The sequence below is a fragment of the Podarcis gaigeae genome (assembly GCF_964106915.1).
Source record: "Podarcis gaigeae genome assembly, chromosome: 1".
In the NCBI taxonomy this organism is placed as follows: Eukaryota; Metazoa; Chordata; class Lepidosauria; order Squamata; family Lacertidae; genus Podarcis; species Podarcis gaigeae.
This window is the reverse complement of record NC_139678.1, coordinates 1,701,408-1,842,875: the sequence shown is the minus strand read 5'-3', so window position 1 is coordinate 1,842,875 and position 141,468 is coordinate 1,701,408. Positions and strand designations below refer to the sequence as shown.

Genomic DNA, 141,468 nt, shown 5'->3' with positions numbered 1-141,468 from the left:
CTAATACAGAGCTTTCCAAACTTTTCGTGTTGGTGACACACTTTTTAAGACATGCATCATTTTGCAATACAGTAATTCAGTTTTACCGTATTTTTTGCTCTATAACACTCACTTTTTCCCTCCTAAAAAGTAAGGGGAAATGTGTGTGCGTCTTATGGAGCGAATGCAGGCTGCACAGCTATCCCAGAAGCCAGAAAAATACAGTACTAGCAAACAGGAGGTTAAACTAACCCCTTTCCAGCCCCAGGAGGAGTGCAGGGAGCGTTTGTACGACACAACTACACATTGCAGCCAACACACGAACTGTCGTGACACACAGTTTGGAAAGCTCTGCTCTGATACAAAGTAGTTCTGGTTTCCTGTTGTTGTTGTCGTTGTTGTTGTCATCCTACCTTTTTCTCCAAGGAGCTCAAGGTAGCCTACTAGCTTCTCTACCCACAATGTCCTTCCTTCTATCAGATCAAAATGAGCAGATAACAGCAAAGGTTGCTAGGTTCATAGCAGGGGCAATCAGAATAAGGGCCACTGAATGACGGCTGATTGTGCTCTTATATCAAATTTCCTTTTCTGCGTATACTGTCAAGTTTTACTGTTGCTATGGCCATTGGCTAATGCGAATAAAGTTCTCTCTCTCTCTCTCTCTCTCTCTCTCCCCCCTACCAATCAATTCCCACAATAACCCTGTGAGGTAGGTTAGGCTTCATGGCCAAGTGGGAAGTTGCGCCCTCATCTCCAAGGTCCCAGTCCAACATTCTGACCAGGCAGGTGACAGGTAATGCAGGTGCTGGATTTGGGTGTGTGAGGCTGTGCATACGTGTTGGGGCACCAGCAGCCTCTGCCCCAGACCTCTGAACATCACTATGGTTATACCCTCAACTGCCTGCATATCAACTATCACTTCCCCAGAAGGTACTGATGGTCCTCAAGTTGGGTGGCTTTAAAGGGGAATTCGGCAAATTCATGGAGGAGTAGAGGGCTGTTGAAGGCTTCTAGCCAGGATAGGGATGCGGGTGGTACTATGGGTTAAACCACAGAGCCTAGGACTTGCCGATCAGAAAGTCGGTGGTTCAAATCCCCGTGACGGGGTAAGCTCTCATTGCTCGGTCCCTGCTCCTGCCAACCTAACAGTTCGAAAGCATGTCAAAGTGCAAGGAGATAAATAGGTACCGCTCTGGTGGGAAGGTAAACGGTGTTTCCGTGCGCTGCTCTGGTTCGCCAGAAGTGGCTTAGTCCTGCTGGCCACATGACCCGGAAGCTGTACGCTGGCTCCCTCCGCCACTAAAGCGAGATGAGCGCCGCAACCCCAGAGTCGGTCACGACTGGACCTAATGGTCAGGGGTCCCTTTACCTTTAGCCAGGATAGCTTTGTTCTGCTTCCACAGTTGGAGGCAGCAATGCTGAAGAAGAAGAGGAAGAGGAAGAAGAATAATGCTAGCATTTATGTGCCGCCCAACAAAAAATAGTAAAAACACAAAACAACATCAGAGGTCTCTTGTGTTCATTTTCTGCTTGCAGATTTCCCACAGGCAACTGGTTGGCCACTGCGAGATCAGGATGGAGGATGAAATGGGCCATCTGGCTCTTCTTATGTTTCCATGTGTGCAAATAAATCTCATATCACAGAAGTCTCCAGTGACCTCATTAAAAATCTCTCCTTCCTTGGAGGTTTTGAAGCAGAGGTTGGATGGCCATCTGTCAAGGATGACCATGGGGGTCCCTTCTAACTCTACAATTAATATTAATAATAATAATAATAATAATAATAATAATAATAATAATAATAATAATTCATTATTTATACCCCGCCCAACTGGCTGGGTTTCCCCAGCCACTCTGGGCAGCTTCCAACCGAATATTAAAAACAATATAGCATCAAACATTAAAAACGTCCCTAAACAGGGCCGCCTTCAGTTGTCTTTTAAAAGTAAAATAGTTGTTTAGTGCCTTAACATCTGGTGGGAGGGTGTTCCACAGGGCGGGCGCCACCACCGAGAAGGCCCTCTGCCTGGTTCCCTGTAACCTCATTTCTCACAGTGAGGGAACCGCCAGAAGGCCCTCAGCGCTGGACCTCAGTGTCTGGGCTGGACGATGGGGGTGGAGATTCTCTGAATCCACCCAGGGTGTGTGCTGGGACCCAGGAAGCCACTTGTGGCTCTGAGATATATAACACATAGTGTATAAAGATACATTTGCTGGTCATTATGGTGTTGTGTAACTTCTTGGCGTCCTTTCAGGAAGACTGTCATACTTCTGGAGCATGCCCCCATTTGAAACTGATTTTTTTTTAATGCAATACAGCAGGACACAAGTGTCGGGGGAGACATTAAGCAGTTCTCCTGATGGTCCCAAGTGAAGACAACTTCATCTCAGCTGGCAATCTGCAATGTCTTGGAACCCCGCCTACGGTGTTCAGAAGCATCCTGGACAACGACACGGTCACCTCTGAAACAGGGAGGCCAGGCATGCACACATACTGAGAGCTGGGATCCAAAATACTTTTGTTTCATCATAAAAGGTGAGAGTCCAACTGGCCATCGGCAGCAAGAACCAGAAAGATGAAAAGCGCTAAAGGCACCCTGCAACCTCCGCTCAGGGTGAAGCCTGGTGAGACAAAGGCAGGGAGAAAACACCTTGAAGTGAGATGAAAGTTCTCAAATTCCGTTAGCTATGCCTTTTAAAAAGAAAGGAAGAAAAGTGAAATGAAAGAGGAGCTGGTTTTACAAGCTTTGGCCAACTTAAAGCAGAATTGTCTTTTCGATCTTTTTTTTAGCACTGATTCTAATGTAGAGGGGTAAACTACAGTTCCCCGGGTTCTTTAGAGGTTCTCTAGTTATCTCCCACTTGGACTATTGCAATGCGTTCTACGTGGGACTACCTGCGAAGGTGACCCAGAAACTACAACTAATCCAGAATGCGGCAGCCATTTGGTGACTGGGAGCGGCTGCTGGGACCATATAACACCGGTCTTGAAAGACCTACACTGGCTCCCAGTACATTTCTGAGCACAATTCAAAGTGTTGGTGCTGACCTTTAAAGCCCTAAACAGCCTTGGTCCAGTACACCTGAAGGAGCGTCTCCACCCCCATCGTTCTGCCCGGACACTGAGGTCCAGCTCCGAGGGCCTTCTGGCGGTTCCCTCACTGCGAGAAGCAAAGCTACAGGGAACCAGGCAGAGGGCCTTCTCAGTAGTGGCACCCGCCCTGTGGAACGCCCTCCCACCAGATGTCAAAGATAAGAACAACTACCTGACATTTAGAAGACATCTGAAGGCAGCCCTGTTCAGGGAAGCTTTTAATGTTTAATAGGTTATTGTATTTTAGTGCTTTGTTGGAAGCCGCCCAGAGTGGCTGGGGAAGCCCAGCCAGATGGGCGGGGTATAAATAATAAATTATTATTATTATTATTATTATTATTATTATTATTATTATTAGCAATTGTGCTTCCAATGTTCTTTCAGTGTATGCTGTGTAGGCAGCCATAGTTAAACTAGATGCAGCGATAGCTACTTGGACGGCTCTAAAAGGGAGCCAGGCAGATCCACGGAAGGAAAGGCCATCAATGGCCATGAGCGCAGTTTGCCTGTGGACGCCAGTTGTTGGGGTTCACAAGATGGTTGTTTAGGAAAATTGTTGGCATCGGTCTGTCTCAGGAGACAATGGAGGAGTCTACCTTTGGAGGTTAGGTCAAACCATCAGAGAGTCACAGCGCCTGCAGTGGCTGTAGAGACTGATAGGGGAGAGACATGTGTTGTTGCAGCTGGGGCAGGTAAAGGCGTCCCGTTGTGCTGCTGAAGATGCACCAGGGTGTTGCTTGTCTCTGCGCTCCTCCCAGCGGTCATTCCTCCTCTGGTCACAGCTGTGGATGCATGACCCGTCTGTCTCCAGGAACTGCGGTCGTCTGCAAGGGATTCCCACACAGTGGGGTTGATCTTGCCAGTCTTCACGTCATGTTTGCAGGAAGCTTCATTACGCAGAGTTAGACCATTGTGATCCCTCTAGCTCATTGTTGTCTACAGTGACTGTCAATGTCTCTCCCGGATTTCGGACAGGGACTTGCTACCATGCGAAGACACTCTTCTGCTGAGCGACAGCCATTCCTGAACTCCCCTGCTGCCTGAATTCGCCAAGAGCAAGTGTAACGTGATGGCTGAAATGGGAAAGACCTCTGTTGAAATGGCTTCAGCTAGGCAGTGTAGCATAGTGGTTAGAGTGCAGGACTAGGACCCGGGAAAGACCAGGGTTCAAATCTCCACTTGACTATTAAGCTGTCGCTTGGGCCATTCACTGCCTCTCTCAACCTAACCTACCTCACAGTGCTGTTGCAGGGATTCAGTAATAATAATAATAATAATAATAATTTTTTATTTATACACCACCCATCTGGCTGGGCTTCCCCAGCCACTCTGGGCAGCTTCCAACACAATATTAAAATATAGTAATTCAATGTGGAGGCGGGGGAACCATGTACACCCCCTTGAGCTCCTGGGGGCAGAGGAGAGGGGCTGAAAGAGGAATAAACAAATCATAAATAATAATCTTCACCACAGAGCCATGAGAACCCATAGTGACCTTGGGCTCCTCACCATCTCTCAGCCAAACCTATCCTGCCAGGGTGTTGTGAGGATAAAACAGGGAGGGGGAAGAAGCCCTTGTCCTGAATTTTAAGAGAGAAAGCTAAATAAATACAGTGGTACCTCAGGTTAAGTACTTAATTCGTTCCAGAGGTCCATTCTTAACCTGAAACCATTCTTAACCTGAGGCACCACTTTAGCTAATGGGGCCTCCTGCTGCTGCCGCGCTGCCAGAGCACGATTTCTGTTCTCATCCTGAAGCAAAGTTCTTAACCCGAGGTACTATTTCTGGGTTAGTGGAGTCTGTAACCTGAAGCGCCTGTAACCTGAAGCGTCTGTAACTCGAGGTAGCACTGTACACGGTCTCGTTTTCGTTTATGCATCCAAGGTGCTGCTGCAGAGATTTCTCCAGCTTTGGGTTTTGTGAACAGCACACCTGTGTGTGGGGTTTTTGTTTTGACTCCTGAGCTCACAAGAGGCAACCAAGCACCCCCCCCCCAGATGGGCAGCCAGCCCCCAGGGAGCCAGATCTGCTCAAAGGAGGAACGCGTAACAATTGGTAAGTGTGTGTGTTTCTAAAACATCCAAGGAAAACAAATGGTTTTCTCCTGGTGATGTGTCTTCACAGGTGTTCCTCAATAAAGGTGGTCTCCAAAGGAGGGGCTGATCCTGGCAAGTGGCTACTCAGTGCCAGAAAGTGCTTAGTTTCCACTCGTCCAGCGGGTGGGTGAGGGGAGCCAGGGCAGGATCCTAAATGACAGGGAGGCATAAAAGCCTCTTCATCCGAGTGGCAATATTGCCACCTTCAGGACAAACCTTGAGCTGCCCGTTCCAAAAATCTGCAAAGAGGTTGTGATTGTGGGACTCTGAGGAGACAGGTGAAACCACCACCACCCCACTCTCTCCACCAGCCATTCCCTGTGCTGCCTGCACTCTAAACATCTCTATTTCTCTAAAGAATAATAGAATTGTGGAGTTGGAAGGGACCTCCAAGGATCATCTAGTCCAACCCTCTGCAATTCAGGAATCTCAGCTAAACAATCCAGGACAGATGGCCATCCAACATCCGCATAAAAACCTCCAGGGAAGGAGAGTCCACAATCTCCCGAGGGAGAATGTTCCACTGGGAAACAGCTCTTGCCATCAGAAAGTTCTTTGTAAAGTTTAGTTAGAATCTCTTTTCTTGCAATTTGAATTCAGTGGTTCGGGTCCGTCTTCCATGTGGCAGCCCTTGAGATATTTGAAGATGGCTCTCCTATCTCCTCTTTTCCAAGCTAAACACACCTAGCTCCTTCAACCATTCCTCATCAGGCTTGGTTTCCAGACCCTGGATCCTCTTGGCTGCCCTCCTCTGCACACCTTCCAGCTTGTCAACATCCTTCTGAAAGGCAGAGTGGCTAAAGTCTTGGGCAGCGGAGCTTTAAGCGAGATAAGTCATGGCAGCTTTATTAGTTCCCATCAAAGCAAAGGTAAAGGTAAAGGGACCCCTGACCATTAGGTCCAGTCGTGGCCGACTCTGGGGTTCTGGTGCTCATCTCCCTTTATTGGCCGAGGGAGCCGGCGTCCAGCTTCTGGGTCATGTGGCCAGCAGGACTAAGCCGCTTCTGGCCAACCAGAGCAGCGCACGGAAATGCCGTTTACCTTCCCGCCGGAGTGGTACCTATTTATCTACTTGCACTTTGATGTACTTTCAAACTGCTAGGTGGGCAGGAGCAGGGACCATGCAACGGGAGCCCACTGCATTGTGGGGATTCGAACCGCCGACCTTCTGATCGGCAAGCCCTAGGCTCTGTGGTTTAACCCACAGCGCCACCTGCGTCCCCTTCAAAGGAAAGGCCTGTGCCAAACACACAGAGCCACGCAGGAGAAATGTTCGTGGCAGAGATGCTCGACAGGAGCAGCTGATCCTCTCTGCTTTTTGTCATTAGTGAAGGCCAGAGGAATCTGCAACAAAGTGTTGCAGCCTGATGTTCTCCTCTTCAGGTTTCCAGCTGCTCCACTCCATTCCTCCTGAATCCCTGGGCTTTCTCTTTCTCCTTCTTCCCCTAAATCAGCCAGCATTTTGTGGCCACTGAGCACTTCCTTGGTCCTTATTAAGCTGATTTGGTATGGCTCTCTCGCCCTTCCTTCCTTCCTTCCTTCCTTCCTTCCTTCCTTCTCCAGTTTGTTTGGGCCCTGGGTGAGAGCCAGGAGGCTGAGAAGGGAATTGCATCAGAAGGAACTGATATTGGTTTATGTGCATTAGCATTTTTTAAAATTAATGTAAAGTTTCCATATTTAGCTGTGTATTTTTGTAAAAAAATGTTGTCTGTTGTTGCTTTAGTTTTCTCTATGCTGCTTAGAGGGGTTTTTTGGAGGGAGCAATGCTTCTGAATGCCAGTTGCTGGAGACCACAGAAGGGGAGGTGCCCCTGTGTGCGAATCCTGCTTGTGGGTTTCCCAGAAGAGGCATCTACTTGGTCACCTGTGAGAACAGGATGCTGGACTAGATGGGCCATTGGCCTGACCCAGAAGCCTCGTCTTATGTCCCTAAGGTCACCTCCAGATGACCTGCTTCTTGAGCATCAGTTCTGATTTGTTTGTGAAAGGAAACTGTCCCAGAGGAACTGCTATCCCAGTGCACCTTGCCCATTGCAAAAACTCAGATTTGGCGAGTCGGATTGGGGGAGAAGTGGCTTTGCTGTGCCAGAGCCCTGAACCCACACAAATTCCCCCTAAGCATCAACTCCTTTGTAATTCAATTTGCTGGGTGTGTGACTGAATCCCCTCTGCAGAACAGTCTGGTAACAAGCCAAAGCCTGTGACATTATTATCTTAACTTTTGGCTTTTGTTGGAAGGCACAAACAGCAGCTGGACATTTTTAAAGGGGAGCCACAGCACAGCTCGCGAGCCATCTGCTTTGTCTTCTTCAACTTCTGTGATCCCCTGGTTGGGAACGAAACACTGATATTGCCTCCTCCCCTTTGCCCTTGTCCTCCTCCCTCTCCTCCAAACGCCTCTCCTCCTCCTGATACGGCCAATATCGACAGAATCCTGGAGCCCGGCCAACAAAGTTGCTTTGCCCCCTTTTCTTCCAGATAGGGCAGCCCGTCAAGGTCGAGCCTGTCTTAGCAGAGACCTGAACTTCCCAGGCTTGATAGATGGTCCCTCCCTTCTGCCATTGGACTACCAAGGTCCACTTTGCTGGCTGGGTGGTTCCAAGGTTAGGGTGCAGTCAGCAGGAAACAACGTCAGGGAGTTTAAAAGCATGCAGTCGGTGTGACTGCAAGTAGCTGAAGCCGGCTGCTACTTGGGTTGGGAGTGATGGATGGCTCCTCCCAGAGGCACCTCGCTGGGAATTTGTTTCATAATACCGAGGTTCCGAAAGGCTACGGAGCAAACCTAGCCTTAAATGCTCGGAAGAAGGAGCGCCGAGTGTATTTATGGCGCCGACACGGATAGTGCAAAATGTTCTGTGTTTCCAGAAGAGTTCAGCTGTCACAAAGGATGAAACCAGGAATATTCTCCAGCGAGCCTGTCTGCAGAGTTCATCTGAAGATGAAAGGGGAATAAAATATTCTGGAGCGGATCCAAGGGTCTCCTCCCTCGTTGTTTGGAAGATAGACGCTGGAAACAAGAATGATTTCAGGAGTGGTGGTAGGATGGACCCCGCTGTCGCTTAAAGATGTTGTTGTTGTGTTGTTTAGTCATTTAGTCGTGTCTGACTCTTCGTGACCCCCTGGACCAGAGCACGCCAGGCCCTCCTGTCTTCCACTGCCTCCCGCAGTTTGGTCAGACTCATGCTGGTAGCTTCGAGAACACTGTCCCACCATCTCGTCCTCTGTTGTCCCCTTCTCCTTCTGCCCTCCATCTTTCCCAACATCAGGGTCTTTTCCAGGGAGTCTTCTCTTCTCATGAGGTGGCCAAAGTCTTGGAGCCTCAGCTTCAGGATCTGTCCTTCCAGTGAGCACTCAGGGCTGATTTCCTTCAGAATGGAGAGGTCTGATCTTCTTGCAGTCCATGGGACTCTCAAGAGTCTCCTCCAGCACCATAATTCAAAAGCATCAATTCTTCAGCGATCAGCCTTCTTGATGGTCCAGCTCTCACTTCCAAACATCACTACTGGGAAAACCATGGCTTTGACTATACAGACCTTTGCTTAACGAGGGGCAGAACTAGGCTTTATTTCACCCGTGTCAAAGGCCCAGTTTGGCACACACACCCCAAGCGCATTTGCATGCACACACACAGGCTGAGAGCCTCCATGGCACTGCTATGGAGGCTTCATCCCGGGGGGGGGGGGGAATACTCGGCTATCTCCCCTGTAGTTATAGCACTGGCTTAACATAAGAAGTTCCTGCTGGATCAGGCCAAAGGGGGCCCATCTGGCCCAGCACCCTCCACTCACAGTGGCCGACCAGATACCCTAAAGGGAAGCCCGCAAGCAGGATTCAAACACAAGAACCTTTCTCCCCTCCTCTGGCTTCCAGCAACTGGTGTTCAGAAGCATTGCTGCCTCCAACTGCGGAGCCAGAGTAGAGCCATCCTGGGTAGCAGCCTTGTTTCTTTGGCCCCACGGCCCCCTTGGGTCAAGCCAGCGGTGAAGAGTTTTGAAGCAGTGCAAACCTCTGCAGAATCTGCTTTTCCGTTATAGCTCCCTGGCCAGGAAAAATCTAGTCTCCAGGCAGGGAAGTCCCATCCACAGCTGTGCTGGTCACCTCTTTTAACAACCCCAAAAGAAGGAAGGTTGAAGTCTCCACTGCTGCTTTTTGGCAGATACCTCTCTGATCCATTCCACTGCCTTGGGAAGAGGAAGACAGGAAGCTCCCGTATACTGAGTCAGACCACTGGCCCACCCAGCATTTCCTTTCTGACATGGGAAAGTCAGGGTAGAAATCACCTGATAAACAAATGAATGAATAAACAAATAAATAAATAAATTACTCTTTTCTGCAGAAATGATCTTGATTCTTCCTAATTCATAACAAATCATCCTTGATTCATACAATTCATCCCCGCCCCCGCAGCCTGCAAGAGATCTCATTCTGCCAAGCAGCTTAATTTGAACTGAAAAGACAAGGATAATGAGTACATTAAGGTAACCGCTTTTGGCCGGTTAACCAGTCAGGGGTCCCCTTGCGGTGGAAGACGTAATCAGCTTTGCATTTTGGCCAGCGACTGCTAATTAGCTGCAGATCATTTAAGCATATTTCACCTCGATGCTCTGAAACAATGGAGCAGGTAGACAGAAGCTCCTGGAGAGGGAGTTGTTTTCATTTTCTTTGCTGGGCAGATTGTGGTGGTTTCCTGGGAACTGCTGGCGTACGAAAGGCTCCCACTTAGCCAAGGAGTTTGAGGAGCTGAGCAAACTGTCAGCAGTCTCTTGTCCAGACAAGGAAGTTCTGCCCAAGAACTTCGCTACCTTAAGTGGAAAGGTATCCCTCGGAAGATGGCGGCTCTCCTTCAGTGGAGGCTTTTCATCAGAGATTGGGTGGCCATCAGTCAGGGATCATAGAGTTGCAAGGGACCCCAAGAGTCATCTAGTCCAACCCTCTGCAATGCAGGGCTCTCAACTAATAATAATTTATAATAATTCCCCAGCCACTCTGGGCAGCTTCCAACAAAATATTAAAATACTGTAATGCATCAAGCATTAAAAGCTTCCCTGAGCAGGGCTGCCTTCAGATGTCTTCTAAAAGTCTGGTAGTTGTTATTCTCTTTGACAATTGGCGGGAGGGCATTCCACAGGGCATTCCACAGGGCGGGCACCACTACCGAGAAGGCCCTCTGCCTGTAACCTCACTTCTTGCAGTGAGGGAACCACCAGAAGGCACTCGGCGCTGGACCTCAATGTCCAGGCAGAACAATGGGGGTAGAGATGCTCCTTCAGATATACTGGGCCGAGGCCGTTTAGGGCTTTCAAGCTCAGCACCAACACTTTGAACTGTGCTTGGAAATGTACTGGGAGCCAATGTAGGTCTTTCAAGACCGGTGTTATGTGCTCTCAGCGGCCGCTCCCAGTCACCAGTCTAGCTGCCGCATTCTGGATTAGTTGTAGTTTCCAGGTCACCTTCAAAGGTAGCCCCACGTAGAACCCATTGCAGTAGTCCAAGCGGGAGATAGCCAGAGCATGCACCACTCTGGAGAGATAGTCTGCGGGCAGGGAGGGTCTCATCCTGTGTACCAGATGGAGCTGATAAACAGCTGCCCTGGCCACAGAATTGACCTGCGCCTCCATGGACAGCTGTGAGTCCAAAATGACTCCCAAGCTGCGCACCTGGTCCTTCAGGGGCACAGTTGCCCCATTCAGGACCAGGGAGTCCTCCACACCTGCCCGCCTCCACGGCAGAGGGCCATCCAACCCCTGCTTTACAACCTCCAAGGAAGGAGGTCCTTCAGCTGTGATTCCTGCTTTGCAGGAGATTGGGCCGGGTGACCTTTGGGTCCCTTCTAACTCTACAATTCTACAATTGTAGAGTTACTCGTTATCCAGGACTAACTTCTTAACATAGATCACAAAGTGTCCACGTCAAGTGCTGCTGGGCCACACGGAGGTCACACAGTTATAATAGCATTCCAGCTGCGATGATTAATGACTGGTAATAAACCGGCTCTGTTAATGCCTGGCGAGAAGGACTGACGACAAGCTGCTAAGGAGATGAGAAGGAGGCCCAAGATCCTGCCCAAAGCAGAGGCCTTTGCCTCCATTGACTTGCGCATCCAATTTCACAGATGCAAGTGCCTACAATAAGCACACACTCCGTGGTCCCAGAAAACGCACCACATTTGAGGGGAAGAACCCTTCAGACACGGTGGCTGTTGCTCCCACCTTTCAGTAGAAGATAAGCTATACCTGCACCCAGCTGAAGTGATGCAAAACGTGTGTGTGTGTTCGGAGCAGAGAGAAAGAGAGACAAAGTTGTGTGACGGGTTTTTATTTATTTACCTATTTTAATTCTTCTTGACGTGACATTGGTTGTCGGAGCTCAGGCTGCAATCCTGTCTCCATACGATACTTTTTTTTCTTTTTTCAATGAGCTGGAGCAGAACCACTTACCCTAAACCCTTCAAAGCAGGACTGCATACCTTCCAACATTTCTCTGATGAAAATAGGGATGTCTGAAGGAAAAGCGGGACATTCTGGGATCGAAACCATGACAGCCTCTGGGACTGTCCCTGGAAAATAGGGACCCCTGGAGGGTCTGGGAGTGCTGGAAAATGATTCCTGCCATGAAGAGAGCAGATAGAGAAAAGTTGTTCTCACGCAAGAACTCAGGGACATCCAATGAAACTGAAAGTTGGAAGGTTCAGGACAGAGAAAAGAAAGTCCTTTTTTAGGTAGGACTTGGGCTCATCTAAGGGACGCGGGTGGCGCTGTGGTCTAAACCACTGAGCCTCTTGGGCTTGCCAATCGGAAGGTCAGCGGTTCGAATCCCCGCGATGGGGTGAGCTCCCATTGTTTGGTCCCTGCTCCCACCAACTTAGCAGTTCGAAAGCACATCAAAGTGCAAGTAGATAAATAGGTACCACTCCAGCGGGAAGGTAAACGGCGTTTCCGTGCACTGCTCTGGTTTGCCAGAAGCGGCTTAGTCATGCTGGCCACATGTCGTGGAAGCTGTCTGTGGACAAACGCCGGCTCCCTCGGCCTATAGAGCGAGATGAGCACCACAACCCCAGAGTCGTCCGCGACTGGACCTAACAGTCAGGGGTCCCTTTACCTTTACCTTTACTTAGGCTCATCTAGACTTTGTTTTGTGCCATGTTTCTAGGCATAGGTCCACACTTTAAAGCGCCATGTCCAAGCACCTTTTCTTTTTGCCCCAGTGCTTTCCCTGCAAAAACCCACTCTCTACCTCTGGATCAGAGCAAATGGCAATTTGCCGAAAACCCAAATGGCCCTTTATTCCGATTCAACGCTAAAGAGCAGGGAAAGCGCCAGAGGAACAAAGAGTGTTTGGAGCTGGCGCTTTAAAGCACAGACCTGTGCCCAGAAAGCATGGGGCAAAAGGTAAGTGTGGATGAACCCTTAGTTCATAGAATAATAGAAATGCAGAGTTGGAAGGGACCCCAGGGGTCATCTAGTCCAACCCCCTGCAATGCAGGAATCTCAGCTAAAGCATCCAGGACAGGTGGTTAAACTATGGAACTGGATCCCCAAGGAGACACTGAGGGCCACCAACCTAGATGGCTTTCTTGGAAACTTCAAGAGGGGAAATAATTGCTCTTGTGATTGAATTCTGCTTGCTGGCTTCTCATAATCAGCATCTGGTTGGCCACTGTGAGAACAGAATGCAGTAGTGGATGGACCATTGGCCTCATCCTGCAGCTCATTTTTATCTTCTTAGAACCATAGAGTTGGAAGGAACATCAATGGTCATCTAGTTCAATCTCTAGTTCCCCCAGAAAGTCTGCTTTATCTACATTATTTACACAATGGGCCCCATGTGATTGGCTAATTCCAGGATTCTCCTGTAGGCCAATCAGGTTGCAGATTCACTTCCACCTGGAGCTGGATTGGGTGGCTCCTGTGGACCAAACAGACTGCTGCCTTCTGGATCCTATTGTTCTAGGACCAATCAGACTGCCTAATTTTGGATCCTATTCAACTCAGCACATAACACTCTGCTTAAAAACCTCCATGGAAGGAGACTTCACCACCATAGTTTAACTATGTGCAGGGTACTCAAGAAGAATCCAAGGTGTGTAGATGCTTTCACATGAACAATCAACTGCAATGTTGGACTTTTCATTCAAACCTCTGATCAACTGTGAGCTCACTGGGGGCCGATTCACAAGCAAATTTGCCCATGTTCAACATGGGCGGTCCTTGCCCAGGTAAAGTTTTGCCTGCATCTTGTCCCTTGGCAGTGAAAGGATCCCATCGCTCAGTGTGACTGAGGGAGAATCTGGCATGGTTTGTTGGATTCCACAGGCTGAAACCCCAGAAATGGAGATTGCTCTTGTGCCCATGTTCTGCTCCCTGGTTGCCACAGGCATCAGGTTGGCCACTGCGGAACCAGGATGCTGAACTCGATGAGCCATTGGCCTGATCCAGCAGGCTCTTCTTGTGTCCTTATATGTCCCCCCCTCCCAGTGCCTTATAACCTGCTGCCCACAGACAGACTAGCCTGCAGGTATGCAAAGAAAACTTGATGCATTGATCCAAGGCAGTTCCTCTTCTTCTCCCACAGTTGTGATAATTTCCCTCCAACTGGCAGTCAGGCCATCCCATCAGCTGCATTCATGCTGATAATAGCATTTTGCAAGGGGGGGAGCAGGGAGACCTTCACCTGCCCAACAGGAATATGTCTTTTGATGCAGAGATGAAACACGCTTTTCAGAGTATTTCCAATAACTCCATTAATGGCTGCAGTGACTCAAAGATTCTTAAACTCCAGCTGTTTGCGTGCCTTTGAACATCTGAGCAGTATTGCCTCAATAGCATTCGTTTCCCAGTTCACAGTAAAGTCCATGTTGGCATGCACAGACTCCTGCCATGCGCATAGTTAAGTGATGGAACTCTCTGCCACCGGATAGCCACCAAGCTTTAAAAGAGCATTAGACAAATTCATAGAGATGGATTTGAATGGCTACTGGCCACAATGGTTTCACAGTTAGGGACAGCAATGCTTCTGAACAGCAGTTGTTGGAAACCACAAGAGAGCAGAGTCCTCTTTTGTGCTAATCTTATCTTACAAAATGATTTCACCCCTTCATGTTCTGGAACTGACAAAGCTATAAGCAAAATCACGGGACATATAAGAAATCCATTGTACTCGGTTTGGGCATGTTGTCACCCATTATCTGCATGGTGTACCAAGTGTAGGCTTGCAGCTCCTCAAGTTAGAATCTTCTGTTGGGTTTTGCCGCTACAAAATCTGAAGGAAGAAACCCAAAGATCCACTGCTACCCACAAACCACCAGCGCTCAGTCCAAAGTTATTATCGACGTTCATGTTCCTACAGTCAGAGACCCTGGGTGACCTTCTGCTCACTGCCCTTGGCACCCAGAGGACACACAAGACATTCACTCGCCACCACGACACAGCTGGCGGTGAGGGAGAGTCATTATCAAGGTCAGAAGCATCTTCCAGAACTGTAGACTTGGGTTAATTAGCACTTGACCAAGCCAGTGACGGCAAAGGTCTTAGAAGACAGAGCGATTAATCATGAAAGTGTCTCTAACCTTGAAGATGAAGTGTGGGGGTGACATTCTGCACCGAGAAAGTGACTGGTTGTGAAAGGCCTTGCAGGAAGGAAATTTCTACGCTAGACTGCCGTGCTGGGATAAATCGAATCTCAGATTTCTACAGCACTGCTATTCTAAGAAGGTGTGGGGAATGAGAACTTTCCTCCCTTTTGTTTTAAGTCCATCAAAGCGCAAGGAAGGTCCTACTGGATCACACCAAGGGCCAGGCCAGTCCTACATCCTGTTTCCAGCAGTGGGATTTGCCTAAACATAAGATCCTGCTGGATCATGGTCAAGGACTGTATAAATATATAAATGTCCCCTCTGTTTCTTCGCATTTCCAGCATATCTTAGATCCCCTTTTATGCACTTTGACCAGTTTAGTCGGGGTGAAGTACCATCTGTAGATCATCTTTTGTAGATAGTGGAAGGCAACTTCCTAAGCCATTGATACAAGCAGTCATCACTATGTCTTGTGGCAATGAGTTCCAGAAGTTAATTGTTTTGTTTAACATTGGTACTTCCTTTTATCTATCCTAAATCTCCTGCAGAACTTGGGTCTCTTCCAACCTCACCATTTTTGGACCCCACGGTTTCATTGGATGAGCTTGAATTCTAGTGTTTATAAGAGACAGAAGAGGGGAAACATATCTTTTTCTGCTTTTCCACATTGTGAATAATTTCATAAACCCTTGTTCACTTTTTTCCTAAACAAAACAGCCCCAGATGTTTTGGCACATTAGCAATGTTCCAAAATCCATATCATGGGATTCGCCCTGTGGCTAAAATGCTCCAGCAGTTGAGCGCCACAGGAAGAAATGAGCTCAGGAGACTCTCCCGCATGCCGTGCAAGATCAGACTTGTTTTCCTACACGGAAAATCCTTGGGGTTTGTCCAGATGGCAGCTCCCTACACTACTGTTTGTGCAATTTATTAGTAAATTGGAAATGCAGGAGGAAGAAGCCAAGAGAGGAAAAGAGATGCAGAATGCAGAAGGGGTTGTGTGTGTGTTTTTGTCCATCCTGATTCCTCGTTTGGCCCCAGCCCTGCTGCTTAGAATGTCAGTTCTGGGATCTCTGAACGTGCTCTGAATCAGTTGGAGAAGGAGATTAAGGACAGGAATGTAGCAACCCCGGACAATTTTGTACCATCAGAGAACCTGGCCACCTCACTGCTCACCCCTACTTCTAGAATGCTTATATGAAGAAGTTTAAAAATACAGGTGCCACAATTTGGGTCAGATCTGTGTTGGAAATGCAGAGGAACGGAAGGAACATGTTTTCACATGTGGTGAACATGCAAAAAGGTTAAAGGCTATTGGGAAATGATCTACGATGAGTTTCAAAAAATGTTTAAGACAACATTCCCCCCAAAAAACCTGAGGCCTTTTCATTAGGAATACTTCAATCTGAAGTTCCCAGTTTTCAGAAAAGAATTATTTATGTACAAAACCACAGTGGCTTGAATTTTGCTAGCCCAAAGATGGAAAGTGAGTGAAATCTCTACTGAGGAAGATTGGCAACTTGAGATGATAGAATTGGTGGAAGCAGCAGGTTTAACTTATAGAATAAGAGAGCAAGAAGAATATTTATTCAAAGAGGAGTGGCATTTTTTTGCTCAATATTCAGAAAATAATTGTGTACAATTGAAAACACCGGCAGCATTTAGATACCAGTTCAACAGTATGGTAATATTTGAAGGATGTAAGATAGAGAAACGATTAGATTGGCTATAGTAAAATACAGTGGTACCTCGGGTTAAGTACTTAATTCCTTCCGGAGGTCTGTACTTAACCTGAAACTGTTCTTAACCTGAAGCACCACTTTGGCTAATGGGGCCTCCCGCTGCTGCTGCGCCGCCAGAGCACAATTTCTGTTCTCATCCTGAAGCAAAGTTCTTAACCCAAGGTACTATTTCTGGGTTAGCGGAGTCTGTAACCTGAAGTGTATGTAACCTGAAGCGCATGTAACCCGAGATGCCACTATATGCAGGAATGATAGATAAGTAAAATGAACCATGAAAGGGGAAGGAGGGAAGTCAATTGTTACATGGTATTACGTAAAATGTTTATTTTGAGATGTATAAAGTGAAAAATTAATTTTAAAAAATATTTTTTTAAAAATTACAGGTGCCACAATTGGTTCAAGCATCATGTCCCTTTCTGTGTGGAACCCTTTCTGTAGGGTTCGTGAGCACTGCCCTAAATCACATTTTCTGTCAGGCTCGACACTAGACTGAGAAACTGCTTTCTTTTTCTTTGATACTGATAGTGCCAACATACCGTATTTTTCTGTCTAGAAAAAGGGCACATTCTACTCATGTAAAAACACACTGATTCCCAGACTGTACACGGGTCAGATGGGGAGGTGACTGGGTCGCATCTGGCCCCCGGGCCTTAGGTTGCCTACCCCTGCCTTACACCATTTAATCTGTTATTACCAGGTTCAGCATTGCTTTCCTTTTGGGTGAAGGCAGAGGCAAAGTAGGTGTTGAGAAGTTCCGCCTTTTCTCTGCCACCCAATAGCATTTCTCTGTGCTCCCCCCACCATTTGCTTGCTTGTCATTCTTGTTCTTGTTCCTGGTGTTCCAATAAATCCTTTTTTTAGCTGAATCTTGGTCTCAGGTCATGCCTGAACCCACCTACACTTCACCGGCCGAGTTAAGGAGGGCTTGCTTTGTCAAGCATCCCTCCAGCCCCTACCTCTGCCGTACGGTTCTGTGTAATAACATGAATTAAGTCCTGGGAATTAGCTGCCTTTGTGTGCACTTTGAGGTGCCTCAATGGAGCCCGCATTAAAATGATAGGCATATCGTGACTTTGGCTTAATGGCTCTGGCCATTCAAATGACACAAGCGAGCTGCAGCCAGAAAGCTCTTTTCACCTCCCCGTCTTTCTTCTCCTCTGCCTAGTAGTTCCCCATTTTTTCCTAAACATGATAATTTGACAAGTCCTTCACATGGCTGGGAGCCCGAGCACAATAACCTTAGCTGCATCCAGGAGAATGTGATAAGCGAGAGCCGGTCTGTGGGGGCGGATAATGCCGTTAAAATAGCTCCCGTTTAATGTTAACAACTTTGACGCACTTGTCCAATAAGGCAGGAGTAGCTGCAGGCCTCTATTTTTTTGAAGAAAAGGAGGCTCTCTGCAAAAGCATTAAAATTAAATTACCCTCTTTTAACAAAGTGCCGGTTGAAGTTTATTACCCTGATTCACTTCACCTGCGTGCGAAACGCAACCCAGGCTGTAATGTATGCTGGCGGGGGGGGGGGGGCTTCGCTATTGCGCCCTTCTGACTCCCACAGCACAGGGGCTCGGCCGAAAGGGCAGCTTCCAAATGCGGGTTTGGGGAAGACCAACCCTAACTCTGAACAGGAGAGAAACAACAGTGACCTTCTGCTACAGACCTCCAAGCCAGACTGAGGACTTGGATAGTGCCTTCCCACAGCATATTACCAAACATTCAAAAAGGAGAGATATAGCAGTCATGGGTCCTTCATGGATCACTGCCTTGCTGTGGCGAAGGGGCTTGAATAACTCAGAGAAGCTATGAGCTATGCCGTGCAGGGCCACCCAAGATGGACAGGTCAGAGTGGAGAGTTTTGACCAAATGTGATCCACCTGGAGCAGGAACCGGCAAGCCACTCCAGTATCCCTGCCAAGAAAACTCCATGGACAAAGAAGATCAAACCTATCCATTCTAAGAAGATCAAACCTCTCCATTCTGGAGGAAATCAGCCCTGAGTGCTCGCTGGAAGGACAGATCCTGAAGCTGAGGCTCTAAGACTTTGGCCACCTCATGAGAAGAGAAGACTCCCTGGAAAAGACCCGAATGTTGGGAAAGATGGAGGGCACAAGGAGAAGGGGACGGCAGAGGACGAGATGGTGGGACAGTGTTCTCGAAGCTACCAGCATGAGTTTGACCAAAGTGCGGGAGGCAGTGGAAGACAGGAGGGCCTGGCATGCTCTGGTCCAGGGGGTCACAAAGAGTCGGACACAACTAAACGACTAAACAACAACAAGCAGTCATGGGAGACTTCAAGTACCCCAATATCTGATGGAAGTCAAACTCTGCCAAGAATGTAAGGTCTGACAAATTCCGTCACTGCCTCGCTGGCAGGGCGGTCTTAAACATATATGGCGCCGTGTTGCAAAGCTCCCTCCGGCGGTGTGGCAACACCCACCCACCCCGTTTCCCAGAGTTGTTGACCCTTTTTAGGGAGGACAGCGCTGCCGGTGGGGCTGGAGGAGGCGGGCAGTGGATTCAGGGCAGCTCCTCCTGCAGGGAAAAAGCGGAGACTGGACGCGGGACCTCCCGGCTCAGCCGGCCGCTTCGTGCCACGGCGGCCACAGCAGACAGAGGCTCCTGGAGCGTCGCTGCTTCGGTGCGGCATGGCTGAGGCGGGTGAGGGTGGCGAGCTGATGCCGGGAGGCGCCACATCCAGCCTCCGCCTCTTCCCTGGCGCCCTCCAAAACATGGCGCCCAGGCACCCAGCGCCACTAGCCTCTATGGGTAAGACACCCCTGCTTGCTGGCCCTGTCTCAGCAGGGATGGGCAGCCTGCCAGCTACCAGCAAATGTCACTGGAGGGTTTTAGAATCCTCTCTGTCTTTTGTTATGTACATGAAGCTCCCGAGCTCCAGGGCCTGAAGGCTTGGACTGCATTGCATGCCTACAGCCTGGCTTCAGCCTACAGGAAATTTTTTGCCTGGCAATTTAAGCTCCCAGTTCGTTATTACATTTTTATGGGTTTTTAGCTTGTGTTCCACAAAAGGCTTTGATTTTTTAAAAGTAGTTCTGCTTCCGTTTGACGAAATGATATTGATGTCAGAAGAGCCCTGATGGATCTGGCCAAAGGGGGGCCATCTAGTCCGGCATCCTGTTCTCACTGTGACCAACCAGATGCCGGGGGAAACCCACGAGCAGGATTAAAGCACTCTGGATTAGATCTTCTTTATAGAGCTTTCCACAGCAGTGATTGTTCCTACTCTGGGAAGATTTTGCTTCTCCTTTACCAGGAACTGTTCCTGGTGATTTTTGCACAGAGCAAGCTTTTTCTGTGTTGGATTTTAAGCAGTTACACAGTGTTACACAAAGACCTTGTCAGGTTATGATACCAGTGCTCAGAGATCTGCACTAGCTGGCAATTTGTTTCTGGGCCAGGTTCAAAGTGTTAATATACAAAGCCCTTAACAACTTGGGACCAGTCGACCTGTGAGATCGCCTCATCCCATACGCGCCCATTCGACTACTTCAATCTGCGGAACTAACATGGTTATTGATGTCACGCAATACCCGTTTTGAATTTGGAAGGAATCAATCTTCTACCTTCGGAACTCCCTCCCTTTTGAAAACAGGCAGGCGCCGTCACTGTACTCTTTTGGGGCGTCTGCTAAAAACATTTTTGTTTAGGCAAGCCTACCCAAATATTTAGAAGGCTGGTGTGTTTTTTTATTTATTGCTGGTTTTAATTTTTTAACTTGTTTTTATTATGGATCTTATTGTTTTATTTGTTTTGTCAATCACTTTGAGGTTTTCCACAATCAAGCAACATATAGAATTTATGAAATACAGTCATGCCTCGAGTTGAAGTAGCTTCAGGTTGAGCATTTTCGGGTTGTGCTCCACAGCAACCCGGAAGTAACAGAACGCATTACTTCCGGGTTTCGCCGCTCGCGCATGCACAGATGCTCAAAATGATGTCACTTGCATGCGCGGAAGCAGTGAATCGCAACCCGTGCACGCGCAGACGCAGGTTGCGTTCGCTTCAGGATGAGAACAGGGTTCCGGAACGGATCCCGTTCGCATCCAGAGGTAACACTGTATACAGATATATGTGATGCTCTCTCTAGAGAAGTACAAGTCCCACAGTTCCTTGCGACCTGCAGGCATTCCTGTGCACAGGCCGGAGGCAGTGCAAATGCAAGAGCAGTCAGGGCCATTGAGGTCCCAGGGAGAGTAGGAGAAAACTGGTGCTGCTGATAGGATTTATGGGCCCCAGAATACATGGGGACAACAGAGATTCAGGCCTCTCATTGGCCACTCAGAAAAAGAGGGGACAATTGTCTCACCTCCTTGCTAAATGAGACAGGAAGAAGGAACTCTGGTGCCACCCAGTGACTAAACTGTATAATGGCACTATCCACATAGGGCTCCTGTTCTCCAGAATGTAATAATATGAGATTCTGGCAACAGAAGACAGAGCCTGAAGGGCATTTGTCACTTGTGAATAATTGCTGTACATGCACACTGTGCTGTGCTATGCCATCCTGTCAGGTCTGGCTATAAATACAAATCAATCAACCAGAAACATAAGTTGCTTAAACGAAGGGAAGTAAAGGATAACAATCAATTCTCAATTCCCACGAAACGAACATAGGGACCAGGGGCTGTGAGGGAGGGCCGGTTCTACAAGTTTGTAATTCACCCAGATAAATGGAGGGCCGCTGGAAAGAGAAGGGCCATAGCTCAGGCATTGAGCATCTGCTTTGCACACAAAAGGTCACAGGTTTGATCCCTGATGGAATCTCCAGGTAGGGATGGTAATCTCACTTGCCTGAAACCCTCGAGATCGTCTGTGTAGGCAGTCCTAAACTAGGTGGACCAATGGCCTAACTCAGATTTAAGGCAGTTCCTGTGTTATCCTGTGTGTGCTGGAAATTGTCTGTCTCAGAGTGGTCCAATCCACAGCTTGTGGGCTGTGGGCCTTGGCAACATTCAAGAAAAAAAAAATCTTAAAGCTTTATTTTTTGTGTCATGTGTTTCTAATGAATGTGTATAGATCTGTTTGTGTATTAAATCTGCTTAATAATTGAATATATTAAATCGATTGTGTATTTAATTATAATTGGAGAACAGCCTTTACCAAAGGTGTCATGGGCTTTGAAGACACTCGAACTCAGGACACAAGAGGAAGGCATGCTTGGCAAATCCACACCGTGATCAACTTTCACCCAGAAACCAATGTCCCCACTGTGGGAGGATGTGTGGATCCAGAATTGGCCTCCACAGTCACTTACGGACTCACTGTTAAAACCGTGTTTATGGAAGGCAATTTTACTTGGCTACGAGGGATTGCCAAAGAAGACTCTACAAGGATGCTGTAGGGCAGAGCTGGAGAGCCCATCTTCTAAAGGGAGTTGGGTTCCAACTCCTATTAGCCCCAGCTGGCATGGCCAGTGGTCATGGAGCTGCAGTCCAGCAAGAAGAAGAAGAAGAAGAAGAAGAAGAAGAGTTTGGATTTGATATCCCGCCTTTCACTCCCCTTCAGGAGTCTCAAAGCAGCTAACATTCTCCTTTCCCTTCCTCCCCCACAACAAACACTGTGTGAGGTGAGTGGGGCTGAGAGACTTCAGAGAAGTGTGACTGGCCCAAGGTCACCCAGCAGCTGCATGTGGAGGAGCGGAGACACGAACCCGGTTCCCCAGATTACGAGACTACCGCTCTTAACCACTACACCACACTGGATCGGAAGGGCCGTAGGTTCCTGCTCCCTGCTGCGTTCTCATCCCTTGTGCATGTGCAAACAGCCATGCCACTCTGAATTGCCCAAATCGCCTGGGTTCCACACGGCTTGTGGCCACTTCTTTCCCTGCGACAAACCCCTTGACTTTGCCGGCTCTGCCTGGGAGAGTTTAAGGCGGGCCAAAGTCCCGGAGCAAGAGGCACCAAAAACACGGCTCTTCCAGAGGTCCTTGTTTTAATGGAACTTTGCTCTCGCCTGGACATTTTTCATCTGCAGATCTTTTCTTTTTCTAATTAAATCTAAAAAGAAAGCAATTGCCCACTTCAGTTGTTCGGGCTCTCTGAGGGACACTTGCAATATAATAACTATCATTATGGAGTATCAGGTCAGCCTCTGACACCCTCTGTGATTTATCCACCCATTAAGAATCAGAAACAAAGGAGAAGGAACTGTTGCCTTGCCAATGTGACGACGCCTGGCTTTTTATTGCTCCCTAGAGCGGTTGGGGTCCAGATTCCCTTCGCAGGCAATGCCCTCCTCCGTGGGGAGAGCTGAAGCAGCCTGTGGACCTTTTTAAAAGAAAGAGAACCAGGCAGAGGGCCTTCTCGGTGGTGGCGCCCTCCCTGTGGAACGCCCTCCCATCAGATGTCAAAGAAATAAACAACCATCTGACGTTTAGAAGACATCTGAAGGCAGCCCTGTTTAGAGAAGTTTTTAATGACTGATGTTTTAAAATAATTTTTATGTTTTGTTGGAAGCAGCCCAGAATGGCTGGGGAAACCCAGCCAGAAGGGTGGGGTATAAATATTATTATTATTATTATTATTATTATTATTATTATTATTATTGATTTCTGTTGATGTCAGGCCGCCATAACTGTGACCGCCTGAGGCCTTGTGCCGGGCAGAAACAGGCGCTTTTAATACGCAGGGGGCGGCGCCTGCATTGAGGTAAGATACGTTCTGATTGGGTCTGGGGAAAGAGCAGGCTTTGATTGGCCAAAGGGCTGCCTCCTGGGTGAAGAAAGGCAGCTAACGGTTAGGCGGGAAAGTCAGTTGCTGAGGGAAAGTCTGCCTGAGGCAAAAGCCAGAGAAAGCTGAGGGGGAAATAGCCAGCTCTTCATCCCTCAGCGCATTAAGGATTTTGGGGGGTGAAGGCCTTGAGGAGAAGGCCTTGCCAGAAGAAAGTGTCATAAGTGTGTGTGTGTGTTTCATAAAATTTAGTCACCGCTTGATTGCGGGTTTTAAAAAAAAAAAAACCCCAGAGAAGTAGTTTACGATAAAACAGTAAAATAAAAATTCATAACTATACTTTAAAATGTACAACAGTTAAAATACCAAAACGGGTTAAAATTACCTCAGCTTTCTAATGTTTACTCATTTATCTGCTAAACAGATTAAAATGACCTCAACTTTCTAATAATTATTCATTTATCCACTAAACTCTTCAAGCACAATCCTGAGGAGATTTGGGGGGTTGGAGGCAGATTGTACCCAGTAGTTGAGTGAAATTTAGCCGGGGTGAAGGATTAGGGGAGCTGGTCGACGGCTGGCGTCAGTGAGTCATTGCTATTAATTTATTTACTACATTTATATGCCACCTTTTGCGCCAAGGAACTCCAGGTGGCATCAAGGATTTCCAGGGGTACACATTATCACATTTATTGTGGCCCTCTGGGCCACCACCACATAAGGAAGTGCCTAGTGATGGACACTGGGGCAAGAGAAATCCTAATGTCTTGCCCATGTTAATGAGTTTACAGTCTGCAGGTGACAGACTCCTGCAGATTTATCAGGAGCTCTGTGCCCCACAGTGTAGTAATGGGGCGTCTAGTGTCATGACCCCTACCCTTTGGAACTCCTCCCCTTGAATATTGGGCAGGCGCCATCTTTATTTTCTTTGGCACCCATCCTCTTAACATAAGAATGGAAGAAGAGCCTTCTGGATCAGGCCCATGGCCCAACTGTTGGAATGTTAAAGACAGTAGGGAAGGATATACAGTGGTACCTCTGGTTGCGAACAGGTTCCGTTGCGGAGCCGTGTTTCTCAACATGAGCAGAATACAACTCACGCCTGCATGTCTGTGCATGCGTGGGTCACAATTCACCACTTCTGTGCATGCGCGTGACGTCATTTTGAGCATCTGCACATGTGCAAGCGGCGAAACCCAGAAGTAACCCTTTCCAGTACTTCCAGGTGGCCGCGGGACGCAACCTGAAAAGATTTAACCTGAAGCAAATGTAACAAGAGGTATGATTGTATTGCATAAGTATTATCCTTCCTTCACTCACACTAGTAAGTGATGTTGTGGTAGTGGCCGAAAGGGCCACAATAAATGTGATAATGTGTACCCCTGGAAATCCTTGATTGCACTTCTAATAGAGAAGTTATGGTAACCTGTTGCAGGCCCCCCCCCCCCCCGCATTGGGGCAGAAATACAGCTAATATGTGAACCACAAAGATTCAGCTCAAAGCTAGAACATAAGTTGCTACATGGTGCAAATGGCTATAAAGTGGAACCTCTACTTACGGACATAAACAGTTCCGAATGTCCATCCGTAAATCGATCCAGGTTGCTGGTAGAAGCGCCGTTGTGTGAAGGCACATTCGGCAGCAGTGCGCTTCTGCGCATGTGCAGAGGGCGGCAGCCACTTCTGTGCATACACAAACGGCAGAAGCCGCTTCTGCGCATGCATGAATTGCGGCAAACCCTGTATTTACTTCCGGGTTTGCAGCGGGAGCAACTTGGATTGGGCCCAAGTAGAGGCGGTCGTAAGTAGATGTTCTACTGTACGTAGCACAGATTCCCAATATGCATACTAACACAAAGTAACAGAATATGGTGGGAATCAGCAGAAATTGCTAGTGCTTATTGTGCATGTGTATTAATCATGAGATGAGGTAATGATATAGAACAACTCTAAGTGATTTAGTGATTTAAGACATATAAAACAATTCAAACAACAATGATAAACTACTATTCCCATTTTTACGAATGAGAAAACTGACCGTGATCTAAGGATCTAGGAGCTTAGGTCTTCAGGATTAAAATACAAGAGGTTTCTCGTTAAATTGCACTTGTTGTCACCTCAAGATGATGGCTCCATTGCCATTTACAAACTTTCCAAGTGTATGTTTCTATCTGAAGCCCTCTTCAGGTCCTGCCTGTTGTTAAATAAAAGGACAGATGGAGCAGAATAATAACTGATGTCATAGATATATGGAAACCAAGTTCTGAAGCTTCTAGAACAACATGGTAGTTATTAGCAACGGAAAGGAAGGAATACATTGGAGGAAGGCGGCAACACTCAGAATGAAGCACTAAGTCGCAGGGCTTTTAAATATAAGAGCCATGAATCCATCTGGGCCTCAGAATAGTTTTTGTAAAGAGCAGCCCTGAATAAAGAACAGAAGCAGGAAGGAAAAGAGCATCCGACTGGAGTAGTTAACAGACACCTCAGGAAACTCCAGAAGTCCTGCTCTGGAGACTGAACAACCTAGCATAGCCATATGCAGATGGAAAAAGAATGGATGAGCCTGAGGAAACTCTTGAGAGCAGTGACGCAAATGAAGGTGGGCTAGATACTGAAGAACAGGGAGATAATGATGGAATCAAGGAGGAAATCAAGGAGGAAATAGTTGAAATTAATGAAGAAGATGCACATGAAATCAATGAGGAAAAGAAACAAAGTGATGAAATCAAAGATAGTGAGGAGGAGAAACATAATGATGAAATCGAAGAGTTGACACCACACCAGGAAAGTGGAGATAATGGCCTAGCAATGGACCAAGATGTCCCAAAGACAACAAGTTCTGATAAAGGTGAGGTGGAGCGACCTGAGAGCAAAATCAGCATTATTCAGCATAAGGAACTGATAGAGGAAAACCAGCAGCCTGACTTGCCTCCTGGCAGTGTAAGTGCTAGCATGTCATCTCTCAAAAAGGAACTTGGTCATGACTCCCGTCATGGCAGCCAGCATAGCCAGCACCTCCCGGGCCATGAATCCCGCCGAGGCAGTCAGAGTCAACCTTTAATAGGCCAGGAATCCAGGCATAGCCAGCAGCAAGCAGGACACGGATCTCGCCGAGGTAGTCAACCAGCTGGAGCCCAGGAATCCCGCCATAGCCAGAAGCTCCCGGGACATGAATCCCACCGCGGAAGTCAACAGCTCACAGGCCAGGAATCCCGCCATAGCCAGAAGCTCCCGGGACATGAATCCCACCGCGGAAGTCAACAGCTCACAGGCCAGGAATCCCGCCATAGCCAGAAGCTCACAGGCCAGGAATCCCGCCATAGCCAGAAGCTCCCGGGACATGAATCCCACCGCGGAAGTCAACAGCTCACAGGCCAGGAATCCCGCCATAGCCAGAAGCTCACAGGCCAGGAATCCCACCATAGCCAGAAGCTCCCGGGACATGAATCCCACCACGGAAGTCAACAGCTCACAGGCCAGGAATCCCGGCATAGCCAGAAGCTCCCGGGACATGAATCCCACCACGGAAGTCAACAGCTCACAGGCCAGGAATCCCGGCATAGCCAACAGCTTCCAGGACATGAATCCCGCCGAGGCAGTCATCAATCCATTAGCCACCAGGTCCTACAAAGCCATAGACCTTCCACAACACAACCTATAAATGAAGTTGAAACCAAGGAGGACATGACATGGATTAGCCAAAGGACAGGGAAAGTTATGAAATGTGAAAGCCAGCAGACCAGTAGAATTTGGGAGCACAAGCCACTGTCTGAAATTCTGCAACCTCTTGGTTACCCGAAAAGTGTCGAGAAAGCAGCCGAGCAGCCTGCAGGAAAAGCACCTGCAGTAGCTCGTGTCAGCAGCCAAGAGTCAAAGCAGCAGCAACCGACAGAGGATGGGTCTTGGATCAGCAAAAAAACAGGGAAGTTATTGAAATCCACAGGTCAGCAGACAAGTAAAATCTGGGAGCGAAAGCCTCTGGCAGAAGTTCTTCGTCTTTCTCGCCAACCAGATGCCGATAGTGATGCTGCAGAAAAAGTGAAAACTGCCGAAGAAGTGATTGCTGCTCCCAAAGATTCGGAAGCTAAACCAGTAGAAGGGGCAGAGGTTCAGGAATCCCAGCAAGGTGATCAAGAGGTGGAAGGAAAGGAATCACAAGTGGAAGGAAAGAGAAAAGCTTCTAATAAAATGTCCGTAGACAAAACACTGCAGACCGATAGCAAAATAAGCGTTTTTAGACATAAAGAACTGGTGCATAAAAATGAACAGACAGACTTTCCTCCTGACACTTTACCCAGCAGTAGAACCTCTCTCAAAAACCAGCATGAATCCTGGCATAGTAATCAACAAGCAGAAGGACAGGGATCAAGACGTGGTAGTCAACAGGTAGAAGGCAAGAAGTCACAGCAGGAGAGTCAACAACCAGAAGGGCAGGAATTGATGGTTGAAAGCCAGCAACCAGATGCTCAAGGATCTCAACATGGAAGCCAACAGCTAACTGGACAGGAATCTCGGAGAGGCAGCCAACAGCCACAACAGCCAGATGAGAACAAGCCAGCACAACTTGAAAAGGAGCAAGTGCAGCCAGAGGACCACCAGAAACTTCCTGAAGAGGAAACATTCTACCTGGACAGAAAAACTGGTGTAGAAGTCAGATCTGCAAGTCAACAGACCAGCGAGAGTTTGTTCATAGACTACCTAACAAAAATATATGGCCCTCGATATGGTGAGCCTCCTCTTCCAGTAGGTGATCAACCAAAGGCTAAAGAGGATCAGCCCCCAGAGAGTGATGAAATCCAGGGGGAAGTTAAGGTAGAGGAGGAAGAAAAACAAGAACCAGTCCCTGGTGGGGGTGATGAAGCAGAGGCAGAAGTACAGCAGCCTCCCCAACCAGAGGCCCAAGAGCCCCAAGATACAGAGTTGCAAACAGGTGGGCAACAGGCAGAGGGTCCCGGGTCCCGGAGAGAGAGCCAACAGGCATATGGTACCGGGTCCCGGAGAGAGAGCCAACAGGCAGAAGGGCCAGGGTCCCGGAGAGAGAGCCAACAGGCAGAAGGGCCAGGGTCCCGGAGAGAGAGCCAACAGGCAGAAGGGCCAGTGTCCAGGAAAGAGAGCCAACAGGAGGAGATGCCAGGGTCCCCAAAAGATAACCAAGATGAAGAGATGCCAGGGTCCCCAAAAGATAACCAAGATGAGGAGATGCCAGGGTTCCCAAAAGAGAGCCAAGAGGAGGAGATGCCAGGGTTCCCAAAAGAGAGCCAAGAGGAGGAGATGCCAGGGTTCCCAAAAGATAACCAAGATGGGGAGATGCCAGGGTTCCCAAAAGATAACCAAGATGAGGAGATGCCAGGGTTCCCAAAAGAGAGCCAACAGGAGGAGATCCCAGGGTCCCGGAAAAACAGCCAACAGGAGGAGATCCCAGGGTCCCGCAAAGACAGCCAACAAGTGGAGATGCCAGGGTCTTGGAAAGGCAGCCAACAGGTGGAGATGCCAGGGTCCCGCAAAGAGAGCCAACAGGTGGAGATGCCAGGGTCCCGCAAAGAGAGTCAACAGGTGGAGATGCCAGGGTCCCGCAAAGAGAGTCAACAGGTGGAGATGCCAGGGTCCCGCAAAGAGAGTCAACAGGTGGAGATGCCAGGGTCCCGCAAAGAGAGTCAACAGGTGGAGATGCCAGGGTCCCGCAAAGAGAGTCAACAGGTGGAGATGCCAGGGTCTCGGAAAGGCAGCCAACAGGTGGAGATGCCAGGGTCCCGCAAAGAGAGTCAACAGGTGGAGATGCCAGGGTCCCGCAAAGAGAGCCAGCTATTTGCACAGCATGAATCTCCACTACATACCCACCTATCTGTGGGTGAAATAACTGAACAGCCAGGTCCCTCCGAAAGCCAAGGAACGCTAGGGAGCATTGTGTCATTTACCGAAGGGGAGGATGTAGCTCTGCAGACGTACAGCATAGTTTCTCTCCCGGACGGAATTTGGCTGAACAGGAAGACAGGCAAGTTTTTGGTAAGCCACGGTCAACAGACAACAGTCACTTCACTTTCAGCCTTGAATCAAATAGCGTTGGAAGAGGCAGCAATTGCTTCAAAGCCATCTGGACTTGGCGCTGGTGGCGAGGGAGTGGTGGCCAAGGCCTTGGAAGTGCATCAGGACAGTGCTACAGCTGAAGCCAAGCCTGAAGAGGACCAGCCACCACCTTTAAGCCAGGAATCCCGCCGTGCTAGTCAGCAGTCGAGGCACAGCCAAGGATCCCGCCGTGGCAGCCAGATTCCTTTGGAGCAAGAACCCAGTCCTGTCAATCAGCCAGCTTCTGATGACCAGAAGGAAGAGGGGCTCCAGGAAGCGGAGGATGCTGAGGGAGAGCTGAGCCATCGCTTGAGTGAAGCAGCCCTGGAGAGCATAGCAGCAGCAGCCGCGGACAGAGAGGACAATGTATCTCAGCGGACTTACAGTTCCATTTCTCTAGCGAAAGGATCCTTTGTCAACAAAAGAACAGGCAGGTCGCTGGTATCTCAGCAACTGCAGACTGAAGAGTCTTCATTTCATAACACTGGAGAAGCAGTGGAAGAACCCCAGGACAGTGACCAAGTACCTGAAGAAGACCAGGTTGAAAATCCTGAGCCGAGTGAACCTGAGAACCCAGGGGAATAGCAGGTGCAACAGCGGGGAAGAGAAGAAGGTCCTTATATGAGCAGACAGTTAGTCGATGGCTAAGGCCCAGCTTACCCTGTGAGTAATGAGCTGTTCCTGGAATTGTAGAGACCTGAGTGGCAGAGCCACCTGCATCCCCAAGAGATATCCCCAGGAGCCACCATGTCCTGTTTTCCGAACAGAAGGCACAGTGGCTAGCAAGGGGAAGTGAAGTTCCTGGGAGCATGGTGGGCCTCTTTCGTCAGAAAAGCAAAGCCTTAGGCTGAAAGAAGCAGAATAAAAAACAAAAATGGGAAATGTGTGCCTTCCTTTGTCTTTCAACGTATGCAAAACTCTTGTCCTCTCGGTTAATTTTTCAACATACCCAGGAAGCTCTTAAGAGGCAGGGGCTTTCAGCTGAGGAAGGAATGCAGCACAACCACATCATGGGCACATTTAACTCATGCAGTTTTGACCTTATGGGGTTGAAGGGCGGCTGGTTGAAATCTTGCAAGGTTTCCTGGTGAAAATTTCAAAAACAAGAAATTCAGTAATAAGCAACCGAGGTTCTTGATTATTGTAACGCGCTCTGTGCAGGGCTGCCCTTGAAGCTGACCCAGAAACTCCAGCGGGGGCAGAATGCCGTGGCGAGGCTCCTTACGGGGTCCTCGCCACAGGATCACATTCACCCAGTGCTATACCAGCTGCACTGGCTCCCGGTGGAGTTCAGGATCAGGTTTAAGGTGCTGGTTTTGACCTATGTGGCCCAGGACCCTCGTACCTACGGGACCGCCTTTCCTGGTATGCCCCATGGAGAGGTCCACAAATAAAAACACTTTGGAGTTCCCAAGTCGCAAGGTGGTTAGATTGGTCTCAACTAGGGCCAGGGCCTTTTCAGTACTGGCCCCGACTTGGTGGAACACTCTGTTGCAAGAGACTGGGGCCCTGTGGGACTTGACATCTTTCCGCAGGGCCTGCAAGATAGAGCTGTTCTGCCTGGCCTTTGGTTTGGACTCAGTCTCATCCTTATGTTTGCCTTCCCTTATGGTCTTGATCTATCGGCTACTTTTAAAATGAGGCTGCCTTTTAAATTGCATTTTAACCTGTATTTTAAATTGGTTCCCCCCTATTATGTTTTTACTGTGATTTTATTGGTGTTAGTCGCACTGAGCCTGGCTCTGGCCAGGGAGGACGCGGTATAAATTATTATTAATAATAATACGGTTCTCCAAGTGTTCCTCTTTTCCAAGGACAGTCCCAGATTTACAGAAGCCATCCCGGTTTCTGATTTGATCCCAAAATGTCCCGCTTTCCTTAGGAGAACCGTATTTTCGTCGGGGCAGCCCAGCCATGTGGGCAGGATATAAATAATAAATTTACTACTACTACTACTACTACAATAGAATAGGATGTCCCTATTTTCATCAGAGAAATGTTGAAGGGTATGTTATAATACTGCATCCGAAATAAGCTTTGGCCCACCATATGCCATAAATCTCCATAACCAAAGGATTCTCTCTTTTGAGAACCACAAAAAACACCCACAATAGAAATGATTGGCTTTGTGCAGCAATCCATGTTCGATGACCACAGGTGACAATGACAAATCTGGAACTGAGGCCGGGCACTCTGCCCTTTGGGTCCCTTCCAGCCCTATAAGTCTATTATTCTGTGAAATAGATACAGTATGCACAAGAAAAGAAATAGCTTAGTTTTGGCACTTTTAGTTCGGCTTTGTTATTGTTGTTTAGTCGTTTAGTCGTGTCCGACTCTTTGTGACCCCCTGGACCAGAGCACGCCAGGCACTCCTGTCTTCCACTGCCTCCCACAGTTTGGTCAAACTCATGCTGGTAGCCCCGAGAACACTGTTCAACCATTTTGTCCTCTGTCGTCCCCTTCCCCTTGTGCCCTCCATCTTTCCCAACATCAGGGTCTTTTCCAGGGAGTCTTCTCTTCTCATGAGGTGGCCAAAGACTTGGAGCCTCAGCTTCAGGATTTGTCCTTCCAGTGAGCACTCAGGGCTGATTTCCTTCAGAATGGAGAGGTTGGATCTTCTTGCAGTCCATGGGACACTCCAGAGTCTCCTCCAGCACCATAATTCAAAAGCATCAATTCTTCGGCGATCAGCCTTCTTTATGGTCCAGCTCTCACTTCTGTTCAGCTTTAGAACGTGTCTACTGGGGACCAAATAATGGGCGAAATTTTCGGATGAGGGAACTGATTAACAGTAAATTGTTTGGAAATTTTAGGATAGTATTCAGTTATCTCATTCTGTCAGTGCAAGGATTTCTGCTGATGTACTGGGACTTTAGCCCCTCTGCTCCCACACCCCACCTTCCCCAAATCTGCTCCAAGGGGATGATGATGATGATGATGTGGGAGGCACAGAGGGGACCATTCCATTGCACAACCAGAAATCCTTCCACTGACAGAATGTCCACTCAGCGCTACCTTGGATCCTGCCCTTGGCATCAGCCGACCTTCTTTTGGTGACTTTGAACAGGAGAAAGATGATTAATTCTTAATGGATACAGTATTATGAGGAGCAAAGCATTAAATATAAATGGAACAAGGTGGTTGGACTGTCAAATGTTTTGCAAACGGACAGTGACTAATTCGAAAAAAGGTGCTAAGGAGTTTGTGGCAGAGGCTGAGAAAGGGACTTCATAAGCAGGGCAAATGCAGCTGTTGAAGTTATATAACAACTGAGAAAATAAGCCCTAGTTAAACATGTGATTGTTTATTTTTTTCAGTTGACTAATGAATCTAGAACTTGATTGTGGCCCGGTAAATTCTTGAGGTCTTAACTCAGGAATGAAGAGAAAAAGAGAAAATGGGGCTTTTGGTTAGAGAAAAATAGGTTAGTCACTGAGCAAGTGTAGATCTTTTTACTTGGCAACTCCAGAACTGTTTTAAAAACATGACACGATGTGAGATTTTGGCCAGAATAATATCTGACTGCACAGCCTGGAAACCTGCAGTTTACATGGTAGAGAAGATGGGGAACACACAGATCGGAGGTGGTTCAGGATTTATTTGTGAATTAACTTAAAAGAGAAATAAAACAATTTTTGTACTGAATTTTACCCCAGGGATGCATACATTTGTAATTTGGGAAGCTGGTAAAGCTTACACGAAGGATTTATTAATAAGAGAAATGATCTATTGTAAGCGAAAGCAGGAGGGTGCGTGGGAGGAAATCATTTTTAAAATTAAGAATCTGGAATTGAAGGATAAGTTTAGTGGAAGGGAGGAGAATTGGAAGAAAGGCTGGAACCATCAGGAATAAATGAGCACAATTGGGGCAGGGGGAGGGTCTGGCACATATAATTCCTATAGCCTTTTCAAAATGAAGATAGTTCTTAGATTGACTATAGCAGTGGCGTAAGAAGGGGGCAGAAGGGGCGGACCGCCCCAGGTGCCACTCTGGGAGGGGTGACAAGATGGCCATCCATGCGTGCACCGTCCGTACAGGCTGCCTCTCGCACGGTGACCGTACGGGCTGCCGCACATGTGCAATCCATACGGGATGCCGCTCATGTGGTGTTAGTTTCTGTTTGCCACTGAGCAGCTGCTTAGAGTCACAGGACTCTGTTTACATTCCAGAGACCTTCCAGGCTGTTGGAAGTCTCACAGGAAAGGAGACGGGATGTGACGTTAGTGGTTTCCTGTTCCTTTGTTTCCTTTGTTCCTTTGTTCAGTTGCTCTCTGCTTTCATTGAGAGAGGATGTCTTTTCTGTCTGCGTAGCTTAGAAATACAACTCTTTGCAATGTAGCCCAAACCTCTCGTCTCTTTCCCGTGCTGGAAACTCTGCTTAATGGATGGGAACGTGCCTTGGAGCCTCATCAAAGGCTCAGGTCGTTAATTATTCGTCGGGAGGTGATTCCGAAGGCTCGGCTGGAAGATGAGGCTTTATCAGCCTGGCTGAGCGGAGATCCCGATATGTGGCAGTCTGTACAGTTGCTGTGCAAGAGGCAGCCCGTAGGGCCTGGCATGTGCAGCATCCCGTATGGACTGTGCATGTGCGGCATCCCATACAGACTGTGCATGTGCAGAATCCCGTATGGACTGTGCATGTGTGGCATTCCGTATGGAGTGTGCATGCGGGGAGGTCCAGTGCCTGTTGCGGGAAAGGAACAGGGCTTTTAGGTCGGGCGAGGTGCAGCTTTACAGTGTGGCAAGAGCAAACTTGAAGAGGGGTATTCGACGGGCAAAACTGGTCTATAGGCAGAGGATTGAGGATAATTTAAGGAGTAACAACACAAGACAGATGTGGCAGGGGATTCAGCATATTACCAACTACAAACCTAACCTTGGTGCTGTCGACGGTGACCCTTTGCTGGCGGAGGAGCTTAACTTCTTCTTTGCTCGCTTCGAGAAGGAGCCACCTGAGACGCCGGTATTACAGCCACCAGCCCATAGGGGCCCCTCATTCACTGTAGAGGAGCATGAGGTGAGACAGGTATTGAGGATGGTGAATCCGAGGAAGGCTGCTGGACCTGATGGCATCACGGGAAAGGTGTTGAAGGGCTGTGCGGATCAGCTGGCGAGGGTCTTTACTAAGATCTTCAACAAGTCCTTACACCAGTCTATTGTCCCACCCTGCCTGAAGTCGTCAACTATTGTTCCTCTGCCTAAAAAATCCACAATCAGTAGTCTGAACGACTACAGACCAGTTGCACTGACTCCAATCATCATGAAGTGTTTTGAGAAACTGGTGCGCCGTCACATTATTTCCTGTCTTCCATCAACTTTTGACAACTACCAGTTTGCATACAGGGCAAATAGATCCACGGAAGACGCTATCACTACCACTCTCCATGCTGCTCTGTTCCATCTGGAGCAGCCGGGGAGTTATGTGAGGCTGCTGTTTGTGGATTTTAGCTCTGCTTTTAACACTATCCTCCCCCATTGACTGGTGTCCAAGCTAGAGGCGATTGGACTCTCCAACTCCACCTGTCTCTGGGTTTTGGACTTTTTGTCAGAACGTTCTCAGAGGGTTAGAGTAGGGTCACATATGTCCACAGCCCTTAGCCTTAACACCGGCTCACCACAGGGTTGTGTGTTGAGTCCCCTGCTCTATACTCTCTATACGTATGATTGTACAGCCATTTATTCCAGCAACAAAATCATCAAGTTTGCTGATGACACTACGGTGGTGGGGCTCATTTCAGGAGGGGATGAGTCCGCCTATCGGGACGAGGTGGAGCGGCTTTGTGCTTGGTGTGGAGAGAACAATCTGGCTCTTAATACGACTAAGACCAAGGAATTGGTGGTGGATTACAGGGAAAAAAAGGCGGACATTCAGCCCTTGTATATCAACGGGGAACGGGTGGAGAGGGTGGCGGAATTCAGGTTTTTGGGAGTGACTATCGATCAGGGCATAACTTGGAGCGCAAATACTACTGCTCTGGTGAAGAAGGCCCAGCAGAGAATTTATTTCCTCAGACTTTTAAAGAAGAACAATCTGAGTGAGAGACTGCTGGTGTCCTTCTACCGAGGCTCCATAGAGAGCATTCTCACATACTGTATTTGTGCCTGGTTCTCCAGCTGTACAGCTAGGAAGAGGAAGGTGCTCCAGAAGGTCATAACCACAGCCCAAAGGATTATTGGTCATCCCCTCCCATCTTTGGAAGAACTGTACGGTTCCCGCTGTCTTAGGAAAGCAAACAATATCCTGCAGGATGCATCTCACCCGGGACACAGTCTGTTTGTACTACTGCCTTCTGGCAGGAGATACAGAAACATCAAGTCAAGGACAAATAGACTGAAAAATAGTTTCTATCCAAGAGCTGTGGCCTTCTTAAATGCAGTAACTCGATAGTGTGACCTGGGAGTTTGATGGGTGTGGGTGTGGGTGTGGCTGGAATGTGGTTTGTTTGGTTGTTGTTGTTGTGTTGCTTTTGTTGTTTTTAAGGGATGGCATCCAATTTCGTTGCACTTGTGCAATGTTGCACTTGTGTAATGACAATAAAGAATCTATCTATCTATCTATCTATCCCATACGATCACCGCACATGCGCAGTCCGTATGGGATGCTGCTTGCGAGTGGCAGCCTGTACAGACTGCGCATGTGTGGCATTCCGTATGGAGTGTGCATGCGCAGGATGCCGCACATGCGCAGTCCGTATGGGCTATGCCACCCCGGGTGCTGGAGAGGGTTCCTCCGCCACTGGACTGTAGTAATAAATAGTACAGCAAATGATAAGTACCTACCAGAATCCTGGCCACCGGTAGAAATTGTTTTGATATTGAAAGAAAGGAAAGAACTCACTAATGTGAAATCAGACTATCCAACAGCAATTCTTAACCAGGATTACAAGGCTGTGGCAGCAACAACAATTGCAAAGAGGATCAATTTAATTATTGGCTAATAGATTAAGGAGGATCAAGACTGTTTTGCGAAAGCGATTTTGTAAAATCATATAAGGAGTACAATAAAGTTAATTTCTAAGAGTAATAAGCTTAAAGGGTCTGCTATTTTTATATTTTTGTGTAAGCAAAAGGCTCATAATAGGGTTGAAAGAGAACTTCCAGAGGTAAATTTGGGGCAGAAAAAAGTGAGAGCAGGATAGTACAAAATCTTAAATTTTCTAAAATGGAATATTGTCATTTAGAAAGGGGCTCTGCATCAAGGGTCCCCCTTTAATCTGCATTATTTCTTATTTTTACTCAAGTGTTTGGCCTTGGCCATTTTAAATAATCAGGGTAAGATTCCATTCCCCAGAAAGTAAGATCATGCTGTGGATTACATCGTATTTTTTATACTACTCTGATCCTATAGGAGGTGAAATAATTGGACCTAAAAATGAATTTATTGGGGTGGTGCTTAGAAGACAAGGCTAAGAATACAAGCCAAACGATATTTGGAGGTAGATGGAAGTCTATAGTAATAATAATAATAATAATAATAATAATAATAATAATAATAATATATTATTTGTACCCCGCCTATCTGGCTGGGTTTCCCCAGCCACTCTGGGCGGCTTCCAACAAAGATGAAAAATATGCTAAAATGTCACATATTAAAAACTTCCCTGAACAGGGCTGCCTTCAGATGTCTTCTGAATGTCAGGTAGTTGTTTATCGCTTTGACATCTGATGGGAGGGCGTTCCACAGGGCGGGCGCCACTACCGAGAAGGCCCTCTTCCTGGTTCCCTGTAACTTGGCTGTGCAATATCTGGGTTTATGTGTTTAGCACCTATATAGATCATATGGTTTAAGAACATTTTGATTTCCCTGTTAACATGATTCAGACTGCAGAATAGAGAGATTTAAACATTTCTTGGTTTCTGCTTTCCAGAATTTGGGGCAGGGAGTCTTTCCCAAAGGTAAGGTAAAGGTAAAGGGACCCCTGACCGTTAGGTCCAGTCATGGCCGATTCGGGGGTTGTGGCGCTCATCTCGCTTTATTGGCCGAGGGAGCCGGCGTACAGCTTCCAGGTCATGTGGCCAGCAGGACTAAGCCGCTTCTGGCGAACCAGAGCAGCGCACGGAAATGCCGTTTACCTTCCTGCCGGAGCGGTACCTATTTATCTACTTGCACTGGCATGCTTTCCAACTGCTAGGTGGGCAGGAGCAGGGACCGAGCAACAGGAGCTCACCCCGTCATTGCGGGGATTCGAACCGTCGACTTTCTGATCGGCAAGTCCTAGGCTCTGTGGTTTAACCCACAGTGCCACCCGCGTTAAACTTGAGACCTTCTGCATGCAAAGCAAATGTTCTGTCACTGACCTATGGCTCTGATATGAACGTTTCTGAACTTTACACCCTCACCCCACTCCCTTCTTAATGAGTTTTGCAAACTGTAGATGCAGCTAATTACATCACAGGGCTGTCAATCATTTCTTGGGCAGCTGGATTCGCTAGCTGATAGGAAAAAAAAGCAAAAGCCCATTCTAAGGAGACAAACTCGACAGCTACTTAATCTTTATTCTGAGCCACTACAGCTGGCTTTCATTAACTGCTTAAAAAAAAAACCAAGCACCCATGTATTAGAGTAACCAGGTAATTAATGTTTGAAAAGTATTAGTTGCAGTAATGCAGAGTGATCTATTAGGGGTGATGAGGTATTAGCTCAACCCCAGCAGTCGAAATAAATATTCCTGGACCTTTGGCTCATGGGCACATTGACAAGTGCAGTGGCTGGCGCTGAATTTGCAAGTCTTGTTGGTGGGCATATGCATCACTCTTCAACCTTAAACTGGTTTAGAAGAAACTGTAGTCCTGGAAGCATCGCTGAATTGTATTTCTTCCATAATGGGCTCAAAGGAACATCTACAACCTGTAGCACTCTGTTCCATGTCTGCTTTGTGCACGCGCATCCCACACAGGTCATGATTCTCGATAGATGTTGTGTTAAATCCTGAAAGAACCTCAAAATGCCATATTTTGTAGCCTCTCAGACCTTTCCCATTGGTTGGGTGCGTGTTGCTCCCCGGAGGGAGGGAGGAGCCAATAAACACCGAGGGTTGGTTCAGAGAAAGAGTTTATTTCTGCTCTCCAGAGCAGCAGAAAGGCCCTTGCATGGTCAGTCCACAGCAAGCACACTTAAAGAGCAGTTACATACAGCTTATATCACCTTCAGGTCCCCCTCCCCAGGAATCCAGCCCCATGAGTTTATACACGTGAGTTTACATCCTTGAGCATGAACAGAAATTCCTGTTTCTGTACTCTTATCTTGGGGTAAAAAGGTCACCCAACTATAGGAGTACTCCTGGCGCCATCCCTGGGCGTGGGGGCTGACAGGCCTGTCTTGCAAGGTCTGTGCGTCAGTGTGGTCAGGATAGTTACAACCAATAAAATAAGACCTAGATCTGTCATCCCATCCCCACTCGGAACTGACAAGGCCATCCATTAAGCCTTCATGGACTGATAAAGGAGAAGGCTTTCTTTATACAGCTGAATTTGTGTTATACAGCTCAAGCTAATGGATTTTAGCCAATGGATCCTTGGGGAAAGAATTAGGGAATTTTGGGGCCCGGTTCGGGTGACCACACAGTCAGGTTTGGGTAACCTGTTCCTTCATTTTCAGATTTGTAATTCAATTACTGTGGAAGCAGCTGGTGACTTCCTGTGTGCACTGGTCTCAAATTATTGTTTTTGTTATTGGTAGTTTTATTTTTCTATAAGCACTTTGAGGGCTCTCTCTCACTTTTAACAATCAAGCGGTGTCCCAGTTTTATGAAAGAAAATAAATAAGCAAGGGCTTCTTTTGAAAGTTAGTTCTCTTCTCCAGATGCCGCTCCCTTCAAAGGCCAAGCAAGGGACCAACAGAGAAAGGGTCTTCTCAGTGGTGGCACCAGAAACCTACCTGTTCTGCCCAGGAATGTTTCCCAGCCCCGGGAATGCTTCCGCACAAGTCATTCATTGTAGAAATGCCACAAGTCTTCATGACTTGGTCATCTAAGCCTTGCTTTCCCCAGGTTCCTTCCATCGCTTCTCAGGCTGCAGAGAATCCAACTTTTTAAAATTAAAAGCATGGAAGATTTGTGCAATCCCCACAAAGGCATGTGGTTGTGAGCAGTACTCTTCCGCTTTACGGTGAGCCTTGGTGCTTACTTCTCAGCAGGAATGTGAGGGAGAAATTCTGAGAAACCAGTGAGGCCAGTTTCAGGTACACGGGGGGCCTGGCCCAACCACAAAACTGGTAAGAACCAATTTTAGGAGGAGCCTCATGCTCAATGCAGGGACGCGGGTGGCGCTGTGGGTTAAACTACAGAGCCTAGGACTTGCCGATCAGAAGGTCAGCGGTTCGAATCCCCGCAACGGGGTGAGTTCCCGTTGCTCGGTCCCTCCTCCTGCCAACCTAGCAGTTCAAAAGCACATCAAAGTGCAAGTAGATAAATAGGTACTGCTCCGGCGGGAAGGTAAACAGCATTTCCGTGTGCTGCTCTGGTTCGCCAGAAGCGGCTTTGTCATGCTGGCCACATGACCTGGAAGCTGCACCCGGCTCCCTCGGCCAGTAAAGCGAGATGAGCGCCACAACCCCAGAGTCAGCCACGAATGGACCTAATCATAGCTGTCAACTTTTCCCTTTTCTTGCGAGGAATCCTATTCGGATTAAGGGAATTTCCCTTAAAAAAAGGAAAACATTGACAGCTATGGACCTAATAGTCAGGGGTCCTTTACGTGCTCAATGCTAGAATGGAGAACAACTGACAGATAAGGAGCAAGGAGGGCTCTGCATGCACAACAAACAAAAACACAAAAACCTGGGTTGAGTAAGTGTTTTCAAGGACTGTGGTTGGGTAGCAGATGATGACCGAAGGTGGCTGGGCAAAGAATAAGAAGCCAAAATGATGTGTTTTGTTTTGTTTTATAGGTGGTATGCTAATAGATATGGTCTCACAGACACTTTTGTCCTGTACAGTGATACCTCGGGTTGCATACGCTTCAGGTTACAGACTCCGCTAACCAAGAAATAGTACCTCGGGTTAAGAACTTTGCGTCAGGATGAGAACAGAAATCATGCTCCGTTGGTGCAGCGGCAGCGGGAGGCCCCATTAGCTAAAGTGGTGCTTCAGGTTAAGAACAGTTTCAGGTTAAGAACGGACCTCCAGAACAAATTAAGTACTTAACCCGAGATACCACTGTAATGCAAAACTGATGTAAAAGTCTGACTTATGGGGAATCTGGCTTGAGTCTCCATACTTAAACCTGGAAAGGGAACTTTCTTGCTGGATTCCACCTGAAGAGTTGAAAACTGGCCGGGTGTAAACTCCCTTCTTCCTTCCTTTCTCCCCCAGCCTGCCCTCGTGTGACATCCACCCCAGACCTTCTGCCCTCCTCTTGCCCCTTCCCGAATCTGCTCCTGCCCTCCTCCCTTCCTGCTGCGTCTAACTCAGCTGCGCTGCTGAGATAAGCCCCCGGCAACTGATGTGCTTCCCTGCGATCGGCATTCACATTTCAAAACTGAGCTGACGCAGCCTTTCATATTGCTGCCTGCTGAGCATAATCTGCAGTGCAGTGAAGCTGTTGTATCAACCGGCCACGGGATAGAGACGCATCAACAATAAATGTGCTATTCTTTTCCGTATTAATTTGTCATATAGTCTTCATCCCCAAGGACTTTCGATCTGTAAATGTTCCCTGTCGCCCTGCCTGGCAGTGGAGGGATCATGGTTGCGATGGGTGACAAAACCTTTGTGTTTCTCATTTCTCAAATTCCAACTGCTTCTTTATTATCTGGTTCTTCATAAGAATGACAGGAATACAAGGGCTCAGTTGGTTAGAGCATGGTGCGGATAGCAGCAAGGTTGCAGGTTTGATCCCTGTATGCGACAGCTGCATATTCCTGCATTGCAGGGGGTTGGTCTAGATGATCCTTAGGGGACCCTTGCAGCTCTACCGTTCTATGATCCTCCCAGCCAATACGTGTAGACAATATAAGGATATGTTCAGCTGTTAAATATGGACCAGGCCTCTTTGGGTACCCATAGGGAAATGTGCTTTGTGCACTGTTAACAGACCAGTGCATGTGCAACCGATCGCTATTATTACAACTACGCAGAATAATTCTATCCCTTCCATTGTGGAAACAATGCTCAGAGCGGGTAGTGACCAAGGTTGGCATAAATTCGCAATTTCCCGGACATATCTGCTGGAATACTGCAGTCGGAAGCAGTGTCCAGGCAAAAAATTGCTTAGAAAGTCCAGGAAATTGCTGGTCTCCCTTAAAATCCGACCCCAAACTTCATTGCTGCTAATATGCCAAAAAAGCTTAACAACTTTTCAGCCTGGGTTTTCCCTGTTTGAAATAATGGTGATCCTAGTGGTGACATACTAAAAACAACCCAAAAGCCATCTTTTGCCATCTCTATTCGGTGTCCTTTGGTTTCACAGAATATGAAACAGTGGCATCTAGCAGACCAAATCAACCAGATGGCCTTATATAGGGAGTAATCATTAAGATTAGGTCCGTATAGTTCAAGCTCTGGTTTTCCCAGTAGTGATGTATGGAAGTGAGAGCTGGACCATCAAGAAGGCTGAGCGCCGAAGAATGGGTGCTTTTGAATTATGGTGCTGGAGGAGACTCTTGAGAGTCCCATGGACTGCAAGAAGATCAAACCTCTCCATTCTGAAGGAAATCAGCCCTGAGTGCTCACTGGAAGGACAGATCGTGAAGCTGAGGCTCCAAGACTTTGGCCACCTCATGAGAAGAGAAGACTGCCTGGAAAAGACCCTGATGTTGGGAAAGATGGAGGGCACAAGGAGAAGGGGACAACAGAGGACGAGATGGTGGGACAGTGTTCTCGAAGCTACCATCATGAGTCTGACCAAACTGCGGGAGGCAGAGGAAGACAGGAGTGCCTGGAGTGTTCTGGTCCAGGGGGTCACGAAAAGGCGGACACGACTAAGCAACTAAACAACAACAAATCATTAAGATCAGTTTCAATAATAAATATGAGTGGGCTCAGTTCTTTAGGTGCTCAGCAACAGAATCTGCATCCAGCTGCTCTAGGCAGAGCTTTCCAATTACTTTCTCCCCTTGCACACACTTCTTCTCTTTGTGTTCCATATCCATGCCTCCATGGCTCTGCTCTGCCCCCGTGGTCAGTGGCAGCCATGCTTCTGAACACCTGTTCCTGGAAGCCACAGGTGGAAACAGTGCTCTTGTGCTCAGATCCTGCTTGCAGGTTTCCCACAATGCGCATCTGGTCAGCCACTGTGAGAACAGGATGCTGGATGCGATGGACCACTGGCCTGAGTCAGAAGGCTCATCTTAGGTGATTATGTTCAATTACTGGTCCATGTGCCTCTTTGAAAAACAAAACAAAACTCTCAAACGCTGCCACAATTATTCTCTGCATCCTTTTGAAGAGATGCACCTAAATCTTTATTTCTGGACCTTTTGCACATGATGGGATGTGAGAAATCGGGTCCTCCATTAAAGAGGGCACGTATTGCAGTGAGACCTGGAAACCAACACCCTGTGTTGTGAGTGGGTATGATCAGTCAGCCACAAAACCCGATTAGTAGGTCCTTCGTAGCTGGGTGCAATCTGGCCAGTAGGACGCAGTCCAAACGGATCAAGGGATCTATTTATGCCCATGCACCTGACCCAGAGCTTCCTCTTTAAGCGCGTGCATTCGGAACACTTGCCCACCTCTCCCTACTTTTAGGGCTTTGCGCTTGACTTTGCTATGCCGTCGTGTGTCATCTGTCGTTGGGACAGGGGCACAGCGGGAATTTTCCCCGCTTGGCTGATTGGCTGGTGCCAATAGGGTTTCGCCTGCCGGTAGCAAATCATCACAACTTGTAAGGTTGCGGATAGGCTCTGGTTCCGGTGATAAGGATGGAGGAACGCTCTCACCATCCCTATGTGAAGGGTATTCCGTTAAAGGAATCCAGGGACTCGATGGTTTGGTCAACCCCTGTGAGGGGGTTGTGCCTGTGGCTGAGTCCAGGGGGGCATTTGGGTGGCAGAGATCCTGGCTTTCCATTCATCCAAGTGTTCACCCTTGGCTGACCTATGCTGGAACCCTGGGTCAGCGCTACCTGCTTCACTGAGGTGGGCTTCACTCTGGACTTTCAGCGATAGCAGTCTTCGGTTCCACAGGCCAATGAAGAAGCCGAGGCAGAGATGAGTTGCGGAAGAGGAGCGCCCCATCTGTCTGGAGATGCCATTGGGGACTGAGCTTACTTCTCCACAGGGAGCATAGTTAAAATATGCAGAGGCAGATGGCCACCAACTTGGATGGCTTGAAATGAGAGTTGGACAAATTCATGGAGGAGGAGCAGGCTTCTGACGGCTGCTGGCCAAGATTCCAATGTTCTGCCTCCATGGTCAGAGGGAGAGATGCTTCTCAACTCCACAGTTGCTGCTGTGCTCGAATCCTGCTTGCTGGTTTCCCACAGGCATCCAGTCAGCCACTGTAAGAACTAGAGGACTAGATGGCCCATTGGCTTGATCTTGCAGGCTCTTATTGTTTTCTTATACATATAGTCATACCTTGGGTTACAGACGCTACGGGTTGCGCGATTTTGGGTTGCACACCGTGCTGAACCCAGAAGTACCAGAACGGGTTATTTCCGGGTTTTGGCACTTGCGCAGAAGCGCTAAATCACGCTTTGCACATGTGCAGAAGCACCAAATTGCAACCCGTGTGTATGCAGACACGGCACTGCAGGTTGCGGACACTGCGGGTTGCAAACATGCTTCCCGCACAGATCATGTTCGCAACCCAAGCATCCACTGTACTTTAAAGTCAAGTAAAGGTAAAGGGACCCCTAACCATTAGGTCCAGTCGTGGCTGACTCTGGGGTTGTGGCGCTCATCTCGCTTTATTCGTCGAGGGAGCTGGCGTACAGCTTCTGGGTCATGTGGCCAGCAGGAGTAAGCTGCTTCTGGCGAACCAGAGCAGCGCACAGAAACACCATTTACCTTCCTACTGGTGCGGTACCTATTGATCTACTTGCACTGGCATGCTTTCCAACTGCTAGGTTGGCAGGAGCAGTGACCAAACAACGGGAGCTCACCCCGTCGCGGGGATTCAAACCACCGACCTTCTGATCGGCAAGTCCTAGGCTCTGTGGTTTAACCCACAGCTCCACACCCAAAACCTTGATCGCCATCCATGAGAATTTCAGTGAAATTTTGCCGAAGTTTCAGTTGCAGTTTCTTTTCTCGTTGATTGATGGAGAATTGATGCAGACTCTTCTTATGAGATGGGAGTGGGGAATGGCAGCAGAGATTAGACACGTGCATTGGGGCACCAGCGAAAGGAACGGCCCTCTCCTCTCGTTTCTCCACCTTCCCTGCAAATACTCCCAATCACCTTTCGGCAGCAGCGGCTGCAGCGGGAATCTTTTCGCTCCCCAAATGAAGATAGATTAAGGTCTGTGGCATTAAGCTCCTTCTCCTTAGTTAACCTCCCGCCTGAGTGGCCGGTGGCATCTCCTTGACAACTCAGCTATCAGTGTCGGTCACAACAGCTGAGCGGGATGGAGGCGAGGCATCATTTAAGGCTGACACTGTCATAAAAGCTGACCTTGAGCTGCTTTGGAAGAAAATGAATTAGCTTATGGGAGTAGCCAAGTGGAAAGCTGGAACTATCGTTTTCTAAAGATGTTCAAGGTAAAATGCCCAAGGGACAATCTTTTGTCAGTTTCTGGGGGGTTGATTAACTGTCTTAATTTAGCCGTGATTAATAGTTTTCAAACTTCGGGGGTGGGGGTGGGGGTGGGCTCCGAGTTTTCTTACATGCTACGGTGAACTCCAGTTCCAAAGAAAGCCAGAAGAAGCCTACAGGTGGACAGCAGGCAGCTTTAGTTTCACAAGCAGGAATCCAGAAAATTATTGCTGTCGTTCTTTTATTAGGTTTATATACTGCCCTTTGCCCAAAGATCAGAGGGTGGCTTACAACATAAAAACACAAAACCCATAATACCAAGAAAAGGACAATAAGCGCCTCTCTCCGCGACGCAAAGCCAGGTTAGACCCTTTGAGTACCTGTAGAGGAGGCAGGCGTCATGGGGTCTCATCATAAGAACATAAGAAGTGGGTTCCTGGATCAGGCCAATGGCCCATCTAGTCCATTCTAGAAGCAGGAAAGGCCACCAACCTGAATGGCTTTAAAAGAGGATAAGACAAATTCATGGAGGAGGAGAGGGCTATTGATGGCTACTAGCCAGGATGGCTATTGAAATATACTCGGAGTCCTGTAGTGATTTCATGCTCTTTATTGCAACTTGTAAAACAGTGATTGAATTGCCCCCCAAACCTCAGGCTTTTATACACATTACAATGAGTCACATCTGATTGGCTAGTTCTGCTTCCATCCTGAGAGCCAGTGTGGTCTAGTGGTTAAGAGCGGTGGACTCGTAATCTGGTGAACTGAGTTTGCTTTCCCGCTCCTCGATATGCAGCTGCTGGGTGACCTTGGGCTAGTCCCACTTCTCTGAAGTCTCTCAGCCCCACTCACCTCACAGAGTGTTTGTTGTGGGGGAGGAAGGGAAAGGAGATTGTGAGCCGTTTTGAGACTCCTTCAGGTAGTGATAAAGAGGGATATCAAATCCAAACTCTTCTTCTTCTCTTCTTCTTCCTGGAGCCTAACTGGTCTTTTCCTGCAAGCCAATCAGTTGTTGCATTCTAGGATCCTACTTGCCTATTGTTCTACGATCCAAGCTTAGTGCATAACAGTTCTGGCTCCACGGTTGGAGGCAGCAATGCTTCTGAATACTACCTGAGTTGCTCTTGTGTTCGAATCCTGCTTGCTGGTTTCCCCTTGGGGCATCTGGTCGGCCACTCTAAGAACAGGATGCTGGACTAGGTGGGCCATGGGCCTGATCCAGCAGGCTCTTCTGATATTCTTACGTAGACCAGCATCCAGTAGACCAGTGGCCAACCAGATGCCCCAGTGGGAAACCAGCAGGCAGGATCCAGTCATGAGAGCAACTCTCCCCTCTGTGGTCTCCAGCAAAACCACCTCAGCCCATCTGTCAGGGATGCTTGAGTTGAGATTCCTGCATTGCATGGGGCAGATGAAATGACCTCGGGGTCCCTTCCAGCTCTACAATTCTTATGGATAAAGCTAGAGAGTTCCAGAAAGACATCTACTTCTGCTTCATTGACTATGCAAAAGCCTTTGACTGTGTCGACCACAGCAAACTATGGCAAGTTCTTAAAGAAATGGGAGTGCCTGATCACCTCATCTGTCTCCTGAGAAATCTCTATGTGGGACAAGAAGCTACAGTTAGAACTGGATATGGAACAACTGACTGGTTCAAAATTGGGAAAGGAGTACGGCAAGGCTGTATATTGTCTCCCTGCTTATTTAACTTATATGCAGAATTCATCGTGCGAAAGGCTGGGCTGGATGAATCCCAAACTGGAATTAAGATTGCCGGAAGAAATAACAACAACCTCAGATATGCAGATGACACAACATTGATGGCAGAAAGTGAGGAGGAATTAAAGAACCTTTTAATGAGGGTGAAAGAGGAGAGCGCAAAATATGGTCTGAAGGTCAACACCAAAAAAACTAAGGTCATGGCCACTGCTCCCATCACCTCCTGGCAAATAGCAGGGGGAAAAATGGAGGCAGTGAGAGATTTTACTTTCTTGGGCTCCATGATCACTGCAGATGGTGACAGCAGTCACAAAATTAAAAGACGCCTGCTTCTTGGGAGAAAAGCAATGACAAACCTAGACAGCATCTTAAAAAGCAGAGACATCACCTTGTCAACAAAGCTCCGTATACTTAAAGCTATGGTTTTCCCAGTAGTGATGTATGGAAGTGAGAACTGAACCATAAAGAACGCTGATTGCCGAAGAATTGATGCTTTTGAATTATGGTGCTGGAGGAGACTCTTGAGAGTCCCATGGACTGCAAGAAGATCAAACCTCTCCATCCTTAAGGAAATCAGCCCTGAGTGCTCACTGGAAGGACAGATCCTGAAGCTGAAGACTTTGGCCACCTCAGGAGAGGAGAAGACTCCCTGGAAAAGACCCTGATGTTGGGAAAGGTGGAGGGCACAAGGAGAAGGGGTCGACAGAGGACGGGATGGTTGAACAGTGTTCTCGAAGCTACCAGCATGAGTTTGACCAAACTGCGGGAGGCAGTGGAAGACAGGAGTGCCTGGCGTGCTCTGGTCCAGGGGGTCACGAAGAGGCGGACACGACTAAACGACTAAACAACAGGATCGCGATGGAAGCTTAGTGGCTTATAGCAGCTCAGGCTATTTGTTCACCCCACCTAGGATTGTCCACTCTGGCCTCCCCACCCTGACACCCTCTCGCTGTGCATCACATTTCCCATCAGCTCCAGCCAACTTGGCCAGTGACAAAGGGTGATGGGAGCCACAATCCAACGTCTGTCAGGGGGGCACCTGGTTGAGGGAGGCTGGTTCAGTCTGTCTCGCAGTTGCTCTCCAAACTCTGTGGCAGACAGAAACATTTCCCCGTTACCAGCTGAAAGTCTGTTAATAGGAGATCTCAGGGGCTGCACCTGTTGCCTTCTGCCTGCAGGACAGGTGCAACAACACCATCCCATGACTGAAAGAAGATGCAGATCACAGGCCCTCTGCCAGAAACATTCCTCCTTTCATTTTTTCATTTATTTATTTTTTAAAAAAACACCCTGCCTCAAGTTTTCTATGTAATTCCAAAGCTGGCACACCACATTATGGATATTGATTGGTCCTAATTTCAGCATTAGTGAATTTTCTTCTAATGGGATAACTGTTTTGATATTCCCCTCTCTCTTTCTCTCTCTCTTTGCAAACCTTTAAATACATTGAGAGAATACAAAGGAGCCACAAACAGACGCCCTACAGATGCTTTCATGAAACCCTGAATTCTGGGCCATTAATCACCTGTCGGAGGTTAAAATGGTGTGTATGTGTATGTGTGTGCACGCACACACGCACACACACACACACACACACACCAGTTAAAAGTCATGGTGTTTTATGCAGCACAGGTTTTGTGATGGATGAAAATCTTGCGGTGTTGATGCCCCCGTTAATAAAAGGTGAGGAGTGAAAACACCATCTCGTGCGAACATTGTATATCAAAGGCACCCTTTCCCTTTGTACTTGAGGCCCAGAAGCCAAGGCAGCAAATTGCAATGAAAGAAAGAAAGAAAGAAAGAAATATAAAAAGATGCTGAGCTTGGGGGAATATTATTTTTTTTTATTTACAGAACTTCTATAGCCACCCCAGCATCTAAATTCTCTGGGACGCAGACCTTGAGCACATGAAATAAGGAGAGTAATCCTGAGCTGATATTCAATGACTTGGGGTTGTTAGTGTTCAGTGTAATTGTTTAATTGACACTGAAATGGAGAACGTCTGAATGTGTATTACTGAAGGGTTTCACATGGGGATTTTCCATGTGGCTATATTAAGCTCTCTAAGCAGCTGTGTGGGTTGATGATTAAGTGTTGTTATTTTCTGCTAGCCAACATGTGAGTGTTTAACCTTAGATCAGGTGGCAAAGGTACTTGGTTGCAAATCTCCATTTTGAAAGGGAGTTGCCTTTGGTCTTTGTTCCCAGGATCTGTATAAGTAAGGATGTGCAAATGAGCCTCTCCTGAAGCAGGAGAAAAATAGAGGCTGTAAGGAGGGAGGGAGGGAGGGAAGGAGAGGGAGAGAGAGAGAGAGAGATCTGTGCTTATAGGTCTGTTTGGAGTTATCGTATATTTTCAAGATGCCGAAGCTGTGCTGGACGTGCACAAGATATTGCATGGAATTATTTGCGTGTATCTTAGATGTTTTGGTTCTGTTTTGAAGAAAGTGCTGCAAGTAAAGTTTTGCATAAAATCTAATTTTTCATTCCAAGAGGAATGCAGTTTTTATGCATCCAGCCACTTCAAGCTGCACAATATTTATATCCTCAGTAGTTTGCTCCCCCACAGACACCACCACATTGGTTTATCATTATGTATTTCATTATATTTTATTTCAACCATTGTTTACTACTTAACCCCTTATACAGGAAGTTGCCTTATACAGAGTCAAGACATTGGTCCACCTAGCTCTGTACTCTGGACACTGACTGGCAGCAAGGGCTCTCCAGGGTCTCAGGCAGGGGGGTCTCTCCCAGCCATACCTGGGGATTGAACATGGGGCTTTTTGCATGCAAAACAGATTCTCTGCCACTGAGCCCTGGCCGTTCCCCTTAGTCTCAGACCAGTGTGCATTGAGATTTTGTTGTTGTTTAGTCATTTAGTCGTGTCTGCCTCTTCATGACCCCATGGACCAGAGCACACCCAGGCACTCCTGTCTTCCACTGCCTCCCGCAGTTTGGTCAAACTTATGCTGGTAGCTTCAGGAACACTGCCCAACCATCTCGTCCTCTGTTGTCCCCTTCTCCTTGTGCCCTCCATCTTTCCCAACCTCAGGGTCTTTTCCAGGGAGTCTTCTCTTCTCATGAGGTGGCCAAAGTCTTGGAGCCTCAGCTTCAGGATCTGCCCTTCCAGTGAGCACTCAGGGCTGATTTCCTTCAGAATGGAGAGGTTTGCTCTTCTTGCAGTCCATGGGACTCTCAAGAGTCTCCTCCAGCACCAGAATTCAAAAGCATCCATTCTTTGGCGATCTGCCTTCTTTTTGGTCCAGCTCTCACTTCCATACATCACTACTGGGAAAACCATAGCTTTAAGTATACGGAGCTTTGTCGGCAAGGTGATTTCTCTGCTTTTTAATATGCTGTCTAGGTTTGCCATTGAGAATTAAAGAGAGACAATAAAAATAAAACCAGTTAAAGCGAATCCGAAGATCAGCTGGCTCCACTCTGCCTCCACAGTCAGCAATGTCACAGGAGAGGAGGAAGTTCTTGTGCTTAAATCCTGCTTCCAGGATTCTTCAAAGGCATCTGTGAGAACAGGATGCTGGCCTAGATGTGCGAATGGCCTGATCCACTGAGTGGTTCTTGGGACAGTAGACGTTGGGTTCCCAGGTGTGCTCCCATCCAGGTGGAGGACAGAGCCAGTCCTGCTTCAGTCCAGTTGGTTTTATGCCTACAGACCAGCAACATGGGGGCTGGGGGGGGGAGAAGGGACTTCATTAAAAGCAAAACAGCAGTAATGAAGCAGAAGAGCCATAAGGAAGCCTGCAGTATAAGTTGCCAACATTTTGCAAATAAAAGTTATTTCTCTCCACACACTCCCTCTTTCGTATATGCAATAAAAAGGGAGCAACCCAAATATCCCAGAAGCTCATTTCTGCAAGGTAAACAAAGAAAGCCATAAAGAGATGAATTCGTATCAGTCCAAATCACGTGGGGCAGAATCTCTCCGCAACTGCGCAGCTTTCCCAATCCTCCCCCTGCAAATTTATAAAACGTACAATTTTTTTTCCCCAGCAGAATGCCCCCCTCCCCTATATTTATGGAGTGTGGGCTCTTCTCTTCTTGCAAACACCTTGAGGTTTGTTTGAGTGAGTAATAGCCCGGGCTAATGCAAAGAGATATACCGCCAAGTCGTTATTCTTGTCATCATTAAGCTGGCAAGTTGGCAATGCAGTCTAACCTGGAGTGCCAGAAATAATGAGGGTGCCATCCGGCTCCCGATGAATAATTCACAAGGTCCGATTCCCCCAGTTCCCAACAGACCCCTTCAAGCCCACCCCCCACCCCCGGTAATAATGTGAAGCGAGTACAAATCCGTATTGTTGGGCTGAGAGTCTTATCTCGTTACCTCGCTCATTTGTTTCCCCATAATCACCACTGTGCAGCCGGTTTGTATTCCGAGAGGAAACCCCAGAACAACAGTGTGCATCTCTAATCTGCACAATACTTGAAGCTGGAGAGAACAGAGGAAGAGGCTGCTGGATGAGGTCCATGGCCCATCTAGTCCAGAGTCCTGCTCACACAGTGGCCAACCAGATTCCCCAAGGGGAAACCAGCAAGAAGGATTTGAGCACTAGAGCAACTCTCCTCTCCTGTGGTTTCTCCAGGAGCCATCAAAAGCCCTTTCCTCCTCTAATCCTCTTTTAAAGCCATGCAAGTTGAGGGCTGTTATGTACTGAGTTTAATAGGATCCAAAAGGCAGCAGTCTGATTGGTCCCAGAACAAAAGGATTCAGAATGCAGCAGTCTCATTGGTCCACAGGAGCCACCCAATCCAGCTCCAGGTGGAAGTGAATCCGCAACCTGATTGGCCTACAAGTGAATCCCGGAATTAGCCAATCACGTGGGGCCCATTGTGTAAATAATGTATATAAGGCAGACATTCTGGGGGAACTTCCATTCCTCCTCACCACTATGAGCTGAATAAAGAGCATGAAATCCACTCTCGACTCTGAGTCAACGAAGGTGGGATCCCGCTGAGCTGACTGCCACACACAGCACCGCCACCTGCCGCACCGCTGCCTCACACCATGTATCCAGGCTTCAGCTCCGGGACCCAAGGAACTCAGAATGGCAACCGACAGCAGCTTCTCGCCGTTCAGCCCAGCATCCAGAGACTGGGAAGCGTACGCCTCCCATTTCACCTTCCTCCTAGAAGCCAAAGGGGTCACCAATGATGCCAAGAAGAGGGCGGTGTTCTTCAGCATCTGCGGAGAGGTGACATTCGAAATTGCCCAGGCTCTCCTTGCACCTGAAGACGTCACTACTGTTCCTTAAAATACAATAATGGAACGGCTGCGGGGCACTTCTCGCTGCAGCCCTCGGTGGTGGTTCATCGAAATGCCTTCTACGCAAAGTGGCAAGCCCCTCGGGGAACCATAACAGGGGCCATCCCTGCCTCCTGGGGGATGCCTTCATCAAGCCTGCAAGTTGGACATGAGCTCAACAGCCTCCTGCCCACCAGAAGATCCCAGCAACGGGATTCAGGAGGAGAACGGCTGACCGCAGAGGCAGAACACAGCCTTCTCCTCCTCCATGAATTTGTCTAATCCTCTTTCAGACCATCCAAGTTGGTGAGCCATCACTTCCTCCTGTGGAACTATGTGCTGTGCCACAGTTTAGCCATGCGCAATCACCCCACCACCCGGTTTAGCACCCAAAGATGGTGACTGCCGAACCCGTGTGACCCTTGGGGGATATTGTTGGATTTTTTTTCCTTTTCTTTGCTCATATTTTGTCAGTTCTTGCTTACTATTTTTTCAAAAACTATTTTTTTTAAAGAAAGTCTTCTCCTCCCTAGGGAATCCTAGGGTCTTCTATGTCTATGAATGGAAGTGGCGGTCTGGAAGAAGTAAGGATCACCTGTGTTGAAGCAATGATTCTTCAACGTCAACTTCGTTGGACTGGTCATGTTGTGCAGATGCCTGATGATCATCTTCCAAAGCAACTACTCTATTCTCAACTTAAAAATGGAAAGCATAATGCCGGTGGTCAACAAAAGAGGTTTAAAGACTGTCTCAAGGCAAATCTAAAAAAAAAAAGTAGTATAAACACCAACAATTGGGAAACAGTGGCCTGCAAGCGCTCCAGTTAGAGAACAGCCTTGACCAAAGGTGTCATGCGCTTTGAAGACACTTGAACTCAGGACGCAAGGGAGAAATGCACTAAGAGGAAGGCATGCTTGGCAAATCCACACCGTGATCAACTCCCACCTGGACACCTATGTCCCCACTGTGGAAGGACGTGGGGATCCAGAATTGGCCTCCACAGTCACTTACGGACTCACTGTTAAAACCATGTTCATGGAAGACAATCTTACTCGGCTACAAGGGATCGCTGAAGAAGAAGAAAAAAGAAGATGTCTATGAATGGAAGTGGGGGTCTGCAATGCGTAATTACAGACCCTCCAAGTTTCCCTATTTTCCAGGGACAGTCCTAGATTTACAGAAGCCGTCCGCGTTTCTGATCTGAATCCGGAATGTCTGGCTTTTCCTTAGGACGTCCCTATTTTCATTGGCGAAATGTTGGAGGAGAAAGTAATTCTCACTTCCCTCGGCAAACTCCCAGGATTCCTTGGGGGAAGCCGTGGTAGTTGAAAAGAAGATGGAAGTTTGCAGTGGAGACCTGCCCACTCCGCACAACGTCTGCCTCTCCCCTTCCCCAGCTCACCTGCTGCCTTTGCAGCCACCTCCCTTCTCTGTGGCCATGAAGCAGCGTTATTTGCATGACTTAACATTTCCGCAGAGTCTGGCTGGGGAGCAGAGGCAGAGCCCAGCACAGGAGAAATCCTGATGCGGAAGGAATTCAAGCGGACAGACGCCACAGAACAGATGTGCCAAGGTAGCTATGGCAACCCACACCACGGTCATCTGAGTCCCCTCCCTACTTGCCAACCTCCTGTTTTTCAACGGCAGTCCTTCTCATCACAAAAGCATCACCACCGAGATGCTAATAAGGCCCGAGGAACAATTTCACTACCGGATCTCCATCTTGTCCTCTGAAAAAGCCTTGAAATTGTATTATTCTCTTTGTTGCAGACCATTCAGAAAGCAGCAGCTCTTGCAGTTGTGGCACATGAGGTAGGGCAATGCCGCTGCCCTGCTGCCTTGGCTGGAGCCAGGATAGGGCTGGGCAGGGGAAGAACTGCGTTGATGGCAAGCGCAGGTGGGCACACACTTGCACCCGTCTCCACTGCCGCCTGACGTTGGATTTTTCTTAGGCCCCTTATTGATGAGGTCGGTGCTTGACCACAAAACTGGTAAGAACAGTTTAGGTACAGCCTTTCTCCACCTGTGGGTCCCCAGATGTTGTTGAACTACAACTCCCATCACCCCTAGCTAGCAAGGCCAGAGCTCAGGGATGATGGGAGTTGTAGTCCAACAACATCTGGGGACCCACAGGTTGAGAACCGCTGGTTTAGGAGGAACCTCAGGACTAGTCAAAGGTGACTATGGGGTTGTGGCGCTCATCTTGCTTTCAGGCCGAGGGAGCTGGGGTTTGTCCACAGACAGCTTTCCAGGTCATGTGGCCACCAGGACTAAACTGCTACTGGCGCACGGAGGACCGTGATGAGTGCCAGAGCGCACAGAAACACCATTTACCTTCCTGCCGCAGCGGTACCTAGTTATCTACTTGCACTGGCATGCTTTCGAACTGCTAGGTTGGCAGGAGCTGGGACAGAGCAACAGGAGCTCATCCCATTGGGCGGATTCGAACCGCCGACCTTCCAATCAGCAAGCCCAAGAGGCTCAGTGGTTTAGACCACAGCGCCACCCATGTCCCTAGGAGGAACCTAATGGCTAAATGCCAGAGTATAAAACAACTCTCGATAAGGTGCAAGGCGGATTCTAATACACACAGTAAAAAAAATAAGTTGAGTAAGTGCTTTCAAGGACGTGGCTGAATGACAAGTGGTGGAGGTGCTGGGGAAGCAGAAGGCGACTGGGTAGAGAATAAACAGCTAATCTGATTTATATTTACTCTGTAGCGTGTCCTAACGGAACTCACTTCACAGCTGGAGGCAGCCATGCTTTTGAATCCCAGTTGCTGGAAAACACAGGAGGAAAGACTTGCTCTTGTGCTTGAATCCTGCTTGCTGGCTTCCCATGGTCACCTGGTTATCAGAGCAGGGTGGTAGACATTGTTCTTATGTGTCTTGCCAGAAGTACCCAAACAATGGGGACCAACAGCATTAGGCCAAAGACAAACCAAATGCGATGCTGAGAGCTACCTGTTTCTTTTCAAGTCCCTCCAAACTGAGCCGAAAGCTCGAATGAAATTTGCACTTTCCACCAGAAATAAAAAATGTTATTCGCTGTCTTTTTACCTGCCACATTCCTCTGCTGTTATTGGAATGAGAGGACTGTTGTTGCTTCTACCCCTGGACATCACAAGTATTGAAATTAGTTATAAAAATAACCATCACTCCAGAACGTGGGGGTCGTGGGCGACGGTGCTGAGATGTATTTGTGGTTCTGAGAAATGAATGAGCAGAGGAGGCCAATAGGAAAGGAGAAGATCCCCACCTAGTGGAACAAGGAGGCTCCTTCCTGCCTCCACTGAGCCAGCCAGACATTTTGCAATTTCTCTTTGCAGAGCCCTTTTCTGCGCTGCAACTATTTGCATGGAACTGTTGCCCTCCAGCAGATTAAAGTTATTCAGAGCTTAGTATATAAACACAAGAGCCTTGTGCCTGGTCCAGGAGCAGATGGGCAGCCAGTATAGATGGTTTAACAGGAGCGTCAAGTTCCGTCAACCGTTTGCTCCCGTCAGCAGTGCAAATATCTCCTTCTGCATCACCTGGAGCTACTGGGGCAACCCAAGACCACATACCTTCCAACGTTTCTCCGATGAAAATAGGGATGGCCTATTCCATCATCATCATCATCATCATCATTTTACCCCGCCCATCTGACTGGGTTGCCTCAGCCACTCTGGGAAGCTTCCAACAGACATAAAAATATAATAAAACATTAAACCTTAAGGAACTTCCCTCTACAGGGCTGCCTTCAGATGTTTTCTAAAGGTTGTATTTCCTAGGCCTGGGGGTCCCATAACAGCTTTCCAATGAAAAGAGGGACATCCTACCATACCCTCCAACAGTTCTCTGATGAAAAGAGGGACCTCCTAAGGAGAAGCAGGGCATTCCAGGATCAAATCAGAAACCGAGACAGCTTCAGGACTGTCTCCGGAAAATAGGGACACTTGGAGGGTCTGAGATGAGCTCGACGTACAGCACACTTCAGTGATCCAGTTTTGAGGTCACCAATGCACAGTGGTGTAGAGTGGTGGGTGATGGCCCCAGGCACAGAATTGAAATCGAAATACTTTATGGTCACTTGTACAACTTGTATACAGTGAGGTTACATGAGCACCCCCCACTCAGCTCTCTTAGTCCTAATTCCCCTCGTTTACTGACGCACACCCACCAAACCCAAAAGTCACTTGCCCTGTTGTTATCTTTTCATTCAGCAGCCTAACAGCCCACGGATAGAAGCCGTTCTTTACCCTGTTGGTGCGACTAATCATGTTTCTATATCTTTTGCCCGAGGGCAGGAGATCAAGAAAGTGCCGGCCAGGGTGTGAATCATCCCTGAGAATTTTCCTCACTCTCCTGAGGCAACGTTCTTCCGCTATTTCATCCAGCGGATTCACGGGACAGCCCATAATATCTTGTGCTGTATTCAACACCCTCTGTAGGCACTTCCTATCAGATGATGTCAAACCAGCGTCCCACACCGTGATGCAGTAGGAAAGGACACTTTCTAGTGTGGACCAGTAGAAGGAGATCATCAGATGTTGATTGACATCCTTCTTCCGCAAGACTCTGAGAAGATGGAGTCTCTGTTGGGCTTTATTAACCACCTGGGTGTATTGATTTTCCAAGTAAGGTCTTCACTGAGATAAACCCCTAGGAATTCAAAGAAAGAGTCTCTCTCCACACAGCAGGGCTAGTTCTCCTCTCTTCCTCCGAAAGTCCAACACCATCTCCTTTGCTTGCTGATATTAAGGTGCAAGTTGTTCCCTAGGCACCATGTAGATATTTTCTGTGGGGGAGCAACCCTGTACCCCCAGGACAGGCTTTCTCCCCAAGGCTATGGGGCTACTGCCTTTTGGAGCTACGGGCTATCCTTCAGGGCTGGGGTGATTCCTCCTCCTCCTTGCAGCCAGTGAAGGGACGCCTGCCCCATTGGGGAACTCCAGCTGGCTGGAGCCTGGACTTTTCCACTGCCCCCCCATGGGGCCCTGCAGACCCTCCCGGTGTCCTTATTTTCCAGGGACAGTCCTGGATTACAGAAGCCGTCCTGGTTTCTGAATTGATCCCAGAATGTCCCACTTTTCCTAAAGATGCCCCTATTTTCATCAGAGAAATGTTGGAAGGGATGGAGTTATGAGACCCCGGAGCCACGGAGATAAGTAACTATTTAGAAGACATCTGAAGGCAGCCCTGTAGAGGGAAGATTTTTTTTAAGGTTTATTTTTTTAATAATAAGCAGTTGTTAACAGTCGTCAACATACCCATTGAGTCAATCACCCACCTCCTACTACCCTCTGAGAAATACCCCACCCCAGGCATAGGCAACCTCAGCCGGCCAAGGTTACCTATAATAAATAATATTTTTTTATTTATACCCCGCCCTCCCCAGCCAAAGCCTGCCCCACCCTCCCACTGTATATAAGGGTCTAGTAATTTCTTTCAGAGTATCTGAAGAAGTGTGCATGCGCATGAAAGCTCATACCCAGAACAAACTTAGTTGGTCTCTAAGGTGCTACAAGGCTATTTTTTAATTTATTTCGACTGCGTGAGACCAACATGGCTACCTACCTGAATTTAGAATGTTTTAATATGTGTTGGAAGCCACCTAGAGTTTCTGTGGCAACCCGTTCAGATTGGCAGGGTACAAATAATAAAATTATTGTTCTTGCTATTATGGTTGTTATTATCGCACGGTCCAGGGTGGGCTTTTTAAGGTGCGGCCACACCGCTCCCTCTTCATGGGTGATGGCACCTCTGCCAGTACGTTTCCGAGCACAATTCAAAGTGTTGGTGCTGACCTTTAAAGCCCTAAATGGCCTCGGTCCAGTATATCTGAAGGAGCGTCTCCACCCCCATTGTTCAGCCCGGACGCTGAGGTCCAGCGCTGAGGGCCTTCTGGTGGTTCCCTCATTGTGAGAAGCCAAGTTACAGGGAACCAGGCAGAGGGCCTTCTTGGTGGTGGCGCCCGCCCTGTGGAACGCCCTCCCACCAGATGGCAAAGCGATAAACAACTACCTGACATTCAGAAGACATCTGAAGGCAGCCCTGTTCAGGCAAGTTTTTAATATGTGACATTTTAGTGTATTTTTCATCTTTGTTGGAAGCCGCCCAGAGTGCCTGGGGAAGCCCAGCCAGATGGGCGGGGTACAAATAATAAATTATTATTATTATTATTATTATTATTATTATTATTATTATTATGCCTCCCTCCATGAGGCATCCACAACTTCCTGAACCCCCCTGGCCGTGCCACCTGGTCTAGAACCAACAGAAAAGGGAAGGGGTCCAAACAGGGGTGTAGCCTTTGGGGCAGCTGCCCTCTGCAATCAATAAAAATACATAGCTAACTAAGGTTCTGCCCCCTCCCCAACAAAAATCCTGGCTATGCCCATAGGTCCAAAGGACTTTCTTCTGAGTATACCTGTACAGGAATGTGCTGGAAAAGCACAGCTTCACAGGTGAGCATAATTATAAATAGCTCAAGAGGCACACCGGCGCCAAAAGGAGAGAAGTCATTTACTATCAGCCAAAGGAAAATTACTGACTTCTTCAAATCTGACAATCCACCAAGATCAGCGTTCCCCCCCTCTCCATTGTGACTACCCAAACCTCAGTCAAATTCTCCCCCATTCTCCCTTTTAAGCTGGAACATAGCAGGTTGGAAGGGGAAAAAATCTGACCCGGATTTTGTAAAACTAATAAACTCACACCAAGTAATTCTCCTGCAGGAAACATGGGAAGAGGGGAGAGTAAATATTAATGGTTTTGATGCGATATCATTACCGGCATGCCCGTCTACTAAAGGAGGCCGGCCTAGTGGAGGATTAGTTATAGCAATTTCCTTGAAAATACGGGCAAAACCTACGCTTGTAAATGCTTCCACCCTTGCAATTACAGCCCTGATTACGGGGAAAAACTTCGAACTTGCTATAACAAATGTTTATCTTCCTCCTGGAGGCAATATTGTAGACTTATACAATAAATGGGGAATCTTGGAGGAACATCTTATTCTTTGTCACTCCAAACACCCCAATATACCCAATGTTATAGCAGGGGATTTCAATGCTCGCATTGCAACAAATTGGGAGTCCTTAATCAAAGCCAAATGGTGGATAACCCCAGAATTCATTAATGACCTCTCCCTCCATAATCAAAGACTTTCCAAAGACAAAAGGGTAAATGAAGCAGGAACCCTTCTTTACCAATTGGTACTACGTTTAAACTTAGTGATTCTAAACGGGAACTGCCCGCCTGACGTACCGGGTGAGTTCACACACATAAGCTCCTCTGCAAACAGTGTCCTGGACTATATGCTGGTATCTCATGATATATTCCCCAAATTTTCCCATTTTAAAGTTGAAAATATTCAACTGAGCGACCACCTACCGTTGGTCGCCACAATGAAATGCCGTTTGCTTTCCCGCCAGAGGAAGGCAAAATATCATTTTAAATACAAAGAAGTAGAAAATACACAGCCCAGGCACGCAGTTGCTGCAGGACTAAAAAAATACCTGTGAAGCTGTGATTGATTGATTGATTGATTGATCTTTATTACGGCCATTGGCCCATTACACGACAGTTTCCCATACCAACATATTATACTTAGACCTCCAGATTTAAAATCGCATAAACTTACAAAAGACAAACAGGAACCGAAGCAAAACAAAAACAAGGACGACCATCATACATTACAATAGATTTGTAACCTATACATCGCCCTCTGCTCATAAATTAATCGCAGATATCAATGGTGATATCGCTTAAAACATAGATCATGGTTTAAAACAATGGTGATATCACCTAAAACATAGATCATGGTTTAAAGGGGTTATCCGAGCCACACAGGAGACCGTTTCTCTTCTTTAGGGATAGGACACTGATCAAGAATCTGGCAACCATGAGTGATCTTAGGGGGTCATCGTCAATTAGTAGATATCTCAGCTTGGCTTCAATCGTATCATCGGCATTCCCTTAAGATATTGAGCAAGAAACTTGCTCCTAGCCGGTAAGTGAAGAGCACAGTCAAAAATTATGTGATGTAACGATTCCGGTGCCCCACAATTACAGTCACATAGGAGCGATATCTGTCCATTGGAGAATCTGCTCTGTGTGCTGCTCTGGTTTGCCAGAAGCGGCTCAGTCATGCTGGCCACATGACCCGGAAGCTGTACGCCGGCTCCCTCGGCCAGTAAAGCGAGATGAGCGCTGCAACCCCAGAGTCGGCCACGACTGGACCTAATGGTCAGGGGTCCCGTCACCTTATGTATATGTGTTTGTGTATATATATATATATGGGGGGGGAAGCAGGTGGCGCTGTGGGTAAAACCTCAGCGCCTAGGGCTTGCCGATCGCATGGTCGGCGGTTCGAATCCCCGCGGCGGGGTGAGCTCCCATCTTTTGGTCCCAGCTCCTGCCCACCTAGCAGTTCGAAAGCCCCCTTAAGTGCAAGTAGATAAATAGGTACCGCTTTATAGCGGGAAGGTAAACGGCGTTTCTGTGTGCTGCTCTGGTGCCGGTTCGCCAGAGCAGCTTCGTCACGCTGGCCACGTGACCCGGAAGTGTCTCCGGACAGCACTGGCCCCCGGCCTCTTAAGTGAGATGGGTGCACAACCCTAGAGTCGGACACAACTGGCCCGTACGGTCAGGGGTACCTTTACCTTTACTTATATGTGTGTGATATATATATACACACACACACACACACACACACACATTTTGCTAATAAAAACGTGTGTATATATAAACACACACACATATATATGTGTGTGTGTGTATGTCCCATGTCTGTATATATATGAGGCCATATATCTAAAACCATAAAATTCCTATCACTATATATATATATATATATGTGTGTGTGTGTGTGTGTGTGTATATATATATATATGAGGCTTAATAATAATAATAATGGTCACATATATACACACACACACACATATATATACACATATACATAAGGTAAAGGGACCCCTGACCATTAGGTTATAGTAATAATAATAATAATAATAATTTTTTATTTATACCCCGCCCTCCCCAGCCAAGGCCGGGCTCAGAGCGGCTTACAAGCAATAATAAAAACAAGATGAATGATTACAACTTAAAAACAAAAATAAAATACATTAAAATAATGGAACATTAAAATATTAAAATGTAGCCTCATCGCAGGAGGAGAAAGGAAAGAAAGAGAGAAAAAAGAGAGGGGGGGGGAGGGAGGGAATCAAATTGGCTCCAAGCCAAAGGCCAGGTTATAGTATAATAATAATAATATGAGGTGTGTATATATCTGAGGCTTGGGCGAATTCACGGAGGAGGGCTGTGGGTGGGTCCCAGACATGCTGGCTCTGCTCTGCTGCCCTGGCAGCGCCCCCCCCCCCCCGCCCGATCCAGCTGGCTGGTCTCCAATGCCAGCGGGCGAGGCGCTCCTTGCAAGGCGCACGCGGCGCCTCCTCCGGGCGGGACCATCGCCCAGCAACGCGCGGGGGGGACAGGGCGCTCCCAGGCCGCCTCTCCGCCTGAACCACCCAAACGTTCCACGGGGGGGGGGGAGAGCCAGCGAGCGAAAGCCGAGGCACCCGCTCAGCCCCGCCCACCGCCCAGAAAGGCAATATACGCATGCGCGCCCGGTCCCGCGCCTCCCCTCGGCGTCCGGAGCGCCAGGTTCCAACATGGCCGCCGGGGGGCTTCCGCTTCCGCCGCCTCGCGCCAGGGGAGCCAATCGGCGTCGTGGGCGCCGGATTCGAAGCTGGCCGCGGGCAACGGTCGTCGGCTGAGGGGAGACGCGGCGCGGGTCGGGGGGTGAGTGAGTTGGGGCCTCCAGGCGCCTCCTCAGGGGCGGACAGGCGGGAAGGCGAAGGCGGCCTGAGGGAAGCGGCGGCGGCGCCGGCCCAGCTCCTCCTCAGAGTAGACCCCTCGAGTCCCGCCGAGTTCGGGGCCGAGGTGCTCCCGAGCCGAAGGCCGCGGAGGGAAGAGGGGCTGGGGGGGGGGGGGAGGAAGGGCCGCCTGCCTGCCTGGCTGCCTACCTCGCAGGAGCGGACGGGAGGGGGAATGAAAGAAAACGGACAGGCCTCTTGGTCCCCCAGAAGTTTAGGCAGGGTATAAATAATAACATCATCATCATTACTATTATTACATTATTATTTTTATTATTATTAGTTCCTTCCCTGTGGAACCAACTGCCATCCTTAGCAGTCATCAACAGTTATAATAATAAATACAGTGGTACCTCGGCTTACAGACGCTTCAGGTTACAGACTCCGCTAACCCAGAAATAGTACCTCAGGTTAAGAACTTTGCTTCAGGATGAGAACAGAAATCACGCAGCGGCACGGCAGCAGCAGGAGGCCCCATTAGCTAAAGTGGTGCTTCAGGTTAAGAACGGACCTCCGGAACGAATTAAGTACTTAACCCGAGGTACCGCTGTAATAATAAAGTTTTATTTATACCCCTCCCTTCCCGGTTTAAAAACCGGCTTCAGGGCTGCTAACAGCAAATACAAAACATGAAAATGAGACTTAAAAACAACGTAAAAGGCAGCATCAAAATCAAATTCAAAAATTCAGGGGTCATCTTAGGGAGGGGGAAAAACAACCCAGTCAGTAGACATCAAATGATCAAGTTGGTCCTACCAGGGCCAGCAAGGTTTATCTGAAGAAGTGTGCATGCACACGAAAGCTCATACCAAGAACTAACTTAGTTGGTCTTTAAGGTGCTACTGGAAGGGATTTTTTTGTTTCAGCGATCCCTCTGAAGCGATCCCTGCTTCAGAGTATCTGAAGAAGTGTGTATGCACACAAAAGCTCATACCTAGAAAGCTTATACGTACGTTGGTCTTTAAGGTGCCGCTGAAATTATTAAGACAAAAAGACTTGATTCTCTTGGTGCTGCCTTCAGAAGCACTTTGATAGTGGACATACTGGGGGGAAAACAGCCTATCATGATGGGACAGTCATTTTCATTAGGACCAAAACAAGCGTGTAATGTTCGGTGTAGCCTACAAATTTTGATGCAATTTCTTTGCACTGAATGTGAGGGACTTTAAAACAATTGCATGATATTTTGAAATATAACTGACAGTAGCCATTGGTTTTTCATTGTCACCAAGCCCATGTTGCCCAATAGCTATGATAGAAACAATATTACTCTTTCTTGTGTGACCATTAATAAAAACAAAAACAATTATGCTTCTTTTGCAGGTAGGATGCGAAGAAAAAGTAGACACACTCAAATCCTCTTTTTTACGTGATTAAAAAAAGACACCTACATAAATGGGCCTTAATGCATTTACTTTTGACGCAATGCCTGTTTTATTGAGATGATTGGAATCCCTTGATCTTTTAAGGGTACAGCCATGTCCCCACTTCCTTCTCCTAGAAGAAGAGAAATGTCTTTGAAAGGTGTTCTCCTAAGCAACATCCCTGGAGGTACGCCGTTAAAGGATTTTGGGAAATTTCAAGGGGATTGCGTTCCTGCTTCAGCAATGAAGAAAGCTACTTGGCCTTCAGGGGTTCCTGCCGGCCAAAATCTTTGCTTGGGAAAAGGTGGCAAAAGAGGAAACGTTTTCCAGTCCACTTTAATAGCTGGTGGTACTCATGCTAAAGAATTCCTTGACCTCAGCGAGATAAAGCCAGTTTCTGAAGGACAACTGAATCCGCTTGCCTCTTGTCCGAAACCGGAAGCTGTGCCACCGACAGGGAATGCGGCCCTGAAACGTAAAGCTTGCGGGCAATTATCCCTGGAGTCTCCAGCAAAAGTCTTCGCAAGAATGAAGACCAGGGCAGCTCTTGCTAAACAGCAGACGTTGTCTCAAGAAAAGAAATTGTTAAATGTAGACATTACCACAGATTATATCCTCACTCCTGAAAGGCATCTTGCCCCTTTGGGAAGACAAGGCAAAAAATCCACGGCTGAAGATGATAAGCCAAAGGAGAGGCTGGCTGAGGAGCCCCTTGGAAAGGCCAGGGAAGAACAAGGTTTGCTTTATCATTTCCTCTTAGAAAATGTTGCTTAACAGAAGCTTCATGTTTAGATGTTTGGGGTGTAGTTGCAAACATGGCCCTTCACCTCTTACCATTGGGCAAACCTCCTGTTTCCATTTCGTTGATTACCTTTAACCTTTGGCTCCTTCCGCCCTACTGTACTATACTTCTTGCTCCTTATGTTCTTCACTCCAGTCACAGTCCTGTTGTGCATGCAATCATCTGCTGTAACACAGGCTTGAATAATTTTATCTCCCACCACCAACTCTGCAGAAAGGTCTGCCCTTGGGGAAGGGCTGTAGCTCAGTGGCGGAAAGTCTGACTTCGTTTAAGGCACCTATGGAGGCTATTGGCAACTATTCAAGCAAAGACAGCTTGCCAACAGTACAACGGATTTTTCTCTGTGGGTGTTGGGGGGAGTAGCTTGGTCAGCTAACTCAAAATAAATAGAAGTTGTAAACTAGCGTTTTTCAGCTAGGTTCTAAGTAGCTCTGGGATCCCTCAGAAACGTATCTAAGTTTCCTCAGTGAGAGTAGTTTCCCACTGCTTGAGGTTATATGTTGTGCAAATTTAAACAGAGAGCCTTGTGGAATGCACATTATTTCTAACCCATAATCCAGAGGCTGCTGATATACCTTTGTTAAAATCCTTCTCTTGTCTTTCCCATTTCAGTGCCCAGCCATATTGCAAAGAACAAAAATGTTTGTTCTGCAGTAATGAGCCCTCCAGTTTTGGAATCCCCTCACAAATTTTTCTCACGTGTAAAGCAGAAGCTGCAGCAGAAACCATTGGAAAAAGGTACTTCTCCACAGAAATCACAACAGGCTGTATGTTTGTCCCAGGAATGCTTACTCTTTCAGTCTGCAACAGAAACACCTGGGGTACACTGAAGGAAGGAAGCACTTTGCAGTTGCATGAGAACTACTGACCAGAGTCATTCTTTGATGCCTTTAAGATTCAGTTTGTGAAGCATTACAATGAAAGATTGCTCTAGTTATCCTCCCATCAAGCTTCAAAAGGTACCATGTAGTCAGCACTCGAATATGATTTGGCAGTTGTTTAAGGTCTCTGATTTTTAAAATGGCAATAATCACAGCTTCCTAACCCGATTGCATGACTCATTGGTGGAGCAAAAGGGTTGACAGTTATCTAAGCCAGCTGACATCACAAATAACGAAATGCCAAGTGGTTGGGGTCGTGCTTTAATTCCATCACTGCTTCCATTCACCTGTCTTGACACCTCCACAGCCCCTAATTCTGGTGGAATAGAGGGGTGTTTTCTAGTTTTACGTGGGGAAGATAATGTTGCCATTTTTAGTGTGTACTTTTTATAAAAGGTATAAAAATATATTGTTGGAAGCTGCTGAAGCTCTGAATGCCAAGAGGCTGGATTTTTTAAAAGTTTAAGTAGTAAATTCCTTGAGGTGCTGGGGATTGAATCTGGAACTTGTAAAGTGTGTCCTCTACCAGTGGGTTTTGTCCCTTTCATGATGAGATGTTCAAGAGAAGCCTGTACAGTGTGGTCCATTTGGAGAGAGACTTGTACTGATTAAAGCAAATAGCATAACGATAGCAGACAAAATTGTGGCTGTGTGAATGTGCTAATGAAGACTGAGATGTCAGATAACAATTGAGTTGTTCTTGTGTTCTGTGTAGTAGATGCTTCATCTTACCAAACCAAGCAAAATGTCCCTCCTTCACCAGCAGTGAAGCAACCTTTAACTGTATCCAGTTCACCCAAAAAACTAAATAATCTTAATGAAGATTGTCTAAACACTCCTGCCAGTGAGGATGATGAATTTATTGTGGAACCGGTTGAATTGGACAACGAAACTTTTAGCATGGGAGTGAATGTTACAGACATGAGCTTTGATCTTGTTAAGCCTGGGGAAACCTTGGAAGAAACGGAACCTGGAAGACTTCCTGAAGAAGGAAGAACATCACATCAGTCCAATCAGAAACCTGCCCCAAGAGGGCAGCAGGAGTTGAAGGCTGGGCCTCTGACGCTTCCCCAACGTTTGTGCGATATTATTTTTGCTACTCCAAAAGTCCAAATACCAAGGAAACAAAAACAAGTGGGGGCAAATTCAAGCAGTGATGACACAAACGAGGAGGTAGGAGGTTGTCTCTTATTCACAATCAAAAGCATTTTTGGTGGTGGTTTAAGTTCAGGTGCTCTTAATGAGAAGGGGGAGGTCTGAATGGCTCAGTAAGCACCCTGCTTGATTTAGATTATGTGCATGGTTAATCAGTGATGACAGCAAAGCTGCCAAATTGAGTGTACATGAAATGCATAATGTTTTCTATAAAACGAAACTATAGCTCTGTAGACACTTTCACATTTAAATGTTGTGAAATTGATAAACAAGTAGCATGATTTTTTTATTATTATTTATTCAATAATACACCGCCCTATACCCGGAGGTCTCAGGGCAGCTCACGATCAAGACCACAATATATAAAATCAAACCAAATACGATAACTCAACTCAAACCCCCCCCCCCCCAAAGAGCCACATTCTAAAAGGGCGTTGGTGAATCTCTGGGAAATTTATTTTGAATAGATCTGTTTTTCTGTGAATGACTTGTTCGGTGATGGTTTATAAATTTCTGTAATACAGGAAGCCCACAACTTACATGTGTGTGGCAATAAAAAAAACCTAATTAAAAGGGATGGGAAGGGGGTGGGTTTCCAGGAAAAATGACTCTGGCAGTCTCACCCTCCAAAAAACCCAATGGGTTTAGACTACATGTGATTTTGACTTTAGCAGTGGTCCCTGGGATGTAACCTCTTGTGTATTTTGAAGGCTTACTGTACAGTAATAGATTCCCTGTTCATTTCAGTGCTACTTTTATCAAGGGAGCTCACGAGTGAAGGCTGCTGCTCCCAGGTTCATTCTAGTACCAGAAGCCAAACACTTTTGCATGCACATGAGATGTAGGATGATGCAGGTGCTCATGCACTCTGGCCTCTAAATGCGACATACTGGCCCAAACTGCGTGCTCTTGACTCTACAAAGCCAGAGGGTTATAATCAATGAAGTCATCCCATTAGGGTAACAACTTTTGCTTGTGCAGTGGAATTTTCCCTCCCTCACCTCTTCCTGTGCCCCTCTTTTTGCTCTGGAGGGCTGGGGTAACCCCTGAACAAGGAAGGGAGAAGTTCCCTTGCAGAAGTGGAGGTATTTGAGCTAACATGGGATACAGTCCTTTGTATCTGAGGCCAAGCCTTGTTGGCACTGAAATGCCAATGTCGTATTTAAATACCAGGACATGAAGGGAGCATGTGATTAGGCCGCTACTGTTTTCCCAATGGTGTGCTTAAATTCCAGCTTTCGGTTTATCGAACTCTGTAGAAATAATTGTGGCCCTTAACGGTTTCCCTAACTTTGTAAAGGAACAACAGATGGTCTGCCTCAGTGGATGGAGAATCAAGGCGATCAATAACAATACCGCTGTGTGCCTGGAAGGAAAAAGAAGGCAAGCAACTTCACTTCTCAGCTATGTTCAGATGTATTTTGTTTGCGTAGCACTAGAATCTGCTTCTCGATTGCATTGGGTGGCCCCAAGGACTAGTATTAGGAAGAAGGAAGAGGGTGTGAGTGGTTGCTGCTTTTGTTTGTAATGTCAGAGCCAGCAGCTGAGTTCTGGTTGCAGATGGGAAGGGGGCTTCTGCCAGATGCAGCATTGGCTCTGAAGGCTCGGTGGCTGGGAGTACCTGTTTCTAGTTCTGGGTGGTTTGACAGCTAGGGGGCTGCTTTTGGAGAGAGATGACTTGGCCACCGTCCTCAAAAACGGAATAAACCATATGAGCTCATATTGAAGCAAACGAAAAATAATCCAGACTGAATTATTGCAGCATTGCAGACTGGCTATGGATACAAGCTGAATTCCCTTCTAAGAGAATATGGTATCTCTCTCCTGTACATCTGTTCACTAGAATTTACCAACTCTGGCTTCCCAGTCTATCTAACCTCAATTCTGCATACAGTCTTGCATGCCAATTAGATAAAAAGCCCAGTAGCTAATGAAGGCCTTGATTCACTTTTGTTACTTGTGACTTGGGGTGGTTTTCAGTTTTTCCTTAGGTTCTCTGTTAGCTAACCACAGAGCACTTGTTTGTTATGTCCTCTCCCTTTGGTTTCAGGGATATGAACGGTGTTTACTGGCATAGCAATGCCATTGTGGAACGAATGGCACCCAACAAAGTTAAAACTTCATCTGGAAACGTCTACAAGTTAGAAGGGTGCATTGACGCAAGCACCATGAAGAAAGAAGGTATGATAACTTGACTGAGAAAGAAGAGGACAGACTGGGATTCAGATAGGTTTCCTCAGTGGGCGGGGTGGGGGCGGGGATTTCACCCTCTGCTCTCTCCAGGGATGCTGAGCTTTCTTCAGCATGTGGACTGGACCTCCAGTCTCTGCTGCCGCAGGTTCAGCTGGCCTATTTTGATGCCAAATCTGCCAAATTGCTGCAGTCTGCCAGGCTTTCAGGTCTTGGGTGACGCACAATGTGACTTTACCTTCCTCCCTTGAGAGTGGTAGGAGCTGGGCTGTTACACTGGTGGGAAGGCAGTAGAATGCCACTTCCCCTCTTGTCCTGGGCCACAGGGGGTCTCATGTGGTGTGCATAAGCCAATGACATTGAAAGGTACACACCTCTAATGGTGCTGTACTACAAAATTCTAATCTGAGTTTCACGACAGCTTAAACTTACTCCACTCCCAAAACTGGGTGTGTGGAAAATTAAGAATTCTTATAAATTCTAGTTTATAAGAATCTGCCCAGACCTTCATGCTCATCACATTTAACCTGCGTCCTTTGCTGACCTTTACGTGTTTCCTGCTCCCAGTACAAGATGCTTTAAATTTTAAGGATTTTCTTGAGGCATTTTAGAAAATGGAATGCCATCTGTGTTTGGTTCTGCCAAATGTTTCTGACAACTGACACATAAGGTTTTCTTTTTACTCTAATACATACCTTGCCTCAAACAGGAATGCCAGCTAAATTCATAAAGAGGTTTGAATCTGGAATTCCACAAAACTGGAAAATGTATGTTGAGGATTTTCTTCGTTTCCTGAGGAGGTAAATGCCACTGAAAATAATATTTGTGCCATAGAAAGCTGCTTTGTTCCAAGTCAGACCCCTGGTTTCTCTAGCTCAGTGTTGTGTCTGCTGGCTGGCCATGCCTCTCCTGGATTTCAAGAAAGGGCCCTCCCTGGGGATGTCATTGGCACAGCAGACGCTCTGCCAATACGTATTTTGCATGTGGCTTCCGACAACCTATTCAATCCCTCTTCTCTGATCCAGTTTCTTTACAGAGTGATTCTGCTGCCAGTTGCCTAGGACGCTTCCATGGGTCTGGGGTAGGGTGGGGGTTGTGCCTTTGCTCTGTGCGAAAGGGGAACAACAAGCTCTGGGCATTTTGTGGGCAGCCAAGTCTGCTGCTCTAGGGCCTGAGGCAAACGGCGTCAGAAAGCAGCTGCTGCAGGTTAATTGACGATGCCAGTGGTTTTTTAAATGTTTCATAGAGGTTTTGTATCCACGAAAGGTCCTTAAGAGATTCAGTGAATTAATCCTTCTTTTCAACAAAACCTCTCGATGCTAGGAAAGAACAGAGAGCCTTCGCTGCAAGCATGGATAGCAATGAAAGGGAGGACCCTGTGGAGATGGAGGGCTTCGAAGACATGCCCAGAAAAGTTGGGAGAAAATCTAGAACGAAAAACGCCACTTACGTGGCAACACTGCAAAGTAATAGCAAGCTCGGTAGGTGTTATTCTTTTGTTAGGCCTCAGAGGGCATTAAGAGCCCAATATTTTTATTGATTGATGGATCAATAATAATATTCACTTGTTTTTGAGCATGTATTATCATAGCTGGGTCTCCCTCCCCCCCACCCCCACCCCAGTACTTGGTTATCTAAAAACGGAGGCCTCGGCCTGTGGCTTGGGTCAGGGATGGCCTTCCTTCAGCCTCTGCCTTCTTTCTTGCTGGATTGTTGTCCCAGGGCCCACTAAGGGATAGGAGACATGCAACCATTTGACTGTTCCATAAGGTATCTTTGCCTATTGGCATAACTGGTTATGGAGTTGTTCTTTCAAGGAGGTTGCCCCTGGTCAGGAGTGTACATTCCATGGGTCTTTGAAGGAGAGAGAAATGCCCGGGAGAGCACTTCTTAAGCCAAGCAGAGCACACAGATTGTTCAGATGGTGGTTGCTAAAAATGCAGAAAACCTTCTTTTTATATTATCCTTTCTAAATAAGCCCAGGGTAGCTTCTTTGCTTTCCCCATGGATGCTGACTGAGTCGGCTGCTTGACACAGAAGCTGCCTTAAGCAAACAGGGTGGTCGATTTGGAGCTGGATTCAGTTCTGCAGCTCCTCCGACTCAAGGGAAGAAAGCTGTTGTTGAAGGGAGCCTTTTTGTGTCTTGACAGGTGTGCAGCCACAAACATCTCTGCAGAACGGAAGAACTGACAGAAGTTGCACCCGCAGCGGCCGGCAGGTTAAGCCCCCTATGCAGTTCTGGTGTGGGGAAAGGATGCTTGTCGATCAGGCGCTGAATGTCACTGTGACCAAAACGGGCACCAACTATTTGACTCCTGTAAGATTCCACTCTCCTCACAGTTAACCCTTTTCTGGAATGACTGGAGACTTTAACGGTTTTCATGCAGTAGAGTAATTCTGTGGGTTCTGGACTCTCGGGAGATGGAGAGTGATAAGCTTTGGATTATTATTAATTACATTTGTGTACCACCCTTTGTCCGAATAGCGCAGGGTGGGTCACAGCATGAAAATACACACTTAACCCGAGGTACTATTTCTGGGTTAGCGGTGTCTGTAACCTGAAGCATCTGTAACCCGAGGTACCACTGTACAGTACATAATAAAGAGAAACCAATAAGCCCCTTCCCACAAACACATTTAGACTATAGAAGGGAATTTCCTAGCTTGTCTTTTATTATTATTTCATAAACTTCATACACTGCTTGTTTTTTCAAATAATAATTTTTGTTTGATTTTACAAGCGTTAAAGTTATAACAATACCAAATATATATCCATACTTAGAGATTTCTCGGAATCTCTCCAATCTTCCCACCATCCCTTCTATTGTCAACATTTTCCACTGCATATTATCTCATCCATATTTTATATCTCTCCATATTGTCCATAATATTTGTTACATTACAAGGGTTATTAGAATCCTACTCATGTTTTCATCTGCTTACAGTGGTATCCTAAATAAATTATAATTTCCACCCAATCTTTCTTGAAGTTTTTGTCTTCTTGGTTCCTGAGCCTTCCGGTCAGTTTTGCCATCTCGGCAGAGTCCAACAGCTTAGTTTGCTATTCTTCTCTGGTAGGGACTTTGTCTTCTTTCCATCTCTGGGCTAGTAACATCTGTGCGGCAGTCATTGCATACACTGCTTGGTTTTAAAAAGTCTCAGAGCGGTTTATGAAAGATAAAACAGCAAAATCAAGAAAAATTTACAACCCTGCTTCAAAACATACAAAAGTTAAGATATTAAAACAGATTAAAATTGCCTCTCTATGCTCAACTTTACTACTACTACTAATGCTTTTTAGTGTTTTAACCTGATGGTTTATGATCCAGAAAGACTTTCACAAATAAAATGCTGGGAAGTTGAGAGTGTCTGGGTTTGGTGGTGGGTGCAAGGGCCATAGCTGTCAACCTTTTCTTGCGAGGAATCCTATTCAGAATAAGGGAATTTCCCTTTAAAAAAGGAAACAACAGCTATGGCAAGGGCCCTTTAGTGCAAGACACAAATCCACTGGGAGAGCAGATCTGCCTGATCTTGCATTCTCCTGAGGCCTCATCAGGCTTCATCCCTGACCTCAGAGTTTCAGAGATCTCTGAAGCTCAGGGTAATGGATGAGATGCTGCTTTTGACAGCTTATTATGTTTATATTAATTGTATTGTCACATTTTGTATTTCACCTTGCAATGTGGGGCCTGGGTTAAGTTTGCTCTGTAAAGGAGAAAGTTTTTGGTAGTTATTATTATTATTATTATTATTATTATTATTATTATTATTATTTGTTAAATTTGTATTCCACCCTATACCCATAGATCTCAGGGTGGTAGTAACACCTTCTGATATTCTTATGTATGTATTTCTCTTTTGTAACATGAAGAACTATATTAAAAATGAGATAAGATCCTCTTGCTTCGAAATAAATTTGGTAATGACCACAAACTTTGACTGGCTCCCAAGGTCAGTTTGAGATCCTACGGCTCCATGGGAATATATATATTCGTAGTGGGATTCTGGCTGTATATGCAAGGTCAAAGGTCACTCTCTGTCTCTTTCACTGATTAAAACGTTTGTAATTTTGTAACTAGCTGTTCATGGAAGACAGCCTTAATGCCTTCCTAACCTAACCCAGATAAAGCGTCTGTTGCATGTGGAGTCTTTGTGTGAAGATTCCTATCTCCCTTTGCTTATGTTCATTGCCTTGTTTCTCAAGACAGTGAGCAGCGCACGACGTCAGGACAGGCGCAACATCACATCCCACGTGGAAAACAGAGAGGATAGCTTGAAGGCTTGTGAAGAAGTACCTCCAAGCCATGCAAAAGGTAAAAAGAGTGCACCCTGTCCTTGAATCATAGAACTGTAGAATTGGAAGGAACCCTGAGAGTCATCTAGTCCAACCCCCTGCAATGCAGGAACCTCAAACATCCATGACAGGTGGCTATCGAACCTCTGCTTACAAACCTCCAGCTTGTCAACATCCTTCTTAAATTGTGGCTCCCACAACTGGACACAGGACTGCAGTTGTGGCCTGACCAAGGCAAAATAGAGCTATGACTTCCCTTGATCAGGACATTAGACGTCTGAAGATGCAGCTTAGAATATCCTTTTTTTGCTGCTGCATCACACTGTTGACTTATACAGTCATACCTCATGTTACGTTTTTTCAGGTTACGTCCCACGGCGACCCGGAATTACCGGAAAGGGTTACTTCCGGGTTTTGCCGCATGCGCAGAAGCGGCGAATCGCAACCCACGCATGCGTGGTTAAACTCTTTTCATGTTGCGAACGGGTCTCCGGAATGGATCCCGTTCGCATCCAGAGGTACCACTGTACTTTGATTGGGGTCTACTAAGACCTTGAGCCACAGAAGGCCAACAGTGAGTTGCTTCAAGCTTGGCAAAATGTCCCCGGAGGAAGAATTCTGCTCGTGCTGAGGGCCAAATAACTTCCTAGGGGGTTAGGAAGGTTTTTTGCTCAGGTCAGATTGGCTAGTGCTTGGGGTGGGAAATGTGTGCGCGTTTGTGTTTGTCGTCCTTGTAAAATCTGGATTGCCTCAAGCTGTTTGTAGGAGGCTGAGCTCTTGTGCTGTCTGGTGTGACATCTCCACAATCTGCCTTTAATTGCGGTGTTGATATGGGTGGGCTGGACCTGAAAGCATTTTGTTTATCTCCCAACGCAGGGGTTGTGCCAAGGCATTCTGCTTTTGATCTCTGTTTTTCTCTGATGGGAAGACAGTTGGACTGTCAGACTTCCAGTTTTATTTACAAAATGGTTTCCATCCATCCAGTTACTGCTTCAGCTTTATCGGTGTTGCCTCCATTGCACTTCTGTCTTGCCCATGGAGAGAAATTCTGTTGCATGATGGGTGTCTCATTTAGCTTCACTGTGCAAGAGTTTGGATTAAGATTTGAGCACCATTTCCAAATCAGAGATTCTATGAGTCTATTGAGAATCTTTGTTTTGCTTTCCCTAGGAAGAACAAGACCTGAAACCACCAGACAAACTGAGCCTGCCAAGAAGCAAAATGCCTGGCGCTTTATTTCTGACTCTGAAGAAAGCGACTATGAAGCCACGATCGCTGACGCTCGCAAGAAGAAGGCTGTTGTTACCCTGACGCCACTGAACTATAAAAAGCTGCATGAAAAGGCCTCCAGAAAAAGCAGCCAGCCCAGGAGGAAACAAAACGTGCTGGCGCAGGGAGCGAAAGCAAATTGCTACCAAAGATGTGTAGCCGAAAGCTCCATGCCAAGCGAAGATGAATCTAGCGAAGAAATGCAGTGTATCCGGAGGAAGGTCCAGCCCACTGTCAAAAGAGGGCCATCCAACAGACAGCAAAGTGAGACGAGGAAGCAGCTGCCAAGAGGGTCAGAGTCTCCTCCAGCCCATTCTCAAAGCAGAAAGCGGAGGGTTGCTCAGCCCTCTGGGAAGCAAAACAAGTTGGAAGAGCCAACTTCTCCAGACTTGGCTAGCAGTACTCAGGGGTCACTCAGAAGGACTGCAAAGTTCAGGAAGTACAGCCCTGAATCCGAGTCCGAAAGTGAAACGAGTGTTAAAGAGTTTCAAGTGAAAAGGGAAAACTTGAAGGCCCAAAGAGCCAACAGTGAAATTTCTAATACTGCCAGGTCCTTGGCTTTTCCCCGAAAGACGCCTGGGAAGAAGCTGCTAGGGAAGGGTGGGGATTCTTTCCCAGATGTTAACGAAGATTGGACTGAAAAGGAACTGCAGAAACTACACAGGTAAGTGGTGGTCTTTGGTAAGAATTAAGCTCCACCCCCCCCCCCCCCAGAGCTATGCAATGAAAGCTCCTCCCAGTTCCGGTTTCGGCTGCTCCTCCAGTGCAAGAATAGTGAAGCCCGCAGATCCCTAATTTCCAAACCTTCCTGCCCTCATCCTCTCGGTGCTCATCGTGTGCTGTGCTCACTTCACTCCCGCTGCTCTCCCTCCTCGCCTCTCTCTGGAAATTCCTACCTTTTCTCCTGTCTGATGTCGGCTTGCAAGGCCTCCTTTAGGAATTGAAACAGGAGTCAAAGAGCAACGGTGGGCTTGAGCTTCACTGGGTCTTCTGTGTTTTGCAGGGCTTTGGCTTCTTTGCCCAAACACAAGAGCGACTTCTGGCTGCTTGTGTCAACGGCTGTGGGGACACGATCTGTTGAAGAATGCCAGCAAAGGTACATGGAAGAGCAGGAAAACCACAAGCGGGCCCCAAAGAGGACCACCAAGCGGAGAAAGGAAGAAAGAGGTACAGGACGGGCCTTGTGCCTGTCTCCCAGGCTCCGGGAGCAGATGCAGAGGCCAGCAGAAGCCCCTGCAAGAGCCAGCAATTGTCTGCTCCCCTCTCCCGCTTGCTTGTTCTTGTGGGGATGTAGGAGGGGCACCGGAAGTGGCTTAATAGGAGAAAGGACTAATTTTTGAGTCTGACCTTGAGAGAACGGAGGTGCGCTCCGAACACATCAGGAAGGGGCAGGGGTAAGGAGAAGAAAAGAGCCAGGGTGGCAACAGTAGGTGAGAGTGTTTGCCTGTTTATACCTGTTGAGAGAGAGTTCTATCTGTGTGAATTCTGCCTTTAAAGTGGTATGTAAAACCCACATTCTGGGCCAAGGGGCAGAACTCCAGCTCAATACATAACTCATAGCTATGTTTTTAGGCTGCAGTTCAAATAGAGGGTGAGGATATAACTCCACAGTGAAAACCTAAGGTTCAGAGGGGTGGCGGGAATGTTCTGAGGTGGGTCCTTCCCCCTGCCCAGCTGACAGCTCTCTTTGTGTATCACCCTTGTTGGCAGAGGAGGGGGTGAAGCAGCCAGTGGCCGTTGTTGCAAAAGTGGGAACGCTGAAAAGAAAGCAGCAGATGCGGGACTTCCTGGAACAGATGCCGAAGGACAACCACGACGACATCTTTGCTACAACCCCTTTTCAGAACAGGAACACAAAGGTAACTTTTGCACCTTTTATCCCAAGCAATAAAAAGTGCTCCTGGGTGCAATCTGTTAGGCAGGTCCATAAATTTACTGCCCACCCCCTCATCATGTTGAAGGCTCCCTGCTCTCTTTCCATGCTCAGAAGCTGGGAAAGGGTCCATCCCTGGGCTCCTGCTGGGCTTCAGAGATGCTCCAGAGCTCAGTGTGATGTCTGGATAGACCTTGTCTCTCCAGGCCAGCTTTGATTAGGACTACAAATTTTGGTTGGCTTCTGAAATCAATCAAAGTTTTGTGGAGTCCTGCAAAGGCTATAGATTCTACCAAGGGACTTCTGGGTATCAAAGGAAGCACACTTATGTGTTCCTCTTTTCCTCGGGCCTTTTGAGCCCTTCCTCTCCTTTCCCCTCACTCCACGGTGTACCTGCATTGTCCCCTTGAGGTTTTAGCATCAGTCTGGACTCTTTCCGTAGTTCTCTGGTCATCAGTCTGCCCGTGCCACTATTGCTGTCAGCATGGCTTGTGTGAGGTTGTAACGCCAGCCTCCTCTCCCAGAGCTTAACTGTCAGCCACCGCCAAAACATTTGTGGTCGGTAGAGAGCACCGTAGGTGACAAATGAGGAGCTGAGTTGGGTTAGGAAGAGTCTTCCAGCGCCCGCCAGGCCTTGTCTTATGGGGGGCCGTAACAAAGATGTGATCTGTAGTTACCACAGTTTCGTACCGTCCCAGAGGAAGATGTCTTCCAGTTGAAAGACAGCCACCCCATCACACCCTCTTCGGCCATCTTTCCGTTGGTGAAGACCCCTCAGTGTGAGCACATCAGCCCTGGCATGCTGGAATCCCTGGACAGGTGTGTACTACAGGTGGCTTCTCATAAGATAAGGGCGTGAAGCAATTCCCTGCTACGGCCAGCATGGAAGAGCACCCCACCCAACTCCAAGATTCCAGTTTCCTCAAGATTCCTAGCCAGGGGTCCAACATCCAAGCATGCATGTGCCGCTCGTATAGCAGGGTTTGACCAAATGGACATATAAATTGGAATTGAACTGGGCGTGTGGCAGGGGGTGGGGGAAAGGCAAGCAAGAAGAGATTTCCGCTGTGCTGGAAAGTGCTGTTGGCAGTGAGTGAGGGGCTTATGGGATGGTGAGCAAGGGGTTTTAAGAAGTGGCTGCTAGACGGGAGCATAGTAGACCCACAACTTATACATGGTTTACTTACGCAATTGCAGCTTTGCGGAGGGGGAACAATAGGAAGGGCTCCCTGGGGTCTCACCCAACCTTCCCACAGCCCATCAAGCAAGGCAGGGGGCTCTGAAATCTTTCTGCACTGGGTTTTCCTGCTGCAGAAAGAGCTTTTAGGTCCTCTACCATGCAAGGAAAGATGAGAGAGGCTCTTGTGAGATCTCCCAGACACCTTACACAAATTTCCCAGAGCCCGGTAAGGCATTGGGCAGTTACTGGGGTCTTCCATTCCGTGATTTTGCCTTTGTGTGTGAAACCCCAGAACCTAACCCTCGCATAGTTTTAAACCCAAAGCCAGGTTTGGGATGGGGAGTGTCTTAAGGCAGCAAGAGAGCACAGCTGCCCCCATGGCCCTGCCTTCTCTTTCTAGCCAGGCCTCCTCTTAAGTAGCAAAAATGAACACTTGCTGACCTGCAGCTGCTTCTTAGGCTTTCTTTCCCTTCTGGAGGGAGACTAGGGCAGGTTCTAGCTGCCTAAGCACTCTAGGGTGGTTATTAAAACTCATTGAGACGGATTCCAAAAGGCTTTTTACATTGCCTGCCTATATGCTTTGGAGCTGAATTCAGGGTGCTGGTGTTGACCTATAAAGGCTTATAAGACTGGGGACCCAAATAACTGAAGGAGCAACTCCCTTCATCAGGCTGCCCATGCCTTGAGGTGGTGATGATGGCACTCCTCGCTGTTCCACCACTGGCAGGTGTCTGTTAGGCCATGATGTGGGAAAGGGCGTTCTTTGTGTTGGTGGAGTCGTGTCTTGGAGAAAGCTGTCCTTCTGGAAGCACTGGTGCTTTTCTCCTTCGGGTGCCGGGTAAAAACCCATTTGCTTGTTCGGTCCTTTGCAGGGCAGTGTTGAAGTAATCCGCCTTTTAAAGATCCGCACTGTATTTTGGATTTCCGCCCACCACTACTTTCTTTTGTAAACTGATTTATGTTGCTATTGTTTTAGGGTTTATTTTGTATCCTGCCCAGAGATCTTGTGGCGAAGGGCAGGTTAGAAACTCACTGGACAAATCGTTTTGTGTTCTAGGAACTACGAAAAGCGCGTGTTCCATCTGCAAAGGAACATCAAAGGCAAGGAGCGCACCTGGCACAACGTGAAGAAGAAAGAGGTACGATTCCACTTGAGCAGCACACGCCAAGCTCCATTGAGAGCAAAAGGAAAAGGCAATGTTCCCAAAACTCACCAGAGCAAGCCCTTGCTGTCTTATTTTATGTATTGATTACGTTTATATACTGCCCGTCATCCTGATATGATGTCAACACTTCCCTTATTACAATCATGGGATAAAGAGAGGGAACTCCATGGAAGTGCTCCTTTGCCCTGTTCACTGGGCACTCTTGTGGTCTTGCTTGACAGATCTGGCGAACTCCTGGTGTGGGGAGAACTCACCACTTCCTGTCTTTAAGCTCCATCAATTTTTTGCCAATAACAAGCACAGAAAAGGAGTGAACATGTCAAAGGCTGCTCAGCTCTCTGAAAATGCCCTGCTCTGTCCTAGTGCTGGCTCTGAGCCATGGGTAGGCAAACTAAGGGGCTGGATCCGGCCCAATCGCCCTCTAAATCCGGCCTGTGGGCGGTTTGGGAATCAGCATGTTTTTACATGAGTAGAATGTGTCCTTTTATTTAAAATGCATCTCAGGGTTATTTGTGGGGCATCGGAATTCGTTCATTCCCCCCCCCCCCCAAAAAATATAGTCTGCCCCCCCCCCCAAGGTCTGAGGGACTGTGGACCAGCCCCCTGCTGAAAAAGTTTGCTGGCCCCTGCTCTGAGCACTCTGGTGTTTCCGAGCCTCTCTGTGAAGCCTCAGTCTACAGGAAGTAATGTTTACTCTGTTTCCACAGGCTGGGACCGTGTTCACCACTCCCAACTCTCGAAGAACGACCGTCTTTGCCTTTGATGAGCATATCAAAGGTGAGCATAACTGTTGCTTGCTCTGGACTGTTTGGGGCAGGTCTCTAGAAAGAGGAGTCTGGCGTTTCGGGATCCCTTGGCTATCTGTGTGCTGGCACTAAGGGAGCAACCAGAGAAGCCCATGGCGGACAGGTGTCTCCATCCTGTTGGAGGAAGTGGATTATGCTGCTCTGTGGATCGCAAGGCCCTTGTCCCATTTTCATTATCAGCTGTAGGAAGGGAGTTGCACTGGCTTCGTGTGGAAAGATTTTCCCACTTGAGAGGTACCAATAGGGAAGTGGAGAGAAGGGGCAGGAAGCAGGGCCTATGAGTCTCTCACTGAACCTGCCAGTGCCTAAATACTGTACCAAGGCACCAATTTCCTGCTGCTGTCCTATTTCTGAGTGCATTGCCTTAGACCAAATAAATTCCCAATTTTACACAAAGAACACATTTAATGATAATAATAATAAATTTTTATTTATATCCCACCCTCCCCAGCCGAAGCCGGGCTCAGAGCGGCTAACAACAATAAAATAATACAACATTCTAAAATCATTTCATTATAAAATTAATTCAAATCAAATTAATGGCAACCATTGGCCAAGAGTTCTGTGAAGATTGCCAAAGGAGGGGGTCAGACTGTGCCTTGGCCAAAGGCCTGGTGGAACAGCTCTGTCTTGCCCTGCAGAAAGATGTCAAGTCCCGCAGGGCGCTAGTCTCTTGTGACAGAGCGTTCCACCAGATCGGAGCCACAGCCGAAAAAGCCCTGGCTCTAGTTGAGGCCAGCCTAACCTCTCTGTGGCCTGGGACCTCCAAGATGTTTTTGTTTGAAGACCGTAAGTTCCTCTGTGGGACATACCAGGAGAGGCGGCCCCGTAGGTACGAGGGTCCCAGGCCGTATAGGGAGTATTTAGATGCTGAAGTCTGTAACTTGCTCTTGGATACATTCATATGAATATTGCTTGCAGCAAAATTAGAGGCTCCTATTCTTGTGGATTCACAGCCTTGAAAAGGCACCTTCCATGTCAGTTGATTTGGAGTAGTCTCTCCTTTCACTGCCTGGAACTTCTTCTCCATCCAATATCAGTCAGTCTCTTCATGAGCTGGCGGAAAGGTTTCACCTTGAAAGAGAATCTCGTTGGAGCCCATCCTGCCTCTAACACAGGCGTGGCTAACCTTGGATCCTCCAGATGTTTTAGACTACGATCTGTCATCAGGGGCAGCTGGGGAGGGATGCTATTGATTAGCCACTCCTGCTCTAATGGGATCCTTCTGGTAACTCAGGTTTTCTCCTCCTGCTCTAGACACCTTGGCTCCAGCTGGGGCGGGGCAGCTCTTCCAAGAGGATGAAGAGATGCTATCTGATGAAGAAGAGGACTTGTATTTTTCCACGTAGGCAGCCGCCTGCCTGCATCTGCAAAGGGCAGTTTGCTAACAGGTCTCAAGTCACCTTCACAAAGCCAAAAGTGTTTCTCAAGCCTTTATTTCTATGACTTACGAAATGGCTTTAGAGTATTGCATTCCATCTTTCTGGAGCTGTGTTAAGGTGCTGCTCTGGTGTTCAGAATACAAAGATGTCTACTGCTGCTGTTTGTGGTTGCTCTGTTTTCCTGGTGGAGGGGTCTTATGCAGAGAGGCATCAGCTGCAGGGAACTATTTGGCTTCAAGAAGCAAAATAATGTTTTTAAAAGTTACTGTACAATAAACTTCCAAACGTGGCATTTAATATCAAAAGGATGCTTACGTTTCCTTTACAGAGCAAAGAATAGCGCTTATATATTTTTGTACTAAATCTGTTTCCTCTGTGGCTTTTAAGTGTTTTGGAAATGTTGAGTGTACCCTTTGTACTGTCTGTGTGTACGCAGCATGTCTGTTGCAGATCTTAATTGGCAGCTTAAAATTTAAGAATGAAATAGGCCAAGCAGCCTTTTCTGGGAAGTAAAAGGACATTGTCTTCTCTAAGGGTGGGTGGAGGCCCAATGGTGATGGAAAGTGGGGTGTCATGAGATGTAAAGTCATTGTGAGGAGTGGAGATTTTTGAAAGAATTGAAAAAAATGGGGGGTGGGAAATGGCATTCTACATATGCAAAGTTGCTGTGTGTAACTTGGTTTAATGTAGAATCATGTCTGGTATATTAAAAGTACTGTTTACTCAATTGAATTATTTTTAAAATTACAAATGGAGCTGCAAGCTTTTACCATCTCATGGGTCAGTTTATTTATTTGGTGTATTTCCACAGCTGGCACTGTGGTCTAAACCACTGAGCCCTTTGGGCTTGCTAATTGGAAAGTTGGCAGTTCAAATCCCGCAATGACGGGGTGAGCTCCCGCCGCTCTTTCCCAGCTCCTGCCAACCTAGCAGTTCGAAAGCACATCAAAGTGCAAGTAGATAAATAGGGACCGCTGAGGTGGGAAGGTAAATGGCGTTTTTGTGTGCTCTGGTTTCCGTCACAGTGTTCTGTTGCACCAGAAGCAGTTTAGTCCTGCTGGCCACATGACCCGGAAAGCTGTCTGTGGACAAACGCCGGCTCCCTCGGCCTGAAAGCAAGATGAACGCCACAACCCCATAGACGCCTTTGACTGGACTTAAACATCCAGGGGTCCTTTACCTTTATTTCTGGACCAGATTCTTTCTATCTGCAGGTTAGATGGGAAGCAAACTTTTACTGTTGGTGTCAATAGTCAGCTTTCAGCCATTCCACCTCCACGCTTAAGACAGATTTCTCCTAAGCTTGCCACAAGCAAGGCCCAGGCAAGTTTTTCAAAAGCACCAAAGTATAGGATGCCACAAGATGGCAGCAAATCATCACCCGAGTTACACAAATCAGAAGGCTGAACTACGTTGAAGTTTTTACAACCTGTGTAAAATTTGACTATTTATGCATGCATAATCCCAACTTTTGTTCCTTTTTCTTCGAGGCAACAACTTGCATGCTCCTAATCGCCTTGTTCACAATTCCTTTTCTTATTCCACTATTCCCCTACAGGAGCCTCATGTTCAGTTAGTCCTAGAAACTTACCTGCTTTCCACCTGCCTGTCAGCACCAAACAGAATTCCTGAAGCCCCTGCCCCTTATAGCGCACGCGGGGAACCTTTGAGCCCTCCAGATGGTGCTGAATTACAGCTCCCAGAATCCCTAGCCCCTAACCTCTGGGGCTGATGTAATTCACCAGGCGGCACGGGGGCAAAGGTTCCCCCCACCTGCCGTATACCATGATTGAGCAAAGAAGAGACCACTTTTTTTTGCATAGGATAGATTTCCGACAAAAGCAGACACTGGGCAGTCCATACACTTAGCAAATTCTTGCAACCCCTCTTTTCCAGCCCCCGCAAATCCCTACAAGTGTCTAGCTTGATTAGTGATGAAGGCACAGCCCTCCACATGTTGATGGACTTCAACTTCCATCAACCTCACCCAAGTGGATGGTCTCAGGCTCCCCGCTTTTAAGAATGTGCTTTCTACATAACAGCTAAAAATGAACTAAGCTTTACTCTTAACACTTTCTCCAGGGGAAGGGAGAGCAAAGCCTATCTGGTTTTGTAAGGAGGTAGGAAGAAGAGCTCCAGCAACACTGTTCTTGAGATGGAGAAGGGTGTTTTTTCAACAGATGTATAAACTACCCATTTCAGAATAACCCCTGTGGAAAAGCTGCATTTGCAGCTGCCTGGTTTCTCCAGAGGAAAATGTTGGCCTGAAACTCACTGAGTTCGGAAGTTTATTTACATATCTTACAACGAGGAGGTGTAACAATAAAGTGCGTCTTTGAAAAAGGGGTGCCCTTTGTGATTTGCAGTTGGTCACGTGACCTTCTCGGGCAGCATCTGGGCGTCAAAGGCGTAGTGCGTGTAATGGTGGACCTTCTCTGCCTTCTGCTGGCTCATCCGGGTGCGGGCTGCCATCTCGCCCGGGGAACTGGGAAAGAGCAAGAAGAAAGGAAGGCTGAGCTCCATCGCAAGCCAGCAGGCAGTTGCTGCAGCAAGCAGGAGAAACACGGTGTGCGTTTGGGCCGCAGGAGGCTTCTTCCAATGTGCCTGAAGGGGGAAGGGGAGGAGGAAGAGCCAAGTGACCAGCAGCCTGCTCAGAACAGCAGTGGATGGCTCTGGTTTCACACACCAAGTTGCATTGAGGAATTTGCTCCCAAAGAATGTGGCAGGGGCTGCTATCTGAGGTCAGAGTCCCTGAACAGATATCGGCCATCACAAGCTGAGGAGGGAGCATGCAGCCCGTCAGGACGAGGCCCTGCCCAAGCCCTACCTGTTGGCTGCTTCCTTCACCGAGCGAAAGCAATGGCACAAGGCCAGGGCCTCTGGGTAGCTGAGGCAGGGAATGCTCAGGTAGAAGCGGAGGGCATCTTGCCTGTGCCCCTGCACCTCTGTGGGCACTTGGATGGCCACGTCTTTCCGCTGCTCCAGCGAAGCCAGCTCCTTCAGCAAGTCAGCCGTCTCCTCTTGGCAGGAGCTGAAGAGCACCCGGATTCCTGCCTGGACGAAGGCCAACAGGAGGCTGTCATAGTGCCGGGTTCTGTGGAACACTCTCCGTGCTTCTCCTGGAAGTTTACAGAACAAGAGTTTGGTGTTGGCATTTCTCCTGCACTGCCACCTGGGAGAGGCTTCCAGATTTCTCACTATCAGTGGCCTTTCATTCCTTGATGCCCCAAGTGGCAAGAGATCAGCTTCAATGTGCTAAGCACAGAGATGTGGGGAAGTTGTGGCGCTCTGGGTGTTCTTGGGCTAACTCAACCTCACCCCTGATGTTGACCTGGTCCAGCAAAGCCTGGAGGATGAGCACACGCTCTCCATCCCATCTCTAGCAGAAGGGCCAGTTGTGTTCTCAGCTCCTTAGCAGCTGCTGCAAGTTGTCAGCTGTTACAGCATTTCACAGCCTAGGGGGGCAGAGGAAGACCCTTAAAATCAGGACCCATCTTTCTCTTCTCTTTCACCCAGAAGGAGAGTTGAGTGGAAACCAAGTAGGCAGATACAAGTTCCTGATCATCCCTACACTACCAAAAAAGGTGCAGTTCCTGGTTGCCTCTTCATTCTTCAAAGTGGAGTGAAGAACCTTATCGCCTTTCAGTGCCTGATCAGAAGCAGCTGGGATAGATTCTACTCAGCACTTGGTGGGACAACACAGTTTACCAGCTTCCCTGTAAGGTCCTGTGTGCAACCATGTTATGTTTCTACCTCCTAAATGGCCATCTCTGCTCACCCGTATTTGCAGTGCTGCACCTGCTGCATTTTCTGTTTAACGCTAAACGGCACAGCCAGCAGAGCTGGAAGCTGAAATGCTAAATGCCCAAGGAGAAAACCCGCCAAAGCCAGGAGACCCACCTGCTTTCACTCTCTCCTCCACAATCACACAGATCCTGTCAAACTTGCTCTTCAGCTGCTGCACTCGCTGGACCACTCTGCTCCTGTGTGCCGGGTTCAGCAGCTCCGCCTGGCATCTCCTCTCCACGGCCAGCCGGCTGCTGACAACGTAATCGCAGCTGCCCAGTGAGCAAACGTGGACCTTGACTCCGTGAACAGCTTTCAGGGTGGAAATGACGTCCGGCCCAGAGGAGATCTCACGGCTGTCAACCAGAACGCAGAGAGGCAGCGGCGGGTTCTTCCGGGAGCAGAGAGCCGTAAGGTGCCCCAAAGAGCTTTCTGGCTGAAAACATCACAGGAGAAATCATCACTCATCATCTGCAAAGCAGCCAGAGCAGGAGAAAGCGAAGGCTGAGCTTTCGTTATCATCACCCTTCATAGTGCGTTACCAATGCAGCCCAGAGCCTTGCAGGGCTTCCCAGGTGACACAAGACCACAGTCCCTGCCTCCAAAGAGCTTCCAGACTCTTGGAAGGTGTTGGTTTACTTTTACTACTACTACTACTACTACTACTATGATTATGTATTGATTTATACCCAGCCTTTTCCCCATAGCAGCTAAAAACAGGGAGGTGGAGAGTGGAACATTCATTTAGGCAGAGGTTGGATGTTGACCATTTGTCAGGGATTCTTCAGCTGTGACTCCTGCATCGCAGGATTCTACCCTTCTATGATTCTACCATCTGAGGGCCCCCTCCAGACATCCTTTTCATCAAGCATTAATAGTGATTTGTTCTCAAGAAGCTATTGGGGCAGTTACACACAATCCCACTTTCAACACTGCTTGCGCCTGTGAAGGTTTTGGGGGGCAGTCATGCCGCTTCATTTCCAACCAGGGAACGCCTTGTTACGTCCTGCAGAAATTCTGTACCTCAAAAGTTCCAGGTTGTTTGTGTTGTGTGGCTTTTTATGCACTGCAGTGCATGAGTGTCCCCTCCAGGTGGCGCTGAGGACGCATCACAGAAAAGCTCCTAAAGTGAAATGATGTGTGGATGGCTCAGTATAAAGAGACCACAAAGGCACTATCAGCGCATCAATGACCTGTTTAGGGCCCTAAAATAGACCACCAGGAAAAACAACAGGGAAAGATAAGGGCTGGTAGTTTGCCTGACAGTCCAAATATTGCATAGAAAATGGCAGTATTTGTCAAGTGCAGATGGTGACAGCAGCCACGAAATTAAAAGACACCTGCTTCTTGGGAGAAGGGCAATGACAGGCCTAGACAGCATCTTAAGAAGTAGAGACATCACCTTGCCAACAAAGGTTCGTATAGTTCAAGCTATGGTTTTCCCAGTAGTGATGTATGGAAGTGAGAGCTGAACCATCAAGAAGGCTGATCGCCGAAGAATGGATGCTTTTGAATTCTGGTGCTGGAAGACACTCTTGAGAGTCCCATGGACTGCAAGAAGATCAAACCTCTCCATTCTGAAGGAAATCAGCCCTGAGTGCTCACTGGAAGGACAGATCCTGAAGCTGAGACTCCAAGACTTTGGCCACCTCATGAGAAGAGAAGACTCCCTGGAAAAGACCCTTATGTTGGGAAAGATGGAGGGCGCAAGGAGAAGGGGACGGCAGAGGACAAGATGGTTGGATAGTGTTTTCGAGGTTACCAGCATGAGTCTGACCAAACTGTGGGAGGCAGTGGAAGACAGGAGTGCCTGGCGTGCTCTGGTCCAGGGGGTCACAAAGAGTCGGACACGACTAAACGACTAAACAACAACAAAAAGTATAAGTAGATAAATAGGGACCGCTCTGGCGGGAAGATAAACAGCGTTTCCATGCGCTGCTCTGGTTCGCTAGAAGTGGCTTAGTCATGCTGGCCACATGACCCGGAAGTTGTCTGCGGACAAACGCCGGCTCCCTCGGCCTATAGAGCGAGATGAGTGCCGCAACCTTTTTGATGTGCTTTTGAACTGCTAGGTGGGCAAGTGGTACAGAACCTAATCCCACTTTTGTTTAGACATGCTTCTAGCCTCATAGTAGAACAATTGCATACGCATGGAGGAAGTCACCTGCAAATTATTCCAACGGGACACCTTCTGGGGACGAGGAGGTGGTGCCCTCCCCACCAATCTTTCATTGACCTCAAGCCTTCTGTAGTCCTCTAGGCGCTCAATAAAACGTAAATGCCATTGCAAAAAGAGCTCATGCACATTTATTCAATTTACATGCAGAAGGTGATTTGTGCAACCCCCAACATTTCTGGTCTGAAGCCATTAGGCAGAAACGCTATAAAAGGCCTCTGAGCATGACCAAGGGGAACCGGGGTGCTACCAGCCAAAAGTGTGCAGAACAACTGCCTGTTCCCAGTACTGAAATGAGGCTGCATTTTAATGTTGTATTTTGATCTTGTTGTTAAGTTGTATTTTAATCAATTGTTTTTATACTTGGTGTTAGCCGCCCTGAGCCCGGTCTTAGCTGGGGAGGGAGGGGTATAAATAAAATTTATTGTTATTATTTTATTATTACTACATTTTCACAGTGGAGGAGGCAACCAAGGGGGCGGGGGGAGCTTTTGCTGAAGGTTCTCAAGGAAAGCCTGAAGAAGCATCCCTGGCGCTGAGGGATATCTTGCCTCCTGGCGAGAGCTTTGACCAGATCGCTTTCAGGGCTTTGGTCTGTTATTCTAATCCTGGCCACAGATAAACCAGCAAAGGAAGGAACAGCTTGAACACAACCCATACCTTTGACGTTGCCTGGAAGTCCAGTTCTTCCGACAAGGAAGATTTCAGTCCCACGAGCCCTTGGGTCCTGCTCTCTTGGGGCGGACGGATCTCAGCCTTTGGAGCTGATGTTCTGCAGTCCAGACGGTGGTCTAAAGCCTGCGATGAGGACGCATGCGAGCCCTGGTCCGCTTTTGCGACGGGAGGCGGTTCCCTTCTGACCCCTCCTTCATCTTCACTCGAGCTGCTGAGAATCTGGATCCGGGAGCGTTTCTTGAGCAGCGGGGGAGCAGCCCCTGCCTCTTTCAGCTTCCTCCTGCGTCGGGTGCAATACTGCTTTCTCCCGTGTCCAAAGCTCTCCTGCAGCAGGTTGAAGTCAACACAAACTTCCTCATCTTCACTGGAGCAGCTTTGGGAGTCCTCCACCTCCTCCACACAGAAACTGTCTGCCAAGTAGCTTTCGTCCTGCTCTGGAACCTGGAAGGAAATGAAACCGCTGAGGAGAACCCACGCCACGATTTGCGTATCTCCAAGGCAGGGCCACAGAACGTCTTGAGCCTCACGTGGGCTGTAGCTGCAGGCCTGGCCAGCTCTAGCAGATGAAATGCAGGTGACCTTTCCAGTCAAGCCTGGAGGAGTTTTCAGCGCATGAGGCTGGCACAGTTTCTAATGACACAATAACGTTGATGTGCCACTTTCTTCTCAGGTTCACAGGTATGTATGGAATATGGCAGAAATCCAGAAGGCAAATGCCTTAATTTGCAGGAGCCAGTTTATTTTGGCACGTCTACCCCACCCTTTCTATTGAAAAATACAGTAAGAACCTGGGATAAAGTGGCGTCGACATGCTGAGGAACCAAGCTCTTTCATTTTAACACCTGAGCCAGGTTTTCCCAGGCCCCTGCACACTGCAAAAACACTCCCCCACCCCAGTTCCTGGACTGTTCACATCTCTCCCTGAGTTGCTGCCTGGACTCCCGTCACAGGCTGAAGAAGTGTTAGAAAGCAGTAGTTCTGTGCCTGAAGGATGCCTGGGTTTAGGGAGAAGCTCAATGTGTTCTAGATGCGCTTGCACTCCCCTGAAGGATCTGTTTTTTGGTTTGGGGCGGAGGATCCAGTCCTGTCCCTGGACTCCCAAGCGTTCTCAGTGACACCAAGGGAGTTCCCTCTCCCAGCTGATGCTGGCACATGAGCGGTGGCTTCACCGAGAGAGAGGCAGGCTGGCCAAGGGCAGCCGTGCTCTGGGGACCTTTTGGCATGTGGGGCTGCCCTGGAAGCTGCAGCTGGTATTGACTTTTAATAGTGGCAAGATTTGTTCACAGCCACTTGGCCCAGTTAAAGGACCTTCCCTGGCTACCAGTGTTTTCCCGAGCCCAATTCATGGTGGCATTACTGTCCTTTGAGGCCAAACTTGCTTGACTCCCCAGTGCCGAAAGGAAGGCCAAGCTCCCTATCAATCAAGCTACCTATATAAGGTCCTTCTGCTTGTGGCTATGAGGGAGGGGGGACTTCTCAAGCTCAGCATCCCAACTAGGGACCACATTCCTCAGAGAAGTCTGCCTGACACAGACTTTTCCCAGGTCATTCAGGTGGAATCAGAATCCTGTTCTTAGGTTGTGCCCCCCCCCCCAAATCACGCTGCCTTTTCTTTCTTCTGCCTTACAATAGCTCTGATTTGCGATATTTGTACTTTGCATTGTTTTTATCTTTTGATTCATGTGAACCGCACTGGGGATTTTTATCGAAGGGTGGTATTAAACAAACCCCAACTGTGTTGAGGCAGCAGGTTCTGCCTTGCTAAGAAGTCAGCCCACCTTGGAACAATCCTTTCGGCCTTGTCCTTTAAGACAACACTCGTGAAAAGCAACCATTCGCTCTGATAAGGCTGTGAGAAACCAACAAGCAGCATTTCTGGATCAAGACCAGCCCCAGTTTGTGCTTTGGACACAACCCTCCCTGTCTGCCTTCCTACCTGTGAGAAAACAGCCACCGAGTTGCATCCTTTCTGCATCTTATACCTGTTGCCAACAGCTGGGCTTCGTACAGATTTCAGGTAGACTGCATGCATCTCAGATTCTGAGCAGAGAGAAAAAAGAACAGCAGTCAGGCAGACAGAAGAGGAACTGAAGCCGCAGTCAGAACTGAAGTCGCAGGCAGAAAGAATATTACTTGCTAAAAATTGGAAAACACAAGAACTACCAACAGTGGAAGATTGGCAGATGAAGATGATGGACTTTTCGGAGCTAGCTGACCTGACTGGAAGAATCCGCGACCAGAAAGAAGAGGAGTTTCAAGGGGACTGGAGGAAATTCAAGGACTATTTGAATAAATATTGTAATATAAAAAAATTAGAAATTACTTGAAAGAAACAAATAGGCCTAGGACAAATTAAGTTATAATTAAATAAATGGGATTCAGAATGTTAAGAAAAGTGAATAAGATGACTATAATTGGAAATTGTTTTAGTTTAATAATGATATTGGAAAGCTGTTACTTTTAAATTACAAGGAAACTCAGAAGGGAGGGATTTGAGGAAGTCAAGTAAGATGTTTAAAAAGTTGGATTTGTGAAGAATTAAGTTTGTTATTAGTGTCTATTTGTTTATTGTTCCCCCCCCTTTCCTTTTTTTTCCCCTTCTCTTTTTCCTTTTCTATTTTTGTGTATCATTTTGCTTTGTGGTTTGTGTTATTATGGTGGAAAATTTAATAAAAATTTATTTTTTAAAAAAAAGTGTCTCTGTAGGGTGGGGGAAAGTTGTGTTGTGCAGGGCAGCTTACTTTGCGGATCCCGTTACAATTCCCACCACACAGACTCTGCAGCAATCAGGGGCCTGTTAGTAGCAGAGAAACCCTTCCCACAATGGCGCTGGGGGGACAGGTTCCACATGTGGCAATTGCTGCCACACAGAAGCAGTTCAGTGGCCTCCAAGCATCCATCTCAACATGCCGTTCATTCTCTATCCACTTCCAGGCCTCGGTCCAAATGCTGGCTATTCAAGCTCTCCTGCAGTTTGTGCCTTTGTTCCTCACCTTTCCACTTTGTTGATGATACTGCAGCATGGACCGAAGCACCACAGTCCTGATTTACTGCTGCTACCTGATTTCCAAAAACTGACATGCTGACTGCTACTGGGAGGACTGGTGCCAGTGAAAAAGGAAAATTAGACCAAAGGAAGTGCCAGCTAACAGGAAAAGGGCAGGGTTTTCCTTCACTTACCATTGAGATCTTGCATAATCTGTGTCTCATCATTTAAAAACTCGACGAGGGAAGAACTCTGCACATTTTCCGAGCCGACGCTCTCGTCAGATGAAACCTCCATGGCTCCTTCCTCAGAAAGTTCCGCCTCTTGGTCCAGGAAGTATTTGGCTGCGTTCTACATGAAGCAAGAGAGTTCCTGCAGACTCTGCTGTAGAACCAGCCATGCCAGGTGGCCGGGGACTGGCCAACCCCCACGCCAGGGCTGATCAGAACTGGGCTTCCTTTAGGAACTGGCCACGGGCAAGGACACGATCCCATGTTGCCAGCCAGCCCACGAAGCCCCACCACCACCAGCCGTGCAGATCAAGTGATCTGAGGCCACAGCCTCACATGGAAAGAAGAAGCACCCCATTGGCGGGGGCCAAAGCCTCCAAGTGCAGAAACTGTTTGTCCATCGCTCAATTACAAAACACAAGGCCAAAAGTACCTCTCCCCGAATTCCTTGGTTTGGTATTAGTTTCCTGCATTTGGGATTCAATCCCTGACAGCATCTGCAAGTAGGCCTGGGAATGACTCCAGCCTAAAACCCTGGAGAGCCACTGCTGCCAGTCTGTGGACAATGCTGAGCTAGATGGATCAAAGCCCGTATAAGGCAGCTTCCAGTTTTATAATGACTTCTCGGGCAGAGAGAGGCCTCTCCTCCTTACCTGAAACCAGATCCTCTTCTTTAACTGGGGATGGGAAGGGCTGAATGACACACCAAGTATGTGTCATCCTGCGCAGCTGAGCTGCATGGCCCTGCTCCAAAACTGAAATTTGGCCTAACAGAGGAGACTCTGTTTCCAAGCATGTTCCCCTCACGCGCACTGCCCCGTATTTCCTTCCTGTCTAAGGTTCCAGAGGGGGGAACGAAAAGCACAGTACCCCAAGCCTCAAAGAAGCATCGCTGTGTGTCATATGCGCACCTTCCTGGCAGCAGCGTCTGCCCTTTTCCGCCTCTTCACACCTGGCTTCTTGCTCCAGCTCTTCTCAGGGCAATCTGGGCTTGCGTCGCTAGACAAATCTGACTGAAACAGAGCACAGACACTGGTCAACAGTGGCATCAGAGCCAGATTCCTCTGGCCTTAACTGCTGCTCCATGCTACCCTGGCAGGGACTTTATGGGTCTGGCTTAACCAAAACTTGCAGCCTTTGGCTTCAAATCTGGGATGCTATAGGCAGCCTGGTTCATGTTCCTTATGATTAATGTTGATGGTGAAATTACACTTAAGGGGTGGTTAAAGAATTATGGAGGAAGAGTGGAGGAGAGGGAGGGGGTGGCCTGTTCAGCCGTTTCTGGTGGAGACCCAGAACCCCTGCAGGGGCAGCATCTTTGCAGGTGGCCAAGAGGACGACTCAGGGTAAAGCAGCCTACTGGTTTTCTGAGTACATTCAACTGAGAATGCTGCCCAAATATCTCTCCATCTGAAGAATAAACTTTACCACATTTTACAGGAACTGCTTTGAGCACAGGTGTCATTGTGGGAAACGTAGTATATAAATGAATTGACTATAAAAAAAAACTATTTTACTTCTGCTAGATATCTCAAAACTAATCAGCTCCTGTCCTATTGCAGGTTAAAGCCATTTTAGATAAAAATGGTAATAAACATTTCCTAACAATAAAGAGGGATGTTTAAGCCAACCGGAGCAAAATGTGTTTTATGTGTTTTTCCTGCCCTGACGGGGGTATTTACTCACTGTGACGAGCGGACGTCTCCGTTTCTTGACAGCAAATACTGGCGATTCCAAGTCACAGTCATCATCAATCTTGGGAGAAGGAAGGAAGACGTCAAAACACATTTAGAAACCGCACAGAGAGGAGTTTTGTTTGGATCTTGGTGGCCTTTAATTTTAACTGAGCTGACTCACGTTTTGAGATGTGAAAACGTTCACTTTCTTCTTATTTTTTCTGAGAAAAACAATTTCTTCTTCGCTTTCACTGCCGGCCCCAACTGCGAAGGAGTATGTGGGTAACAATAATAAGAAAGTGTGTGTGTGTTTTTCACCATACAATATATTTGTAAGTCCGAGAGGAAAATGCTTTCTCCCTTTTTTCTTTAAATAAGGCATTTCTGAATTGGCTTGGGAGGTTGCTATTGTCGGCCTGTGATTCCTCATCCATTCAGGGTTCAGTTGGGGCAACTTAGTATTTCCCAGCATAGGAAAACAGCCGGCTGCACTGCCTTGCGGAGCTGGAAATTAAGAGTGCTACCGAGTGATAGGGATGAGGGGAAAGAGAAGGGGAAAACACTAAACCAACATCACTTATCTGTTCTTGGACATGTTGTCAGCCCACGTACAAGAGCTGTTGCTCCTCCTACAGGTAGCCAGAGAGGCACCTCTGGAACAAGGTATCTCCAGCTGACTCCATTTCTCCCCTCCCTGCCACTTTTGCCCCATTTTCCAACTCTTCCCTGCACATATTCCTCAAGGTTGTGTTGGTTTGAATTAATTTTTTTGCAGAGAATGAATGAATTAATTTATTACGGTCATAGACCAGAAAAAACAACGATAGTTTACAAGGGGAGTAATGGTGTCAATTAAAAATTGTAAAATTATACATAAAAGCAATACACATATGCACACACGCACACACGCACACACGCACACACGCACTACAATATATGTATAGACTTAAAAAAATGAGGGGGCTTGTCCAGGGGTCAAGTCTTTTACTTTTTTACAGCTAAAGCCCTCCGCTTGATCGCAGCCGCAGAAAATTTGGCCACTTTCAGTGTTACTTCTGGGTTTTTATCTCCTAGTAGGATTTTCAGCCGCTGAGATTCAGATCGACCTGGAAATTTCTGAACGATAGGGGAAATAAACAGTGACCTGATATCCCCGTAGAGGTCGCAGTGTAGCAACACATGTGAAACCGTTTCCACCTCTTTCAGACCACATGGGCAGACTCGTTCAGCATAGGGTTTGCCCACGTATCTGCCCTTTAGTAAGGCAGATGGCAGTACATCAAATCTGGTAAGGGTAAACGCCCGCCTGTATTTTGCGATTTGTAAATCCAGCAAATATGGTGTTAGATTGAACCCTTTTCCATAATCTTGGATGGCTGGATATTTATCTATCTTGCTCATATGGTCCTGAAGCTCTACATCTCCTATTCGCTGGCTCACCATCCTTTTAGCCTTTTCAAAACCTGAGGCTATAAGTTCTTGTGGGGAAAGCCCCAGGCCCTTCAATTTTTCATAGAGCAACAATCTCCATTTAGACTGGAACGGGTCTAATAGAGTCAATGGAGCCACTCCCACTGGGAAAAATATGAGTTTTAGCCAGAAGTGAATCTTCAGGATCCATATCCTGGCATTGATAGGGAGTTGACCTACCTCCAGCCTAATGGCTGTGTTGGAAACACAGGTAGGTAACCCTAGTAGGGAGCGGTAAAATTTAGTTTGTACAGATTCCAGGGACTTGAGTTTTTGACAGTTAAATATCTGGGTGCCATACATCAGTTGTGGAAGTATTTTTGCGACAAAGACCTGGGAGGCAGCAGGAACATATTGACCTCCTTTTCTATAGAAGAATCTTATGATAGCTCTGGAAGATCTTTGCGCATTTGCCATGGAATTCTTAATCTGATGGCACCAGGATCCCTTCTCATCAAAGATTATTCCAAGATATCTAAAGGATGTTACTTGCTCAATAGGTTGGTTATTAATTTTCCATTTATGTCGGAGTTTTCTCTTGGAGAACACCATAATTTTTGATTTAGTGTAATTTATTATTAGGTGTTCAGCTTCGCAATACTCTGTAAGAGCTCGTAAAAGTTTTCTTAGACCCACACAAGAGAAGGAAATAAGTGCCGCATCATCTGCGTACAAAAGGACTGGGATTGGTATATTATTTAGGTTTGGGGGATGAGTACTTGCATCCTCCATCTTTCTGACTAAGGAGTTTATGTAGAAATTAAATAGAATAGGGGCAAGAACACAGCCTTGCTTGACACCATGGAAACTTTGGATTTCCTTTGATAGGTTCCCATAACGGTCACATCTAACACAGATCCGAGTGTTTTCATGTAGTCTACGGATAAGAAGCAAAAGACGTCTGTCGATGTTTGTGGCACTTAATTTTTCCCAAAGTCTGTGCCGGGGTATCAAATCGAAAGCTGATTTGAAATCTATAAAGGCTACATAGAGGGAGCCTCCTTTCTTTGAGGTGTATTTCTCCACTAGATGTTGCAATACCAGTCCTTGGTCTAAAGTTGATCTATGTGCCCTGAAACCAGCCTGGGCTTCCTTAAGGATGTGCTCCCATTCCAGCCAGTCCGCAAACTTTTCACGTAAGTGAGTTGCGTAAAGTTTGCTAATAATGCTTAAGAGACTGATTGGTCTGTAATTGGCTGGATCAAGTTTACAGCCTTTCTTGAATATGGGAACGATGATTGCCAATCCCCAGTCCTCTGGTATTATTGCTGTTTGATCTATGCTGGTGAATAGGGTGGCAAGGACTGGGGCCCACCAGTCAATATTGGCTTTGAGAAGCTCAGGGGAGATATTATCTGCTCCCGGGGCTTTTCTGTATTTGAGTGCCTGAATAAGCCTCCTGACCTCCGCAACCGACACCGGAGGCCACTCATCACCTGCCGCACACTGTGTTAGTGGCTGTGTCAAAGGCAGAGCTGAATATAATGATTGGAAAAATGCCTCCCAAGTCCCTGCAGGTATAGTATACTCCACTTCTGAGGAGGTAGATCGCACTCCATTCGCTACCATTCTCCAGAAGGTGGCCGAGTCTCTCTCTCTGGATGCATCTATTAGGCATTTCCATTCTCTTTTCTGTGCCAGGAGTTTTTTGTTTTTAATCAGGATTTTATAATTTCGTTTATCTTCAAACCAGACCGTGGGGAGTTGGGGTAAATTGGCAGATCTATAATTCTTGTATTTTTTCAGTAAGTTTAGCTTCATGTCCTGGCATTCTTGATCAAACCAGGGTTTGGAGTTTTTATATACTGAGGATTGCCTATTTGACCTGTTCCTTTTTTCCTTCAGGGAATCTTGAAGGAGTGAAATTAACTCCTGAAATAAATTTATTTTTAATTCATGGCTTGAGGAAGTTATAAGGTTATCTCTCTTAGTGAGGAATTCCTTTGAGCATAGCCTACTTGAAATTTCCTTATGCAGTTCATCTGTCCATCTAATACGAGAATATCTGAGCTCCAAAGCTGTGTTGGTTTGTTTTTAATAGGAATCCAGCAGTCCCCCCCCCCCCCGTGCTTTTACACAGAATGAGGAAGGAGCAGGCCTTGAGGGTAGGACTTTTACATTTAAGCTAAGAATATAAAAAGGTAAAAGATGTAAGCTAAGGATGTAGAAACTTATGCTGATCCTGCAGCTGGATGAAGCCTGGGGGTCCTCTAAGCCAGCACCCTGTTCTCACGGTGGCCAACTGGGCACCCACGAGGGGCACCTGAGCACAACTGCCATTCAGAAGCCCAGGCCTCCGGCGGGAAAACCGCCAGGGCAGGAGTGAGCAAAGGCGTTGCATCCACAGAAGTAGAGCCTCCAGATGCAATGGTGCTGCTTTATTCTACTTTGGCCAGGCCCCATCTGGCTTACCGTGTCCAGTTCCAAGCTCCACAGTTCATTTACATTTCAATTTTTTTAATTGCTTTTGTAATAAGTTGCAGTATCGCTCTGTCTAAATCACATTGCATCTTATATAATACCACTCTTACTGCAAAATTGCTTACATCTGATTGGAAAAAAGCTTACTCAATGAGGAACAGAAAAAGTTGAGGTTTATTCAGACATATTATCCCAAATTAATAAAGTTATCTTCCTTTTTTAAAACAAATAAGTAAACAACTGTATTTCAGTAAAGTGGCCTTGCCTGTGCTCTTATTCCATGAACCTAAAAGTGTGCTATTTTAGCCACTAACCTCCCAGAGTTTAACCCTTTCTTTAAAGGTTGGTACAGCCACCGGTCTCCACTTCCCAACACAGAGAGTTCTAGCTGCTGCCTCTAACCGTTTAAAAAGGATACTGACAAAGTAAACTGCATACGAAGAAGTGTGACCTAGATGCAGGGGGACCGGGAGGCCCCTCGCTAGGAGGAGAGGCTGCAGGGAAGCAGGCTTAGATTGGAGAAGAGAAAATGAGAAGCTAAGAGGCGAGCCAGGATCTCCACTGGCGTTGAGGATGGGCCGAATAGGGCAGGGCATAAACGAACCCATTTCAGCAGGCCTTTAGGGGTATCAATGCCACAGCAGTATTTTAACCCACACGGGTGGCGCTGTGGGTTAAACCACAGAGCCTAGGACCTGCCGATCAGAAGTTGGCGGTTCAAATCCCCGCGATGGGGTGAGCTCTCGTTGCTCGTCCCTGCTCCTGCCAACCTAGCAGTTCGAAAGCGTGTCAAAGTGCAAGTAGATAAATAGGTATTGCTCCAGCAGAAAGGTAAACGGCATTTCCATGCGCTGCTCTGGTTCTCCAGAAGCGGCTTAGTCATGCTGGCCACATGACCCGGAAGCTGTACGCCGGCTCCCTCAGCCAGTAAAGTGAGATGAGCACCACAACCCCAGAGTCGGTCATGACTGGACCTAGTGATCAGGGGTCCCTTTACCCTTTATTGTCACTACTGACTCTGCCATGGTTTTATCTGTTCCTGTTTTTATCTGACTGATGATCTGTAACTGAGGGAGAGGGGGTTGCTTTTAATTTATTCCACTGTACCCCACTTTGGTACCCTCTTGTGTGGGGAGGAAGGCTAAAGAATATTTTAAATGCATTGCAAGAAAAATGATTTAAACATTCCCAACAGCATAAACCATTCAAGAGAGAATGTCGGACTGACTCTCTTTCCACTTGAGGTTCTTAAGCAGAGGCAAGATGGCCTCACCTATTGGGGCTCCAGAGGGTGGGGGGTTTCCTGCATCAGCTGGGGGGACGGGGGGTGTTGGGCTGACTCCCCATGAGGCCCTTCCCAACTCTAGGATGTTGCCTTCTGCAACCTGATGCTTAGCCTTGCCATAAACCGAGCGAGAGAACATCCCTTCATTGCTTAAAAGGCAGGATCTCAGTATCCAGTTCCCATCTGCCTTCTGAAGACTGTAGGCAGACTAAGTCCTCTCTGCATAATGCCTTACGCTGTTTTAATTTTTAAAAAATCTTACCTTCAATGGGAAGCACGTTAGGGCCATTTAGGCTTCCGTTTTCCACCTTCACGGTTTCCCGCAGTGTGAGCCCCTCTGTGCTGAAAATGGAGTTAGCCAAGTCCCTTTTCACTGTACTGGCATTCCCTCTCCTTGGAACTGGTGCCTGTGGACTTTCCTGCCTATTCCCGGAGAAAGAGCTCATGGAGGTTCTTCTGGGGATGCCAGCATGGCTCACCTGCCTACCTGTCGGTGTGGAACATGCAGCGTGAGCAGAACCTGGTGACTGGCACAGTTTCCCTCTCGCTGGTGTCAAAGGAGAGACCAAGGGAATAACATTTTCAACTGCCGCAAGACAAGAGTCCCGATTTTGTAGATGTAAAGGTGTAGAAAACTTGGTTCCATTAAAGCATTCATTGCCCCAGGTCAGTGGAGACTTCCTTGACATGTTGCTGTTTGAGAGTGCTACTTCAGCGCTAGAGGAGCTAACTGCCGCATGAATTCCCCCATCTTTCACGGTGTCCACTTGCTCTGGGCACTCGTCCTCCGATTCTTGAGTCAGGAAACCCAGATCAAAGTTAACAGAGAACAACTCCTGGGAAACATTGTGGAACTCTCCAGGACGCTGGGCTTCTCCTTTGCCTGCACCGACAGGATCAACAGATGCTTCCAAACCTCCATCTCTTGGGATTGTCAGTGACTTCATGAGGTTTCCTTGGCTGACCTCATGAAGCTCCTCCCTTGAGGTCTGCCTTCCAGAGGTCTCCTCTTCCTTGCTCAGGGTACTGGCTTGAGGACCCCGCAATGATGGCTCTGAAAGCTCCCCTTCTTTTGTGTCTGGATGAGGGCCACTCTCTGCAAAATCCTCTCCTATAAAGAAACACCCAGGCACTTCAGTAGGGCTTGCATTCCTCTCAGCCAGCTTCTGGGATCCTTGATAACTTCTGCAAGCCGACTCCTTTCCTGAATGGTTTGCTCCTGGATCATGATTTGCCACTGGTGGAGTTCTCCCTTGAATGCCCATCTGCTTTTCATCGTCACACTCAAATATTTCGTCCCAATCAAAATCATTTATCTTGCTAAAGGAAGCTTCAGGAATGCAGCTTTTTTCCAAAGGGTTATTCAAGGAACACTGTTCCTGAGCATCGGTGAGTTCAGACATGGTCAGAGGTGACATGGAAGGTGGTTTGAAAGGAGTCAGTTTTTCTCCTGAAGGACGTTTGCCTGCAAACACACCGGAAACACATTTTTGCACTGAGCTTAACTGCTGGGCTACATCCTCTGTCTCTTCTTCAGAATCAAATAATTCATTCAGAGAAGGGGGAGACTGTGACAGAAGCCTTGCTGCATTTGTTGGGATGCATTTTCCCCAAAAAGCATCCTCTTCGGCACTAGCACCAGGAAGCACAAACAAATCCACCACTGCTGCTGCTGGTGGTGCATAAAACAAGGAAGAAAGGGGAGAATTTTCTTCTGCAAAGCAGCCGTAGCCTGAGTCTGCACCGTGTCCATTCCATGAGTCGCACACTTTTGAGATGGGCTGAAATTTTGTTTCTGCTGCGTTTTCGCGATCAGCAACGCTTCTCTGGGCAATGCTTATGCTGGCAGATTCCTCCATGTTTTCCTCATCCTTATCTGACTTTTTTTTACATCCAGCACCTTCAACCAACGGCAAAGTGCTTGCTGGAAAACCATCTGCAGGGCTGAGCCCCTCTGTAGCACGACTTTCAGAGTCTACCGTCAGAGCCTGAGGCCTATTCACAGATTTGAAGCTTGTTGCTTTAAAGAGAGATACACATTCTGCATCAAGCTCCACGGAGGAAAATGAGCGGTGTGTTGCTGCTTTTGGAGCCTCTGCCTGGGTTTTTCTAGAGAAAGGCGCCTTTTGAGCAGCTGCAGCATCACGATACCTCTTGCCCCGCTGAGCCCCCTCCGATGCCTCAACATCTTCCCAGTGAAAATAAGGACGGGTATCCAGCTCATAGTGGCATTCTCCCTAGTTGAAAAAAAGAAAAGACACTATTTCAGATATCTGTTTGACTCAAAGTTCATCGCACTCCTTATCCCCCCATCAACTGTGTTTACTAGACTGACATGGCTTCAGTCTTGCAGAAGGGAAAGGGCCAGGAGACCAACATTTGCTCTTGAGGGCTCAAGGAGAAAATCAAGAGAGCCTGCTGGATCAGGCCAACAGCCCATCTAGTCCAGCTTTCTGTTCTCACAATGGCTTCTCCCCAGATGCCTGTGGGAAACCAGCAAACAAGACTCAAGCACAAGAGTCCTCTCGCTTTGTGCGACCTCCAGCAACTGGCATTCAGAAGCAATATGGCCTCTGACTCCACTTTCTACATCTCTCCATCCACAGATCTGTCCCTTTATTCCTACTCGCTGGTTCTCAATCCCCAGTCCACAAGAGGACCTCTTCCATGACTGCTAAGCTTACTCAGCAGGAGTCTTTGATGAGGTACTTTGTCGAAAGCCTTTTGAAATTCCTAAGTATGCTATGCTTGTTGATACTCTCAAAGAGGTCTAATATGTTCATAATGCAAGACTTGGCGTTGCAGAAGCCATGCTGGTTCTGTTTCAGGAAGGCTTGTACTTCTATAGGTTTGGTTATTTTATCTTCTAACAATACTTTCCATCAGTTTTCCGCTACTGCTTCCAAATTCTGGACTGACTATATTCTGGAAAACAATGCCTGTGTGTATTGGTGCAGCCTTCCCTAAGTTCACAGGATCATGGAGTCATTTAAATCAAAACAGAACGATGCAGCTAGTTCATTTACCTGCCAATTTGGCCTACAAAAAAAAAAATAACATTAAAAATGGCCTGATATATAAGTTACATAAAGCAACTCTCCTCCAGGGGTACCTAAGTCTGGCAGCTAGGATCATAGTGTGTGTCCTCATTTCAGACTCACAAGGTCTTACATAAATGCTCTCCTTCCCTATGGAAAAGGACACTTGACCCCAGGCAGGTTCTAAACTGCAGGTGGGAAGCAAAGACACTCTCACACCTTCACACGTTGCTTAGTAGAGTAAAGCATCAAAAAACCATTTGAAGGAACTAACAAAACTTGAGATTTGAAACCAGCTGCTCAGCAAAATAGGTCATGGGACAAAACCGCTCCTTTCCCAATACGATTGCATTAGCACAACGGCTTTCATTAAGAATTATAGAATCCTGCCAGACTTAACAATATTCACAACTTGGAAAGGTGACAGAAAATGTGGTGCCTAACAATTAAATGGGCTTCTGGCCACAACAGTTCTCTCTCTCTCTCTCTCTCTCTCTCTCTCTCTCTCCCTCTCCCAGGGGAGCAGGGCATCAATAAAAGGGAGAATCCATATAGCTCATTACACAAACATCCCACCCGCAGAGTCACAAGGCAACTCTGGCTTTGGGAGTACAGGAGTCATAATAACAATTCTGACAACTCTTGGGCTCCAAGAGTTGACTCCTTGCAATGCAAAAGAACCCCATGGCTGGAGCACATGAAGAATAAGCCTCCAAAGGGAACACAAGGCAATAGGAAGGAAGGAAGGAAGGAAGGAAGGAAGGAAGGAAGGAAGGGAGGGCAAAGCCAACACAGCATAATTTTGGAATGAACATCAGCTTCCCTGCTGTCATTAGGGGCAATGTGTTTTCTGTAACAAGCTGGAGAAGCAAGCAGGGAAAGCTGGCAAGCCTTTCAGATTGCTGAGTGCAGCTTTATCCTCTTAAATGCCCATATGACCCTTTAATGCTCCAGGGCAAAGTAGTGCAGGACCTGATTAGCAACAGAGAGAGTGTGTGTGTGTGTGTGTGTGTGTGTGTGCGCGCGCGCGTGGGTATTAGTGGAAGCTCTCAGCACACCAAGCTTAGCTTTTCAGATGTGGGTTGAAAAGCAAACCATGCAAACAGAATTGTGCAGAACCATCCCTCCTCCAAGCACAGCTTCTGCAACCTCCCCCACGAACCTGCGCCTTTCTTGTCACTGTTCTGTGCTAAAAACTCCTCCCTAGAAGTTCTCTCAACTCCTGTGATCTTGCCCTCATTGCCACAGTCCCAGGGGTGACAGCAGGTGTGCCAGCAGACTCATGTGTATGGCTCAAGTGTGCCTTGAACTGTATGACCACCTGACTGGAGCATTCCAACCTCCAATGGGCTTCTGCCTGGGGCTACCGCAATGCTTCAAGCTAAGTTGCTCACCTTCACCGCACTCAGGCTCCCATGGGGCCTCCAACAATCCCTGCTAACTCAGATGCCTGGCAAGACCTTTGCAGTCATCCTGCCCCTTCTCAATCTAGGGCCAACCAACGAAGCTGAGCGTTGGTCAATTCAGGACATACAAAAGGAAGAACTTCACCATGCGTGGTTAAACTATTGAATTCACTCCCATGAGATGTGGCTGTGGCCACAAACGTGGATAGCTTTAAAGGGGTGTTAGACAGATTCATGGAGGAGGCTATTCATGGCTTCTAGGCCAGGATAGCTCTGCTCTGCCTTCACATAGAATCATAGAGTTGGACGAGACCACAAGGGCCATCGAGTCCAACCCCCTGCCAAGCAGGAAACACCATCACGGAGGCAGCGATGCTCTCCTGAATGCCAGTTGCTGGAAGCCACAGAAGGGGAGAGAGCTCTTGTGTTGAAATTGTGCTTTTGGGTTTATCTGGGTGGCCACAGTGAGAAGAGGACGCTTGCCTTTTGAGGCACAAGAGTTCTCTATGACTATAACCATGATCCTGAGTGGAAGTTCTTCTGCGGGCTTCTGCTGTGAAAAGGAGATGCATTTTCAACACTGTTGGAAGTATTCCAAAGAGGCAAAACAGACATAAATAAACAAAATTATCCAAGCACAGATTGAGGTTGTCTTGCATGGACAGTTCCCATCCTGCAGACATTTGATCCCAAGTGCTGAAGCTGCAACAACAACAGAGCATTTGCACTGCTCCTGCACGTGTGGGACTTGACTCCCTCCTCTGGATTCTCTGCAGGCTTCCAGCCGCAGTTTCCCGCCCATGGAATCCCAGCAGCCATAAGTAGGAGTCGCGCATGTGGGCAATTATAGCCTTGAGCCATTTTGTTGGCGTAGGAGTGTGAATTGACGTAGGAGAGAAAAACCGACAAGTGTTAAATTTAACACTCTGACGTTATTGCAGGCCAAGAACTGCATTACTGCGCGTGACTCAAGCTCCTGAACCCAAAGTGAGTTTGCTGCTTAAAACCTGCCTAAGTGTGCCAACACACGGCATCACCTGTTCACTGGAAGCACATTTGCATCCCTAGCTAAAGCAGAAGCGCCTGCAAGGAGGTCCTACAAAAGGGGGTTGAAATCCACCCAGGGTACACTTTTTATTAAAGAATCCACAGAAGTAGGCCAACAATGCAATCCTTTAATTTACTGCGCTCTGCATGGTAGTAAACACAGTGTTCGAAATTCCCGTTGTTCTAGGCGCGTTTTGCAACAGGGAATTTCATTAGCGTGAGCAGTTTCTGAGCTCTGGACGCAGTACTGAGCCTAAGATTTCAGATTAAAACTGCAGAATGAAGGAAAGGAGGAACTTTTTCTGCCTCCCCAATCCCAGCTACTGGAAGACTGAAGACTGGAAAAAAGACCCTCTTAAGAATATTAGGGGGGTGGGCAGGGGAAGGACTAGACCATGTGAAAAATGAACATAATATTTTAGCTTCAATTCATTCATTTTCAGCTTTGCATTCTTGTTATTAAAAAAACACACCTAGACGTTCCGTTGTTGCATCCATAACCTAGAAGTTTAAGGTGCTCCTAGCTTTCATATCTCAGTTTCTAACACTGGGTAAACATTGTCCTCAAAGTTCAACCATTCACCATTTAATTATTATTATTATTTATTAATTACTTTTCTTCCAACAGCAGCTCAAAGCGACTTACAACAAACAAACAAACAAAACATTAAAAACAGCATAAAACAAAATAAAATAAGAATCTAATAGACAATCATATTCTTAAAAGGCAGGATTAAAACATCTCAACCACTCAAGGAGGCCATGGATAATTTAAAATCAAAGGCTGGGCAGAAAAGAAATGTTTTTGCCTATTGCCGAAAGATATGTAATCATGGCATCAGGCGAGCCTCCCTGGAGAGAGCATTCCTCAAATGGGGACCCACCACTGCAAAGACCTGTTTTCATGTTGCCACCCTCCAGACCTCTCATGGAGGAGGCAAAGGAAGAAGGGCCTCAGAGGATGATCGAAGGGTCCAGGTCGGTTCATATGGGGGGAAGCAGTCCAAGAAGCATTGGGGTGCAGAGTTGCATGAGGTTTTATAGGTCAAAACTAGTGTTTTGAACTGGGCCCAGAAGCTAACTGATAGCCAGCACAGCTGGGCCAGGATTACAGTTGTGTGCTCAGACCGCCTTGCCCCGGTGAGCAGCCTGGCCACCAAATTTGGCACCAGCTAGTTTCTGAAATCTGAATTCACAATCTCTTATTGGTGTCAACATCTACGGAGGCTCCTGTTGTTGAAGCTACAGCTCCCAAAGCACAAGCACAGCAGAAAAGCCTTGAAAGGGGTATTGTGCAAAAGCTGCGTTCCTTCTAGTGAGCTGCGCCCAGCAAGCACACGCTCACTGAACAGAAAGTCATCTGCTGGGCTCTTCTAGAGCAGCTGTGCGGACTCCTCCACAGGATTCCAGAGCAGAGCAACTGGCGGCTTCTCTCTAACAGAGGAGAGGTGGTCACCCATGGCCTGCAGGCCAGATCCAGCCTGCCAGGCCTCATCTTTATCTACAAGCGGACTGGGAGATAAGGCTCCGAGTCTGATCTTTAGGGCAATGAGGGATCTTTTATCTCCAGTCTTAGTGCTAAGCACCACAGCACTGTGATGGGAGATAAGCCCACTGCCTGCTCTCAAAGCGCTGAAGGCAGCACTGTGGAATCTGCAAACTCCAGCTAGGGGAAAATCCAATCCGTTTGGCCAAGCCTCCGTTGCCTTAGCAATGAAGCCAGGAAGGCATTAATAAAAAGCTGCTTTTATGGTTCATCTGTGTGCTGATGTGTGCATCTGCATGAAACAGAGGGTTGTTTCCCACTTTTCTGCAGCAGGACACAACTGTCTCCGTGGCTTTTTTGTGCTTGGAATAAAAGGCACACAGAGAAAAGCCAAAAAAATCCACACCTAAAATTTTCCAAGTTAGAATCTCATGCATGTATTTGCTCAGAATTTACAGCAAACTGAAGCGTTTTAACATTAAACTAAGTTACTGAGATCAACAGGTCCTCAAACCTGAATGCAATGAACTCACCTAAGATACATGAAGCATGACATTGCCCCAACCCCATTAGCAAATCAGACCTCCGAAGCGGAATTGTATGATTTGTGTGATTCACACGCCTGTCTGTGAGGAGCGTGAGAAGGGAAGACAGGCTTATCTTTCTTCCGGTACGAGACTGTAAAACTGTACAGTGGTGCCCCGCAAGACGAATGCCTCGCTAAACGAAAAACCCGCAAGACGAAAGGGTTTTCCGATTTTTTAGCGGCTTCGCAAGACGAATTTCCCTATGGGCTTGCTTCGCAAGACGAAAGCCCATAGGGAAATCTCCGGGGACAGTGGGGAAGCGCAGCGCGCCTTCTCCTCTGTTCCCGGACCTGTCCTAAGGCTTGCGGTGGGAGGTCCGGGAACAGAGGGGAAGGCGCGAAGGGCTTCTCCTCTGTTCCCGGGGCTTGCGGTGGGAGGAGGGTTTTTCCTCCCCACCGCCAACATTCAGAACAGCATTCTGAATGTTGGCGGTGGGGAGGAAAGCCCTCCTCCCACTGCAAGCCTTCAGGACAGGTCCGGGAACAGAGGGGAAGGTGCGCAGCGCTTCTCCTCTGTTCCCGGGGCTTGCGGTGGGAGGAGGGTTTTTCCTCCCCACCGCCAACATTCAGAACAGCATTCTGAATGTTGGCGGTGGGGAGGAAAGCCCTCCTCCCACCGCAAGCCTTCAGGACAGGTCCGGGAACAGAGGGGAAGGTGCGCAGCCTGCTGCCCCGCGCGAGGGGCGCTCTTAAGCAGAGCGCCCCTCGCGCGGGGCCGACATTCGCCGCTTGGAGAGCCCTGCGGGGAAGTCCTGCAGGGTTCCCCAAGCTGCGAATGTCTGCGCCGCGCGAGGGGCGCTCTGCTTAAGAGCGCCCCTCGCGCGGGGCAGCAGGCTGCTATCCGCAGCTTGGAGAGCCCTGCGGGGAAGTCCTGCAGGGCTCCCCAAGCTGCGAATGTCTGCCCCTCACGCGGGGCAGCAGGCTGCTATCCGCAGCTTGGAGAGCCCTCTGAACCTCTTCTGAAGGCGGGTGGGGGGCAAAAGTCTTTGTCCCCCCTGCCTGCCTTCCCGGGGGTTTTTTAAATGCTGGCGGGCGGCAGCGCTGCCGCCCGCCAGCATTTTAAGATCGCCCCGGACAGCGGAGAAGTCCTCCGCTGTCCCGGGGTTTTTAAAATGCTGGCGGGCGGCAGCGAAGGCTTCGCTGCCGCCCGCCAGCATTTTAAAATTGCCCCAGGACAGCGGAGAAGTCTCCGCTGTCCCGGGAAGGGGGGGGGAAGCAAAGACTTTCGCCCCCCCCCGTCGGCCTTCAGAAGAGGTCGGGGGACAGACTGTCCCCAAACCTGGTCTGAAGGCGGTTTCCATAGGAACGCATTGATTGATTTTCAATGCATTCCTATGGGAAACCGTGCTTCGCAAGACGAAAAACTCGCAAGACGAAAAGACTTGCGGAACGAATTAATTTCGTCTTGCGAGGCACCACTGTACTTTCAATTTTACGCTATGGATTCTTCCACTCTCGGAGCTGAGAGCGAGCACCATGATTGCTTGTCTGTATATTCTGTAAATAAATTACTAGTTGTCAGAGCTGCCCCAAGGTCCCAGCTCACAGAGGATCAACGCCAGGTCGTCGTTATGTACAAAAGTCTTTATTGAAGTTCAGTTTCCATTTCAAAGCCGCAGCGCACAGCTCTACGTCTTAAACCCTAGACCGTCGAAGTCCCGTCTGAATCTCCTCCCCCCTGACACCAGTTTAAGATCCTAGCCCTGCTCCACCTCTTCCGCTGCTCTCTCCTCCTCTGGGTCCTCCTGCCCGCTGGGGCATTCCCCTTTCTGGACTCTTCTGACGCTGAGTCGCCTGACTCCTCCCCCTGCCTCCGGCGGGCTTTAGGACCTGGTTCCCAATCCTCATTCTCTGCTGTCCCGCGCTCCTGTACATTTGAACTTGTTCCTCGCGCTAACCCCGTGACCCTCCTCCTGACCGTTACACTGCTTCTGTCACTGCTTCTCTCTTCCGGGAGGCTCGCTGGACTTGACCTCCCCTCCTTTGCCTGACTCTCCGATAGAGGCGTGGTCAGCCCTGACTCATCTCTCCCTGGTGGGGGATACGCTGGCCCCGATACCTGGGACTCTTCCCCCCCACTACGCTCTGGTGGGGAAGCTGGTCCTGATTTCCAACTGCTGCTCTGGGAGTCCCCGCTGGCCCCTTGCTCCTGGAGTGTCCCCCTTGGGAACCCCCTTGCCCTGGCCACCGGCGCCCCCTTCTGTGAATCTTCCGATTCACTGGAGAGGCTCATGGAATCTCTCGGGCCACTGTCATCTTCTCCTACGCTCCCCTCGGATTCTTCCCCTTCGCTCTCCATCTCCTCCCTTCCCTGTGCTTCTGCTCTTGAGCCCCTGACACTAGTTTAGAACTACAATGTCTCTAACGTCTTGCTGTGTTAAGCCAGAAGGATAGTGTGCTTACACCAGCTGATATAGGTCGCTGGGAGCACCCTGGAGAAGAAAGGGATGCCTTTTCCAGAGCTCCGCTCACCGGAGTACGTCCAGAGGAATGGGGGCTGCAGGCACCCCAGGGCCTTTTCTCCTAACTCCGCTTGGGCCTGCAAAGGGTCTGAAGATGCTTGCTTACTGGCAAAGGTCTCTTTGAACATGCTTTGCAGCCCATTACCTTATAAATGTTCTGAACGGCAGGCTCAAGACTGCCCCCTCCCCCCCCCCCCCGAGTCCAAAACCCACTCCTACGAATTGCAGCCTGGCCCCTCAGCCTGCTCAGCTTCCTTCAACAAAGTCACAACACCGTCTCATGCAAACTATAAAGTCTGACATGACTCTTATAGGGAGATAATGTTTGTTCGGTGAGGCTGTGAGCTTACCAACCTCTTCGTGCCTCATCTGCTCGATCATCTCCATCATGCTAATGAAGTGGTGGCAGCGATCCGAGTGGTCCACCAGGTGGGTAGGGAAAGGGCGGTTCTGCCACAGCCTCCACTCTGTCAGAGACAGCACATGGACCTCCTTGGCTTGCGAGTCCTGGGTTTCAAAACAGAGAGCAACACAGAGCTCATTCCAAGTACTGGCTGGCAAAATACAAAGCATCTCATGATCCAGATTGTACAAAAATAGTAATTCCAGTTACAGGGCTTGATGCATAAACAAAACATTAACAGTTATTGCAAGAAGACGACTCTCTCTTAAAATACTCTTTATTTTTCACTCATTTGTTAGTTAAGAGACAGAGAGCACCCAAGTACTGTGCATGGACTGTGACACACATTGTCTTCTATTCAACGGCCAGGGTTGCTGGCAGGAGTCTTTCCCAGCCCTGGAGATGTGGAGACTGCAAAGCAGGTCCTCTAAGACTTGAGCTACAGCCATTCCCCGGCTGGTGTCTGAAGTTCATGGCAAAAGCAGCCCTTTGTTATGCTTGACAAGGGATCAGTCCACTTTCCTCCTGGCTGAGGCACATCCAGCAAGACAGAGCTTGGAATTCCTGCTCCAGGCCAGAGAACACCCAACAAGCGCATTCAGGCCCCAACTTACTCTCGTCTCCTCATCTTCTAATGTTTCAAAGTGACTTTGAGGCATAACTGGGTTTCTGATTCCATCACCAGCTTTGATTTTATACAATCTATTCCATCTTTCAAATTCTTCAGCTGTAAGGCACCAAGCTTCGGAGGGACAGGTTTGCTTTGCATCTGGAAAGTGTTTGGAGGCAGGGAGGGAGAGAAGGTTGATATGTAGAAGAAAAATCTGTCAAATAGGCACCCGACACATAGCTTGTCAAACAGAAGATTCCTCTAAACTCCTGAAGCTCAGCACAAGATTGCCCTCCCTTCGTGGATTTGAGCCCCACATTGGGCAAAAGATTCCTGCTTTGCAGGGGGTTGGACTAGATGTCCCTTGGGGTCCCTTCCAACTCTACAATCCTGTGATAGAAGCAGACCAGTTCTGAAAGCAGGAAAGCCAAGAGGGATAAGACAGACTTTAGGAAATACACACACACACACACACACACACACACACACACACACCCCATTGCATGGGGCAGGAGTGAGATGATATTGCACCGTGTGGCACGAAGGAGACAATAAAACATCTGGTGAAACACATCTGCACATGGAACGACCTCATGAAGGAAGGTGAATGAGGAATTTTGCATTCAAACAAGTGGTATGTCTATGTTTCCTTCTCCTAATCTAGATGCCGGACAATACACATGGGAAAGCAGCAAAAGTGCCTCACCTGGAACAGGCCTGGATTTAGTCGCTACTGATATCCCTCCAACAACTAAGCCAGGGTGCAATAATCCTTTTCCAAAGCCCTCACATATCCATATATAGTTGGTGGAGCAGGGCCACTTCCATGCCTATGACCCTCCCCATGCCGTTAAGGGCTGCCTTGGGGGACGTGCCAGTGAGATCTTTGTGCAGGGCTTCCTCAGTGGAGGCCCAGAGCCCTGAACTCCCTTCTGGTTGGTTGGTGCCTCATCACTACAGTAGAAGCACTCAAGGAAACCTTGAAACTTTTCTCTTTTGTGCTGCTTGTTGAGACTTGGAGCAGCTTCCTTGCATTAAGCTGCTGACCCTTAAGGTGTGTACTGAATCGGCTGTATCTATTTTGCCATCCCTTTTCCTGCATGCCAGCTTGTGAGTGCATGGCCCTATAAAGCAGCCTTTAAATAACAGCAATGCCCCAAGAGGAGGAGAAAAAACATTCTGCACATCTTACCTGCCCCAGTGGGATAGGGAAGCCACTTTTGCAACAGCAGAGTGTGGTCTCTCCTCCCTTTTGAGGTGGGCTTGGAGGGGTTTGGCTCACGCTCCGCAGGCGTAATTGGCATCCTGTGCATCTTCGGGTCGATGCCTTCTGGAATCATCCGTGGGCTGTGCTGGTATAAGTGGAGCCCTTTGTTTTCAGAAATAGCTTTGAGGAGGCTTCTTCTGTTTAACTGGCTTTGATTGTATGTCTGCAAAACAAAGAAGAATTTCGGTGGTTTTTTGTTTGGTGGTGCTGCAATTTTCAATCTTATGCATGTTTGCCAGAAAGTACACCCCACTGCATTCAGCAGGACAGACTCCCAAGGAAGGATGGACAGACCTGCAGCTAAAGCAAGCTTGAAAACAAGTTGCTGAAAACACAGGAGGGGGAGGTGATTCTCCTGCGCTCGAATGCTGCTGGTGGGTTTCCCATAATGGGCATCTTGTTGGCCACTGTGAGAACAGGATGCTTGACTAGATGGGCCATTGGCCTCATCCAGCAGAGCTCTTCTTATGTTCTTAGGCTTGCAGACTTTTGTACACTTGGGTCAAGTGCCAATCCTTTCTGGGCCAGCAGCACTCTGGACCAGGGGTCAGCAAACATTTTCAGCAGGGGGCTGGTCCACTGTCCCTCAGACCATGTGGTGGGCTGGACTATATTTTGAAAAGAATAATAAAAATGAACGAATTCCTATGCCCCACAAATAACCCAGAGAGGAATTTTAAATAAAAGGACACATTCTACTCATGTAAAAACATGCTGATTCCTGGACTGTCCACAGACCGGATTGAGAACGCGATTGGGCCAGATCCGGCCCCCAGGCCTTAGTTTGCCTACCCATGAGATCAGGTAATTTGGTAACCTCCTCGGAACCCCTCTGTGAGGCATCCCTGGAGGCTCTCATTATTTCTTCCAGCTAACTCAGCCTGCCCACTCACCAGGAGGACATACCCCGGATCCAGTAAACCAGAGGAGACAGGAAAGAGAAAGAAAAAATAAGCACTGTTTCTACAGCCCACAGCTGCTGGATTGTTTAACTAAGCCTTGTATGTTTAAAACCAGGATTCCTAGTTCACATGCAACAGTAAACCAAGAATCCTTGGCAGATGGTCTACTCCTGCCATGGCCAACAGAAGGAAGAGAGGAGGAAAGGGGAGCCTGCAAGCCCAGAGCTTTGCTTGGGGCTACTGAGGCTCATCCATGGAACACTAAACCATGGTTTAATATTACAAACACAAATGTTATCAGATAAAACTACATCCTCCTTGTTGCTGTCTTTGTGGGAGATGGATACACAGAACATCTGGGCACGAGGATCCTAAATGTTTGCCACAGCAGACCTGTCCTGCCAAGCCATGCAGCGCTGGGCCCATTGGTTTATCTTACTCAAAGGGCACAGTAAGTCTTAGGATTTGGGTTCCCGTCTTTAGGAAATTTGGAAAAGTATTAACAAAAAAAGTGGGTTACGTTGAGGAATGCAATGAGTTGGCTGCAGAATGGGCTCCTATTGGCTCTATGTCTTACTCGCTCTTCCCGTCCTTCAGAAAGGATGACCACGATCCGCCCTTGCCGCTTGCGCCCGGTTCGGCCCATTCGTTGCACAAGCCGAATTGGACTTTTCTGAGCATCAAAGCAAACAATGAGGTCAACTTCTCCAATATCCAAGCCTTCTTCGCCCACACACGTAGAGACTAAAGTGTTGTAGCCACCCTCACGGAAACGTTTCACGACCTAAAGGACGATGGAAACACTTGAGCATTTGCTTTGCAGAGAACCTGTCAATCACCTCTAGCTTCCTGTGGCCACATCTTACTGGAGCTAAGAATGCCTGAGTCTCGCTGGTGCCTAAAGGAGTGACTCCCCTAGGAATCACATATTGAGTTCCTTGAGTTCTACAACAGAGGAAAAGCAGGATATGTAAAGGCAGCGGGGTGTGTGTTTCTGTGTGTGGAGAGACGCTTGCAGTTCTGGAAAAGATTAACTGCAAAATGATTTATTTCTTTATCAGCTTTGGCTGGTAAGTAGCTCTGGCTCTTTGGTAGGGTGTGTGTGTGTGTGTGTGTGTGTGTGTGTGTGTGTGTGGAGAGAAGCTTGCGAGGTCCCTTCCAACTCTACAATTCTAGGATTCTATGATCAATAGCTACACCATATGTCAGAGGTCAGCAACCTAACACACATGGGCCACAAGCGGCCCACGGGGGTCATTTAACTGGCCCACAAGCCGCCCACGAACCAAGCCGTCCGCTCAGCAAGTCCCCATGCACTGCGCTAAACTGGTGCAGCATGGGGACTTACTTTCGTGATGCAAAAATCGCATCTGTGCAGACACAGACGCTGGAAATCGCGGGGCGTCTTCTCCCACGGAGGGATCTCTGCTGTAGTGAATCGGCCCAGGCAAGGTAAACCTTGCCGACCCCTGCCATATGTCTTTGTAAGCCACTGCATCATTTTTATGGGCAAGTCACTACCAAATAGTAGCGGTAGTAGCAGCAGCAGCTGCAGCAGCCGACACAATCCAAACGTACCTGGATACCAAACAGTAATTTTGTTTCTATAGACTTCTGCCACTTGGTTCATCCAGATTTAGGTACTGCGCCTAAGAGCCTTATGGGAATCACACTGCATCATTTGAAAGAGGCAGGATTACTCTGGGCTTGTGCAACAGTGGCAGTTCTGCAGCCGGACCGTGATCATGCGCTTGCAACTGTGAGCAGTAGGGTTAGACGCCCATTAATTCTATAAATATCAAGAGACCTAAGCACATGCTAAACGAGCAGAAGGTATGGAGCATCATGAGTTCAGAGCATCAGCACATAGCAGCCAAGTTCTAAATGGGCACCACTGTCTTGCAAAGAGCGCTTTCTTGGCACCGGAGCTCTCCCTGCAACAACAGCTTGCTGATGACAACAAGCAAGACGTGCGCAGCATGACTTTGCCACGCTGGGCTCCCCGCCAGCCCCCGGCCCCTCCTTACCTCAAGCTGCTCCTTCTGCGTAAAGCCCTTGGTGCTCTTGCCGGTGGAGTGGCCCACAAAGGTCATGACCCTCACCTCCGGGTGGTGCTGGCTCAGCATTTCTGCAATTTCCTGCACACTGTCACGGAAGGAGGAGAAGATCATGACTCTGGTCTCTCCAAGCTGGCCTTCAGGTGCACTTGGATCTGTTTGATGCCGGAGAAAGAGAGGGAGACCCCCATATCAGCAAATGCATAGTCCCGGCTCCAACCAGTTTTTTTAGATGGGCAGCGTTACCAAGGAGATAGTGGCTTAAACTGAGAAGGCCTTTAGCAGCCTCTTTACTATATTATACACCCTGAAATTTATCCAGTTCATTGAGTGCGTTATCCATGCATCTCCTTGCAGCAGAATAGGAGGCCACAATATTTCCTCCTCAAATTCAACTCTGCATTTTTGAAAACAAAAGCAGGCATTATCAGTGGGTGCAATGATGGTCAGTTGGGTAACCACATTTCGTAAGGGGCTAATGAAGTCAAGTGATTATAAAGGCTAGGGAATGAAGCTTTGTTAAGAGAAGAACAGTTGCTGTTGTTTTGGGAAAAGGCCGTAAACTCTGGCAATCAGAATGTAAATTTACACTGAAGAAAGTCGAGGAGAAAACTCAACGAATAATTGGTAGTGACAAAAGCACAGAATACATATTTCCTACACGTCAGAAGCAGAAAGTTAGGGTGTAAATCGATGCATACTATGGATTAGCATTTTAATTACATCCGAAATGTACCTCCACGCTCCTTCCAGGATCTGAAATGTTCTACTACAACATCTTCTAATTTCTTTAACTTTGGGTGACTGTAGATGAATGGCTTCCTGTTTCCATCTCCTGTAAGGCCAAAGGTTTTTGTTTTAAATCTGTAATTTCTAGGCAGCTTTATCTTTAATAGGAACCCTTTGAAACAATTACAATCAGACTGTTGTTATGACTATTACTATGGTCTAACACACTGTTAAGAAACAATGAAATTGTTCAAGTTAAGCCATATATTTAGGGATTCATTTTTACTCAACTTCAAAAAGGTCAAAAGCAAAGAACATTTATAACAGATAAAATGAATAAATTTGTCTAAAACTAAATCATCACAGAGGCTTCAAATTCTAGCAGAAGCAAAACACCTTTTAAAACATGAAGGTAATTAACCATTCTCCTGCCAACTCAGTGTTACTGTTTGCACAAGCAAGAGAGCTTCCTTTTGAATTTAATAGTCTTTATACCTCGGTAGTGTCAGTCGGGGTGTGCAAGGTCTTAGAGGAGGAGCAGTAACTCTGGTGGCAGACAGGTCATGCTCCTTCTGGGGTAGCCTGTCTACCTTTGGTTGCCCACCCTGCACTCAGCCCTCGGTGAGTTAGGAACTTCCCCTGCTTGTGAAGACGGGCTGTGGGGGACTGAGCGGACAAGACCAAGAGGGGGTCCAATGGTCAAGAAGGAAGATTCTGCACATGCTGTACAGGGAAGTGAAGGGCAGATGGGGCTCATCCACCTGGGAACGGAGCCCGTCTACAAGAATGAAAACTCTGATCCTAAACCTCTGCTGCTTTGTGGCACATATTTGGGAGAAGAAAGGGCTAAGGAGTGAATGCTACACAAATCCAGAGTGGAGCCCCTAAGCCGGCAAGATGGCACCTTGCCCGCCTCCTTCCGATAACTCCTGCAGCCAAGCTGGTGCCGAACGTCTTGCTCTGTTTTCCTTTAGGCTACATCAGCAAAGCCGAGAGGGGGGTCTTGTTGTCTGGGCAGCCCAGGACCTTCCCACCCACTGCCCAGGCTTGCACCCCAGAGAGGTCACTTTGGTGTAGAGGTTTGACTTCACCCCTGAAGGTACACTCCACTCTCTTGGGACATAAGGATGCCAGCAACAAAGTGTTGATTGGCAAAAATGAGCAAGGCACAGTGTTGTGTTTTATTACTAAGAAGATAAATGCCAGTCTAGCTTTGCTTTCTTACCATTTGCGGAAGTCACATTTGTGTCTGCAAACATGTTTTCAAGCTGGCTATATAACATCATGAAGTCTTCATTACGCCCAAGTTCATTCTTGGTACGAGTCATACCTTTCAAGAGAGAGATAAACCAATTTAAAGATCTTGGGGGGGAAATTGACACGTGACTTACATAAATCGGAGACAGGAACTACCCTTTTAGAATTGCTTCCATGATCTGCAACAAGCGAGTCAATAAGCAATAATGCATTGTAACTGCAATGGGTTTTACACTACCTCAAAGTGTCTATTACTTTTCATACAAGTTGCAAAAGAACTTCAAAAGAACCTGGGTCATAGGAACTGGGCAAAAGTTAACACAGGAGCTCCCCTGCCTCAGACAAGCCTGCAATTATGAGAAATTAGATGCAACCTGGTTTGACTCTGCCAAAGGACTTTCTTGGCTCCTCTCCAACCAGCCCAGCCCTGACACATCATGTGTTCCTTCCTTCCACGTTCTGGCCATACTTTACAGCTCTCTTACCTCTACTGATGACAAAATGACCCCAACCCTGGACAAAGGCCAGCTCCCTCGGCTTGAAAGCAGAGATAACGTGGCACCCCATAGTCAAATGTGACTGGACTTAACCGTCCAGGGATCCTTTACCTTTACCTATAAGTTAAATTGTATTATCCTTTGCTGCCCTGGGCTCCTTTGGGTGATGAGACAGGGTATAAATCTAATGAATAAATACTTTCCACAAGAATTGGAAACTTTCATTAACTGTTGCATGCTTGTGATGAGTCAGCTAAACCTCAACCAATTATTAGCATCCATACTCCTCCGCAGCTAAACGAGGGAACTTACTCTCTTGTCTGCCCCATCTGTATCCAAAGCCAGCTGGAAATTTGCCTGTCAGGGTGGAAGTGCTAAACCCCTTCCGACAATAAGAACTGTTATGCTCTGCTGAAATCATTATGAATGTGCATTTTAAAATCTAGGATCTTCCATGTTACTGTCAAACCAATTTATTTTTAAAGCCATTTTGATTCTGAGATGCTTATTCCACATAGCAGATATTACAGCCTTGATATCTAACAAAGTATTACCGTATTTGTCTAAATGGAAACTCTCTCACACTGAAGAAATAAAACTTCAACAGTAAATCATTTTAGAGGACCCTAAAGGAATGCTTTTGTCATTAAGATAGAATCGCAGAATTGTAGAGTGGGAAGGGACGCCAAGGGTCATCTAGTCCAACCCCCTGCAATGCAGGAATCTTTTGTCCAATGTGGGGTTCAATCCCATGACCCCAAGGTTAAGAGTCTCATGCTCTGCCAACTAAGCTATCCCAGCAGGTGTGTGGATATATGCACATTTATTATTATGACATATATAGAGCCGCAATGACTGAAGATTTAAGAGTCTGAAAGCAACTAAGCTCTGTTTCCCATGCCTTTTAAGATTTTTCTAGAGGTTATGTTAAATACATAATTTCCAGTTTTCTGATGGGGGGGCGATGAGTCAGAGCATTTCTCTAAATGCCCTCAGCTGATCTGGGAAGATAACAGAAGGTGTTCCACGTGCAAAGGAATCCCTTACCTTTTGATCCATCCATAATTCCGCATAAGAAGATATATAAGGATCGCATTCCCATTTGCAGCAGTAGCTCATAACCATGATACAAACTAATACAAAGAGCAAAATCTCCTTCTATTGCGCCTTGCTGCATTCCCTGTGGAGACATCAGTTCCAGTGAGAAAGATTTACACCCAAAAGGACTTGTACCATCATCCTTCCTACCAAATGTAGGCAAACGATATGGTGGAGGAACAAGAGTCTCTTCCTAGCCATGCTAGTGTGCTGTGTTGTTAAGGGTGATGGACCTGGGAGACCAGGGTTCAAACCCCACTCAGCCACGAAGCTCACTGGGTTACCTTGAGCCAGTCACCACCTCACAGGGTTGTTGTGGAGATTAAATGGAGAGAAGGGAGAACTATGTACGCCACCTTTAACATCTTGGAGGAAAGGTGGGATCTGTATGTTATCACCCCCAGAGGCCTCTTGAGACAGAAGGGTGCCGACAAGCTGCTGCATTCGCAGCATCTCTGGGGCACTTGATCAGGCACCGTGTCTGGAAGTCCTGGGCTGCTCAGAGAACAAGACCCCTTCTTGGCGCCAAAGGAAAGCAGAGCAATGCACTTGGCACCAGCTGGGCTGCAGGAGTTGTCACAAGGAGGCGTACAAGGCGCCACCCAACCGGCTTAGGGACTCCACCCTGGATTTGTGTAAGGTTTACTCCTGAGCCTTTCCTTCTCCCAAAGATGTCCCACAAGGCAGCAGAGATTTAGGACCAGAGTTTTCCCTTCTCCAAAGGTGGGATATATGAATAACCACCTTTAACTGTAGGTGCCGGGGGTTGAAGCTGGGGCCTTTGACACACAGTGCGTACTGCCACTGAGCAACTGCCCTTTGCCCTTCCATGGAGCCCAGTCCCCCAAAGACACATGTGTGAGTCACTCCTTTCAAACTGCCTCCCTGAACCAGTGGCCCGGCTGAATGTCTTGCATCTGAATCACTTCTGAGAAAACCCATGGCCCAGACAACTCTTAATCCACATAGTATGTGGATCACTTGGATCCTCAAGCAAGTTTTCAGAATTAATTATTGCACGCTGTAAACATATGCTAAAAGCGAGAGCAGGGAGTTCTAGACCTCACCGTTTTCCTCCCTCTTTCCTAGACAGATCCCTAAGAATAATTCTGAGAATGGTGCGGTATATCACTGCAGTGCCTTATTTTTACAGGGATGCATGGAAATTAATGTGGATATTCATTGGTAAGAAGTACAAACCAGCTGGCACAGGGTAGTGGCTAAGCAACTGAGCTGTGCATTCAGATTAATCATATCTTTTTTATTATTTATTAAATTTGTATATCACCCTTCATCTAAAGGTCACAGGGCGGTTCAGAACAGAACATACCAACCATACCCAGGCTTAAACCTTGTCTGTCTAGTCAACCCACTGGGAGGTTCTTTTAGGTCAGCCACTTGCTTTCAGTCCAATAATGTGGGGATGCTGATGACCTGTCTGGGAAAGGTGGTTGCCTAATTTATGAGAAAATGCACAGGAAGCCCTTTGAACACTCAAGACGTGCATTAAACAGAAAGAAACCCATGTGCTCAGATAGATGCTGCTTCATTGCTTTTACCTTGAACCAAACATTCTCTGATAAGAATATCATACTGCACAGTAATATTTACCACAGTGCGTGAAGGATTTTTCCTAAACTGATCCCGTGCTAGAATGATCTGATACTTAGTAAGTGCAGGAATTTCACGTTTAGACAAAACCTGGAGCCTAATCAGCCGGCCGGCAAATGTTTCCAGGACCTAAAAGTAAAACAAAGGACACAAAAGAAATTGGATGCATGTCACAATCACAGCCACACTGGGACCCATACAGAAGAGGAAAGCCACCCTATTTCTGCCCCATTTAAATAAAACTTGATTCATTCCTCAGAAATACATTGCTGCGTATTTATGTAAAAAGCTTACATAAATGGCATACATTAGATGAAATGTATGACTGTAAGATGTTTTCTTTGGGAGGCAATTATTCCAGTTAAATAAGGTTATTGATGCAATCACACTGTGATGGCTTAGGAAGAAACTCTGATTCTAAGGTGTTATGCTGAGGTGACCCTTTTAATTTTCTCGTGTTCAATCTCTTGACCTGGTTTTACGTAAAAGATATTGATATGGCCAGAATTCACCCTGCGTGTAACACTGTCTGCTCAAGTCATCTTTCACAAAACAAGCTAAAACAGATTATTAAAACAAACAGCAGGAGCCAGTCACCTGGAGCTTCAGACTGGAACTAATGAGTTCAACAAACATAACCTACTTAGAAACAACATAGTGGCCATCTTCACTCTGCTATCTTTGGCAATCTCCTCATTATTTTTACAGAAAGAATAAATGATGTAAGGAGGGAGCTGCAGCCCAAGATAGGAAGAGAGGTAGTAAGGGAACACCTAGCCACTTTAAATGAATTCAAATCTCCAGGGCCTGATGAACTGCATCCAAGGGTACCAAAAGAGCTTGCGGATGTAATCTCAGAGCCTCTGTTTTATGATCTTTGAGAATTCTTGGAGAACAGGGAAGGTCCCTACAGACTGGAGGTGGGCAAATGCCGTCCCCATCTTCTTAAGGGGGGGGGGGAGGAAGACCCAGGAAACTACCAACCAGTGAGCTTGACACTGACACCAGGGAAGGTCCTAGAACAGACAATTCAACAGTCAGTCTGTGAGCATTTAGAAAAGGATGCTGTGATTACTAAGACCCAGCATGGGTTTCTCAAAAATAAATCATGCCAGACCAATCGATTTCTTATTTCCTTTTTTAAATGGAATTACAAAAGTTGGTGGATCAGGGAAATGCTGTAGACACAGTGCATCTTGATTTCAGTAAGGCTTTTGACAAAGTCCCCCATGATATTCTCGTGAGGAAGCTGGTAAAATGTGGGTTGAAGGAGGTAACTGTTAGGTGGATTTGTAGCTGGTTGACTGACCAAACCCACAGAGGACTCATCAATGGTTCCTCCGCATCCTGGGGGAAAGTGGCAAGTGGGGTGTCGGAGGGTTCTCTGCCCTGGGCTTGTTGTTGTTCAACGTCTTTATAAATGACTTGGATGAAGGAATTGAGAGGATGCTCATCAAATTTGCAGATGACACCAAACTGGGAAGGGTAACTAATGCTGCAGAAGATAGAATCAAAATCCAAAATGGCCTTAATAGATTGGAGAACAGAGCGCAAGCCAACAAAATGAATTTCAATAGGGACAAATGTCAGGTTCTGCACTAAGGCAGGAAGAACCAGATGCACAAATATAGGACGGGGGACACTTGGCTTACTAGCAGTACGTGTGAAAAGGATCTGGGGGTCTTGGTGGACCACAAGCTTAACATGAGTCAACAGTGTGATGCAGCAGCAATAGGAAAAAGCTAATGCTGCATCAACAGAAGTCTAGTGTCCAGATGAAGGCAAGTCATAGTCCCGCTCTATTCTGCCTCGGTCAGACCACACCTGGAGTCCTGTGTCCAATTCTGGGCGTCACAATTTAAGGAGGATGTTGACAAGCTGGAAGGTGTGCAGAGGAGGGCAGCCAAGCTGATCAAGGGTCTGGAAACTAAGCCTTACGAGGAGCGCCTTACGAGGAGCGCTTGAAGGAGCTGGGTATGTTTGGAAGAGGGGAGACTGAGAGGAGATATGAGAGCCATCTTCAAATGTTCTGGGTTACAACTTGCATCAGGCCCCCAGAGTACCATAAAATCAGTCTAAGGACACGACTAAGGACAGGATTCTGCCTGCATTTTACAAACCCTTTTTATGAAATGGAGGCAGGGAAATGGACACAGCATGCTTGCCCAGCACCACCTTCTTCACATAATTGCACATAACTGATACAGGAGACTTGTGATTAAAAATGGGCTTTGTGCAGGACTTATTCAAGGCCAAGTACCCTGTACTATTGAATTGCTATTCTAAAAACAGCTATTCAGGTACAGTGGTACCTCAGGTTAAGAACTTAATTCGTTCTGGAGGTCCGTTCTTAACCTGAAACTTTTCTTAACCTGAGGTACCACTTTAGCTAATGGGGCCTCCCGCTACCGCCGCACCGCTGGTGCACGATTTCTGTTCCCATCCTGAGGTAAAGTTCTTAACCCAAGGTACTATTTCTGGGCTAGTGGAGTCAGTAACCTGAAGCGTCTGTAACCCAAGGTACCACTGTACCAGCTATGAATATATTTGTTCATTTACAACCAACCAGTTGATGATTTTTGACTGAAAAGGTTGAGCACATAGAACTGGGGGAATTATGAGTATAACTCAAACTTGCAGTCACAGTAACAGATGAATGATGGTGCCCTCAGGCTAAAGGATGTCCTTTCTTCCATGGCAGCCACACAAGGAAAAACAGGGCAAGGCAACACTGGTTACATCCTTTTCCACCTTCAAACTGTGAAGCATCCTCCTTTTTTTCCTCCCTGGAAGCTGAGGCTGAGAAGAAGTCCAGTTGCACAGTGCAGAAAACTGAGTCAGCTCCCTGTGTGATCAAGTTCAGCTTGGCAGCTTCCAAATGCCAGCAGCCTCCTCCACTACGTTGATGAGTCAAGATGGCAGGATGCCATGTCAATTTCAGAGCAGCACACACACATGTTGACACATTGCAAAACAGACTGAGGATCTATTTGTCAGTCTGATATGGCAACATGGACTATTTTTGTTTCTGCTCCCTCCAACCTGCCTTGCTTTCTCTTTCAGAGTTTGTGCAGAGGAGAACAAAGAGGGAAGAGCTGCTAAGTACCACTTTCCTATACAGCATCACACTCAGAAACCCAATATTCTGTTCAGGAACCCCACATAGGTGAATCACCCTGAGACCTCTGGGCATAGGGCGGTATATAAATTCTAACAACAACAACAACCTTAGAAAGAGGGATCTCTGCTTTGGAGGGAAATGAAGGAACTGTCAAATCCACTTCGCTAGAAAAATGCATATCTTGGCTGAGTGGGGATGTGAACCCTGATCTCCTAGGCCTAACCACTCTAATCACTACACCACTCTGCCTCAAATTATTTGCATTTAAAGGGCACCTTTGCGAAGGACCAACCCCAACCCCCTTCTTTAATCCTGGATAGGGTGCATGGGCAGGGACAGGGCGACAGGCTCCCGCCAGTCAGTCCATTGCCTCCTATGACCCCACAAACAAAGGAAGCTTTTCAAAAATAACAGAGGAGCTTCCTTCTGTCAAAGGAATGTCCTCTACTTCACCTATGGAAAAGCAAAGCAGAAAGCAAGGTAGCCAACAGGAAATGGGGAATAAGAAGTACTTTGAGCACACACACACCTGCTTCCTTTCATTGCCTTTATTATTTGTTTGTATTTATTTCATTTATCTCTCGCTGTTCCCTCCAAGGTGCCATACTTGGGTCTGCTGACTGAAGCCCAGGGGCCGGGCAGAGCCCTGGGCGGCTGACCCTGCTGCCTCTGCCTCCCTTTCACGGGACAAGCAAGAACAAAGGCTCACAGTCCGAGCCCCGATCTGCCCAGAAGCAGCCGACTGAAATGCACATTGGAAGGGGGTGCCTCATTTATGGCATTTTCCTCCGAGGCGGCGCACGCCCTTCTTCCCCTTCTCCATTCCCTCACCGCAAGGGCCCTGCGAGGTAGGCTGGTGGTGGCGGAGGAAGGAGACCACCCGTCCATTCCTGGGGGTGGGGTGGGGGGCTTGCTGGGCGCCCCTTGGTACCGGGGCAGGGAGTGCCGATCACCCGATTCCCTGGGCAGCGGGGCTGGGCGCCACAGGCTCGCGCCCCAGCCGGGCACCTGCAGGCTCCGTCCCCTTTCCCTCCCGAGTCCGAGGTGCCTGGAGGGCGTCGCCGCGGCTGCCCGGGCCCCCTCCCCTCCGCTGGGCAGGGCAGCTTAAGAAAGCAAGCGCCGCCCCGGGCGCGGGCACTTGCCAGCGCCGCCGCCTCCGCGCGATCCAGCCGGCCATGGAGAGCCAAGCGCACACTTGCCGCCTGAGCGGCGGCGGCGGCGGCAGCGGCGGCGACCCGGCCCCTCCGGGCGCCATCACGCTGGAGGAGCTGGAGAGCGGCGGGGCGGCCGGCGGGGACGAGGCGGAGGCGGCGGCGCCGGGGGCGGCCGGCTGCCCGGACTCGGCGTACGGCAGCAGCCTGGAGGACAACGCCGGCGACGAGCAGCAGGAGCAGGAGCGCCTGCTGAGCTACTGGCAGAGCGTGGGCCGCGGGCACCGCGTGGACGTGCCCAGGGGTAAGCCGGGGGAGCCAGCCGCGCTCTCGCCTTTGCGCAAAAGGCGCGGACTTCACTCGCGCCCCGGCCCGGCGGCTAAGCCTCTCGCCAGCGCTTTAAGGGGCTTTCGGTTTTACAAGGATTAGCTTGGGAAGGGGGGGCGGGGGGGGGCTGCTGGCCGGCGAGCGCCTGCTCCGGGTTTCCAAAGGCGCTCGTCTCCCGAGGGACAGGGAGCGCTTGCAAGGAACGGGCTCCGCGGAGCAGGAGCGATAGGAAGGGATCCCTTCCCTGGCAGGCCGCCGTCTTCGCCAGCTGTTTCCCATTCAGGATCAGGAGGAAGTTAAGGCTGCTTTCAGCTTTGGTGGAGGGAATCTAAGCAAGGGGATGGAGCCGGTGCCCTGAAGAAGGGCGGCAGCATTGGGTTTGTTTTTAGTTTAGAGAAAAGGCAAGTGAGAGGCGATATGAGAGAAGCCTGCAAAACTAGGCATGGCAAGGAGTGGACAGAGAGGAAAGTTTTTCTCCCCCTCCCCGTACAATATAATTCATGGGCATCCCATGAGGCTGAATGTTGGAAGGTTCAGTTCCGATAAAAGAGCACACAGTGCAGAGTTACAGCGTGGAACTCCCTCCCATAGGACACAGGGTGGGCCACCAACGTGGATGGAATGAAATGAAGATTAGACAAATTCATGGAAGAGGAGAGGGCTACCCTGGCTACTAGCCACAATGAGGCAGCAGCAGTTCTGAATGTCAGCTGGTGGAGGCCACAGGAGGGGAGAGCGATGCTCATGTGCTCAAATCCAGTTTGTGGGTTCCCCACAGGCCTCTGTTTGGCCACTGTGAGATGCTGGACTAGATGGTCCAACCGCCTAATTCCGCAGGCTCTTCTTACGATTACAACAAGATGGGCACCTGCTTCCACAAAGCGGAGCATGGATACCATACTTTCTACCAAAAACCTTTTGCCACCTGCTCGTTTATGTTTGTCACTCAGCGTGTTTCCAAGCCATGAAATTAGTTCCTCCCACCACAGAGTTTCCAGAGAGTTCATTCGATGGAAGGGCGAGGAGAGACGGTGTGCCAAAGTGGTTTTGTGTAGGACTGTGCACTGGCCAGTGTTGCCCTGCAAGTCTGCAGTAGGAATTGCCTTGCTGAGTAAGAGAACCACCCAGTTTAGCCCAGTAATCTGCCTACAATGGGTGATGCCCTGCCCAGCTCTGTAGGAGGAACACCTCATACTAGTTGCCCAAGCTAATATGATCTACTGTGGCTGGCAGCAGCAGCTAGCATGGTCTTAGGGTAAAGAAAGGTCTTTCACATCACCTTCCACCTGATCCTTTCAGGTGCCACCGGGGATTGAACTTTCTGCACACAAAAGAGATGCTCTAAGCCCCTCCCCAGAGATGATCATTGCCCCCAGCACCTGCAAATGTGATCTTTGGTGCTCCCGAAATTGGATGCTCCGTCCTTGGCTATTACGATTAATATCCACTGACAGATACATCTCCCACTAATTGTTTAATCCTTTTTGAAAACCATCTAAGTACACACACCCCGGCTGACACTTAATGCGATTATTGGTTTGACATCACAGAACTACAGTGAAGGCCGAAGCTGGCCAAAGGTTTCAAAAATGCTCTGCAAGGAAACCCAGCATGGTGCATTAGTAGTTTTGAGGGGAGTCTGGGGTGGCGGAAGCGCATCAAATTATGGCAATGGATCAAGATACTCTGCCCACCAGAACTTAAGATCACAGAAAGTAGTGGTGAAGAGAAACTAGAACTATTATCTCTAGGGAAATAACAGACAAATGCTCTAGCACATAATGGCAAAATCCTGCTTACCACACTGCAAGTGGACATAAGCATCCAAGCTACTTTGGGGTGGGAGGTGTTTACTACCTTCCACAAGGCAAAGACTGTCCAGCCACTTGGCCTCAAGAGATGAATATATTCTATCGTAACTAATCACACCTATGACATAAGTGTCGTCCTACAATGAAAGGTTTAATGGACGATCAGTAGCCCTCTGATGGGGTGTGTGTGTCAGAGAAGTCTCCCTCCAAGCCATGCCCAATTATTAAAACACCAATGAAAGGTCATAAGGTGACAACAAACTGCTTCAGTGATGGTTGTAACATAGCCCACTCTTAAGCATTCAATGGCACAGCAAAAATCAGAGCCATGTGAACCAAACATGGCACCAACCACTGCTTCTCCCCAATGGAGATAGAGAAGTGGTTTGAAGTTGGCTTGGTTAGCAACAGAATTGGTTATAGTAATTAAAGGTTGGTTAATGGAGCAATCTTACAACTAGGGTCCTGTGAAGACATGTCATCCACACCAGTCTGTAATGTCTATGTCTTGTACATATTTGCTGTGTTAATGCATTACATTGAACTAAAAGTCACACAGACCAGTCAAAATAAGTTATGCAAATATTGCAATTAATTTTTCTTCAAAACTAAATTAGTTGGTTGTTCTCAAGTCCAATAAATATCAGTGTATCTTGGAAACAAGCCTTTTCCAAACTGTTTTATTCTTACTACCTGTGTTCTATTCTCACCCACATAAGAATTTTCATATGTGAATCAGGCATATTTACTTCTATAAACAACAATTTACTCACGTTCTTACAGATATGGCAGAGCCAATCCAACAGCTGACCAGAAATAACCATCCTCAGGAGAGAGAAAGTGTTCCATTTGTTGTGATAGCCCGTAAAGAACAGGTATCATCTCTTCATTAAAATACACCTTCATGCATTATAGCAAGAGCGGGCAGAGAAACAGGCATGGCTTCTACTTTTGTATATCTAACAAGCAGTCAGATTTTAGTGAATGGAAAGTGGTCTTAAAACTAGTTTTTAAAAGCTCTCTTCCTTCCCAATTTTAATTGTGCTGTAAAAGAAAAAAAAATGTTCCCTACCTAACATGTTCTAACCCTACTGCAGAGGTCTAAAAATGTATGTTGTCAATGGATGCACAAATGGCCTCAAAGGCATGAAGTAATGGTCAGCTAATGCTAATATTCCCCCTTGCCGCTTCCTCATGGAGAAAGGTAGCCTAGCCTTAGCTGTAGTCTGGTAACCCCTGGGTTGGATGAGTTCTTCTCAGCCTAGCTGCATTCTGAAAGACCAAGAGGGCAGGTAGACTGTGTATATATGAACAAATTCTGTGTTATGAATTACCCTATCCAGCCATCACAAATATTGATTATTTCTGAATGGATTCACCCCTTTCAGAGCCAAACTCACAGTCTACAACAGTGGTGGATGTCAAATACTGGTAGAAGTAAAAGCTTTCCTGAAGGCCCACCACCCGTGTGCCTTAGTCTTCCTTTTAACTCTTTAACTTGCCTTAGGGTGGTGGTATGTGGGTAATAAATTATAATAATAACAGCAACTTTTGAAACTTTACAGCTTGGGAATCTTCTTTATGAAAAACGCCACTATGAAAAGGCGAAATGGGCTTGCGTCAAAGTGCAAGAAAAGCAGTATGAACAGAGCATATGCCTAGGATTCATGAAAATTATGAGATACATTTGTCAGCAGAATTCATCAGGTAAATAATTGCCAGACACACATTTTGTTCTGACTGCACCACATTACTTATAAATGCGCCATTTGATCCTGCAAGGAGAATTCCAAAATGCAAAATTTCCCAAGGCTGCAAAATTTGATTCCGCATGTGTGATTTAACTTCACAACTAGCTGACGGGTAATGTCAGGAAATTACTAATGACGATATGCTTTCCTCAGGCCTATACTTGGGAATGACTGTTCCCATTGCAACCATAGTTCGCACCAATGAGAGCACTCCAGGCATCACAAGATTTGTGACTGTAGCATATTACCTCCCCAGTGGGCTGCAAGAACAGCCACCTGCGCCCAATGATCCGGATGTTGTCATTGAAGAGTGGCCTCCAACCATTATTTATGCCAGGTAAGAATCAAAGGTTGCCTATCTAAGTGCCAGGGTTGATTAGATGAAAGTCTCACCATCATGACACATTGTTTTCCATGGATTCATTCCAAACACTGAACAATTCAAAACCAAAATCCTCTCATCCAAATACCGGTACTCAGCATTTCATGTTTACTTTGTGCTATTTAACCTTGGCTGTGAGTCCTGCAACAGCCGCTCCCTGCCTTGCTGGCCTTTTCCCACCTGGCCTGATGCCAAACCAAGGCTTTGCATGTTGTCTGAACTGGTGCACATGGTGAAACTCTCCTCACTAACCATGAGCTGTAACCATGGTTTTTTCATGCACCTGGAAAGGAGCTAAGCCCCTTTAACCTCACCCTCTGAGAACCCTCACACTCCCAGTGAGCCTAGTTTGGCTTAGTGTGACAAACCAGGCAAATGTGCGATTATAGATAGCTATTTAATTTTAATTAAGCAAGGAGCAGTCTGAGACAAAACCAAGCAAGTGTTAAGACCTTTGCAGCTATCTTGGCTCAAGCTACACAGTGCCTTCTGGATACAGTGGTGCCCCGCAAGACGAACGCCTCGCAAAACAAAAAACTCGCAAGACGAAAGAGTTTTCCGTTTTTGAGTCGTTCCGCAAGACGAATTTCCCTATGGGCTTACTTCGCAAGAAGAAAGCCCATAGGGAAATCTCCGGGGACCTCTTTTAAATGCTGGCGGTGGGGAGCAAAGCCTTTCGCCCCCCCTCCGGCCTTCAGAAGAGGTCCAGGAAGGCCGGCGGGGGCCGAAAGGCTTTGCTCCCCACTGCCAGCATTTTAAAAGCGGTCCGGAATAGCAGGGAATTGTGCTGCTCTTTCCCGCTATCCCGGACTGCTTTTAAAATGCTGGCCGTCGGGAGCAAAGACTTTCGCCCACCGCCAGCCTTCAGAAGAGGCCCTCCTGTCCCCGGAGCTTGCGGGGCGGGAGGTGGGGAGAAGGGCTTTTCAGAAGGCTGTTCTGAAGGCTGGCGGTGGGAAAAAAGCCCTTGTTCCCCCCCCCCCCCAGCCTTCAGAAGAGGTCGGGGGACAGACTGTCCCGGACCTGGTCTGTAGGCGGTTTCCATAGGAACGCATTAATTGATTTTTAATGCATTCCTATGGGAAACTGTGCTTCGCAAGACGAAAAACCCGCAAGACGAAAAAACTTGCAGAACGAATTAATTTCGTCTTGCGAGGCACCACTGTATTTCTTTAAGTTGATGAAAAAGCAGGATATGTTTGTTTAAGCACATTTGTATCCTGGTATTGGGCTTCTAAAGCAGCTTAACTGTAACTACCAACATACACACCAACTAAAATCTTGGTCTTGAAATCACTGGATTGTATCCAACTCACTCAACTAATTTTTTCTCCCTCTTCTTCCCTGCAGCCCCTTGCTACCCCACCCAGCCCCACTCAAAAGCCTCTCCAGAGGGTCAAAGGTGGTTGCCCAGACCCTTTGGAGGAGCTTTTAATGGGGGGCAGGAGGGGAGGGGAAGATTGGTTATGTGAGCTGCCTTCTACTCACCCTAAATGTATTTAAAATTCTATTTTCATTACTGAAATGTTTGCTATTCTGGGTTCTCATGGGAGGAAGGACACCAGACTACAAGTGCAGAATATCTGTATCAAATAGTTGTGTGGAAACAAACACAAAAATCAACAAGCACTGAGAATGATACATGGCATACAGAATTCAGCCTCTAACAATCTCAACACTCTCCCCAGCGCACTTTTTATATGTGTGTGTGCACGCACATATATAATATAAACAGAGAAATGAGTAGTTTCTAGTGTTTGTGACTTCAGAGATCTTGTTGATGTCATGGTCCCACTTTCAATCTACAATCAAGGGATTGCTGTAAGTCTAAAACGAATAAAATATTATTTTAAAATGGCTTGTTCACAGGGCCTTCAGAGGAGTCACCAACGAAACGTCCATTGCAAGAGAAATTAATATGCTGGCCGAACTTCTGGAAAGTCCTGAGCTGTGTTTGCAAGATACATTCATAGTTGCAGGATACACAAATCCAGCTGCTACAAATCGACAGAACGAAATATGGTTTCTTGAAAGACCATAGCTGGCTATTTTTGAGCTACAAGACAGCCAAGTTCCATTGACGGATCACCCATGAAACACGCAGGTGAACTCTAGTCAGCTAGCTGGAATGATCAAGAATGATATGTAGCCATTAACTTTATAAAGCCTATTTCCTAAGAAAACACGAATATCACATTCCACCAGCATAGCCTGACAGACAAACCAGCTTCCTTCCTCAGCGATTAAGAAGGCAAACTTGGAGTGTCTGTTGCCAGTTTTGAAGGGTTTTTCCTAGTTGTTGCTTCAGTTATGTGTAGTCACTAAGATTTCAAGCACTTTCACGAAAATTAAGACACAGGAGATATTCTGTATTAAGAGAAATAAAGTGTTCTTTTCCCTTGGCATCCCTCCCAACTCTACACGTCTGTGATTCTTCCCAGTATTTATTCTGACATGCAAGAGTGCTTCACTAACTCAATGGAAGTTGAAGTTGTAGGTAAAACTGCACAATTTCTGAACATTTTATCTGATGCTACACAATCGCCATTCATTTGAGAGAGGCTACAGAGGTAGCTCCACCAAAATGAACTGCATTGTCTGTGAGCAAATAATACCCTAGCAGATGCTAACAGTAATTATTCCTCATTATTACACAAGTTTATTTTTATAGATACAATGCTATTGACTATTTTCTTCTGAATATCTACTATATAGGTGAACAGAAATTGCTACCTCCTTTATCAACAGAAACAGTGTTTTATTGTACAGTGGTACCTCTGGATGCAAACAGGATCCGTTCAGGAGGCCCGTTCGCAACCTGAAAAGGCCCGTTCGCAACCCGTGTCTGTGTGGGTCACGATTCACCGCTTCTGCGCATAACGTCATTGTGCACGTCTGCACATGCGCAAGCAGCGAAACCCAGAAGTAACCCTTTCTGGTACTTCCAGGCCGCTGTGGGACGCAACCTGAAGCAAACGTAACATGAGGTATGACTGTATGACATTGTTGATATCTTGGCTGTGAGTCCTGGAAGACTTGTTCCCTGCCCTGCAGGCCTTTTCCCACCTGCCCTGGTAGGGCGAGGCCCGGACTGACTCCAGCTACAAAAGCTGAGGCTGCTGAACAGACTCTAGAGGGTTTTGTTGGAGGTGGGGGTGTTGCTGTAAATTTTTTGTATCTTTATTTTGGTTCATACAGTTTGTGTGGCAATTGTTCAGTTTGGTTGTGTACTTTTTGATGTTTTGTTTATGACTACTTTTGCTATGTTTGTAGCTATGTATTTTTTATATGTTGTAAGCCACCTTCAGCACAGTTTAAACTTTGCTAGCCCACAAGCAAATAAAATGATTGACTGGTATTTAATTTGAAGGATTATCAGAAGGAAATTTCACATTCTGAGAATACCATGTTTTTACTCATTTTGAAATTATCCACTTAGCCAACTAGGATACAAAATGAAATCTTTCGTAAGTCGTATTAAAAAAAACACTAATTCAAGTCTAGAAATAATAAAGCTGGAATCCTAATTGCTAATTTACCTGTGAAAGATATACGTCATATATTGTTTACTGTTGGAAGTTGCCATGAATAAAAACTGTATTGCTCTGTGTTATCCCAAGTTTATTTATTTCATAAATTTACACACTACTTGATTGCAACCTAAAAGCAATTTTGATATATTAGTTAAGTCACCGGCATCTTTTTCTAAAAAAAAGTTAGCAAAGCATGCAGGTGAACTTTTGTGGCTCTCAGTTTCCCCACTTGTATTGGATACCTTCCTCTATTTCAACACCACAGACAGAATTTTATAAACATAATCAGTAAAATTACTTGTATTGGAAGAGGAACGCATTGTACAACCTGGATAACATGGAATGGAGACTTTAATTTCAGCAAGTCGTATTAGATAGGAAATGGGCATGGAACTTGGCAATATAGTTGTCTAGGGTCACCTGGCCCTCCTCCCCAGTCAGGTGGGAGCATTGCAAAAGTTTCCTGCATTGCAGGGGGTTCGACTGGATGACCCTCAGGGTCCCGTCCGACTCTACAATTCTATTATTAAGGAGCTCGGGTTATGGAGCAATCCTCAGAAACTATTTTCAATAGCCCACATGCCCCGGGCTTACAGAGCAGCTGCCACTATGTGCTTGTAAACTACTAACCTGGGGAGGTATCATACCAATTCCATTTAGCACCCACAAGTACAAAAAAAATTGAACAACTGGCCTCTACAAGTTCTCTGAAAGGAACTGCTCCTTTTGCAGCTGTTCTCCCATCTGTCACAGCACACTCGTCTTTAACCCTACACAGACACAGAGCCTCAAGGTAGACTCCACTAAAACGCACACAGAAATCAAACAAAACCTCTGTAGAAGACAGTAAAAGTGGCCTGAAATACCTCTGCATCACACTATGACTTGCTCAATGCACTTTTATGTTTTGTGTGGCTTTTCGATAATGATGGCTTCATTTCAAGACAGGATCATCTGAGACTGAATTGAAAGCATTGCGACACCTCTGGGAAGCCACTCGCACACACAAAGCAACAATACCACTTGCATTTTTTCACCACCTAAGAAAAACCAGGACAATGCCCATAATCCCTGCCAGCAGAAGATCCCAACCCCAGTTCATGGCTATGTAATATACACTGGTCAGATTGGAGTTCCAAAGGCCACTTTCTCCTAGGGACAGGACCCACTTAAGGAAATCAGGATGACAGTTTCCTGAGGTTCTTTCACTGCATTCTTACAAGGAAGCCAACACTAGAATCGTCCACTCAGATGTCATTTAGTGAGAGACTAAAAACAACCGTCACGGTCAGGTACCAGTGACATTTTTGAAAGATTAAAGCAGCACATGGAAAACAAATCCAAAAACAAATCCAGTTTCACAGAACAAATGAAGACACCTCTTTAGAAGAATAAAAACAAGCTGCTTTCAACAAATGTTTCACCACCATTTCTGCTCTGAAGTCCTGCCTGCTGCCATTCTTACCCACGCAATACGAAGTTTCTGACTCACCTTGATGTAAGCATTACGAACTTCAGCCAGCTCCTTCCCAAGTGGAACAACACATTTTTCAACCTGCCGCTGGTGAGTGTAAGGCTGGATATCAGGAGAATCTTCAGTACATAGTTCTATGTGTGAAATCAGCAGGTTGGAAATAACTTGTTGCACAGCCTGCAAAGAAATGGTAAAAAGTCACCATCTGGCTGTGTTTTACTTAGCATCATGTTAGCACAGTAAAAATCGGGCATACAGTAGCGCCTCGGGTTACCTTGCCCTCGGGTAATGCTAACTTCAGGTTGCAAAAGCGGCAAACCCGGAAGTGTCCGTCCCCGCCCCCCGCGCATGCGCAGAAGTGCTCTACCACCACGCGCATGCGTGTAACAGTGATGCTCAGGTTGCGAAAACCTCGGGATCCAGCCGGACCTCCAGAACGGATCCCGTTCGCAACCGGAGGTAGCACTGTCGTTTCAGGGGTATCAGGGGTGTCCAACTTCCAAGAGACTGAGATCTGCTCCCACTATAAATAAACTGGCAGTGATGTACCCATTGGAATGACCAGAGTTGAGATTTTTTTGGAAAGAAGGACCAAAGTTGTTGAGCTGTTGGACAGGCCTGCACTATGTCTTGTAACATTTACATCCCTAGGTTAGATTAATAATATTATCACAAGGACGCAAGTCCAGCACCCTGTTCTCACACCCGCCAACCAGTTGTCCCAAAGGCCTTGAGCAGGACAGAAGCACTCTCCCAACTCGCAACTGCCAGCAGCTGGCATTCAGAGGTGCCACAGATGGTGCAAGTGGAACACCACCTGACTGGGGGCTTCAGCGAGATGGGTGTCCATCAATATGCAGATGATACCCAGCTCTACCTCTCTTTCAAATCAGAACCAGTGAAGGCGGTGAAGGTCCTGTGTGAGTGCCTGGAGGCAGTTGGAGGATGGATGGCGTCTAATGGATTGAAGTTGAATCTCCTGACAAGACACAAGTACTGTTTCTGGGGGACAGGGGGCGGGCTGGTGTGGAGGACTCCCTGGTCCTGAATGGGGTAACTGTGCCCCTGAAGGACCAGGTGCGCAGCCTGGGAGTCATTTTGGACTCACAGCTGTCCATGGAGGCGCAGGTCAATTCTGTATCCAGGGCAGCTGTCTACCAACCCCACCTGGTACACAGGCTGAGACCCTACCTGCCCGCGGACTGTCTCGCCAGAGTGGTGCATGCTCTAGTTATCTCCCGCTTGGACTACTGCAATGCACTCTACGTGGGGCTACCTTTGAAGGTGACTCGGAAACTACAACTAATCCAGAATGCGGCAGCCAGACTGGTGACTGGGAGCGGCCGCCGAGACCATATAACGCCGGTCTTGAAAGACCTACATTGGCTCCCAGTACGTTTCTGAGCACAATTCAAAGTGTTGGTGTTGACCTTTAAAGCCCTAAACGGCCTCGGCCCAGTATACCTGAAGGAGCGTCTCCACCCCCATTGTTCTGCCCGGACGCTGAGGTCCATCGCCGAGGGCCTTCTCACGGTTCCCTCATTGCGAGAAGCAAAGCTACAGGGAACCAGGCAGAGGGCCTTCTCGGTAGTGGCGCCCGCCCTGTGAAACGCCCTCCCATCAGATGTCAAAGCGATAAACAACTACCTGACATTCAGAAGACATCTTAAGGCAGCCGTGTTCAGGGAAGTTTTTAATGTGTGATATTTTAGTGTTTTTTGGTTTCTATGGAAGCTGCCCAGAGTGGCTGGGGAAACCCAGCCAGATGGGCGGGGTACAAATAATAAATTATTATTATTATTATTTATTTATTGAATTTATATACCGCCCTATACCGAGATGTCTCAAGGCAGTTCACAGAAAAGATCAACATAAAAACCACAAAATATATAATCAAAATAAAAACAACCCAATAACGCCCTCCTCCTAAAAAGAGCCACATTTTAAACAGGCATAGGATGCCAAAGCAAGCCCCTTCCTCCCCAGGTCCTTGGATTAACAGGACTTGAATTACCTTTGTGTCACTGCCAGGAGTAGCACTTAGAGCCAAAATACGGAACTGCCGCGTATATTTGCATAATTCTTTCACAACCTGAAGAAAGAAATAGCTTTCATCGCCACCGTTATGCTACTGTATCCGAAAAACAAATTTCTACAAGACAGGCTCCCAATTGACATGCAAAAGCCCTCCTAGTTCACACCTAAAGCTCATCAGAGCAGCATTTTTTTTTATTTTTCATTGGCTTGCTGTTTCTGACATATCGGGGGGGGGGGGTGTTGGAGAGAACAAACAATATCTCCTGGCTTGGATGCAACACTAACCCAGGGTCCATGGTTGGTTTCTTCTATATGCTAAGAGAAAGAGACCAGCAGCAGAGAAAGCCATGTTGATTGCAATGCTCTACTTGTTTACGGTGACCTGTGAAGTGGGGATTGAGACAGCTAGCTTTTGCTTCCCAGTTAAATCACAGGACCTCAGAGCCATCTAGAGGCACAAGACAGGCATCCGTCTGATACTTCTGCCACTAAACTTCTTGTAAATATTGCAATAAGAAAACCCCAAAGTACAGTGCTTTTTTCTGCATAATACAGCATATGAAAGACTTCAAGTTAAAAACAACCTTTCAGGACACAAACTTCATTTTTTCACTACTCTTCCACTTGTTCAGAATGGATTTACTTGGTCTCCAAAACCTTATTCAGTTAGGAACCAACTAGGCTGGGAACTGGTTAGTTTTAACAAAATTAACAGTTTTCTTGAACCCCTTGCTTCATGGCATTTTTAATATCACTTTTAAAGAAAAGGATGTGACATACATAAATCCTCAGAAAGTCATAATCAAACACCTTACCACATATTTAAATTTATAGTTAAACACTTATGTTTCAAGTTGCAAGCAGTCACCCTACCTGACAATAAGCATGATTTCCAAGAGCTCTGTGGGCTTCATCAATAACCAGACATTTAATTTTCACTGCAGGACACACTCCACGGGAAAGGTCATTTGCCATTATCTGAGGCGTAAGAAAGAAAACTCTCTTATTTTGCCAGATTTCTTTCCGATCAGCCACTTGGGTACCTCCTGAAACAACACAAGCAAGCATTTAGAAAGGCGCCTAAAACCCCACTATGGTTTCAGTGGCGATTCACACTGGCAGGGGGTTGGACTCGATGGCCCTTGTGGTCTCTTCCAACTCTATGATTCTATGATTCTAAGGCCACGCTTCAGCAGTGTTTGCTGCCAACAAATCCATTCTTACACTTAAAACAAAGGCCAGTTTTCCATGTTAGAGCATCTTGGCGCAAAAGGCAAAATATGGCACATATCAAATGTGAAAAGAAGACATTGGTCCAGATGCTTATTGTGAACTGCCCTAGAACTAAATCTGGCCAAGGGAAATTCCTTCTAGCTCTATAATTCTCTGATTATTATTTTTTTAGCTGAGATTCCCTTGCCTACCTCTGCAGTGCCTGAAAACCATCAGGTCCTGCATCCACAGCAGTGACCAGAGGAGGAATGATGCTGGGAGGAGTGCGGAGAAGAAACGCCCTGGTGCACCTGCAGGAGCGCAACTGTACGCCTTCCTCTGCCCCAAGCGTGTCTCTCCCGCATCAACCTCTGAAGCCATGACACGTGCTACAACTCTCCAATCACTTGTTATTATTCCTCCACTGTCTCTCTAAGTTTTTAGCTGTTCTTAATTTTATCCATAAACTGCCTTGAGCCCCTGTAAGGGGAATAAATTTTATTTATTTATTTATTTTTATTATTAGGCTCCTAACCCCCACTGTTCATTATTACTATTATTGTTGTAAGCCAGAAAATAGCTTATCTCCCGAGTTTATTCCAATAAAACTCAGAAAGGTGAGGAGTTAAGGGTCCAATGTTGTTTATTGCAAAGCAACAGGTTACAGTCAGATTGTTCCGCAAAACTGCAACCCTGCCCAGTGGTCCAGGCAGTGGTATTTATAAAATTTCAAATGAAGTATTTCATTTTTCACCTATCATACACATCATTACCTCATTTCATGTTTAACACACACAAGCAATTTCTGCTGATTAAGTTCTGATTCCCACCATGTGCTGTTACATTGTGTTAGTGTGCATGTTGGAAACCTGTGTTACGTGCAGCCGTTTGCACCACGTAGCAACTTATGTTCTAGCTTACAGCTGTATCTTTGTGATTCACATATTAGCTATATTTCTGCCCCAATTTTGGGGGGAGGCAACTTACAAAATCATTGGTTTCATAAAGCAACGGGTTGCCATAACTTCTCTATTAGAAGTGCACTCAAGGATTTCCAGGGCTACACATTATCACATTTATTGTGGCCCTCTGGGCCACTGCCACATTATTGCGTAATTAAATTGGTCAGAGGTTAACTAAATCAATAATAACAGTAACAACAGTAATAATAATAGTAACAATAGTAATTCCTGGCACCTGTGAGGAGAGCCATCCTTTGGCTCCCCCCCCCCCCGCCTCTGTATAATAAATAATAATAAAGCCGCTTATTATTATTATTAACAGCAACAATAATAGTAATAGTAATTCCTGGGACCCATGAAGAGGACCATCCTTGGGCTCTCCCCCCCCCCCGCCTTTTATAATAAATAATAATAGTAGTAGTAGTAGTAGTAGTAAAAATAACAGTAGTAATTCCTGGGACCTGTGAGGAGGACCATCCTTGGGTTCCCCCAGCCCCGCCTCTTTATAATAAATAATAAAGCAGCTTTATATTAATAATAACAGTAATAATAACAATGACAATAATAGTAATAGTAATTACTGGGACCCGTGAGGAGGGCCATCCTTGGGCTCCCCCTGCCTCTTTATAATAAATAATAAGAGTAATAATAATAATAATAATAATAATTCCTGTGACCCCTGAGGAGGACCATCCTTGGGCTCCCCCCGCCTCTTTATAATAAATAACAGTAATAATAATAGTAGTAGTAATTCCTGGGACCCCTGAGGAGGACCATCCTTGGGCTCCCCCCGCCTCTTTATAATAAATAATAACAGTAATAATAATAATAATAATAATAATAATAATAATAATTCCTGGGACCCGTGAGGAGGGCCATCCTTGGGCTCCCCCCGCCTCTTTATAATAAATAATAACAGTAATAATAATAATTATTATTATTATTATTATTCCTGGGACCCGTGAGGAGGGCCATCCTTGGGCTCCCCCCGCCTCTTTATAATAAATAATAACAGTAATTATTATTATTATTATTATTATTATTATTATTATTATTATTATTATTATTCCTGGGACCCGTGAGGAGGGCCATCCTTGGGCTCCCCCCCCCCGCCTCTTTATAATAATAATAGTAGTAGTAGTAGCAGTAGTAGTTCCCTGGCCCCCCCGCCGCCGCCGCCCCCCGTCTCCTCCTCCCTCACCGGTGAGGGCGGCCATGTGTCGGGCGGGGATGGCCATGAGGGCGGCGCAGGCGTCCCTCTGCTGGGCGACGAGGGGCTTGGTGGGCGCCAGGAAGAGCGCCTTCCCCCCGGGGAACCAGCGGTAGAAGTTGCCCAGCACCACGGCCGCCACCAGGGTCTTGCCCAGCCCGGTGGGCAGGCACAGCAGCGTGTTCTGGAAGAGCGCCGCCCGCGCCGCCCGGGCCTGGTAGCCGCGCTCCTCCACGCCCGCGCCCACCGGGAACAGCCACACGCAGCCCGCCGCGCCGCCCGCGAAGCCCACCGGGGAGGGAGGCCCCGGAGCCGCCTCCTCCTCCTCCTCCTCGGCTTCTTCTTCGGGGGCCGCCTCGGCCGCGGCAGGCGGCGTCCCCCACACCTGGAAGAGCGTCGCTTGCCGGTCGCCCCGGCCGCGACCCCTCATGCCGCCGCCGCCGCCGCCGCCGCCGCTTCCCCTCACGAGCAGCTCCCCTCAGGCAGCGGCGGGCGGAGCAGCCGCCATCTTGAAACGGCCGCTCGGCCGCCCTCAAAAAGCCGCGCCATCCCCGCCCCGGTCGGCTGCGCGCCGTGATTGGCCGGACAGCCGCCTGGGCGGGGTTTCCCCAGAGGCTCACGTGGTGAAGAGGAGCCCGGCAGCGCATGCGCCGAGCGCATCGTGACGCCGCCTGTTTCCCGACCCAGTTTGATTTCAATGAAGTTCGCCCCGTCCAAAGCCTCGTTTGCAAGAAAGATAGATAGAGCGATATCAGGAAGGTAATGGAGAGCCGCAAGTTGAAACGTACGGGAGTTTGAAGCGGCAAGAGAGTAGGCTGAAACAAAGTAAAAATCATATGAACTTTCACGCTCTTCTTAAAAAAAAATCTGCAATAGTTGTTGTTTTTTTAAAATTGCTTTTTATTGATTTTCCAACAGGACAAAAATTACACATTGCAATTAAAACACACACAAAAAAACAAATTTCCAAATAAACCAAGTCTGGCAAGACAAATCCCCCTCTTTCCTTACTATCTAGCAGTAATTTTGTTTTATCCTGTTTTTGTTTTTGCCTTACCAGATAAGCAGGGGCCAGCATGGTTTCGAATTGAATGGGTGACCAAGGGGGGAAATTGCAGAAGTGCATGGGGCTGGACTAGATGGCCCTTGGGTCCCTTCCATCTCCACCAATTCTTTGATTCTATGTACTTGGCAGGCACCGAAAAGAAGACAGTGGGGCACCTGCTTGACATTAATAGGAAGGAGTTCCAGAGTGTAGATGCTACCTGCCAGACTGAATTATCGACTTTTTACAAATCACCAAGGATTTTGTTTCCCACTTGGGTACCGAAAGGTGCAGCTAATCAGTGAAATAAAAAATCTAAAGTCTTATATATTTAATAAATGTTCATAAATGTACCAAGCAAACACATACATAAATATATAAACAACATGTCTGAAACAGCGCAGGAAAACAGCACTGGAACCATTTTGACTCCCAAACTGACCAAATGATTTTTCTGCAAGGTCAAGGAAAATGGAAAAGCCTCCCCGTTGTCTTTTCATTCACAAATCCTGTCTTAAGGGTATGTCTGCGTATGAATAGGGTGAGCCTGTGACCTGGCTCAGGAACTAAGTATTTATCATTACAAAAGACTGGCCAGGCTCCCCAGGGTATCCAATCAAGTAAGCATTAACAGGTAACCTGCCAGACAGGAGGTAAACAACGCACTCGGATTTCTGTCGTAGACCGCCCTTTCTGTGATGTATGTATAATGTTTCTGGGGGTGGTCTTGGACTCCAGAGTGGGCAATTTAAAATGTCTATATAAGGGTGGACACACCTTTGTTCTGGGTCCTCCTCCTTTCCTGCGTGTGAGGGGAGCACCCTGTTGCAACAGATCAATAAAGATCAGGCTTACTAGCTGCTTTGCTTCTCAATATTCTCTGGCTGGCCTCTGTTATTTTCTCCGACCAATAGAGAACCTGCAAAGGACTCTATAAGGGCTCTTGCATCCCTCATAAGGGAATAAGGGCAGATTTATGTTTATTACACCAGCAACCTAGAAAGCTAGTTATTGAAAAGGTATGACCCTCTATCTTGGTCAGGGGAGATCTTTCATATCTATCCAACAGAACAAAAGGACAATTAGTCCTGCAGTCAAGAAAGCAGATGTGGGGATTCCTCCTCAGTCCACAACTGCCAGAACTCCTTTCTTCAAGGGCAGACAGACAGGCTGTCATACTCTCTCCTTTGGTATGCATGCTTATTCTGGTGGAGAGAGCATGAACTAGTTCTTCTGAAGTATCTGAAGAAGTGTGCATGCACACGGAAGCTTATACCCAGAACAAACCTAGTTGGTCTCTAAGGTGCTACTGGACAATTTTATTTATTTTTTATATAGTTCTTTGTTCTTTGTATAAGAGCAGCTTTGTCTCTTCATCAGAGTCTCCAGGAGGAATGTAAGAGGAGGGGAAGGAAGTGGGACGTTCCAGTGCCAGGGAAAGGATCATATTATCAAGCCTAAAGGGGGAGCCAAGTAAAATATCTTGAATAATAAAAGGGACAGACTGGTGGTGCTGTCATTGTTTTGGTTTGGCCAGAAACTTTGCAAGATCAGAGGTCCCACAACATAACCCAAGAAGATTCTTTTTCTCTCCCTTCAGCTTCTCCAGCAAAAGAGAAAACCAGCAGCCTTGTGCCATTTGCGAGAGATGTAATGCATATCTGAAATAACTGTACAGCGAAGGGTCAGCACTAGAATGCTTTTTACTGCTCTGGTGGGAGTGCTGTTACTGTTACCCATTTCAATAAATTTCAGAGGAGTTTCTGTTATCACCTGTCAAAGCAAAACTAAACGAAAGAGGGATACAAAGTCCCCTTGAAGTATCTATTTACCTATCCACATCCTGCTATTTTTATAATTTAAATTTATATACCATCATTTATCCGAGGATCACAGGATAGTTTACACTATAATATATTTATATATATTTGCATACCACTGTCTCATAAAAAATACAGCAGAGTGGCTTACACCAATGAAAGCAAAACCATAAAATAAAAACAGTTGAAATTTTTAAAAACAAATATCAGTTACTGATTGTGCATTATTAATTGTCCACACCGGTCAATTTATAAATAAAACCTATTATATATAAAACCTATTAAAAATATCACTTAAGCGGTTTACAAAAAACTGAACGAACAACGGACAACTTAAAGGAAATATCACAACAATGCACGGCTACCCAAAAAAAAAAAGTTACATGGATAGAAAGTGTTGTGACGTGGGGTTTGTGATTTCAGCTCTCTTGACATAATATGCTGGAGACAGTTCTCTAGTAACACTTCTTTATTAAAGCAACAAGACTGAAGACTGAGGAGGGGAGAGCTACATTTATAGGGACAGGGAACAAGCTAGAAAGGATACATTTTGGAGGGAACAATATCAGGCAACCACAATCCTGCCTTTTGGAGGAAACCAATAAGACAGAGGATCCAAATACAGCAGCTTAAATGAACCAATAGTAGCTGTACCCTCTGGAACCAAAAGGCAGTTACTTTACCCTCATGCAATACAGACAATAATAATGCAGATATAAAATCCTTTGACTCAATACACAACACCCCTCCCCCCCTAGTGAGCACAGCAGACGTAATCTCTCAGGTACTGTGGGGTCCTACAACTTCTACTTAATCTCCTGACAACAGGTGTTGCCGGTTCTGGATTGGGTGTCACCTGTGGTAGGGGGGCTGCTATAGGGGTTTCGTCAGGAACAGATGGAGTCCCAGACATCTCAGGGTCCCCTACCTGTACCTCGTCATCCTGAGGACCAGCAGACCCTGGTTCATTTGCTGAGGCCCCTGGTGACTGCACCTCTGGGCCATTTTCACCCTGGTCTTGCAGCTCTGCGTTGTTAGCCAGGGATGAATTATCAGACTCCTCTCTGCTGAGCGCCCGGCGCCTCAGCTGATCTATATGTCTCTTCCAAACTTGCCCATTTTCCAAGGTCACATAATAGGACACAGGTCCACTAGCCCGGGTGACCACACCACCCACCCACCGCGAACCTCGTGAATAGTTCCTCACCCAGACCAGATCTTCAGGGGCGAGATACCTTGTTGTGTCAGTCTCAGCCTGGGGGGTTGCTCTTGCATTACGGTTTGACATTTTATCCGGGTGGACATAATCCAGCACCGTTACCAGTCTTCTACCCAAGAGCAGCTCAGCTGGCGACTTGCCCGTTGCAGTACACGGCATCGCATGCTGCAAAAATAACATTCGCGCGATGCGAGCTGACCAGTTACCCTCCATTAAGCGCACAATGGATTCTTTGGGTGTTCTTACCATGCGCTCCGCCTGCCCATTGGAGGATGGGTGAAAGGGTGCGGATGTGACCCCTCTTATGAAGTTATCAGCCAAGAATGCCCTGAATTCTTGGGATACAAAAGCTGCCCCATTATCTGATACAATGGTCTCAGGTAACCCGTGGGTTGCAAACAGCTGCCTCAACACCTTGATTACGGCAGCTGATGCCATGCTAGGGACCATCGCCACTTCTAACCATTTGGAATATGCATCGACGATAACCAAAAAGACCTTCCCCTGGAATGGCCCAGCAAAATCTAAGTGCAGCCAGCTCCAGGGAGATCTGGACTGCTCCCACCAGTGAACTGGCGCTCTGGCCACTTCTGGCCGCACCTCTTGGCATGCCTTGCATGTTCGTACCCATTGTTCTATGTTCTGGTCCATTCCAGGCCACCACACATAACATCGGGCTAGTGACTTCATCCTGACCATTCCCGGGTGTCCCATGTGAAGCGTCTCAAGAACCCTGTTTCTCAGTGGTGCTGGGATGATCACCCTATCTCCCCACAGGAGACAACCCTTATGCATGGACAACTCGTGCTGCCTTGTCGCATAAGGCCTGAATTTGTCTTCATGCGGGCCACCTGGCCACCCCCTCCCCACCCAAGTGAGCACACGGGAGAGAACAGCATCTTTCCTCGTTTTTTCAGCTATATCAGTAGCCGTTACAGGAGCCCCCAGAAGTGTTTCCAGCATCATTATGTGCTCCGCTGGAGCAGGATCTTCATTGCTCCCGCCAGGAAGGGGCAATCGACTCAGCGCATCAGCGTGGCACAACCGCTTCCCCGGCACATGGGTCAAGGTGTACTGGAACCCGTTCAGGAATATAGACCAACGCAACATTCTGGGGGAGAGAATTTGTGGCGTTTGTTTGTTCGGGTTGAACAACCCTAACAGTGGTTTGTG

General features: G+C 47.4%; 4 protein-coding genes across 8 annotated transcripts; 3 read left to right on the top strand and 1 right to left on the bottom strand.

Annotated features, from left to right (window-relative positions):
- The first annotated feature begins 25,457 nt into the window (after nucleotides 1-25,457).
- Nucleotides 25,458-30,119, top strand: LOC310840944 (uncharacterized protein). 2 transcript variants are annotated; one of them, XM_083731367.1, is made up of 2 exons: nucleotides 25,458-28,158; nucleotides 28,231-30,119. In XM_083731367.1, the coding sequence occupies exons 1-2, from the start codon at nucleotides 25,728-25,730 to the stop codon at nucleotides 29,820-29,822; spliced, it is 4,023 nt and encodes a 1,340-aa protein (XP_083587493.1). In that variant the 5' UTR covers nucleotides 25,458-25,727; the 3' UTR covers nucleotides 29,823-30,119. The 2 variants fall into 2 exon arrangements, with proteins under 2 accessions (XP_083587493.1, XP_083587492.1); XM_083731366.1 differs by having other exon boundaries at nucleotides 25,459-26,547; nucleotides 26,581-30,119.
- Nucleotides 30,120-61,494: 31,375 nt separating this feature from the next.
- MIS18BP1 (MIS18 binding protein 1) lies at nucleotides 61,495-80,387 on the top strand. Of its 3 annotated transcripts, none has more exons than XM_083729483.1 (17): nucleotides 61,495-61,646; nucleotides 63,044-63,820; nucleotides 64,499-64,624; nucleotides 65,483-65,940; nucleotides 67,223-67,305; nucleotides 67,973-68,103; nucleotides 68,822-68,912; nucleotides 69,436-69,593; nucleotides 70,263-70,429; nucleotides 72,317-72,425; nucleotides 73,577-74,339; nucleotides 74,679-74,842; nucleotides 75,386-75,534; nucleotides 76,222-76,367; nucleotides 77,786-77,867; nucleotides 78,602-78,671; nucleotides 79,958-80,387. In XM_083729483.1, exons 2-17 carry the CDS (start codon nucleotides 63,199-63,201, stop codon nucleotides 80,047-80,049), a joined length of 3,411 nt encoding a protein of 1,136 aa, XP_083585609.1. In that variant the 5' UTR covers nucleotides 61,495-61,646; nucleotides 63,044-63,198; the 3' UTR covers nucleotides 80,050-80,387. The 3 variants fall into 3 exon arrangements, 1 of the variants encoding a protein (XP_083585609.1); XR_014561842.1 differs by having other exon boundaries at nucleotides 61,552-61,646; nucleotides 65,486-65,940; nucleotides 74,679-74,771; XR_014561843.1 differs by having other exon boundaries at nucleotides 61,552-61,646; nucleotides 74,679-74,771.
- Nucleotides 80,388-82,357: 1,970 nt separating this feature from the next.
- On the bottom strand, nucleotides 82,358-136,656 carry FANCM (FA complementation group M). 2 transcript variants are annotated; one of them, XM_083730479.1, is made up of 23 exons: nucleotides 136,203-136,656; nucleotides 133,701-133,873; nucleotides 132,805-132,882; nucleotides 130,809-130,967; nucleotides 117,244-117,372; nucleotides 115,582-115,714; nucleotides 114,006-114,110; nucleotides 112,788-112,886; nucleotides 112,022-112,206; nucleotides 110,572-110,778; nucleotides 109,018-109,255; nucleotides 107,830-107,984; nucleotides 107,167-107,319; nucleotides 97,050-99,024; nucleotides 91,793-91,875; nucleotides 91,622-91,690; nucleotides 90,847-90,948; nucleotides 89,900-90,056; nucleotides 88,656-88,759; nucleotides 86,705-87,160; nucleotides 83,983-84,304; nucleotides 82,910-83,201; nucleotides 82,358-82,567 (listed from the first exon to the last, which is right to left on the bottom strand). In XM_083730479.1, exons 1-23 carry the CDS (start codon nucleotides 136,639-136,641, stop codon nucleotides 82,453-82,455), a joined length of 5,928 nt encoding a protein of 1,975 aa, XP_083586605.1. In that variant the 5' UTR covers nucleotides 136,642-136,656; the 3' UTR covers nucleotides 82,358-82,452. The 2 variants fall into 2 exon arrangements, with proteins under 2 accessions (XP_083586605.1, XP_083586606.1); XM_083730480.1 differs by lacking the exons at nucleotides 115,582-115,714; nucleotides 130,809-130,967; nucleotides 132,805-132,882; nucleotides 133,701-133,873; nucleotides 136,203-136,656 and having other exon boundaries at nucleotides 117,244-117,363.
- LOC310844095 (heme-binding protein 1-like) lies at nucleotides 121,534-129,396 on the top strand. Its single transcript, XM_083737899.1, has 5 exons — nucleotides 121,534-121,819; nucleotides 124,437-124,528; nucleotides 125,219-125,360; nucleotides 125,558-125,741; nucleotides 127,653-129,396. The coding sequence occupies exons 1-5, from the start codon at nucleotides 121,540-121,542 to the stop codon at nucleotides 127,822-127,824; spliced, it is 870 nt and encodes a 289-aa protein (XP_083594025.1). The 5' UTR covers nucleotides 121,534-121,539; the 3' UTR covers nucleotides 127,825-129,396.
- Nucleotides 136,657-141,468: the final 4,812 nt, after the last annotated feature.

What these genes read in the sequence shown, in the direction of transcription:
- LOC310840944 (XM_083731366.1), top strand. Translation starts at nt 25,728, where the DNA reads ATGGATGAGCCTGAGGAAACTCTTGAGAGCAGTGACGCAAATGAAGGT. An exon ending in CGGAAGTCAACAGCTCACAG is followed by an intron (nt 26,548 to 26,580) that starts GCCAGGAATCCC and finishes AGAAGCTCACAG; the next exon opens with GCCAGGAATCCCACCATAGC.
- MIS18BP1 (XM_083729483.1), top strand. Translation starts at nt 63,199, where the DNA reads ATGTCCCCACTTCCTTCTCCTAGAAGAAGAGAAATGTCTTTGAAAGGT. An exon ending in AAAGGCCAGGGAAGAACAAG is followed by an intron (nt 63,821 to 64,498) that starts GTTTGCTTTATC and finishes TTCCCATTTCAG; the next exon opens with TGCCCAGCCATATTGCAAAG. An exon ending in GCACCAACTATTTGACTCCT is followed by an intron (nt 70,430 to 72,316) that starts GTAAGATTCCAC and finishes TTGTTTCTCAAG; the next exon opens with ACAGTGAGCAGCGCACGACG.
- LOC310844095 (XM_083737899.1), top strand. Translation starts at nt 121,540, where the DNA reads ATGGAGAGCCAAGCGCACACTTGCCGCCTGAGCGGCGGCGGCGGCGGC. An exon ending in TGATAGCCCGTAAAGAACAG is followed by an intron (nt 124,529 to 125,218) that starts GTATCATCTCTT and finishes GAAACTTTACAG; the next exon opens with CTTGGGAATCTTCTTTATGA. An exon ending in TTGTCAGCAGAATTCATCAG is followed by an intron (nt 125,361 to 125,557) that starts GTAAATAATTGC and finishes TGCTTTCCTCAG; the next exon opens with GCCTATACTTGGGAATGACT.
- FANCM (XM_083730479.1), bottom strand. Translation starts at nt 136,641, where the DNA reads ATGAGGGGTCGCGGCCGGGGCGACCGGCAAGCGACGCTCTTCCAGGTG. An exon ending in ACACATGGCCGCCCTCACCG is followed by an intron (nt 133,874 to 136,202) that starts GTGAGGGAGGAG and finishes GTGTTGTTTCAG; the next exon opens with GAGGTACCCAAGTGGCTGAT. An exon ending in GGAGGAGAGAGTGAAAGCAG is followed by an intron (nt 83,202 to 83,982) that starts GTGGGTCTCCTG and finishes GTAAACTTCCAG; the next exon opens with GAGAAGCACGGAGAGTGTTC.